Here is a 121,896-nt window from a genome sequence, read left to right as displayed (position 1 = left end):
TCCTAGAGATAGAACTGCCAAATTGGGAATTGGGATTTTAAATTTTCTATTGATACCAAGCAACAGTCCCTATTTCCCCCACACTCTTGCCAGGATTAAAACATACCTACATACACAAAACAAAAAAGGGGCTTACTTTAACTAATTTGAAGGAGAGAAAAATTTATAAACATTAGTATAAGTGACGCATAATTATGCATCTTTTCACATATTTTTCCTTTCCTGGGAACTATGTTTCTTGAGAACATTTCTAATTTTCCTTTTGAATTATTAGTCATTTTCATAATGTATCAGCAGATACTTTAAAGGAAACAAGCTCTTTGTGATTAATTGCATCTACATCTCCACGCCCCACTCTTCATTTGCTATGTGCCATGTCTCCCAATTTTCCATTATGGTAGTAGTTCTTGTTATACAGAACTTTTTATTTTCATGTAGTTAATTTTTATTTTTTAATTGTGGTAAAATACATGTAGTAGGCCATTTTAATTTTTATTATTTTAATTTTCAGATTCTCAACCTCTGCTCAGTTCCAGTGCTCCCTGAGAAGTTAAACATTCTCATCTCCCTCCACAAAAATGAGAGGAAAAAGTAGCAATACACTAACGATTGACACAAAGCATTTATTAGTTTCTAACAATAAGGCATATAAGCTAAGACTATCAGAAAAACTAATAGGGAAATCTTGAGGTCAGGAAAATTTCTTCACAGACAAGTTAAGTGGTTAAATGTGTAAATTCTATACGTCACACCATTTTTTTCCTCCTTTTTGGTCAAGGACTATTCCAGGAAATTTTAATTATACAACTGTTGAGGAGTTCCAACAGCGTCTACTCTAAAATGTAAAGTGAAATTGCTCTGAGAATAATACTGGTTTGATGAGAAGACAGATTTTATTGTATTTTGGACAAATTTGGTTAGTTTCTGACTAGATTTCAATCATTATTCAAAGGGCAATCACCTTTTTTTTGAGAAAGGGCAAATTAAACTTTAAATTAGCATCAGAATTCTACCCATAATTACCAAATCAATATTGAAATAGATGCCATTAAGTATGCAAACACTAACAGAATTTCAGTTACAAAATTTGGAGGGAAAAAAATCTTAATATGTACAGAAATATTGACAAATTTAAGCTAGAATTAGCTCTAGGACATTTTATTTTTATCTTAAAAGGATGGATAACTAGAGATCAGCAGAAATGCTGTTAAAACCGCTATTTGCCTAAAGTTGTTCATATTAATGAAAAACAGATTAATAGTCTCTAAGTTACATTTCACTAAATGAAATCACTGCCTTCTGATTTAACTTTCAGGGGTAAGACGGCAAAACCCAAGCATCAGACTTTGTTTTTCTGTACATAAACACGTATAAAAGTATCTATACAAATGATAATATAAGGAAATAAACACATGGTTATATTTCAGGTCCTACAACAAAAGATATATTTAACTCTCCTATAGTAAAGTCCCATTTTTTTTTCCTGGAATAGCAGATTAACAGAAATGTCAAATCCCCAAATTTCATGCAATTTAGCAATTGATTTTGATTTTGACACCAGTTACTATGGTGTGAAAAGCTATAAAACCCAAACGTTTTCCATGTCATTTAGCAAAGAAAGAAGAATGGAGAACCCTCTACCAAACTTTACCTGCTCCCCTGTCCTGGACCCAGTTTCTTATCATGCAGTCAGTTCCAATGCTTCCAAATCGTCAATTTGGTGCACCTCAACTCCTAACTCCTTTCGCATGAAGAGCCTAGTTTCCTGTCAACTAATACCTAATTTTCCAGGAAACTCTGATTTTTTCTGATTTCACACTGATCATAAACCATTTTATATAAAAGAAAATGCTATAACAGCTATAATAATTAAAGTGGAGATGAAAACTAGATTTTAGTGTCATGCAGGATGCATTTCAAGAGCTCTGCAAATATATGAGAAAGTAGCAAGAAAAATTACCCTGCCTGGATTCTTAACTACTCGTTACACTATGATCTTGCTTTGATTACTAGTTAGGACAAAAGGGAAGCAAAGGTCATAAAACATGCATTTTTAGGAAACAGAATGGCACTTGAAGATTTCTTGGGAGTTCACCAAGGCATTTTTATATCCATAAGGATTGTCAAACTTAGTACATCACAGTTATTAAAAAAGGAAAGGATTGGGACTCCTGCTTACTACTGAGTTTGGCAGAAATATATTTATATTCCTCCCTTGTAATCACACAGTCCTTTATAGACGATGAGTTTAACAATTATAAAGACTATGATAAAGAAGAGAGCTTCATAATCCAGCTTTACTAGATTATAAAATACTCCCTCTTCCCCATGAATTACTTTGTATACCTCTGGAACATCTGAAAAATACTTTTCTGTGACTTACTAGGCTGTAGGGAATGAGCACTTTTAGATACATTACAATTATCTCTAGAAGAATTTGGCATCTTTCTTCCATTAACTGAATGTTTCAACTGGATCTTGAAAGATGCCTGCCAATTTTCATTTTTGGAGCCTCTCCGAGATTTTGAATGCTCTAGATCAGTCTGTCTTTTGAAGTTCCTAGTTTTGGAATTCTTCCTCTGTCCATTTAGCAATTTGTCTGGAGGTGAAGATGTAGGACGTAACTGATACTCATCTGGGGATCCTTTTTGCCGGTTTGGCTTCATTTGTTCTTTATCTACTTCTTTCTGAAGCTGTAACGCTAATAACCTGTCCTGTTCTTCTTGTTTGTGTCTCTCAAAAAGTAAGCGTTCCAAATCTATCAGTTTTTGGGTAAAGTTGATTTCTGTTTCCTCTTGGTCTGAGGAAGCTTTGGGGAACTTTTTTCTTCTTTTGGCAGAAACGCATGGATCCCTGGATGCTTCAGATAAAGATTCCTGTTTTTTTCTTTTGGAAATATCTTTACTGATCGGTAGGCAAGACTCTTCATTTTCTGTCTCAACTGTATTACTTCCAATTATTTGTGTCATACCTGATATAGTGCACCCACTCTCTGTTTTGCCATAAGGCTTAACTGCAGCTTCTTCAGAGCAAGGAACTCTGGCTTCAGGTCCCTCATGATTTAGGACATGTAACTCTTTATCATGATTGGTTGTACTCATTTGGACTTTTCCTTCAAGGCACCATTCTCTACCATTGGCACGTAACTGAGGCATAGGTGACTCTAAAGACTTTTCACCCTGTTCTTGCATTTCAATGCGTATTTGTGGAGAAAGTGTTGGCATATCTTCCTCAATTTCTGTATCTTGCTGTGTAGGGCTCTTTACAACACTACTATCAGTTTCCTATAGAAAACAGAAAGAAACTGCATGAACCACGGGAAAAACAGCAAGTCATAATACAGAAGTCAAATTACAGTGATACTCTAGCTGACTTTTCACTATAGTCAGCATCACTACTAATAACTAATATTAATTTTTAATAGTATTTTTATTCTGTGTGCCAACTTAGATTAAGGAATTCCCTCCTTTTTACTCCCACGGAAACCTATAGGTTAAAGCCCACAAACTGGATTCTATGTATGGCAATGAAGCTGGCACCAGGACCTGACCTCTCTTTCACCTTATAAACTTCCCCTAGCCCAGAGTTTCTTTTTTTTTTTTTTAAAGATTTTATTACACACACACACACACAGAGAGAGAGAGAGAGAGAAGAGAGAGAGAGAGAGAGGCAGAGACACAGGCAGAGGGAGAAGCAGGCTCCACGCAGGGAGCCCCATGTGGGACTCGATCCCATGACACGGGGATCACACCCTGGGCTGAAGGCAGGCACTAAATCTCTGAGCCACCCAGGGATTTCCCAGCCGAGAGGTTTTTAAACCCCTTTTTGTGCCATGGACTCTCCACTTTTCACCATTTTGGTGAAACTTACAGACCTCTTCTGAATATTTTAAGATATAAAAATAAATATGTAGGATTACAAAGGGAATAATTTTTTATTTTTTTAAAAGATTTTATTCATAAGAGACAGATACACACACACACACACACACACACACACACACACACACACACACACACAGAAGCAGGCTCCACGCAGGGAGCCTGATGTGGGATTCCATCCTGGGACTCCAGGTCATGCCCTGGCCCTGAAAGCAGGTACTAAACCACTGAGCCACTCAGGGATCCCCGGGAATAATTTATTAATATATTATTTCTGGGGATGCCTGGGTGGCTCAGTGGTTTAGCACCTGCCTTCGGCCCAGGGAGGCAGCGGTCCACTCTGCGTGGAGCCTGCTTCTCCCTCTACCTGAGTCTCTCATGAATAAATAAATAAATAAAATCTTTAAAAAATAAAATGTTATTTATGTTGTAATATGCATCTATTAATACATTGAATAATAAGATATAGTGAGAGAAGTCTAATAACTTGTAATACTGAAGTAGAGATGAGTACCAATGATATTTGAAGAGACCTGCCACAAACTAATGTGATAAAAATCTGTGATTCCCAATGCCTGGGTGGCTCGGCGGTTGAGTGTCTGCCTTTGGCTCAGGTTGTGATCCCGGAGTCCTAGGATCAAGTCCTGTATCAGGCTTCCCACAGGGAGTCTGCTTCTCCCTCTCCCTGTGTCTCGGCCTCTCTCTGTGTGTCTCTCATTAATAAATAAAAATCTTTAAAAACAAAACAAAACAAAACAAAAAAACTGCTTTCCACTGATGATCAAAGGCACAGCTTTTGTTAACAGTATTATGATTTGATACCTACATTCGTGCTTGCTTTGGCAGCACATATACTAAAATTAGAGTGATACAGAGAAGATTAGCATGGCCCCTGTGCAAGAATGATACATACATTCATAATTAAAGGAGAGGTTAGGTGAAAGTAAAAATAAATCTCTTCCTCCATTTAAGTTCATATGTACTCTCTGGATTCTAACCACAGATCTAGACCTTAGGTTAAGAATCCTTGCTTTAAAAAAATTAAAAAAAAATAAAAAAGAACCTTGGCTCTGGCCTGTGTATTTTTCTTTTCACTTAATAGGTCTTAGGTTAAGTAAAGACCTACTATTAGTCTTCATCCTAGAAAAGCCTTAAGAAAGGCTTTGGTGAAAATTTGCCTCAGAACAAAAATTACTCCTTGCTGTTAGAGATCTTAAATATGTTTTTTTACCTATTTCCTTGCATTTCTCATTCCTCAAAGCATTTCTTTCTTTTTTTTTTTTTTTCCTTATAGCATTTCTTGTGAGTCAGTCCAGTTTGGACTGGATATATTCCATTTGCCCACCTAGCTTTGCTGTGAATATGAACACCACAGTAGGACAAATACCCCACTCCTCAGTTCTAATATGAGCCAGACCATCTGGATTTGAATCTTCCCTCTATCATCTCTTTTTAAGGTACTATGTGCAAGTCTCTTATCTGCATGTGCCTTAGTTAATTCTTAACTGTAAAATGGGCACAAGAATGAATACCTACCTTATAGAATTGGTGCTTGTGAGATTGAATGAAATAATACATACATTATCTGGCATATGGTAAATGTCAATTAAATGATAGGTTTTAAACTACCTAGCAGAGTTTTTAAAAATCTAGGAACCTCTTAGTAAAGGGTTAATAAAACTTCTCTGTAAGAAATCAACCTTGGTGTCAGCTCGCATTTCCTAGTTCTATTTTCCTGGAAACTTGATAAAGATGAAATGTCACCTGTGTTACGAGGCCACATAGCTTATGGTAAAAATGACCTTATTGGTGAATTACATCTATACTAGCAGAACCATGAATGAGTGATCTATAAGCACCCAATGAGAAACCAAATCTAGGGACTTCTGTGACTTATAACTCTTTTGACTTGATGTGTTCCTTACCAGGACCCCTGGAAGGTACACCCATGGCTTGTTACAATAACTCTTATGCGGCATAGGGCCTCTAAGCCAGGATGGTTACCACACTCCACATTGTTTCATTTCCAGGCGGTGACTCAGGAGCTCTACTGTGAAGACTCTTGCTGCACTGATATGCCTGATGCTACCCTACTAGCATGCTTTGTTTCTCATCCTGTAATTTTCACCTAAAGTGAAGCCGGTACCAGGGGTAGCCTATTTGATTTTGCGAGTTTGAACGCCTAGGGCAGGGATCCACAAAACCATGACCCATGAACCAAATTCAGCCTGCTTCCTTTCATAGTTTTACTTGATCAAAGAGAAGCCCATTTGTCTACGAATCCTTTCACAGGAAAACAGCATAACGGTTGTGACAGAGACCATATGGCCACAAAGAGAAGAGATTTGTTGACTCCTAGTCTAGGTGAGCCGAATATGACTAAGAAAGAGTATTCCATATATTACAACAAAACAAAACAAAACAAACCCCCAAAAGTTAGGAAATGACAAGTATTCAATCTCCAGCATTAGTAAATCTAGTAAAAATTAGTAAAAACTAAGAACATATTTAGCACCCACATACCTTAGACACAGAGTTTTCCCTGCTTTCTTGTACAACTTCAGACTGTGATGCTGACCCAAACTGAGGTTTAGGTGACAAATACCTTACAAAAAAAAAAAAAAAAAAGGCTTACCAAAGTTTAAATGCTTTGACAGACAAGTAGCATGTAACCAATATATTAAACCAGATTAGCTATTTACATGAAGGTTGCTTGGTCTGCTGCTTGGATGATTGATCAGAAAGAGTGTATTTCATCTCTCGGTCTCAGGAATTTTGGCCTAATTCCAGAGCAAAACTTAAAAGGTTGAATTTTGAAATTTTATGGAAAACAAAAGAAAAGGAAAAGTCAAATCTAAACATTTCTTAATTCTAAAAAAAAAAAAAAAATTTCAAAAGGTAGATAAGCATCAAAACAAGATTAAATATAAAGTCTTTCCAAAAGTCATGGAAATGACATTTTAAATCAAGAGAAGATATTAAGTTTCTTTTTAATTTTTTTTTGTTGTTGTTGTTAGTTTCTTTTTAATGTCAGATCTGGCTGTTTACTATATTTTTAATATCTACCATTGGGAAAGAGTTCACGATTAGATTCTCTACCACTATGGTATAGAGATTTTGTTAGATACACATTTTGTACCAACTGTCTGCCTGGAGAAAGAGAGATATATCAAGACATCAGCATAAGAGCCTATCTCTAAACTTCTAAGCACCATTAATAGGCTGTATGCCACTGAAAACACGAAACTTGTAATATGGTGAACAATACTATAAGAAAATGGGAGGGATGCCTGGGTAGCTCAGTAGTTGAGCAGCTGCTTTAGGCTCAGGTCGTGACCCCGGGGTCCTGGGATCGAGTCCCACATCAGGCTCCCTGTGGAGAGCCTGCTTCCCCCTCTGCCTGTGTGTCTCTGCTTCTGTGTGTCATAAATAAAAAAAATAATAAAATAAAATAAAATAAAATAAAATAAAATAAAATAAAATAAAATAAAATAAAATAAAATAAAATAAAATGAATAAAAGGACTGGTAATGAGAGAATATATTTAACAAACTGTAAAAAATCCAAATACACATAAAGAGAGAGAACACATGCACACATCCGTGCAGGTGATAAGGGCAGAGGGAGAGACAGAACGCGCAAGCAAGTTCCATGCCCAGCACAGAGCCCAAAGTGTAGGACATGTGGCTCGATCCCACAACCCTGAGATCATGACCTGAGTCAAATTAAGACTTGGATGCTCAAGGATGCCTGGGTGGCTCAGCGGCTGGGCACCTGCCTTCAGCCCAGGGCGTGATCCTGGAGACCTAGGATCGAGTCCCACATCGGGCTCCCTGCATGGAGCCTGCTTCTCCCTCTGCCTCTCTCTCTGTGTCTCTCAAGTAAAAATAAAAAAATCTTTAAAAATATAAAAATAAAAAACAACCACCCACGTATACTTACCACCTGGTTTAAAGGTGGGGGAAGGATCATTGATTTTCAAATCCCTTATGGGGCCTCCTCTTTGTCACCCAGCTCAGACAATCACTATCCTGAGTTTTCTATTTCTTACTTTTAAAAACAGTTTTACCATACATTTGTATACCTAAACATGTGTTGCTTCAACTGCATGATTTTGACTTTTACATATACAGAATCATACTACATGTATTCTACAACACTTTTTCTTCACCCATTTTCATGATTCATGCATGCTGTCCTCAGCTAGATTCATTTGGACAGCTGGGATAGATAGTATTTAGTTCTGCTTTTGGACAGCTGGTCGCTTCCACTCTTTACTATTATGAATAGCACTGTTGGGAACATGCCTGTACAGATCTTCTGGGGTTTCTCTGCCATCTACAGCTAAAGTAGGTGTAGAGTCCTAGAATATCAACCTTTTACATTCCCTCCGAACACGTAAATGCTCCTTATCATCTACAACATTGAATACTTCTAGATAGCTTAACTTTTCCAATAGGATGAGTATGAAAGGCTACCTCACTGTGATTTGGTGTTTCCTTAACCACTAATAAGGTTCAATATCCTTTCAAAAATATATTAACTTTCAGGTTTCATTTTATATAGAGTCAAAATTTTTTTTACCTATTTTTCTACTAGTCATTTTCTTACTCAGCAGTGGGTATTTCTTTAATAGTACATTACCTTTTTTCAGTTAAACAAATTATACTATCTTCTTCTTTTTTTAAGTAGGGTCCACACCCAGCATAGAACCCAACTCGGGCCTGAACTCAGTCATGAGATCAAAACCTGAGCTGAGGTGAGGGGCAGCAGGGGTGGCTCAGTGGTTTAATGCTGCTGTCAGCCCAGGGCCTGATCCTGGAGACCTGGGATCAAGTCCCGCATCGGGCTCCCTGCATGGAGCCTGTTTCTCCCTCTGCCTGTGTCTCTGCCTTTCTCTCTATGTCTATCATGAATGAATAATAAGTAAAATCTTAAAAAAAAAATTTTTTTTAAAGTTAATAGGTTTAACATCAAATCATCTTCTAATAGTAAGCTAGCAATCTATTCCTGGAATTGTCATTTTAAATAATATTCTTAGAGCACCTACGTGGCTCAATCGGTTAAATGCCAGACTCTTGCTTTTGGCTCAAGTCATGATCTCAGTGCCCTGAGATAGGGCCAGGCATGGGGCTTTGTGCTGAGTGAGGAATCTGCTTGGGATTCTTTACTGTCCCTCTCCCTCTCCCTAAAATAAATAATAAAACCTTTTTAAAAAAGACATGTAAACCATTAATTAATTCATTAATTTTCAGACTTTCTCCCTTTTTTTTTTTTAATTTTTTTTTTATTTATTTATGATAGTCACAGAGAGAGAGAGAGAGGCAGAGACACAGGCAGATGGAGAAGCAGGCTCCACACACCGGGAGCCCGACATGGGACTCGATCCGAGGTCTCCAGGATCGCACCCTGGGCCAAAGGCAGGCGCCAAACCGCTGCGCCACCCAGGGATCCCCCTCTCCCTTTTTTCATAAATAAAAAAATCACTATCATAAATAAAAAAAAAATTAAAAAAAAATAAAAAAATAAAAAAAAAGTTTTTCTTAAAAAAAAAAAAGAGTTTTTCTTAATTTTCAAGCACTTGAGTAGTCTTTTTGTTAATCATTTTAAGTTTGAGATGAAAACCATATAACATAAAATTAACCATTCTAATTTTTTTTTTTTTATGATAGGCACACACACAGAGAGAGAGGCAGAGACACAGGCAGAGGGAGAAGCAGGCTCCATGCACCGGGAGCCCGATGTGGGACTCGATCCCGGGTCTCCAGGATCGCGCCCTGGGCCAAAGGCAGGCGCTAAACCGCTGCGCCACCCAGGGATCCCAAATTAACCATTCTAAAATGGACAATTCAGTGGCACTTTAGTATGTTCTTAAAGTTGTACAATCATCACCTCTATTTAGTTCCAAAACATTTTCATCATCCCTGAAGGAAACCAGGCATATGTTAAGGAGTAACTCCCCCATTCCCACCTTTCCCCAGCCAGGAGCAACTACTAATCTGCTTCCTGTCTTTATAGATTTAAACTACTTTAGCTATTTCATAATAAATTTAATTCACAAATAAATCGTATACTTGACAACTCTTTTTGCCTGGCTTCTTTCAGTTGGCATGTTTCTGAGGTTCATTTACGTTACAGCATATATCAGTATGTCACTCCTTTTTAGGGCTAATATTCTGTTGTATGGATCATACCACATTTTGTTTATCCATTCATCCTTCAACGAACATTTGTGCTTATCCATCTTTGGCTGTCTGAAGTGCTGACACAAACATCTGTGTACAAGTATTTGTTTGAATTCCTGTTTTCAAATTTTCTGAGGAGATGGGTAGGAGTGGAATTGCTGGGTCATATGGAATTCTGTTTAACATTCTGAGGAACTACCAAATTGCACTATTTTATATTCCCACTAGCAATCAATGCAAGATTCCAATTTCTCCAATATTTGCCAACACTTGTTATTTTCCTTTTTTTGGATTAAGGACATCCTAGATGTAAAATGGTATCTCATTGTGGTTTTGATTTGCATTTCCTTAATGACTAATGAAATTGGGCATCTTTTCATATGTACATCAGTGGAGAAATGTCTGTTCATGTCCTTTGCTCATTTTGAAATTGGATTGTTCACCTTATAAGTTATATAAGAATTCTTCATATATTCCAGAGATTAGATGTTAACTGTTTTTAACTTTGCTTTCACTTTAATCTACTAGTTTCTCAATTTCTATTTTTAAATTCATCTGTCCATTTTTATATATTTTTTTAATTTTTATTTATTTATGATAGTCACACAGAGAGAAAGAGAGAGAGAGGCAGAGACACAGGCAGAGGGAGAAGCAGGCTCCATGCCCTGGGAGCCCGACGTGGGATTCGATCCCGGGTCTCCAGGATCGCACCCTGGGCCAAAGGCAGGCGCCAAACTGCTGTGCCACCCAGGGATCCCCATTTTTATATTTCTAATTTTTATCTTCATACATTTCAAAATATATATTTAGATACATGAAGATTCATGACAGTTATATCTTTTATGTGGAAGAGTAATAGATCAAAGTGAAATACCTCTGCTTGTCTTTTAATGGTTTGTCTCTTGATTTCTACTTGGCATAATATCAGCATTAACAATATTGATACTGAGCCATCTTTCTTTTAATAACAATCTCATGGGATCCCTGGGTGGCGCAGCAGTTTGGCGCCTGCCTTTGGCCCAGGGCGCGATCCTGGAGACCCGGGATCGAATCCCACGTCAGGCTCCCGGTGCATGGAGCCTGCTTCTCCCTCTGCCTGTGTCTTTGCCTCTCTCTGTCTGTTGACTATTGTAAATAAATAAAAAATAATAATAATAATAACAATCTCATTTAACTGCCCCCCAAATTTCCATCCCCCTGCCCCCAAACAAAAATTTCTATGAGTTTTGAAAGGTGGTAAATTACCTGCATGTATTTACTCAATTGAAACCAAAAGCCCTTATATATTTTCATTAATTTATTTTTGAAATAGGCTACATGCCCAACATGGGACTTGAACTCATGATCCTGAGATTAAGAGTTGCATGCTCTACCAACTAAGCCAGCCAGGTGCCCCTATTTTGAAACTCTAGGTGGTTCTTAAACTTTCCCAAATGTTAATGCTATGAGAAAGCTTATATCCTCATAAAATCATCAACTCTATCTGCTGTTGGAGGGACATTGCAAGGAGTCTAAATCACTCCACTACTGACTACCTGACATGTGCTTTTTGTATAGCAGAGAAGAAATATAAACTGAGAAAAAAAAAGGTGAGGGAATGACCTAGATGCCAAGTTATAAGCTCCTTTATAGGATGACGCAGAGAAGAAATATAAGCTGAGAAAAAAAAGGTGAGGGGATGACCCAGATGCCAAGTTATAAGCTCCTTTATAGAATGACTCTCAATGGGACTAGCTTTTCTCATTTGAATCTAAGCCAAGAAAAAAGGAATCCAACTGGCTAATTCTGAGAAAACGGGAACATGAAAATCCTGAGGCATCAAGATAAAAAGACTTCAGGGACACCTAGGTGACTCAATTGGTTAAGCATCTGACTCTTGATTTTGGCTTAGGTTACAATCTCAAGGTTATGAGATTGAGCCCTGTACCCTACTTAGCATAGGGCCTGCTTGGGATTCTCTTCTCCCCTCTTTCCCTCTGCCCACCCCTTCCCCACTTTCTCTCTCCATCTCTCTTAAAACTAAACAAGACTTTGTACCTCTCTTCATGATAACCAGACATCTAAGCCATGTGAGTACCATCCTTATTTTCACTTTACACCCAGCTCAGACCATCTCAGACCATCTGGAGACTTTTCATGCAAAGTCCTTGGACCAAATTTTGACAATCAGTGGACCATATGAGCAAAAACACCAGCATCCAGTAAGTAATCAATAAATAATTGATAGAGGCGCCTGGGTGGTTCAGTTGGTTAAGCATCTGACTCTTGATTTTGGATCAGGTCATGATCATCTCAGGTTTGTGAGACTGAGCCTTACATCAGGCTCTGTTCTGGGCATGGAGCCTGCTTAAGATTCTCTCTCTTTCTCTTCCTCTCTGGCCCTCCCCAAAGCCACCGCTATCCCAACCTGGTCTGTGCACACACATTGTGTCTCTTCCTCTCAATCAATCAATCAATCAATCAATCAACATGTCCACTTACTTATGAATATCTCCAGTGTTTGTTTGTTTGTTCTTACTTTTCTTTTGGGACTTGGTTGTGACTGTATCAGATTTTCTGGAATTCAAGGGAGAAGCCAAGACATTTCCATCACAGGAATTGTTCTTCAATAACAGAAAAAGCATAACAGACATTATTAAAAACAATTATAATAAAATAGGCTATTATTTTGACTAATTCAGAATCCACAACAGAATTTTTCAGGTCTTATACTCACATATAAATTCTATACATCCTTTGAATAATACTGACTCTGCAATAGTTATTATAAGTAGGATTAAGTCCATCCAAGTTGGTCTACATTAATGACATTTTTAGTCTATGTTATAAATCAAAGGGCACGATGATACTAACAATCATTTTGTTAATGAATGGCTTCATGTAATTTTAACTACCTTAATCTACAGGGAAAAATTCAAAAGAGTTGTGGATATATCTGGAATAAAAGGTAATTTTGGAAAAAAAAAAAGGTAATTTTGGGTAGAAATAATTTAACCTACGGATTAAAGAGAATACCTGTATCATAAATATTTACTTGCTGTACCAGTCTCATAAGTTTCTCACTATACTACCAGAAGAATTAATATACTTGGTGGTGGCAGACATTTGGCCTTGGACTGCCTAACTTTCTCAAGTAAACCAAGTATTCTAAAATATCAACAGATCTAGTCTTTTAATCCCTATTAAAAACAAGAAGGATTAGAACAAGACTCTTTACAGGTAGAGATGACCCCAGATTTTCCTCTCTGGTGTATTTTTTTACCTATGTCATTTGTTATTCTATTGATCAATGTCTTAAATTTCCTGATTGTGTACCTTTTCAAAACTATTCCACTAAAATTTTAAAAAGAAGAAATATATTAAAAAGGGCAGGGGTGGGGTACCTGGGTGGCTCAACTGGTTAAACATCTGCCCTCGGCTCAGGGGTCCTAGGATTGAGCCCCATGTTGGGCTCCCTGCTCAGAGGGGAGTCTGCTTCTCCTTCTGCCTCTCCCCCTGACTTGTGCTCTCTCAAATAAATAAACAAGAAAAATATTTTTTTAAAAAAAGGGCAGGAGTGCCTGGATGGCTCACTTGGTTAAGTTTCTGACTTTACTTCACAAAGGTCATGACCTCTGGGTTGTGTGCTGGGTGTGAAGCTTAAGATTCTCTCCCCCCCCCGACCCACTTTACCCTCTTGAAAAAAAAGGGGGGGGGGATATATAATCTAAAATTTGGGTACATTATGAATAGTAGGCCTCTCCAAAAAAAAAAAAATCCCAATTCTGGATATATTTTGTTTTGTTAAGTATATTTTAAGATATTTATTGTTTAAAAAAAAAGATATTTATTGTTTATAAACAGGAATTGTTTTTAGATGCTCTCAAACTTGAATGCACACCAGGCTTCCCTAGATGCCTCTAGGAAAGGTATTCCGAGAATCCCACCCCCGAGAATCTGATACAGTAGACTTAGAACAGGTATGGGGGGCACCTAGGTGATCAGGTGCTCAGGGTGTGACCCCGGGATCGAGTCCCACATCAGCTCCCTGCAGGGAGCCTGCTTCTCCCTCTGTCTCAGCCTCTGTCTGTCTCTCGGGATTACATAAATAAAATTAAATTTTAAAAAAATAGAAAAAAATATGGGAATTTGTATTTTAAAAGAAACTTTGGTGATTCTGTCAGGATCCCACTGTACCCTCAGGACTCAAAGTATGGTTTTATCATCCTTCTATTCATCTTTCCCAAGGCAGTAATTTAACCACACAGCAAAATAATAAAATCCAGGTCTAGCATATTACTTAAAAATTTAATGTGCTTTACTTCCATTTCTTTTTAAGATTTTATTTAATGTGTTTCACTTTCAAAAAGTGATTTGCATAGATATAATTTAATGTTTTTGCCACGCTTAAAAAGATTTAGATAAGACTGTGTAGCTACAGGAACAATCTCTAAGATATACCAAGTGAAAACAGGCAAGAAAAAAACGGAGTGTGACGGATACATTCTTTTTAGATGAATAAGAAAAATTAAGGAACTGTTTAGTGCTAAACTTTGGGGAGACTGAGGTAATGGAAAAGGAATCAGAATATGGAGGTGGGAGGGTACAGAGGAAGCTTTCACTGTGAATAACTTTCCTACAGACTCTGAATTTACTAAAATATTTAGAAGGATTTTTTTCACATGTACTTCAGAGCAAATACAAAACATGCAAAAAATGTAATAATACGCAAAAAATTTTGTTTTAATTAGAACATATATGTCAAAAATCGCTTCTAGTAGGGGATTCCTGGGTGGCTCAGTGGTTTGGCGCCTGCCTTTGGCCCAGGGCGCAATCCTGGGGTCCCAGGATCGAGTCCCATGTCGGGCTCCCGGCGTGGATCCTGCTTCTCCCTCCTCCTGTGTCTCTGCCTCTCTCTCTCTCTCTCTCTCTCTCTCTCTCTCTCTCTCTCTCTCTCTATCATAAATAAATAAATAAATAAATCTTTAAAAATCACTTCTACTCATGGTGAACTTCCTCAGATCTTTGAAACCCACGTAGTTTCACTGTTGTGTGATCGAGCCCCAGGTTGGGCTCCACCCTCAGTGTGGAGTCTGCTGGAGTCTCTCTCCCTCTGCCCCTCCTGCATGTGCTCTATCTAAAATAAATAAGTAAATCCTTAAAAAAAAAAGAAAGAAAAAAAGCCAAAAAACCATGTAGTCAAAGCAATAGGAACATCAATACTTCACGGTTCTCTCCTAAAACTTACGATATTAACGCTTAGCTTTCTTGCTAGTTCCTCATCACTTTTCAGTTGCTCTTCCATCTCTCTTCGCCTTTTTTCTGCCTGTCGTTTTTCCTCCTCTTCCTCCTCTGCTAATAATCTCTGTATGTATTCTTCACTGGCTTTGTTTTCTTCTTCTTCACTAGCTCGTCGCTCTGCCTCCACCTTAAAAATGATCAATAAAGAACAATTCTCTGAACTTTTAAATATTTAATATATTTAACTTTTTTTTTTTAAGTAGGCTCCACATCCAGTATGAAACCCAACACAGGGCTTGAACTCATGACCCTGAGATCAAGACCTGAGCAGAGATCAAGAGTCAGATGCTTAACCAAATAAGCCACTCGGGTGCTCCTATACTTGCAACATTTCTTGAGAAGAACAGCAAAAGTAATAAAAAAGGAAAAAATTGGCAGGAATTACAATGTTTCAAATGATGTACAAATATGAAAGCAAATTCCTACAAAACAGGAAGCCTTCCCCAGTCAGCCCAATGAAATCTTCATCAAACCCCCACTCCTCTTCACCTACCATACCTTCAACTACACTGTTATCCTGAAGTTAGGAGGAAGTCCCCAGGGACAGTGGGTGGGACTGGAGTGGTTGCTGAAGAAACAACCACAACGGTGATTATGTGATTTACAGATGAGCAGACAGAAAAGCAAGTAACTTTTTTTTTTTAAAGGTTCTTTTAAAAAAGATTTTTATTTATTCATGACAGACACAGAGAGAGGCAGAGACACAGGCAGAAGAAGCAGGCTCCATGGGGGGAGCCCAATGTGGGACTCGATCCCTGATCTCCAGGATTACACCCTGGGCTGAAGGCTAAACCACTGGGCCACCAGGGCTGACTGCAAATAACTTTCTGAGCTGATGGCAGAGTAGAGACTCCAGCTCAAATTCTAAGATTTGAGGCCATGTTTGTGGTAATTTAAACTGTACTTCCTGGGGCACCTGGGTGGCTCCATGGTTGAGCATCTGCCTTTGGCTCAGAGTGTTCAGGATGTGATCCCCGAGTCCTGGGATCGAGTCCTGCCTCCGGCTCCCTGCAGGGAGCCTGCTTCTCCCTCTGCCTGCGTCTCTGCCTCTGTTTCTCATGAATAACTAAAATCTTTTTTTAAAAAAAGAAGAAATATGAGGGAAATAATCTCTTCCTCTGCCATGTGAGGACACAAGGAATAGGCAGTTGTCAAGCCAGGACAGCAAGTCCTCATCCAACAGATCTGCCTGTGTCTCAGTCTTTTACTTCCCAGACCCAGAATTATGAGAAATAAATGCTTTTTGTTTACCCACCCAGTTTACAGTATTTTTGTTATGGCAGCCCCAATGGAAGAAGATACCCATAATCTACGACCCTTTGTCCATGCTTTTTTTTTTTTTTTTTTTAATTTATGATAGGCACACAGTGAGAGAGAGAGAGAGGCAGAGACACAGGCAGAGGGAGAAGCAGGCTCCATGCACCGGGAGCCCGATGTGGGATTAGATCCCGGGTCTCCAGGATCGCGCCCTGGGCCAAAGGCAAGCGCCAAACCGCTGCGCCACCCAGGGATCCCGTCCATGCTTTAAACTCAAAGCTTCAGGGAAATGAAAAAAGAAACCTTTCACAATAAAATGCTTAATAATTGCTATCACAAAAACTAATTCAACGAACAATTCACAAGCTCGCAAGATATAAAATTAATATGCAAAACTCAATTGCATCCATATACAGAAATAATAATCAGAAGTTTTAACAGATGAGAAGACAAAAATGATAGAAAAATTGGCAGAAGACACAGAAAGTTCATCACCCCCCAAATTATAAAAATGTCCCTTAGTTATATGAAATACAATCTTTCTCATAATAAGAAATACCAAGTAAAACTACACAGAGATAGGACTTCCAGCCACTAATAATGATAGAGTAAAACACTGGTGGAAGACATCTTCCAACAGAAAACAAGTTTAAAACCTGGACATTATACAATAAGCCACTCCCAAAGGAGTTAGAATGAACATAATCAGACCAACTGCTCCTCCTGGCTTTATGCCTGGAGCTAACATAACCTAACACCTGTGGAAGCTAACACACACTTCCGGTCCCTTGAAATTCTAAGGTTCACAGGCAGGGAAGCCTGGGTGGCTCAGCGGTTGATCCTCTGCCTTCAGCTCAGTAAGTGATCCTGGGGTCCTGGGATCCAGTACCACATCGGGCTCCCTGTGGAGAGCTTGAGTCTCCCTCTGCCTGTGTCTCTGCCTCTCTCTCTCTCTCTCTCTCTCTCATGAATAAATAAAATCATAAATAAATGAAAAATAAATAAATAAATAAATAAATAAATAAATAAATGTTTACAGACAATTTACTGGGGAAAAGGTGCTCATTACAATACATTGAGGATAAAATAAGGGAATATTTGTATGAAATTTAAAAAAAAAATCAACCTCAACCCCTACCTCATGTCATAGTCAAAAACTAACTGAATGGATTATCAATCTAAACATAACTAAAACAAATTCTAGAAGAAACTTTTTGTGACTTTTGGGTTAAGCAAAGTTATCAAAATTTATAGCTAAGATCAGTGAATTTTCCTATATTGAAACTTACCATAGAAAAATTCTACCTCAACAAAGCTTTCTCTTTCTCTTTTTTTAAAGAAAAACTATGCCAATACCATTTTTCAACCATCAGATTAGCAATAATGCAAAAGTCTGCGAGTACTCTGTTGGCAAGGGTGTTTTGAAATAGGCATTCTCAACAGAAATGCAAAATGGTATCCCTACGAAGGAGAATTTGGCAGTTCTAACAAATCTACAATATCATTTACGCTTCAACCTGGCAATATCATGTCTAGCAATTTACTCAGAAGGTATACTTCTAATAATATTAAAATATATATGCACAGTATTATTTGTAGTTAGAAAATACTGGAAACTATTTTTCTTTCTCTTGAGAGATATGGAGTGATTTCCAGGAAATACTACCAAGGAAAAAAAGGAAGGTTCAAAAGAGTAAATAATATGTAATATTTAAAAAAAATGTAATATTTAATTTACAAGAACAGTTATATATCTGTTTATCTTTACAAAAAACACAAAAGGAAGGATAAACTACACAGAGATAAAACTGGTTATCTACAATGTGGTGGGCACAGGGTAGATAAGATACCGGAGGGAGTATCCTCTCTGATAATAACTTTTTATGTAATTTTTACTTTTGGATGCATATTAAAATCCTACACATTCAAAAATATACAAAGAAATCCATAAAGATGGGATGGGAAAATGAAAAAAAATCACTATTACATAAGGGCACCAATTATATATAAATAAATTAAACCTAGTTTGTAACTATTGTGAACACATGTAAAAAATAGAGCCTTTGTAAAGTACATTTTTAATTTATATTTCAATATATATTATTTATACAAGCATATATATGGCATCTTGGTTGGCTCAGGCAGATAAACCTCCGACCTCTTAATTTTGGCTCAGATCCCACAACCCCTTAATTTTGGGGTTGTGGGATCAAGCCCCTCGTGAAGCACCATGCCGAGTGCTGAGTATGGAGCCTGCTTAAGAGTCTCTCTCCCTCTGCATCTCACCCCACCCCCCTGGCACATGCATACTATCTCTAAAAATAAGTATTTTTAAAAAACCCACAAAACTGTAAGTAAAATCTGAAATTGAAAACAGAAGAATGTTCCCAAAAAAGAGTAACTATTTAGTACCTACCTTGCTTATCTCCTCTTCATATTCTCTTCTCAATTCCCCAGGTTTACTTAATAAGCGAACTGGCTGATAGTCATCAACTGTTTCAGATCAAGAAAGAAAATATTATTACAGATAATACAGAATTTTATGGCTGGCTTTGGTCTTTCATTAAACCTATATTGGGGCAGCCCCAGTGGCGCAGCGGTTTAGTGCAGCCTGCAGCCCAGGACGTGATCCTGGAGACCCTGGATCAAGTCCCACGTCAGGCTCTCTGCATGGTGCCTGCTTCTCCCTCTGCCTGTGTCTTTGCCTCCCTCTCTCTGTGTCTCTATGAATAAATAAAGTCTTTTTAAAAAATAAGGTTTAGGGATCCCTGGGTGGCGCAGCGGTTTGGCGCCTGCCTTTGGCCCAGGGCGCGATTCTGGAGACCCCGGATCGAATTCCACGTCGGGCTCCCGGTGCATGGAGCCTGCTTCTCCCTCTGCCTATGTCTCTGCCTCTTTCTCTCTCTGTGTGTGACTATCATAAAATAAATAAAAATTTAAAAAAAATAAAAATAAGGTTTAAAAAAATAAATAAATAAACCTATATTGGCCTGATCCCAGATTGCCAGGATCGAGTCCCACATTGGGCTCCCTGCAGGGAGCCTGCTTCTCCCTCTGCCTATGTCTCTGCCTCTCTCTCTTTCTGCGTCTCTCATGAATAAATAAAATCTTAAAAAAAAAATTAATCTCTACATTCAACATAGGGCTTGAACTTTTAACCCAAAAATCAACAGTCACACGTTCTACTATGGCCAGCCATGCGCCTGCCTATGGAATTCCATTTTATTTTTTAAAGATTTATTTTTAACTTGAGAGAGAAAGAGAGCATGAGCAGGGGGAGGGGGAGGGGTAGAGGCAGTGGGAGAAGACTAGACTCCACTCAACTCAGGGCTCAATCCCAGAGCCCCAGGCCAAGATCATGACCTGAACCCAAGCAATGACTGAGCCACCCAGGTGCCCCTGGAATTCCATTCACTTATTTATTTAGATTTTATTTGAGAAAGAGAGAGAGAGAGCACAAACTAGGGGGAAAGGGAGAAGCAGGCCTCCCACTGAGCAGGGAGCCCAATGTGGGGCTTGATCCCAGGCCACGGATCATGACCTGAGCCAAAGGCAGCTGCTTAATCAAATGAGCCCCCAGGTATCCTGGAATTCCATTTTAAAAGAAAGTCCAGGGGTGCTTGCCTTGCTCAGTCAGTAAAGCATGTGACTCTTGGATGTTGGGGTCATGAGTTTGAGCCCCATGTTGGGTTAAGTTTAATAAAAAAACTTAAAAAAAGAATGAAAGAAAAATAGAAAGTCCAGAGGTTTTCTGGTTCAAAACGGCACATGAATACATATACTTAATTCATGTTCTACAATCTATTAAAATAACAGTAAAGGAAATGTTAAACAGTCATCTTACAACAGCAAAGAGATTAGGGGAAGGGTCAATCGGTAAACAAGAAACAAATTTGGGGACACCTGAGTGACTCAGCAGTTGAGTATCTGCCTTTGGCCCAGGGTGTGACCCTGGGGTCTTGGGATCGAGTCCCACATCAGGCTTCCTGCATGGAGCCTGCTTCTCCCTCTTCCTGTGTCTCTGCCTTTCTTTCTCTTTCTGTCTCTCATGATTAATAAATTTTTTTAAAAAAAATTATTGATGTATTTAGAGAAGGAGAGAGAGTACGTGTGCATACCATTGCGCACAGGAGCAGGAGCAGAGGGAGGGCAGACGCAGACTCCCCACTGAATGTGGAGCCAACCAGGGGCTCAATCTTAAAACCCTGAGATCATGACCTGAGTCAAAATCAGGAGTTGGACACCTGACCCACTAAGCCACCTAGGTGCCCCTCAAAAGTAATTTTTTAAAGAAACTGAATTGTCTGGACAGAGCCAGCACAGCTAATATGAGAGGTGATGGCCTGTAAGCCTCCTAAAATCTGGCACTTGGGGGATCCCTGGGTGGCGCAGCGGTTTAGCGCCTGCCTTTGGCCCAGGGTGCAATCCTGGAGACCCGGGATCGAATCCCACGTCGGGCTCCCAGTGCATGGAGCCTGCTTCTCCCTCTGCCTGTGTCTCTGCCTCTCTCTCTCTCTCTGTGACTATCATAAATAAATAAAAATAAAAAAACAAAAAAAAAAAAAACCCCAAAAGAACCCTATTACAAGAATCTTTACAGTAACTTTATTCCTAATAGCCCAAACCTGGAACAGCTGACACCATGAACTGGAGAACTGCCATCAAAATATAACATAGTCAAATAGTAAGATGATACATAAAAATAAAAAGAAACTACTAATATCCAAAACGTAAGTCTCCAACATTATACTAAGAATCTTATGCTAAAAGAATATACACTGCATGATTACTATTGTATTTTGAATTGTGACTCCCAAAACGGTATGTTGAAGTCCTAATACCTGTACTAAGAATGAGACCTTATTGGGAAATGACTGTTGTGGTCATGATTGAGTTCAAACTGGAGTAGGGTGGGCACTTAATGCAGTATCACTGCTGTCCTCATAAAACAGGAGACAGAGTGGATGGAAACAGTCATGTAAAGATAGACACAAAGGGAGAATGCCATGTGATTATGGAGGCAAACTAGAGCTATGTGGCTGCAAGTCAAGGAATACCATGGGGTATTAGCAACACCCAGAAGCTAAGAAAGGCACGAAAAAGGGAAGAAAAAAGAAAAAAGAAAAGAAAAGAAAAGAAAAAAGAAAAAGGAAAAGAAAGGCATGGAACAGATTCTCCTCTGGAACTTTTAAGAGAACACATCCCTGCTGACAGCATTATCTGGAGCTTCCAGCGTCCAGAATTGTGGGAAAATAAATTTCTGTTAAGCCACCTAGTTTGTGGTACTCTGTTATGTCAACCCTAGTAAACTTGTAGAATTTCATGTATATGGGACGCCTGGGTGGCTCAGTGGATAAGCATCTGCCTTAGGCTCAGGTCATGATCCCGGGGTCGAGAATCGAGTCCCACATCAGGCTCCTTTCAAGGAGCCTACTTCTCCTGCCTGTGTCTCTGCCTCTCCCTGTGTCGCTGGTGAATAAAGAAATAAAATCTTAAAAAAAAAAAAAAAAAGAATTTCATGTATATGAAGTTCTGGAAAAGGCAAAACTCATCTATGGTGGGAAAAAATAAAAACACTGGTTGACTCATGGAGGGTATGGGTAGAGATTAACTGGAAAGCAAGGGTGATGGTAATATTCTGTATCTTTATAAGGGTTCATGTTACAAAGGGCTGTATGTATGTGAACACTCAATGAAGATACAATTTAGATTTGTGCATTTCACTGTATGTAAATTTACATTAAAAGAACAGTTACAGGCTAACATTGATCCCTCGTAAATATGTGTACTTACATATTTAAGGGAAAGTGAAATAAAAAAATAAGACAGATGACTGATGGATAGATGAAAGATCTATGACACAGCAAGCATAAAATATGTTACATCTGATTATGGGTATATAAAAGTTCTCTATAAAGTTCTTTCAACTTTTCTCTATGTTTAAAATTCTTCATAAGACGCCTGGGTGGCTTAGTGGTTGAGCATCTGTCTTCAGCTCAGGTGGTGATCCTGGAGTCCTCGGATCAAGTCCTGCATCAGGCTCCCTGCATGGAGCCTGCTTCTCCCTCTGCCTATGTCTCTGCCTCTCTCTGTGTCTCTCATGAATAAATAAATAAAATCCTTAAAAAGAAATAAGTATACCAAAAATCCTTTAAAAAAAAAAAGGGCGGGGGGGGATCCCTGGGTGGCGCAGCGGTTTGGCGCCTGCCTTTGGCCCAGGGCGCGATCCTGGAGACCCCGGATCGAGTCCCACATCGGGCTCCCGGTGCATGGAGCCTGCTTCTCCCTCGGCCTGTGTCTCTGCCTCTCTCTCTCTCTCTCTGTGACTATCATAAATAAATAAATAAAAATTTAAAAAAAATAAAAATAAAAAATAAAAAGGAAAAAAACAAGTGTTGGCAAGAATGTGGTTCAACCTTTAAAAAAAGGGGGGGGGGATCCCTGGGTGGCGCAGCGGTTTAGAGCCTGCCTTTGGCCCAGGGTGTGATCCTGGAGACCCGGGATCAAATCCCACGTCAGGCTCCCGGTGCATGGAGCCTGCTTCTCCCTCTGCCTATGTCTCTGCCTCTCTTTCTCTCTCTGTGTGTGACTATCATAAATAAATAAAAATTAAAAAAAAAAAAAAAAAAGAATGTGGTTCAACCTACAACTCATGCTACTGGCATGAGTATAAATTGGTAAACCCACTTTGGAAAACTGGTAGTATCTCCTAAGCCCTACCCAACCTGTAACACCCACCATGGGGTGGTCTTAGGGTATACTGAATATTTAAACTCAGAAAATGACCACAGGACCACATTTGGCATCAATTTAACAGCATGAGAGCAAGGAAGCCAGATAATCCTTGCTCCACAGAAACCAACATTTCTTACATCAACAACACAGGCACAGCTTCCCACAAGGAATATGCTCAGTTACAATGGTCACTATGCTCAGAGGAGCAGAGAGCATAACATCCCAATCAGTATATATAATTCCTTCCAATAGAGAGGCAATTTGTCCAGTTGAGGATCACTTTTCCCATAAGCAATGTTGCCTTGTTACATCAACATTCTTACCCTCAGGTTTTGGGGGAAATAAAACTAGAGATTTTTTTTTAATTTTTATTTATTTATGATAGTCACACACAGAGAGAGAGAGAGAGAGGCAGAGACACAGGCAGAGGGAGAAGCAGGCTCCATGCACCGGGAGCCTGACGTGGGATTCGATCCCGGGTCTCCAGGATCGCGCCCTGGGCCAAAGGCAGGCACCAAACCGCTGTGCCACCCAGGGATCCCAAAACTAGAGATTTAATCAAATGATTAAATGATTCTCATCTAGCACAGGAAAGGATTTAACTTTTTGATCCACACTGTGACTCCCAAATTCCGCTCTTAGATATATGAATATATCCAACAGAAATGCAGATGTGTTTACCAAAATACAAGTATAAAAATATTACAGCACTATTTATAATAGCCCAAAATGCCCAATATCAATGGACATAAAATTTTTCATTGCTTTCACTATTTAATAGTCACATAATACAGTACTATACAGTAATGAAGATAAACTGCAATCACGCATATCACGGATCAATATCCCAATATAATGGTGAGCTAAAGAAGCCAGACACAAGATACAAGATTCCATTTAAAAGGGTCAGAACAGGGACACGAGGGTGGCTTAGCAGTTGAGAGCCTGCCTTCAGCCCAGGGCATGATCCTGGGGTCCCAAGATCGAGTCCCACATTGAGCTCCCTGCATGGAGCCTGCTTTTCCCTCTGCCTGTGTCTCTGCCTCTGTCTCTCATAAATAAATAAAATCTTAAAAATAATAAAAAAAAAAGGTTCAGAACAGGTAATAGCAATCTATGGTGTTACATGTCAGAACTGTAGTAACAGGGATGGCAAGTGACTACAGACTGGGCCACAAGAAATCAGAAGTTCTGGATCTTGACCTGAATCCTGGTTATACAGACATTTTCACTTCAAAAATTCACTGACCTGCAGATTTATGATTTGTACACTTTTTAAGCGCAAGCGAGTGCATGCATGAACACTTGGGCAGGAGAAGACGGGAGAGAGAAGAGGGAGAGAGAGAAACCACAGCAGGCTCTACAGCCCACGCTGCATCTCACGACCCTGAGGTTGTGCTGAGTCGAATGAAATCACAAGTCAGATGCTTAACTGACTGAGCCACCCAAGAGCCCCTGATTTGTACACTTTTGCATGTATGTTATACTTCAGTAGAATTTACATGGAAAACAAAGCAAGGTGAATCAACTTCCAGAACAGAAAGTGAGATCTGTAGACCAGTTCTTCAACAAAACCACCACAACTGAAGAAAGGTATAAATAACTGGTCATATAAAAATCCCTTGGGGAGCCCAGATGGCTCAGCGGTTTAGCGCCGCCTTTGGCCCAGGGCCTGATCCTAGAGACCTGGGATTGAGTCCCACGTCGTGCTCCCTGCATGGAGCTTGCTTCTCCCTCTGCCTGTGTCTCTGCCTCTCTCCCTCTCTGTGTCTCTCATGAATAAATAAATAAAATCTTTAAAAAATAAATAAATAAACAAATATCCATGTAAATTGTCCTAGGATCATACAGCAAATGAAGAAATATTTCCAAAAAAATTTACTAAATCTCAGTAAGAAAAATGATAATCTGTAGCACTTGAACCACAACATTCTCCTCCCCCTTCCCCAAGCTAAATAAGAAGTTAGTTCCATTTCAAGTGGGGTGGCCAACTAATGATGTTGGCTATGATAGTTTGTACTTGTTTTCTGATGTTTCTATGGAGGGTTGACAGCTTGGAGCTACCTGCCATTTTTCTGACAGCACTCTATCAGCCTTCTTTTAAGTACTTACCACTAAAATTAGCATTATTTTCAAGAATGCCCTTATGCTTGGACTTCTCTACAGTCTATTGTAAATAAAGCCATTTTCTTTGCAGGAGATCTTTGGAGCTCTCAGTTCTTATGGTCTGCCTCTTTCCCTGGGCAAAATCTAAGTTACTGCTCTAGAGCTGGAAGGCAAAGACTATGGCTTACTTCTTTCCTTATGAACAGGGCATTAGGCAGGCATAGTAGCCTCCACAGTCTTCTTGGCTTTCCTGCCCTAGAACCTTTGCCCTATGACTGAGCTGTGATGAAGGCAAGGGGACCCTAATATTCTCTACCTGCTTTGCCTGAGGTAACGAACGCTTCCTTTCTCTGAGTATGAAATAGATGGAGGAAGGGAGCCCATAGTCTCTCAGGTCCACTCATCTGGAATTCAGCCTCTGCAACAGTGAGCTGGCAGGGATAAGACATGCTGGCAGTTTGTTCTTCCCAGAGGGATGCTACAGTTCTTTACCAGGAGCTAGAGAGACAGGGAGTCCTGGCTTGGCCACCTCACTTGAAATGGAGGCTCCTTATTATTTAGCTGGGTAGAGGGATGTTAGAACTCTAGAAAATGATCAAAGGTTTACAACAACCAAGAAAATGGTGAATCAGGAAAAAAAGCAACTTAAAAATAGTAGGAAAGTTTTGTGGCACTTTTGCTTTTGCCTCACGTCCTCCTCAGTGTAGTGGTAGTCTTGGACAAGGATATCCACATTCTCAGAATGGGACACTGGTTCCTGGTTCTGGAGGGGGTGGAACATACCCAGGGCAGGACACATGCTCCAAAAACACACAACAAGACCCCAAACTTTCACTGATCCCTAGGCTCAGTGCAAGCCTGGCTAAGTGCTGAAGAACTGCCTCCACACTGAGCCAATGTTTCAAGACAAAAAGGTGCTTTCTTGTTTTGTTTCTTTAGCTCCTGACATTAAAGGACATCTGTCAAAACGCTAACTGAACACAAGCGAAGGCACAGAGACTCAGGTGACCACACACAACAAGGCATACAGTCTTTGCAAAAATAGTTTGGTAAAGTTAGTAAACAAACGGACTATTATTCAACAATCGAAGAAAATGGTAAACTCTGGGGAAAGGAAGAAATCTGATTTCCAGTGTCACCACACTGTAACATTCAAATGTCCAATTTTCCAAAAAAAAAAAAAAAAAAAAAAAGTCACAAGGCATACAAAGAGACAAGGAAGCAGCATGGACAATTCAAAGAAATAAAATAAATTAACGAACTATTTTTGAGAAGTCCAGACATCAGACTTACTACTAAAAACTTTAAAACAGCCATCTTATCATCAACAAAGGGCACTGACAAAACTGGATATTCACATGTAAAAAAAAAAAAAGAAAAAGAAAGAAATTGGACCCTCACCCCACACCATACTAAACAAATTAGGTCAAAATGGATGAAAGACTCAAGAATAAGATCTAAAACTATAGAATTCCTAGAAGAAAACAGGAAAAAGCTTCATGACATTGAAGTTTAGCAATAATTTCTTGGATATGACACCAAAACCACAAATACAAAAAGCAAAAATAGATAAAACAGGACTATATCAAACTTAATAACTTTTGTGCATCAAAGGGCATAATCAGTAGAATGAAATAGCAACCCATGGAATGGGAGAAAATATTTGCAAATCTTATCTGATAAGGAGTTAACATCTAGAATATATAAACACCAACAACTCAACAACAAAAAAATCTGATTTTAAAACGAGCAAAACACTTGAACAATTCTCCAAAGATATACAAACGTCCAAAAACAATACATGAAAAGATGTTCAAAATTATTAGTCATTAGGGAAATGCACAACAAAACCACAATGAGACAGCATCTCATACTCATTAAGATGGCTTTATTTATTTATTTTTAAATATTTATTCATGAGAAACAGAGAGAGCAGAGACACAGGCAGGGAGAGAAGCAGGCTCCATGCAGGGAGCCCGACATGGGACTCAATCCCAGGTCTCCAGCATCATGCCCTGGAATGAAGGCGGAGCTAAACCGCTGAGCCACCTGGACTGCCCAGGATGGCTTTATTAAAAAAACACCAATACCCCAAAGAAAGTAACAAGTGCTGACAACAATATGGAAAAATGGGAGTCCTTGCACATTGCTAGTTGAAATGTAAAAGAGTGCAACTGCTATGGAAGAGTATGGCAATCCCTCAAAAACAAAAAACCAAACCAAACCAACAAAAAACACCCACAGAATTAACATATGATCCAGCAATTTCTTTCTGGGTACATACTCAAAGGAGTTGAAAGCTGGAACTCAAAAACACATTTGCCTGCCACTGTTCATAGCAGCATTATAAAAGGCAGGCAGAAGTGACTCAAGTGTCCACTGACAAAATGTGGTAAATACCTCCAATGGAGTATTATTCAGCCATAGAAAGGAATAAAATTCTTTTTTTTTTCTTTAAGTAGGCTCCATGCTGGCCATGGAGCCCAGTGAGGGGCTTGAACTCCTGACCCTGAGATCAAGACCTGAGCTGAGATCGAGAGCCAAACATTTAACTCAGGAAAGGAATGAAATTCTAACATATGCTACAATACGGAAGATCCTTGAAGACACTAAGTGAATAAATAAGCCAGATACAAAAGGACAAATAGTTTGATTCTACTTATATAGATACTTAAAGTGGTCAAATTCATAGAAGCCCGAAGTAGCATGATGGTTAAAAAGGGCTGGAGGGAGAGGGAACTGGAGAGTTATTGTTTAATGGGTATCGCGTTTGTTTGGGAAGATGAAAGAGTTCAGGAGGATGGTGGTGATGGTTGCACACCAGTGTGACTATCCTTAAGGCCACCGAACTGTATAGTCAAAAATGGTGGAAATGATAAATTTTTATGCATGCTGGACCACAATTAAAAAGACACAGATACTAAGATACCACTTCACATTTACTAGGATGACTATTTAATATGCACACACACCGGGCAGCATGGGAAGCTAAGCGGTTGAGCGCCACCTTCAACCCAGGGTGTGATTCTGGGGTCCTGGGATCGACCTCAGAGCCTCCCATATCAGGCTCCCTGCATGGAGCCTGCTTCTCCCTCTGGCTCTCTGTGTCTCCCATGAATAAATAAATAAAATCTTAAAAAAAAAAAATGCACACACACCAAAAAAAACAGAAAATAACAAGTGTTGGTGAGGATGTGGAGAAACTGGAACCATTATACGTTGCAGGTGGGAACGCAGAATGGCAAAGCCCTGTGAAAAAATTTGGCAGTTCCTTAAAAAGCTAAACAGAGAACTACCGTATGATCCAGCACTTCCAATCCTAGGTACATATACAAAAGAACTGGAAACATTCTAATACTTATATATGAATATTCATATCAGCACTACTCAAATAGGCAAAAGATGGAAACAATTCAAATGTTTATCCATAAATGAAAGGATAAACAAAATATAATAATACAATCCATAAAATACTATTTAGTTCTACAAAGGAAGGAAGTACTGATACATAACTGTGTATAATCTTGAAACATAAGTGAAAACCAGACACAACAGATCACATATTGTAGGAATACACTTGTATAAAATACCTAGAACAAGCAAATACATAGAGACAAAGTAGACAGAAACATGGGGAGGACGCCTTCTGCTCAGGGTGTGATCCTGGGGTCCTGGGATGGAGTCCCACATTGGGCTCCCTGTGAGGAGCCTGCTTCTCTCTGCCTGCGTCTCTGCCTCTCGAATATATAAAAATCTTTAAAAAAAAAAAAAGAAAGAAAAGAAAGAAACATAGGAGGAAAGAGTGGGAAAACAGAAGAATGGAGAACCATTGCCTAATAGCTAAAGAATTTGGGGTGAGGAAAAAGTTTTGGAAACATAGTGCTGAAAGTTGTACACTGTGAATATAATTAATGCCATTAGGCAGCCCGGGTGGCTCAGTTTAGCACCTTCAGCCCAGGGTGTGATCCTTAAGACCATGTCCGGCTCCCGGCATGGAGCCTGCTTCTCTCTCTGCCTCTGCCTCTCTCTTTCTCATGAATAAATATTTTTTTAAAAAATGCCATGAATACGCTTTAACACACTTAAAATGGTTAAAATGGCAAATGTTATGCTTTATATATTTCACCACGATTTTGAAAAAAAAAAAAAAAAAAAAAAACTCATGATGTAAAATACCAAAGTCACTGAACTGTGAACTTCACATGTATCCATTCGTGGGACGCCTGGGTGGCTCAGTGGTTGAACAGCTGCCTTTGGCTCAGGGTCCTGGGATCCATCCGGTCCTGCACTGGGGTCCTCAGAGGGAGCCTTGCTTCTCCCTCTATCTCTCATGAATAAATAAATAAAATCTTTAAAAAAGAATGACTGAACTAGGGGCTCTTGGGTGGCTCAATGGTGGAGTGTCTGCGTTCAGTTCAGGATCTAGGGGTGCTGGGATTAGTCCAGCATCCGGCTCCCTGCATGGAGCCTGCTTCTCCCTCTGTGTTTCTCCACACACACACAAACACACACACCTCGGTGTCTCTAATGAATAACAAATAAAATCTGCAAAAAAAAAAAAAAAAATCACTGAACTAGATGGAACCAGTCATTGAAAGCTTTTTTTAGGTTCACTGCATGCTTAAGAATTAAATGAATGGGGACGCCTGGGTGGCTCAGTGCTTGAGCATCTGCCTTCAGCCCAGGGCTTAATCCTGGGGTTCCAGGATCAAGTCCCACATCAGGCTCCTTTCGGGGAGCCTGCTTCTCCCTCTGCTTATGTCTCTGCCTCTCTGTGTGTCTCTCATGAATAAATGAATAGAATCTTCTTTTAAAAAAAAAAAAAAGAATTAAATGAATGGAGATGTACAGCCAGGTAAGTTTCTGTATTTCCGGTGCTGCTGCTGCTCCGCGGACGGACTACTGCTCATCTGTGAATATTTATGTCACCTTCACACGACGGAAGGCTCTATGTGGGCCATTCTTGGGGCGTTGGTTCTTAACTTTTCATTTTTAACCCAACTGAACGTAGCCTGGGCATTATAACAACGGACAAAATCTTAACCGTCGACCTCGACATTTTGGGATCCATAAAACCCAAATCCTCGAGAAAAAAAAATCTAGACACGTATCAACCGGTTTCTAGTGTGTGGAACACAAATGGATTGGCAGTGGTTTACTTTGTTTTTGTTTTGAAGATTTTTGTAAGTTATTCATTCATGACAGAGAGAGAGAGAGAGGCAGAGACACAGGCAGAGGGGGAAGCAGGCTCCACGCAGGGAGCTCGACGCGGGACTGGATCCGGGGACCCCCGAGGTCACGCCCTGGGCCGCAGGCGGCGCTAACCGTTGCGCCACCCGGGGGGGGGGTCCCCAGGGATTCACTTTTTTTTTTTAATTTTTTTTAATTTTTTTATTTATTTATGATAGTCACTGAGAGAGGCAGAGACACAGGCAGAGGGAGAAGCAGGCTCCATGCACCGGGAGCCCGACGTGGGATTCGATCCCAGGTCTCCAGGATCACGCCCTGGGCCAAGGGCAGGCGCCAAACCGCTGCGCCACCCAGGGATCCCAGGGATTCACTTTTTAAAGGATTTTTATTTTTTTCTCTCTTCCCCGCAGACTCCACACACGCCGGGTGTGACTCACCGACGTCCTCCGCCTCCTGCCCCGAGGCTCTGCGCTTGCACTCCGTGGCGTAGTGTTTCTGGATGACCGCCCACAGCTCGGCGTTGACCAGGGAATTCCTTCGGGTGTGGTACCGGGTCCACGAAGAGACCCGGCGGCGGCAGAACGGGCAGCACAGACTCGCCTTCTCCACAGTCGCCTGAAAGCACGGACTGCACAGCGTGTGGCCGCACGGCAGCGTGACGGGCTCGACGAGGATGTCCACGCAGATGCGGCACTGGCACTCCGACAGGGAGGGGACGGCGCGTCGGGCGGCCTCCATTTCCGGAAGCTAGCCGGGCACCCCCGCCATCGACCCCTGCAAGACAAAGGCGCTCGAGGCGGGCCCCACCGCGGCGGACGCCGCCCTGCAGCCGTGCAGCGTCCCGCCCGGCAGCCGGCGCCGCGGGATTCACACCCACGCCTGAGGCCGACCGCGGGCGCGCAGCCGCACGGAGCCGCCGGAGGAGCCAGGCTGCGGGGTCACCACAGCCGCGGCGGCGAGGCGGGCGGGACGCGCCGAAGGCCCCGCCTCCCCCTCACCCGCCGTGCGCCCGGTTGGCTCGCGGCGGCCGCGCCCCAGGCCGCGCAGGCGGGAAGCGCGGCGGCAGCACTTCCGTCTTACCGTGGTCGCAGGCGCACCCCGCGAGCCCCCCGTTCGGGCTTCCGCGCGCCTCCAGCGGCTCCCGGCGCGCGGAGACCGCGCTCCCCTTGCTCTCGTCAGCCGCAAATGCTCGTCGGCGCGGTGCTGCCGCAGCGACGCGGCAGAGGCTGTGACGTCACAGCCGCAGGCCTGCCCCCGGGCGGCGCGGCGGCGGGGCGGGACTTCCGGGTCCTCGGGGCTTCCGGAGCCTCGCCCGCGGGGACTCCGTATTGCGGCGCCGCCGGTGTCGCTCGGCTGGGGCTGCGGCCGGCCTCCCCGCGTGGCTGCTGCTCGCGGGTCCTGCGGAAGCCCAGGAGGATCGCGAGCGTGGGCTGCGGCACAGAGAGGGAAACCTCGACACAAGTTAGAGACCCAACAGGGGGCAGCCCGGGTGACTCGGCTGTTTAGCGCCGCCTGCAGCCCAGGGCGTGACCCCGGGTCGCAGGATCCACTCCCACCTTGAGCTCCCTGCATGGAGCCTGCTTCTCCCTCTGCCCGTGTCTCTGCCTCTCTCTCTCTCTCTGTCTCTCATGAATAAATAAATAAAATCTTAAAAGAAAAAAAGAAAAGACTCAACGGTCATTTTAAAAATGCTTCCCGGGGCCCCTGGGTGGCTCAGCAGTTGAGCATCTAACTTGGCTCAGGTCGTGATCCCGGGTCCTGGGATCGAGTTCTGCATCCAACTTCCTGCGGGGGGGGGGGGGGGTCTTCATAGGGAATTACCGGATCAGGGCGGTTTCCCCGGGAATCCGGTGTGAGCTGCCCTGCAAGGCCCTGGGTCTCTAGCCTCCAGCCTCAGGACCAGCGCTGCCACCGGCCATCCAGGACATTTTTTTTTTTTTTTTTTTTTTGCATTCAAGTCTTGTTACTGAGTATCAACGTCCGTACCCAATTTTTGGAAAAGAGATTCTTGGAAAAAGGAAAGGGAGGGAGAGGCTTCAAGAATGAGGAAGAGAAAAATTTGTTCAGTTCAAGGTCAAGATTTGATGAACCATTACTGTCACCGTCTTCAGTTCCATCCATTTCTATGGCGGTTTCATAGGACTTGGGAAGACAAACTACAGGATTGCCTCGATTCTGGGGCTTAGCTGTCACATGCATCATTTGTAATGTACTCCTGTACTATTAAATTCCAATCTAGAGCAACCAAAACTACGAAAGAAGTAAAAAAATATTTTAGTATTTTGTGCACTCTGGAATGAGTTTTCCACTTTGATACTAAATTCTTGTGCTGACAACTGATCCTACTGTTTTGAATTCTATGAAAAAAGTAGGTTTTGGGGATGCCTGGCTGGCTCAGTTGGTAAAGCATGCAACTCTTAATCCCATTTGAGCTTGAGCCCCACATTGGATGTAGAAATTACTTAAAAATTTTTTTTTAGGGATCCCTGGGTGGCGCAGCGGTTTGGCGCCTGCCTTTGGCCCAGGGCTTGATCCTGGAGACCCGGGATTGAATCCCACATCGGGCTCCCGGTGCATGGAGCCTGCTTCTCCCTCTGCCTGTGTCTCTGCCTCTCTCTCTCTCTCTCTCACTGTGTGCCTATCATAAAAAAAAAAAAAATATATTTAAAAAAAAGTAGGTTTGGGCTAGAGAAAATACAGGGATTAAATAGACTCATCCCTAGCATTTATGAATAAAGCCCAGAGACAGAGTTACTGTTTAATGGTTACAGAGTTTATTTTCAGACTGACTGTAGTGATGGTTGCACAGTGTTATGAATGTATCTAATACGCTGAACTGTCCGCTTAAAATGATTAAGATGGTAAATTTTATGCATATTTTACCGCAATAAGAAAAATTTTTGAAAAACAACAAAAACTAAATAAAAGAAAAGTAATAAAAGTCAGGCTTGAGTTCTTGAGGAAATGTTGCATAGATGTGGAGGTAGAGAAAAATATCACTGTGCATGAATACAATCTTTGAGGTGTTTTGGGTTTGCTAAGCCATTCAGGTTGGCTGCATGGTTTCCAGAGGGAGCCAAAGCAAGGAGGCATGGGCCCGTGATAGAGAGCTTTGGGAACTTTTGTTTTGTTTTAATGTGAATTCAGAAATCTTTGGTTGTCATCCACTTGTCCATGATATCAACACCTCAGCCTAAAATTGCAGGCTCCTTAATATGGTACCAACCTGCTTTTCCCTGTGGAATCTCCCATTATCCTTTTTTTTTAAAGATTTATTGATGATTGATTGATTGATTGATTAGAGAGAGGCGGGAGAGAGAGAGGTTCATGCGCCTGTGTGCACGGTGGGGGAGGGGCACAGAGAGTGCGATAAACTCCAGCCAACTGTGCTCAGTGTGGAACCCGTTTCAAAGCTGGATCCCATGACCCTGAGATCATGACCTGAGCCAAAACCAAGAGATGACACCCAACCAACTGAGCCACCCAGGTGCCCCTCTCCCATTATTCTTTTAAAGATTGAACTATGATCTAGTTGCTGGCGTCCAAATCTTGTGCTTTCAGACCATTGTCTGAAATCTTTTTTTTTTTTTAAAGATTTTATTTATTTATTCATAGACACACAGAGAGAGGTAGAGACACAGGAAGAGGGAGAAGCAGGCTCCATACAGGGAGCCTGATGTGGGACTCGATTCAGGGTCTCCAGGATCACACCCCAGGCTGCAGGCGGCGCCAAACCACTGCGCCACCGGGGCTGCCCCCATTGTCTGAAATCTTAATTCATTTTAATGAATTACTTTGTTGCTTTGCCTACTTGAAGGATCAACTCAATGTACTTCCTCCAGGAAATATTTCTTAACCACACAGTGATAGCCCTCCTCTGAACTCACCCAATCGTATATTGCCTAGTGATACTGGTTTTTATTATAGTCTTATCTTCTAAGACTTGCATTTTGACTTCTGTGTTCAGGTATTTATGTGTATTTATGTCTGTGTAGTAGATCCATATTATATGTTTCCTCAGGTTTCCTTGGCATTGTTTACTTTCTGAACCCACAGTCCCTGTTCTGCCCGGGACTGACCTGTTGCATTTCTAGACTCTCTGGCTCTTCCTATCACTTCTGGACTCCAATGAAACACTGCGCTGAGCAATGCAGGCACTGGATTTCCACTGACTGGGAGGGCTTAGATGATGCATCTTGGAAGTATGGTGGGAGGGTCACTCCCCATAGAACAAACTTTGGCCCACTGGAAACCGTAGACGAAGCAAGCATGACAGAGAAATACCCTTTCCATCTACCTTCCAAGGCATGTTTTCTCTAAACAGTATGCCTGGAGAGGACAAGACAGTGAGTGCATTTTTTTTAAGATTTTATTTTATTTATTTATTTTTTTAAGATTTATTTATTTATTCATTCAGAGAGAGCGAAGAGAGGCAGAGACACAGGCAGAGGGAGAAGCAGGCTCCATGCAGGAAGCCCGATGTGGGACTCGATCCAGGGTCCCCAGGATCACACCCCGGGCTGCAGGCGGCGCTAAACCGCTGCGCCACCGGGGCTGCCCAAGATTTTATTTTTAAGTAATCTCTACACCCAACATGGGGGTCGAACCTACAACCTTGAGGTTAAGGGTCAAATACTCTACCAAGTGAGCCAGCCAGGAGCTCCAAGACTGGGTACACTTATCTGCCAAACAAGCTGCTGTGTCTCATGTTACCTCATTTTGGTTGATCTGAATTTGTACCTCCCAAATAAAACACGCACGCACTTAACCTTTACCTAGAAGACAGGGTCCACATTTTTAAATGTTTCTGTTATTCTCAGCACCTAGCACCTGGCATTGGTGTTCAATAAATATACCTTCTTAATTTTTTAAGATTTTATTTTTAAGTAATCTCTGTACCCAACATGGGGCTCAAACCTACAGCCCTGAGATCAAAAATCACATGCTCTATCAACTGAGCCAGCCAGGGGCCCCAATAAATATTTTCATATATAGTCAGTGTCTAAGAGTTCCCTTTCCAGTGTAAAATAACTGTGGTAGTGTACCAGAGTGAAAATGCACAACATACAGTATATATTAGGTGTCTTTATTGGGTTTTTTTTTTTTTGCCTTTTAATATATAGTACATTCACATGGTTCAAAATTCAAAATGTACAAAAGGGATTGAGAGTGAGAATTTCTCCTACCTTTGACCTCTAGCCTCTTCATTTTTCTCCCTGAGACAACCAATGTTCTTACTTTGTAACATATCTCTCCAGAAGCAGCTTATGAAATTTATGGATATATTAGCTGTGTGTGTGTGTGTGTGTGTATTTATTTTTGCCCTTTTTTTCCACTTAACAATATATCAGAAATATTTTAAAATAACGCATCTTGGTGATAGCTCCACATCATTCTCTTCATTCTCTTATATTGCTACACAGAAAGTATCCACTATATCAATTTATCATATTTTGTTTGGGCTCCCTCACTTTTGCTATAAAAATTAACCTGTAATACATTGTACATACATCGTCTTCCCCAGTTTACAAGATAAACTACTAGAAAAAGAATCTCTTGGTCATCAAAGTTAGTTTTTGACAGATGGTATCAACTCTTTCAGGGAGGACTTCGGCTCTTCGGGAGCACTCACTGCTTTCCCCTTCTCAACGACCTGAACAGCCCTCAGCAAAACGCCCTGCAGAGACTGGTTCTTTACCATGTTAGTGATCAGGACACTGACATCTCTGATATACATGTGCCTCACCTTAGCAACATAGTATTCCGTCTTGTTACCATGTGCAATAAAGAAGGTGCAAAGTGCCCTGATATCTCCTTCCTGCAGCCCGCACTCCTCCAGGACAGACTCCCACACAGCTCTAATGCGCCCGTTCTTGACTTTTCGTCTTAGGACAGAGGCCAAGGTGGGAAGACCTCTCACCAGGTCTGGCAGCTTCTCAACCACATGGGTGTGCAAGCAGACGAGTACATCAATAACGTAGCTGTGTAAAATATTCAGTTCCATTGAAGTGAATCTACAAAAAATGTGGAGAGCTGCTCATCAGTAGGACTCTTGATGTACAAACATACAGTGAATTCCATCAGGATACAAACCCACTACAAGAACCAGTTGTTGTATTTTAGAAAATACTTACTTTAGAAAGGGCCTACACTACGCTGGATAGCTTATTTCTCAGGCCACTCACACTACACATTTCTCAGTGGCAGAGGAGTTACGTCAACCATCTCTGTGTTAGTAAGCTATTGGCAAACAAGAGACACTGATGAAATGCATATGGCAGTGCTGGCGTAGCTACAGGTGCTCAAATTAATCTTTTTTGAATGGATTAACATAAGGAAATAGGATTTCTTCACAATCCATTGAAATCCAAGATTAGCATGATCACTGCAAGCTCTCATGAAGCCACAAAATTCCACTGATTTCTCATTGGATACTCACTTGGGTGCCAGAACTGCTGTCCACAGCTCATCTTGGGCTGCCTGGCTTGCCAAAGCCTTGCTATGATGTTCAAATTTCTGCGTCAAACTATCCTTGATGAAGTCCAGTTCTTTAAACTGTGCTTCTAAAGCTTGGAGTTTGTGGTCTACTCTATAGATAAAAGAATCAAGGGGTACTTTAGGACAAGGGACAAAGCTAAGGTTTTGCCTAAGATAAGACTCTAATACATTGTTTATAACCACTATTAATTTGGGTAGTGAGGGCCCCTGGGTGGCTCAGCAGTTGAGCGACTGCCTTGGGCTCAACTCGTGATCCCGGAGTCCGGGAATCGAGTCCCACGTCGGGCTCCCTGCATGGAGCCTGCTTCTCCCTCTGCCTGTGTCTCTGCCTCTCTCTCTGTGTCTCTCATGGATAAATAAAATCTTAAAAAAAAAATTGGGGTAGCTATTTAAATTTAAGATTATGAGCAGATGTTCCTATTTGCCATTCTCTCTAGCCATCATCCTAGTTCTTATATTCCTTATATTGCCAATTCCCTTATATTGAATTGTCTAATTACTTGAATTATCTGCCACGACTTGATTTTGTGTTGTACTTTATACTTTACATAGTATTTTAGGGGCACCTGGCTGGCTGAGTCAGTGGAACATGCAACTCTTAATCTCAGGGTCTTGAGTTCAAGCCCCACATAGGGCTTGGAGCCTACATTTAAAAAAAAAAAAAGTACTTAAATACAAGCATTACTTTGATTCTCACAACAACCAGAAAAAGTGAAGCAGTCATTTTTATCATGTTGCAGGTAAAGGAATTGAGGGGCACCTGGTTGGCTCAGTTGGAAGAGCATGGGATTTTTGATCTCGAGGTAATAGTTCAAGCCCTACATTGGGTGTAGAGATTTTTTTTTTAATTTTTTATTAAATTGATTTATTCATGAGAGACACAGAGAGGGGGGAGAGAGAGAGAGAGAGAGAGAGAGGCAGAGACACAGGCAGAGGGAGAAGCAGGCTCCATGCAGGGAGCCCGATGTGGGGCTCGATCCCGGGATTCAGGATCATGCCCTGCGCTGAAGACGGTGCTAAACCCCTGAGCCACCTGGGCTGCCCCCGAGATTATTTTTAAAAATAGACTTCATAGATAAAGAAATTGAGTCTCCAAAAGATTGAGACCTAATGTCATGCTAGCTAGGTGCTGGGACCAGTATTTAATAAGGTGCACTTCTCTGGTCTGACTTCTGGAATCCTCTCCCACCTTCAAGGATAAGCTCATTTTCCACTATTCTCTTGAATCTACTAGACTTTATGCCTGGAGATCACCCTGCCTACTTAAGTTTCAGAGGGACCTCCTCCACTACCTGTCACTCCCTACCTCCTGCTTTATTTTTATTTAATTATTTTAGAGATTTTATTTATTTGCTTGACAGAGAGAAAGCAAAAGCAGAGGGAGCAGCAAGCAATGGGGAGAGGGAGAAGCAGGCTTTCCTGCTGAGGAGAGAGCCCTACATGGAGCTCGATCCCAGGACCCTGGGATTATAACCTGAGCCAAAGGCAGATGCTTAACCAGTGAGCCACTCAGGCCCCCTCTGCTTTATTTTTAGGATTACCGTTTCATGAATGAATTGTGAGCTGTTGGGGGGAATCAGAGACTATTTCTTGGCCATCCTTATACCTGTCCCCCAATACCTAGCAAAGGTCTTAGACAGAAGTAATAAAATATGTCTCATATGATCAACATCTATGATGTGAATGAGATGCCAAGCTGTGTAACCCAACATGGGCATTTGGATAGCTCTGAACAGGCTTAATCATCAGACAGTGCTGTGACACCAGAATTATGTCAAACTGAATCACAAAGAACTGAAACAACACAACTCACTTGCCTGAATTGTTTTTCGTGAAAGTGGTATACAAATACACATACCACTTCCTTGAGCTTCTATATCCTCAGGGACCTGAATGCTGTTGTGGCTGCCCAGGTTCTGTCTTTGGCCATCTTCTCTTCTTGCTCCTCACTTTATCTCAAGGCTAATTTAGTTTCAGGTACCAGCTCTCTCCTAAGCACTAGACCTGTATCTTTATGTTTTGTGCATCTCCACCTGGATGGAGGTGTCAAACTCTCCTGTCTTAAACTGAACCTACTATCTCTCCCCCTCTCTCATCTTCAGAAATTACTATGGTGGTATTTACTCACTGTTTTGGGTATTTTGTTTACATATAGATAAGGCCCACTACGAAATGTGTGGTGTTTCATAGGAGTGTAAGTCTGCATGACCTAACATGCCAGCAATCTCTGTTTACATGTCAAAACAATGTCATCTGGCATACTGCTTGTGTTAACTTTGACATCTTTAAGACTATATTGAAAAAAAAAAAGACTATATTGCTTATAGGTCATCTCTAGCTTGAACTCTAGAGAGGAGCTCTAGTTTCTCAGTCAGTATAGGAGTTCACAATTGTTAACAGTTCTTTGGAAGGCTCTGACCAAAAGACATTCCCACACCATTCCAAATAAATCCTAAACAACATGTCTGCAAATCCAAGTCTGTTTTCTACTATAATTCCCCAGGTTTGTTAGTGGACATCACCATCAATTGCTTTAAACTAGAGATCTCAGAATAATTTTGACCTTTGTTTTCTTCCTCTCCATTAATGCTTCTAAACTATCCCTTCCTCTCCATCACCACTAAACCAGGTAATAACTATCTTTCATTTTGACCTAGGATTACAAATCCTTGCTTTCAATTTCTGCTACCTCTAATCCATCCTCTAGAAATATGCTTCTAAAACACAATTCTGGGACGCCTGGGTGGCTCAGCGGCTGAGCGTCTGCCTTCAGCTCAAGGCATGATCCCAGGATCCGGGATCGAGTCCCACATCAGGTTCCTTGCAGGGAGCCTGCTTCTCCCTCTGCCTGTGTCTCTGCCTCTCTCTCTGTGTCTCTCATGGATAAATAAAATCTTTTTATTTTTATTTTTTTAAATAAAATCTTTTTTAAAAATAAAATAAAACACAATTCTGATCATGTAACTCAACTGATTATCTATGTTATCCACTGATAGTTAGAGCCAAACTAGATATCCTCAGGAAGATAAACATAAAGCCCTTAGCCCTTTGCTCCCATCTTTTGCCACTCATCTCGTATCCTTTTTTAAAAATTTTATTTATTTATTCATGAAAGACAGAGAGAAGCTGAGACACAGGCAGAGGGAGAAGCAGGCTCCATGCAGGGAGCCCAATGTGGGTCTTGATCCTAGGACTCCAGGATCACGTCCTGGGCCAAAGGCAGACGCCAAACCACTGAGCCACCCAGGGATCCCTCATCTCGTATCTTTTTTTTTTTTTTTTCATCTCGTATCCTAATCATGAATCACGAGAGACATCTAGCAGTGCACTGAACACAGCATACGATTCCAGGCTTCTGTGGCTTCCATATAGTATGTACAGTTCCTCAGCCTAGAATTCCTTCCCATATTTCTCTTTCTCATAACCTGTTATTCACACTTTAAGATCCAGCTTAATTGTCTCTCTGGGAAGGGTTCCTTTTCCTAGTGTACAAGGCAAATTTAATTGATCCTCTCTTCATGTTCTCATGGCCCTTTAGGAATATCACCATCATGTCAATCACATTAAATTCTAACTATTTTTGAAGTTTTCTGTTATCCCTATAGGCTTTGAGCACCTTGAGGACAGAAACCATATTTTACTTATTTTGTATACCTAGAATATAGCACATGCATTAATTGAATGGAATTCACCTGGGAGTAATTTTTTTAGATTATTACTTTATATATATTTTTAACCTGGAAGACTTAAACCACTTTAAACAGAGACAGAATTCTGATCAGCAGGCCTGTAGTTCTTTGCCTAGTTTTATTCTTTATTTTTCTCTTACCCATCTTCCCAAAAAAGCAGACCTATGCTTGTTCCCGCCCTGTAGCCCTTAGGAACCTTTTCATTGCCTTCTTCAAGGATATCAGGGTTGTGGTTTCATTGTTCATCTTCTTAAAGCAAAATGAAAGAAAACAAAACAAGGAAAACAAAAACCTAAGGGAGGTTTGAATCCAGGGTTTTCTGCTGTCTTCCACTCAGCAACAGGCAGCAGTAGTATGAGTATTTGATCTAAATTCTGCCTGAAAGGTCACTCAGTGCAAGAAGCTTTTAATAGCTTGTACATCCAAATATAGTTTCAAAGAGCTGATCATGCGAACACAGGTGTCCTAGAACGCACTATAATATTTGCTTTTGTAAAGTGAACTGTAAGTACATCAACATAGCAAAACAATCAGATATAATCATGGCTCTATGTGTATTCTGATAAATGTATATATGGATATACAAATATATACATATACTAGGATTAAATTTGATGAAAAAATTACTCAACCTAGTCATCCTTAGAAACTAGTAAATATTTATTGAGAGCTTCTGCTATTAGATTAAGTATTGAAAGTAATAGACGGGGGGCACCTGGGTGGCTCAGGCTATTAGGTATCCTACTCTTGATTTTGGCTCAGGTCATGATCAGTTGTGAGATAGAGCCTAGAGCTGGGTGTGGGGCCTCCTTAAAATTCTGTCTCTCGGGATCCCTGGGTGGCGCAGCAGTTTGGCCCAGGGTGCGATCCTGGAGACCCGGGATTGAAACCCACGTCGAGGGATCCCTGGGTGGCGCAGCGGTTTGGCGCCTGCCTTTGGCCCAGGGCGCGATCTGGAGACTCCGGATCGAATCCCACGTCGGGCTCCCGGTGCATGGAGCCTGCTTCTCCCTCTGCCTATGTCTCTGCCTCTCTCTCTCTCTCTCTCCTCTGTGTGTGTGTGTGACTATCATAAAATAAATAAAAAAAAAAAATTTGAAACCCACGTCGGGCTCCCGGTGCATGGAGCCTGCTTCTCCCTCTGCCTATGTCTTTGCCTCAATCTCTCTCTCTCTCTCTGTGACTATCATAAATAAATAAAAATTAAAAAAAAAATTCTGTCTCTCTCTCTAAAAATAAATACATACATACATAAATAAATAAGAAAATAAAAACAGATATAAAACAAGTCTCCTGGGCCAGCCCGGGTGGCTCAGTGGTTTAGCACCGCCTTCAGCCCAGGGTGTGATCCTGGAGACCCTGGATCAAGTCCCGTATGGGGCTCCCTACAGGGAGCCTGCTTTTCCCTCTGCCTGTGTCTCTGTCTCTCTGTGTGTCTCTCATGAATAAATAAATAAAACCTTTAAAAACAAATAAAAATATGGGAAGAGGATGTGGAAGTGGTATCTGCACTCCTTACAGCATTACTCACCATAGGCAAGATATGGAAATGGCCTAACTGTCCAGAAAGAAGGAAATTCTGCTGTTGTATCAATATGGATGGACTTTGAGGGCATTATGCTAAATGAAATGAGCCCAACAGAGAAAAACAAATACTGCAGCGTATCACTTACTATATGTGGAATCTAAATAAAAAGTCAAACCCAGAAACAGAAAAGTAGAAAAGTGGTTGCCAAGGGTTGTGAGTGGGGGAAATAGGAGTCTGGCAAAAGCGTAAGGAAAAAAAAATTCAAAACAAAACAAAAACTTGTCACCAAAGTAACCTCCCCTACAATCATTCCATTGCTGGTGTACTTATTGTAAGGAGTAACTTTGCCTTATTGATTAAGCCTTTTGCAGTTGGGCTTCTTTTTTTTTTTTTTTTTTAAAGATTTTATTTATTTATTCATGACCGACACAGAGAGAGAGAGGCAGAGACACAGGCAGAGGGAGAAGCAGGCTCCACACAGGGAGCCTGACGCAGGACTCGATCCCAGGTCTCCAGGATCACACCTCGGGCCAAAGGCAGTGCTAAACTGCTGGGTCACCGGGGCTGCCCAAGTTGGGCTTCTCTTAGGGAGTTAACAGTTCAGTGAAGGATACGTTATATATCAGGTTCCTCGTTGCTGAGATTTCTCCTGAAACCCTTCATTAGTTTTTTTATGGGTAGATCAGTGGCCAGAACCTTGACAAGAAAATAAAACAGAGAAGGAAGGAGAGAATGCTGAACACTCATTTAACTTGGTATCTCAGAATAAGGCATTGGGGACCCCGCCCCCAGAAAAATGTTGCGAGCAGGGCAAAGCATAAAAAGTTCTGCTTGGGGTAAGAGCCTACCAACTCGGACCCCCGGGTGGCTCAGCGGTTGAACGTTCACCTTTGGCTCAGGGCGTGATCCCGGGTTCCCGGGTTCGAGTCCCACATGGGGCTCCTTGCATGGACAAGGAGCCCGCTTCTCCTTCTTCCTATGTCTCTGCCTCTCTGTGTGTGTGTGTCTCATGAATAAATAAATAAAAATAAAATCTTAAAAAAAAAAAAAAGAGCCTACCAATTCCACCCGCCAGTGTTGTTTCCTCTAGGTGCTGCCTGCCTATGGAGATCCAGTGTTTGTTCCCTTCTCCCAGCTTGCACTTGTCTATGCAGAGCTAAACAATACCTGCTGATCACTCCATCTTTGATTGCCTGATTTCCTTTTCTCTGTCCAAACTCGTAATTTCCTGATCTCATCTGCCAGGCTCATCTTTCAGGCCCTCCCCTGTCATACTGCCTTTCAAACTTTTTTTTTTTTAAATAGTGAACTTTATTTTTTAGAGCAGTTTTAGGTAAAAGTACAGAAGGTATATCCCTGCCCTCATAGAGGCCCCACCTCCCCAGCTACAGACATCCTGCACCACAGTGGTTACATTAGTTATTTCTGATAAACTACACTGTCTTGTCATTATCACCCAAAGTGCACAGTTTACGTTAGGGTTCACTCCTGACTTTGTCCATGCTACGGGCTTTGACAAATGTATAATAACGTGTATCCACCATTGTAGTATCACACAGAAGAGTTTCACTGTCTTAAAAATCCTCTATGCTCTGTGGATTCATCTCCCCTGTCATATAGCTGGAAACATACAGTATGTAGGTTTCTCCGATTGCCTTCTTTCACTCATACTATGCATTTCAGTTTCCTCCATGTCTTTTCACGGTTTGATAGCTCAGTTCTTTTTAAGGCTGAATAATATTTCATTGTTCAGATGTACCAGTTTCTTTACTCACTCACCTACTGAAGGAATCTTGAATATTTCCAAGTTTTGGCAGTTATTAATGAACCTGCTATAAACATTCGAGTGCACATTTTTGTGGGGGCATAAATTTTTGGTCTATTTGAGCAAATAACAAGAAGCATGATTGCTGGATTGCATGGTAAGAGTATGTTTGTAAGAAACTGTCCAACTGTCTTCCAAAGTGGCTGTACCACTTCGCATTTCCACCAGCAGGTAGTGATAGTTTTTGTTGCTCTGCATCCTTGCCAGCATATTGGTGTTGTCACTGTTTTGGATTTTGGCCATTCAAATAGGTGTATATTGTATCTTGTTGTTTTAGTTTTTAAAAAATATTTTATTTATTTATTCATGAGAGAGAGAGACGCAGAGACACAGGCAGAGGGAGAAGCAGGCTCCCTGCAGGGAGCCTGATGTGGGACTCGACCTGGACTGCAGGATCAGGCCCTGGGCTGAAGGCAGGCACTAAACCCCTGAGCCACCTGGGCTGCCCGCTTTTTCAGGTTTTTTTTTTTTTTAAACATTTTTTAAAAATTTGTATTTATTTATGATAGTCACACACACAGAGAGAGAGAGAGAGAGAGAGGCAGAGGGAGAAGCAGGCTCCATGCACCGGGAGCCAACGTGGGATTCCATCCCGGGTTCCCAGGATCGCGCCCTGGGCCAAAGGCAGGCGCCAAACCGCTGAGCCATCCAGGGATCCCTTTTTCAAGTTTTTAAAAAAGATTTTATTTATTTATTTGACAGAGAATAAGAGAGAGAGAGAGAACACAAGCAGGCCAAAGTGGCAGGCAGAGGGAGAAGATACAGACTCCCCGCTGAGCAGAAAGCCCAACATGGGGCTCTATTCCAAGACCCTGGGACCATGGCTTGAGGTGAAGGCAGACACTTAACTGACTGAGCCATCCAGGCACCCCTGTTACCGATTTTTCAAATATTTTCTCCCAAAAACCTTTTATAACAAAGCTGCATCCTGGATTCCTGCCTGCTTTCTGTTGCAGGGTATTGATCTTTAAAAGAATGCTGTGCTCAAAAGCGGAACAGCGGTGCCAAGAAATAGATGGTACTCTGCTCTGCTGGAACAAACATCTAAAGCAGCAGATATTTGCATTTATTACAGAGCTGAATCAAGTACTAACAATGGAATACTTTGAGCACCATACTTTGAGTGCTGAATTCAAAATACAGGTACTAATAGAGTCATATTATTTCCAGAGGCTTCTAACTCAGAGAAAAGATCCAGGAGTTTGTGCCAGAGATTACGTTATACACAGAGGGAACTTACTGCTTAACGGTACTCTGGCAGGTTCCTTCCTTTCTCTGTCTCATTTTTCTACTTCTGTACTATATGTACTTCCTGGAATGACTTCAATTCTCATTTGCACAATTTTGGAAATTTGTACAATTCTCATCTTAGGTCCTGCTCTAGGGTAAGCTAAATTAAGACTACACCCTTACTGTCTGTGTCACATTTCTTGTTCAAGTATTAATCTCAGAGAACTTTAGCAGACTCTACCGGATAGATCAGCTATTAATCCCAAAATTTGTGTTAGTTTCGATTTTATTTTACACATATAGGTATAGTCATAGGTAGTGGAGTTCTTATGGAAGCTTCCATTAAGGAAATGCTAAAAAAAAACAAAAACAAAAACAAAAACATACAAATGGCTTACCTACTTCAAATCCACTGAATTTTTAAAAATTAATAGGACATTTTGTTTTTATTTTTTAAAGATTTATTTATTTATTCTAGAAAGAGAGAAGGGAGGTGCAGAGAGAGAAAATCCTGAAGCTGACTCCCCACTTAGTGTGGAGTCTGTGGACTCTATACCATGACCCTGAGATCATGACCAGAGCTGAAATCAAGAGACGGTTGCTTAACCTACTGAGCCACCCAAGCACTCAATTAATAAGACACTTTAAAAATTGAAGTATAACATATACACAGAAAGCTGTATATCATAAGCTTAATGACTATGATGTGATATAATAAGAGATTTATATTTGATCTTTGTCCCAGTTCTGCACACAGAGCTAATAAAACTCATGTCACTTCCTAAGTGATAAGAACCATAAGAGCATCTATTACGATTTTATTTTTTGTCCCCAGCTCCTAAAACAGGCGAAAGAAGTAGATTTCATTAAAATATTTGGTTTTTATCTCTAGTTACTGAAATAGCTCCAGAGTGATAAAAATGAAAGGAGTGCCTTATTGATAACAAGCCCCTTTCAACCACGTCTGAGTTTAGTAATGAGGTAATTTTTAGAAAGCCTCTAAAGATAAGGGCTGGTTGCAAGGGGAACCACTACATGATTAAGAGAGTTGGAACCTTAACTCCTGGAGAGGGAAGAGGGCTGGAGTTTAAGTTAATCACTAATGGCCAACAATTTAATCAGTTAACCTACTATAATGAAACCTCCAAAGAAATCCTGACCAAAAGGATTTGGAGAACTTCTGGGTTGGTTAATAAGAAGACATTCATAAGTCAAGAAAGTGGTGTACCCCAAACTCCATAGGGACAGAAGCTCCTATGCTCAGGACCCTTCTGGACCTCACCTATGTATCTCTCATCTGGCTATTCATTTATATTCTTTAATATGTCTTTTGTAATAAATCAATGATAATAACTAAACTGTTTCTTGGGTTCTATGAACCATTCTAACAAATTATCAAGTTTGAGGAAGAGGTAATGGTAACCTCAGATTTATAGTCAGTCAGAAGTACATGTGACAACTTGGGAATTTTTATTGGTTTCTGAAATGGGGACAGTCTTGTGGGACTAAGTCCTTGGTTTGTAGGGTCTGTGCTAACTCTGGGGAATCAGTTTTAGAATTGTATTAAATTGTAGGACACTTAGCCAGAGTCTTCCAAGAATTGGTGAATTGCTTGGTGTGGAAAATCCCACACACAGTGTCACAAGTATTGAGTATAGAGAGGAAATGGTTTTTTTCCTTTCAATGATTTATCACCAAGTGAATACCCTCATGTAACTTTAACCTAAATCAAAGTCCCAGAACTGGCATGGACCTCATGGCCCTCCCAATAATTGCTTTCCCTCTCTTCCCAAAAGATAATTATTATGTCTCATTATATATTAGTTTTGTCTATCTTTGACCTTTTTATAAATGGAATCATCAGTGTGTTCTTAATAGCTTTATTGAGATATAATTCATATATCATACAATAGGCTCATTTTAAATGTACAATTCAAGAGTTTTAGCATACTCATGGAGTTGTGCAACCCTCATATAACTCATGTTGAACATTTACATCGCCACAAAAAGAAACCCTATACCCTTCAGTAGTCACTCTTAATTCCTTCCTAATCCCTCCACCCCCTGTGCCAATACTAGCAACCATTTATTTACTTTTTGTCGCTATAGATTTGCTTGTTCTGGACATTTCATATAAATGGAATCATACAACATATAGTTTTTTGTGACTACTTCTCTTACTTAGCATAACGTGTCCAAGATTCATCCATATTATAGCATGTACCTGTATTTCATTCCTTTTTATTGCTGAATAATATCCCATTATGTGATGCCATGGACTGAATTGTATCCCCCAAATCCATATGCTGAAACTTTCACCCCCAGTGTGACTGTACTTGGAAATAAGGTAATGAGGTAATTACGGTTATATGAGGTCATAGAGTGGGGACCTAGTCCAATATGACTAGTATCCTTATAAGAAAAGGAGGCACCAGAGATGTACATGCATAAGAGAAAAGGCCATATGAGGACACAATGAGAAGGCAGCCATTAGCAAGCCAAGGATTGAGATCTTGGGAGAAACCAAATCTACATAAACTTTGATATTGGACTTCCAGCCTCCAGAAACGTGACAAATGTATTTTTGGTTTTTAAGCCATCCACTCTCTGGTATTCTGTTATGGCAGGCCTAACAAACTAATAAGAACAAATGGAAATTCTAGAGCTGAAATTTAAGGAACATCTGAAATTAAAAATGCACTGGATAAATCAGGAGCTAGAGATGAAAAAATAATGAAGGATCTCTGGAAGAATGGCAGGCAGGGATAAGGAGCCCCCTGCCCTAAGAGGAAACCACCCTTAAAAGGATTTTATACTGCTCTGGAAGGAGCCCTCCACACTTTCCCATGTGATAAGTAGAGGAGAAAAACCTGATTGGATTGACAGGCTTATGGAGGGCTAAGCAGATTGAAAGAGCCTGCCAATGAGCCCATAAAAGCCCCTATACTTAGAAATGCTGATGGCAACCCTCTTGGGTCTCTTCCCTCTTCCAGATCTTTGTACTATCACTGAACCTTGCTTGGCTGCCCGCCACTCTATCTGGTCTATATCTTCATTCTTCAAAGCAGTGTGGTCAAGAACCAGATGACCACGACCTATAGGCACTAAAGGAAAAGAAATTCTATAACAAAAATATCAATGAAAAAAAAAATAAAAATAAAAATAAATCAATGAATCTGAACACAGGGCAACAAAAACTCTTTAAACTGAAGCACAGCGAAGTAAGGCTGAAAAATAATTAACAGAACCTCAGCAAACTGTGAGACAATATCAAGAGTTCTTACATACATACATATATATTAGAGTTCTAGAAAGAGAGAGAAGGAAGTAGAAAAAAATATTTGATGAAGAAATGTTTCCAAATTTGATGACACATATAATTCCAAGAAATTCAAAGAAGCCCAAGCAGCATACACCTAAGGAAAAGCAATGGCAAAGATGGCGGTAGTTGGTAACGCTGTATTGTGTAGTTGAAATTTGCTGAGAGTAGAAATTAAATTTTTTCACTGGAAAAAAAAAGGATAAATATGATAAATATGTAAAGTGATGGATGTGATAATTAACTTGATGGGTGGAATCCTTTTACAATGCATGTGTATATCAAATCATCACATTGTGCACTTTAAATATCTTATAATTTTATTTGTCAATAAAGCTAAATGAAAAAGAGAGAAGCATACCAAAACATGTTAAAATCAAATGGTTGAAAGATAATGATGAAGAGAACATCATAAAAGCATCAAAGGAAAAAAAGATGCATTAAATACTGGGAAACAAAAATAAACATTCTTTATCAGAAACAATACAAGCCAGAGGAAATTGTATTGTCATTTGAAAATAAGTAAACAAAACGAAAGCAAAAGGAAAAAATTACCAACCTGCAAATCTCTATTGAGCAAAAATATCCTTCAAAACTGAAGGTGAAATAAAAAGAGATTTGCAAATAAGAAAGATAAGATTGGAGTAGGGTGGATTCTTAATCCAATATGACTAGTATTATTTTAGTCCTTTGAGGCAGCTATAAAAAAAATACCACAGACCTGACAGCTTATAACCACAGGAATTTATTTCTCACAGTTTTTTTTTCTTTTTAAAGATTTTTATTTATTTATTCATGAAAGACACAGAGAGAAAGGCAGAGACACAGGCAGAGGGAGAAGCAGGCTCCATGCAGGGAGCCGGAGCCAGATGCAGGACGTGATCCCAGGGCCCCAGGATCACAACTTGAGCCAAAGGAAGGTGCTCAACCACTGAGCCACCCAGGTGTTCCTATCTCTTACAGTTCTAGAGGCTGGAGAGTCCAAAATCAAGTCACCAGCATGGTTCCCCTCTGGTGAGGGCCTTTTTTCTATTTCTTCCTTTTTTTTTTTTTTTAAGACTTTATTTATTCATGAGAGGCACACACAGAGAGAGAGAAAGAGAGAGAGAGAGAGGCAGAGACACAGGTGGAGGAAGAAGCAGGCTCCTGAGACTACAGAATCATGCCCTGGGCAGAAGGCAGACGCCCAACCACTGAGCCACCCAGGCATCCCCTCTTTTCCTATGTCATAGCTTGTAACTTCTAGTGTCTTCACAGGGTGGAAGAGGCTAGGGATCTCTCTGGAGTATCTTTAGTAAGGCACTAATCCCATTCACAAGGCCTCCACCCTCCTGACCTCAGCACTTTACAAAGGATCCACCTCTTAATACCTTTTTTTTTTTTTTTTGAAGATTTATTTATTTATTCATGAGAGACACACAGAGAGAGAGGCAGAGAAGAGGCAGAGGGAGAAGCAGGCTCCATGCAGGGAGCCTGATGCGGGTCTCCATCGGAATTGGGGATCATGCCCTGAGCCAAAGGCAGATGCTCAACCACTGAGCGACCCAGGCGTCCCCTTTGGGTTTATATTTCAGCATTTAAATTTAGGAGGATACATTCAGACTAAAAGTGTCTTTATGAGAAGAGATGAGATTCCGACACATACAAGGGCAGACTGTCATATGATGTCAAAGGCAAATTGTAATCCTAAAAACTGTAAACTATGGAATGCCAAGGATTGCAAACTAGGAAGATATAAGAAAGGATCTTCCCCTACAGGCTTCAGACCTTGATGATACCTTGTTTGCAGACTTCTAGTCTCCAGAAAATCCTTAAGACATATTCTTTTATGCCTTAAGCCACTCAGTTTATGAGACTTTGTTATGGCAGTCCTAAGAAAGTAATAGGCCATTGGTCCCTCGAGAAATGAAAATGTATATCCACAAGTATATTTGTATATGAATATTTGTAGCAGCTTTATAATCGCTTGATCTGGAAGCAAGCTAGGTTTTCATCAATAAGTGGATCGATTGACAAAATGTGGTATATTCATACAATAGAATATTACTTCAGCATTAAAATTGAATATACCATCGATAAATACAACAAAATTTACAAATTTCAAAAATACTTTGCTAGGGATTCTATTTTCTTGAAGCTTGAAAATAGGCTTAACTAATCTATCATGAGAGAATAGTTCTATGATAGTTACACAGGTAAATGGTTGCAAACATTTGTTAAACTCATTGAGCTATGTACTTAAATTTTTAATTATGTAAATTATACTCAAGATGGTTGATCAAAAATACATACTGTAAAAGTTTGTAATAAATGTTCATAGCATTATACATAATAACCAAAACGTGGAAACAACCCAAATGTTGCCAATCAATTGATGAATAGGTAAATAAAATGTGGTTTAGCCAGATATGTTCGTCTTCTGTGGCTACTGATGTGAATTTTTAGAGTAGTGTTGGGGTCTGGAGGCAAAGCCAAGAAATAATTATTGAGACATCTTGGGTGCAAAAAGGTGGTTTTATTAAATCATGGGGGCTGGACCTGTGGGCAGAAAGAGCTGCGGCCACCTCAGGGATTGTGAGGGGTAACTGAATTATATACTTTGGGGTTGGGAAAGCAAAGATAAGGAAGTTCCAAAAGGACTTTCATATGCTAACGAAGACTCCCAGGATCCTGGAGGCCTTGCTTTGTCAAGCTAAGGTTGTTTTTTCCCTACAGCAAAGAGGGAGTTTCCTGGAGGAATGTTGCACTTTGCCTATCTCAAGTATTTGTCAATAGGATGCAGATTATATGGACATTTAATTAAATCTACATTTCCTTCTGCCTTTGTTTCCCACATCAGCTACCTGGAGAAAATACACATAGGCTGAGTGGTATTTCATTTTCTCATAGTTTTGGTAGCTGGAAGGCCAAGATCAAGGTGTCCCAGATTTGATTTCTCCTGAAATCTTTCTCTCTATGGCTTGCAGATGTCTATCTGCCTTCTCACTCTGTCCTCCCATAGCTTTTTCTCTTGTATAGCACCTCCCTGGTGTCTCTTCTTATAGGAACAGAAGTCATGGGACACCTGGGTGGCAGTTGAGCATCTGCCTTCCGCCCAGGGCGTGATCCTGGAGTCCCAGGATTGAGTCCCACATTGGGCTCCTGCAGGGAGCCTGCTTCTCCCTTTGCCTGTGTCTCTGCCTCTCTCTCAGTGTCTCTCATGAATAAATTAATAAATCTTTAAAAAAAAAAAAGAACAGTAGTCCTATTGGATTAGGGCCCCGCCCTTATGATTTCACTCAACTTTTAGTACGTCTTTAAAGTCTCTACTTCCACATACAGACACACTGCAAGTTAAGGCTTCACCGTATGAATTTGTAAATGTTGGGGGAACAATTCAATTCATTACAAGTTTTTTTTTTAAATAGTTTTCATTTCTGTACTTATTTGTTCATGTTTTCCTTAAATCCTTGACAACATTTATTTCTATTTTTTAAAAAGATTTTATTTATTTATTTATTTATTTATTTATTTATTTATTTATTTATTTATTTATTTATGAGAGAGGCAGAGAGAAGCAGAGACATAGGCAGAGGGAGAAGCAGGCTCCCCACGGGGAGCTGGATGTGAGACTTGACCCAGGACCCCAGGATCATGACCTGAGCTAAAGGCAGAAGCTCAACCCCTGAGCCACCGAGGCACCCCCTTGACGACATTTATAACAGCTCTTTTAAAAACAGTAGGATAGCTGAGTGGTCTAAGGCGCTTGATTTGAAGAAACCTCCCCCCTTGTAAGTAGGGCCAGCCCTAATCCAGAGGCAGCCCATCCAGGCGCCTTCCTGAAATTTTAGCAACTAAAAGCATTCTGTTCACAATAAGAAAACCATTTCCCCCCACACCCTGATTGGAATGTCCCTGAATAGGTTCATGTTGACCCTCTGTGAAATCAACCTGGATGCTATGCGGAGTCCCGCGTTCTTTTGCCTTTAGGCGGTTTCTTTCCTTTTGCCTTTAAAAGATCCCTGTGATTGCTAATCGGGGCTCTTTTCCTCCTCGGAGGCGGAGAGCCCGTTTGCGCAAACGTTCAATAAACCCTCTTGCTAATTGCATCTGCCTGTCTGGGGTCTGAGTCTCTGGGGCGTCCACCGGGACACGCTGGCACCCGTGAGCCAGGGTCCAACATTTGGGGGCTCGTCCGGGATCTGAGACGCCCCAGACTCAATACTTTTTTTTTTTTTTTTTCAGACTCAATCCTAAGACCGGTAGGAGGTAAGACCGAGCTCGCTAAATGTCATATCTGTCTCGTCTGTTTGTCTGACTGGCCGGGTCTGTTTTGTGCCGGGTCTGTATTGTGCCTGCAGGACGCTGTACTCTGTATTTGGACCAGCGGGGGAGGCAGACGTGCCTGAGACCCCTGGTCCCCATCCGGAGTCGGACTCCGGAGTGGTCTGGAAGACACGGAGCCCCGGCACTCCCTCCTCTTCGGGGAAGGTCGTTGTTCGCGACCGCTCCCATCTGAATCTGCCGCGCCAGTCCTGTCGTTCGTGTGCGTCTGTTCGTTCCGTGTTTTCCTTCCTTTCCTGTCCTCTTCCTCACCGCTCACCCCTTCTCTACACCCCAGGCAGACTGTAACCACCTCTTTAAGCCTCACTCTAGATCACTGGGAAGAAGTCGCCGGCCGGGCACACAATCTTTTGGTCGAAGTCAGAAGACGAAGATGGGTCACCTTCTGCTCCTCAGAGTGGCCGGCTTTCAACGTCGGGTGGCCCAGGAACGGAACTTTTAATATTGATATTATCTTGTAGGTGAAGGCCCTGGTCTTCCAGCCAGGACCCAATGGGCACCTCGATCAGGTGCCGTACATCATAGTATGGGAGGATCTCGCTAAGAATCCACCCCCCTGGATAAAATGCTTTATCCCTTCTCAAGGGGGACCGGGCCCGAGACCCTCACTCCCTCCCTGCCCCACTCCCCCAATTCCCCATCCCTCCTCTCCCTCCACCCTTTGCCCCCTAAAATTTCCTGAATCAAAACCTAAGGAGCCGCCTGTGCTCCCAGGGGACCAGGACAGTCTCCTTCTCTTGGACTCCTCCCCTCCCCCTTATGCCCAACCCCCAACGCCCCGCTCGGAGGCCCCTACCTCTCCCTCCGCTCCCTCAGCTCCGTCCCCCGACTCTACGGGGGCAGAGGGGCAACCCCTCGCTTCACCCCCGCTCGCCAGTCGCCTCCGCTTTCGGCGAGAGCGCGGGGGAGAGTCGGAAGACGTCTGGACCTCCCAGGCATTTCCCCTCCGGTCAGTAGGCGGCCAGATGCAATATTGGCCGTTCTCTGCCTCTGACCTTTACAACTGGAAAACTCATAACCCCTCCTTCTCCCAAGACCCCCAGGCGCTAACCGGATTAATTGAGTCAATTCTGTTGACCCACCAGCCGACCTGGGATGACCGCCAGCAGCTCCTGCAGACTCTCCTCACCACGGAGGAGAGACAGCGCGTGTACCTCGAAGCTCGGAAAAACGTCCCGGGGGCGGACGGGAGGCCGACCCAGCTGCCTAATGAAATTGAGGATGTTTTCCCCTTGGTTCGCCCGACCTGGGACTACGACACTGTTGCTGGTAGGGAGCGGCTCCGTCTCTATCGCCAGGTACTCCTAGCGGGTCTCAAAGGGGCAGGGCGTCGCCCCACCAATTTGGCAAAGGTACGTGCTATAGTGCAGGGAAAAGAGGAGACGCCGGCAGGTTTTCTGGAGAGGTTAATAGAAGACTACCGCATGTATACTCCCTTTGACCCCTTGGCTGAAGACCGCCAACCAGATGTAATTATGTCCTTCATTGGACAGTCGGCCTCGGATATTGGTAAGAAGTTACAACGGTTGGAGGGACTTCAGGGGTACACCTTACAGGACTTAGTGAAAGAGGCAGAGAAGGTTTTTAACAAGCGAGAAACCCTAGAGGAAAGGGAGGAAAGGATCCGTAAAGAGCAAGAGGAACGGGAGGATAAGAGAGATAAAAGATGTAATAAAGAGCTGACTAGGATACTGGCCACCGTAGTACAGGGCTCAGGGCAGAGTAAGTCAGGACAGAGTAGGGACCTGGGAGACAAAAGAGGACCACGGGTTGAACGAGACCAGTGTGCCTACTGCAAGGAAAAAGGACATTGGGTTAAAGATTGCCCAAGGAAGGGCCAAACGCAGGGACCTAAAAAGAAGCCAATTCCTGTTTTGTCCCTAGAAGATGAAGATTAGGGGTGTCAGGGCCAGGAACCCCCCCCGAGCCTCGGATAACCCTTAAAGTGGGGGGACAGCCGGTGACCTTCCTGGTCGATACGGGAGCTCAACATTCAGTTTTAACTGAGGCAAAAGGACCCTTGAGCTCTAAAACATCTTGGGTTCAGGGGGCAACTGGAGGCAAGTTATATCGATGGACAACCGAACGGAAGGTCCACCTGAGCACTGGGCAAGTAACGCATTCCTTCTTACTGGTCCCAGACTGCCCTTACCCTCTCCTAGGCAGAGACCTTCTTTCAAAAGTAGGGGCCCAGATACATTTTCAGCAAAAAGGGGCCACTATTACTGGCGCAGAAGGGCAGCCCCTCCAGGTACTGACCTTGCGCCTAGAGGATGAACACCGGCTGCACGAGGACTCTCCACCGTCCGTGCAGCCCCTAGATTCTGAATGGCTCACTAACTACCCTCAGGCCTGGGTGGAAACGGCCAGAATGGGACTAGCTGTAAACCAGCCGCCCATAATTATAAACTTAAAACCCTCGGCCACCCCCATATCGATCCGGCAATATTCAATGAGCAAAGAGGCCAAAGAAGGCATTCGGCCACATATACAGAGACTATTACAATTGGGCATTTTAATACCTTGCCAGTCGCCCTGGAATACTCCTCTATTACCCGTAAAAAAACCCGGCACAGGAGATTACCGGCTGGTACAAGATTTACGAGAGGTTAACTGGAGGACAGAGGACATACATCCCATGGTGCCAAATCCTTACAACTTGCTCAGCACCTTACCCCCAAGCCATGTCTGGTATATGGTGTTAGATCTAAAAGATGCATTCTTTTGCCTAAGGTTAAGCTCTCAAAACCAGCCTATTTTTGCTTTTGAATGGAAAGATCCTGAGACGGGATTCTCAGGACAACTCACTTGGACAAGGCTGCCGCAGGGATTCAAAAACTCCCCCACTTTGTTCGATGAGGCCTTGAATCGGGATTTGGCAGATTTCCGAGTTGGCCATCTGGACCTCGTCCTTCTGCAGTACGTGGGTGATTTGCTCCTGGCGGCTAGGACAGAACAGGATTGTGTAAAAGGTACGGGGGCCCTGCTTGAGAGACTGGGAGAACTGGGGTATAGGGCCTCCGCCAAAAAGGCCCAAATAGGCCAGAGACAAGTGACCTATCTGGGATATCTCCTGGAAGGAGGCCAGAGGTGGCTGATGGAGAGCCGCAAAAAGGCTGTAGCCCTGATCCCAGCACCCACTAATGCCAAAGGACTACGAGAGTTCCTCGGCAGTGCTGGGTTCTGCCGCCTCTGGATACCCGGGTTTGCGGAGATGGCGGCTCCCCTATATCCTCTCACGAAATCCAACACCCCCTACCACTGGGGAAAGGAGCACCAACTGGCTTTTGACAAAATAAAAAGGGCCTTATTGACCGCCCCTGCCCTGAGCCTCCCAGATGTAACCAAGCCTTTTACGCTATATGTTGATGAACATAATGGAATAGCCAAAGGGGTCCTAACTCAAAAACTGGGACCCTGGAAAAGGCTCGTGGCATACTTTTCAAAAAAATTAGACAGTGTGGCTGCAGGATGGCCCCCATGTCTCCGAATAATAGCGGCTGTGGCAGTCCTGGTAAAAGACTCAGACAAGTTGACTTTTGGCCAGCCCCTCACTGTGGTGGTCCCCCATGCCGTAGAGACCGTCATCCGCCAGCCCCCTGATCGATGGCTCTCAAACGCCCGGGTCACCCATTATCAGGCCATGTTACTGAATTCTGAGCGGATACCGTTTGGAACGGCTACATCTCTAAACCCGGCCACCTTGCTTCCAGAAACCGAGTCCCCCTCCCTAGTAATGCATGATTGCCACCAGATCCTAGCTGAAGTCCATGGCACCAGAGGGGACTTGACGGACCAGCCTTTGCCAGATGCTGAAGCAACCTGGTACACCGATGGGAGTAGCTTTCTACGAAATGGTGAGCGTAAAGCCGGGGCAGCCGTGGTAGATGGGAAAGCTGTCATTTGGGCCAGTGCCTTAGAGCCTGGGACTTCAGCTCAAAGGGCAGAGCTTATAGCCCTAACTCAGGCCCTAAGAAAGGCTAAGGACAAAAAGGTCAACATTTATACTGACAGCAGATATGCTTTTGCAACTGCCCATGTTCATGGAGAAATATACCGTAGAAGGGGTCTCCTAACCTCAGCAGGTAAAAACATCAAAAACAGAGAAGAAATACAAGATCTTCTCCATTCCCTCTTTCTGCCGAGAAAACTGAGTATAATTCACTGTCCTGGGCATCAGCGAGGCAATGACCCAGTAGCAGAGGGGAACAGGATGGCCGATGAAACAGCACGGGCCGCTGCACTAGGCCCACAGGCCCTCTCCCTACAAGTACCAGAGGCTGTCCGGACACCGGGGCAACTCTCTCTCAAGTACTCAGACAGCGACCTAGATATCGTCCAGCAAATAGGGGCAAAATATGACGAGCAAATGAAGGTCTGGAAACACCAAGGGAAGTCGGTCCTGCCCCAGAAAAGGGCCAAAGAACTGGTGACTCACCTCCACCGATGGACTCACCTCGGACACAAAAAAAATTAAAAGCACTCCTGGAGAGAAGGTCAGACCTATTACATTCCCAAACTCCCCTCCCTGATCCAACAGTTAACCGAAGCTTGTGTACCTTGTGCTAAGGTAAATACCAAACACCTCAAGATGCCTGAGGGAACCAGGATGAGGGGAGAAAGACCCGGAACTAATTGGGAAGTAGAATTCACCGAAATCAAGCCAGGTAAATATGGTAACAAGTACCTCCTAGTGTTTATAGATACCTTTTCAGGCTGGACAGAAGCATTCCCCACCAAGCGAGAAACCGCCCAGTTGGTTGTCAAGAAAATCCTGGAAGAAATTTTCCCCCGGTTTGGACTGCCCAAGGTAATAGGGTCGGACAACGGCCCGCCTTCGTCTCCCAGGTAAGTCAGTTGGTGGCCAGATTACTGGGGATAAATTGGAAATTACATTGTGCATACAGACCCCAGAGCTCAGGTCAGGTAGAAAGAATGAATAGAACAATTAAAGAGACCCTAACTAAATTGACATTGGAGACTGGCACTAGAGACTGGGTCCAACTCCTCCCTATGGTTCTGTTCCGAGTCCGGAACACTCCCGTGCACCATGGGCTAACTCCTTACGAGATTCTCTATGGAGGTCCCCCACCAGTAACGGACTTACTAGATTCTGCTATTGACCCTCTTGCTAACACTCCCGGTTTACAGGACAGGCTAAAGGCGCTCCAGATTATCCAGCACCAGATCTGGAAACCCCTTGCGGCTGTCTACCGCCCCGGAGACACAACCGGCCCACACCCATTCCAGATCGGTGACTCCGTCTACGTCAGGAGACATGAGTCCAGGACGCTTGAGCCCCGCTGGAAGGGCCCATATACTGTACTATTGACCTAAAGGTAGACAGCATTGCTGCTTGGGTCCACGCCTCACACGTCCAGCGCGCCCCATCAACGAGCACCGCTGACGCCAGCCAGGACGGACCGGACGAGCCACTCCAATGGAAGCTCCACCGCACCCAAAACCCGCTCAAGATAAGACTTTCAAAAATTGTTCAATGACAGTTGTTATATTCCTACCTCTCCTAGCGCTCTTCACCTCCACCAAAGGTGACCCTCATGCCCTCAAAAGGTTAACCTGGCAGGTACTAACGTCTGGGGGTGACGAGGTCTGGTCTATAACTAAGACCGCCCCGGTGGGAACCTGGTGGCCTAACCTATATCCTGACCTATGCAAGCTAACCATAGGGGCCCCTAGCCCATGGGACCTAGAGGGATACTTCGACATCTCTAGAGCCCCTAACCAAGAAAGCCCTCCAGGGCGACTGGGATTAGACCCATGGGGAGGATGTGGCACGCCTGATAGAAGGGTCATGCCAAGCACTCTTCCCTTTTATGTCTGCCCCGGGCACCACAGAGATCGCAGGCTAAATCCTACCTGTGGAGGAGGGGAATACTTCTATTGTAAAAATTGGGGGTGCGGGGATCCCTGGGTGGCGCAGCGGTTTGGCGCTTGCCTTTGGCCCAGGGCGCGATCCTGGCGACCCGGGATCGAATCCCACATCGGGCTCCCGGTGCATGGAGCCTGCTTCTCCCTCTGCCTGTGTCTCTGCCTCTCTCTCTCTGTGTGTGTAACTATCATAAATAAATAAAAATTAAAAAAAAATAAAATAAAAGTTTAAAAAAAAAATTGGGGGTGCGAAACTACGGGGGATACAGAATGGAGGCCCTCCTCCTCCTGGGATTATATCACTGTCAAGGCTAACTATACTCACCCGACATTTAGCAAATGGAAAACCCTTAATTATGGGCCCTGCCAAGGGTGGTGTCCTCCCTACGGATATCCTTCACGGAGCCCGGAAAAAGGGCTACTTACTGGGCCAATGGATATACGTGGGGACTCAGGTTATACAAAGAAAGAACAGATGATGGTTTTATATTCAGAATTAAACTAAAAATAAAATCCCCAGACCCCGTGGCGATCGGGCCTAACGCGGTCCTCGGGGAACAAAGAGCTGCCCCGGCCCTAGCCGCAGGGAGTGCCGCACCCACTAACTTCGCGGTCATCCAACCCCTCGGTCGTCACCCGAGCCGTCGTCACCCGAGCCGGGACAACGACTGTTTAATCTTATCATAGGGGCATTCCTGGCCCTTAATCGAACCAGCCCCGATGTAACTAAATCTTGCTGGCTCTGCCTTGCATCCCCCCCCCTTATTATGAGGGAATTGCTACTTCAGGGACCTATAATAATATCACTAGCACTCAGGGATGCACACCCGACTCCCAACCACAACTCAGCCTTACAGAAGTTTCAGGACAGGGAACCTGCATAGGAACACCCCCCCGGGGCTACCAGAGACTCTGCAACACTACCACCCCGATTTTGGGGACTGATTCTTACCTGGAGCCCCAGCCGGGAACTTGGTGGGCATGCAACAAAGGCCTCACCCCCTGTGTGTCGGCTAAGGTTCTAAATAGCTCAAACGACTTCTGTGTCATGGTGCAGATCATACCCAGGGTGTTCTATCACCCTGCTGAAACTCTAGAAAATCAGTATGATAAACATCCCACCCGTTTTCGGCGCGAACTTGTTTCCCTAACCTTAGCCGTTATGTTGGGACTAGGGGTCACTGCTGGGGTGGGTACTGGCGCAGCTGCTCTGATCCAGGGCTCACGACGTTATATAGAACTCCAAACAGCTGTAGATGATGATCTACGGACACTAGAGCAGTCCGTTTCTAAGCTAGAACAGTCCCTCACCTCACTTTCAGAAGTAGTACTTCAAAACTGGAGAGGCTTGGATTGACTATTCCTGAAAGAGGGAGGACTGTGCGGCCCTGGGAGGGGAATGCTGTTTCTATGCAGACCATTCTGGAGTCATCAGAGACTCCATGGCCAAACTCAGGGAAAGGTTAAATAAAAGACAAAGGGACCGGGAGGCCCAGCAGGGCTGGTTTGAAAGCTGGTTTAATCAGTCTCCCTGGTTGACCACCCTAATCTCTACCATTATGGGCCCTCTAGTTATCCTGCTCCTGCTGCTAACTTTCGGCCCCTGCGTCCTCTACCGGCTGCTCCAGTTCATCCGAGAAAGATTGTCTATTACCCAAGCTCTGGTATTAACTCAGCAATGTCGGGCCCTCCAAACTGAAGAAATAAATGTTCCCTAAGATTTTAAGGTTAAAATCAGCCCAAACAAGAGGAGGGAATGAAGAAACCTCCCCCCTTTTAAGTAGGGCCAGCCCTAATCCAGAGGCAGCCCATCCAGGCGCCTTCCTGAAATTTTAGCAACTAAAAGCATTCTGTTCACAATAAGAAAACCATTTCCCCCCACACCCTGATTGGAATGTCCCTGAATAGGTTCATGTTGACCCTCTGTGAAATCAACCTGGATGCTATGCGACTCCCGGTTCTTTTGCCTTTAGGCGGTTTCTTTCCTTTTGCCTTTAAAAGATCCCTGTGATTGCTAATCGGGGCTCTTTTCCTCCTCGGAGGCGGAGAGCCCGTTTGCGCAAACGTTCAATAAACCCTCTTGCTAATTGCATCTGCCTGTCTGGGGTCTGAGTCTCTGGGGCGTCCACCGGGACACGTTGGCACCCGTGAGCCAGGGTCCAACAGATTCAGGGGGAAAAAATGTTGAGTTTTATTTTGGTAGGTTGTTAAGTCTGAATTAGAGTGGTCCTTTTCAGGCTCGTTAAGTTTTGTGATGATGGCCCTAGAGTACACTTTTTTTTTTCCTAGAGTACACTTTACAGCAGATCTAACTTAGTCTTACTGAATGAATCAGGTCAACAAAGTCTCTCAACATGTTTCCCCACAAGAACTCTTAACACCAAGGTTTCTCTGATGGTTATTCAGCTTACAGTTTTCCAGATTTTCTTTGCTTAGCCTCAGGGGTCTCATCCTGCATTCCCTGCTTTGTATTTGGCCAAAGACACAAGGAAATCCTATGCAGATTTCTGGATCCCATTCTCTGCATAGTTCCCATCTCTCTGGTGTTCTGCTCTATAACTTTTAGCTGCTTCAGTTTCTACAGGCTCTGACTTTTCTTTTTCCTCAGCTCTAGTCTGCTATGCCTTACTTGGGATCCTCTTTTTTTTTTTTTTTTTTTAAGATTTATCTATTGATTTGAGGGGGGAGTGCACACAAGCAAGGAAAGGGAGAGGCAGAGGGAAAGGGAGAGAATCTCAAGCAGCCTCCATGCTGAGTGTGGCATCAACCCTGATGCGAGGCTTCAGTCCAGTACCCTGAGATCAGGACTTGAGTGGAAACCAAGAGCCCAACACTTGACTGACTGAGCCACACAGATATCCTGGGATCCTCCTTCTTATGCTGATACTTGGTAAATGTTACCAGGAAGAACACTAGAGAAATTGTAGAGCTCACTATATTTTTCTTCCTTCTCTCATAATTACTGTCCTGTGCTGCCTGTGGTCCAACGACTGATTAACTATTCACATTTGTTGTACAGTTATCTAGTTGTGTATGACAGGAGGTTTAGTCTGATACCAGTTACTCTGTCATGGCTGGATGTATGTATGTATGTATTATTATTATTATTTTGGATGTATGTATTATTTTTTGACTGGTTCCTTTTTATCCCATATTATGTTTGTGAGATGCATGTTTTTTTATTTAAAAACATATTTTTAAAATTAATTTATTTTTAAGAATTCTCTACCCCCAACATGGTCTTGAACTCACAACCCCAAGACTAAGAATCACATGCTTTACTAAGCCAGCCAGGTACCCCTCATGCTTATTGAATGAAATATTTAGCTCACTTTTAATTTTTTTAAGTTTTTTATTTTTTTAAATTTTATTTATTAATGAGAGACACACACACACACAGAGGCAGAGACACAGGCAGAGGGAGAAGCAGACTCTATGCAGGGAGCCCGACCTGGGACTCGATCCCAGGTCTCCAGGATCACACCCTGGGTTGAAGGCAGGTGCTAAACTGCTGAGCCACCAGGGCTGCCCTCACTTTTTATTTCTGTATTGTATTCTATAACTGAATATATCACAATTTATTTATACAATCAATCTATTGTTGACATTTGAGTAGTTTCCATTTTAGAGGTATTATAAATAATACTGCTATAAACATTCTTGTACATGTCTTTTGGTATATGAATTCCTGTTGGGTATCTATCTAGAAATGGAACTGCTGGATAGGTTATGCAGATAGTCAGGTTTACACATACTGCCAATTAGTTTAGCAAAATAGTTATAGCAGTTTTCATGCAGTATGTGAGTCCCAGTGACTCCATGCTTCCTCAACAGTTGGTATTGCCAACTTTTATATGTTAGCCATTCTGGGGAGTGTGTTTTAGCTTGTACTTTCTGGTTTCTAATGAAGTTGACCACTTTTTCATATGCTTATTGCCCTTTTGTATGTCTATTGGCCTATTCATATTTTTGTCCATTTTTCTATTGCATTGTCTGACTTTTCCTTTTATTAATTGATCAGTTAATCAATTAAGTTATTTTTTCATTCTGGATTTCAGTCCTTTGTCAGTTATACATACTGCACCTATCTTATTCCACTCTGTGGCTTGCCTTTTTACCTTAACAGTGTGTTTTGATGAACAGAGGTTCTTAATTTTAATGTAGTCCAATTTATCAGTTTCATTTACATAGTTTCATTTCATTCATATAGTTTTTTTTTTTTAGTTTCATTTTTTTTAAGATTTTATTTATTCATGACAGACACAGAAAGAGAGAGGCAGAGACACAGGCAGAGGGAGAAACAGGCTCCATGCAGGGAGCCCGATGTGGGACTTGATCCAGGGTCTCCAGGATCACGCCCTGGGCTGAAGGTGGCGCTAAACCGCTGAGCCACCGGGGCTGCCCTATAATTTCATTTTGATGTCTATTTGAAATCTTTCCTACCTCAAGGTTATGAAATATTCTTTTTAAAAACTTATTTAGAAGGTTTATTACTTTATACATCACATATAGATCCAAAGCACACCTAGAAATAATTTTTGGATTAGTGTAAAGAATCAATACTCATTTCTTTTCCATATGGATATATAACTGACCAAATCCCATTTATTGCAAAGACAGTCCTTTTCTTTTTCTTTTTTTTTTTTTAAAGACTTTATTTATTCATGAGAGACACAGAGAGAGAGGCAGAAACATAGGCAGAGGGAGAAGCAGGCTCCATGCATGGGGCCCCATGCGGGACTTGATCCCGGGACTCCAGGATCACGTCCTGGGCCAAAGGCAGATGCTCAACCGCTCAGCCACCCAGGTGTCCCAGTTATTGTAGCTTTATAATAACTCTATTATACAGTATGAGTCCTCCACTTCTGCTCTTCAAGTTTATCTGAGATATTATAGACCATTTACATTTCCTTTTTTGTTTTAATATCCATTTATTTATTTGAGAGAGAGAGAGCAGTAGGAGGGGCAGAGAGAGGGAGAGAGAGAACCCTCAAGCAGGCTTCCTTGGGAGATGTCAGCAGGGAGCTTGTTAGAGGACTTGATCCCAGGACCTTGAGATCATGACCTGAATAAAGAGCTGGCCGCTAGACCTGAACCACCAAGGCATCCCTAGACCATTTGTATTTTCTTATAAAATTTATAATAAGCTGCCTTATTTTTTTACTTAAAAAAAAAAAGCCAAAAAACCCCTCCTGACAAGACTAAAGTTCTTTTTTTTTAAATTTTTATTTATTTATGATAGTCACAGAGAGAGAGAGAGAGAGGCAGAGACATAGGCAGAGGGAGAAGCAGGCTCCATGCACTGGGAGCCTGATGTGGGATTTGATCCCAGGTCTCCAGGATCGCGCCCTGGGCCAAAGGCAGGCGCCAAACCACTGAGCCACCCAGGGATCCCTCCTGACAAGACTAATAAAAGAGAGTATTATAAAAAAACTCGGGCAGCCCCAGTGGCTCAGCAGTTTAGCGCTGCCTTCAGCCCAGGGCCTGATCCTGAAGACTAGGGCTCAAGTCCCACGTTCGGGTCCCTGCATGGAGCCTGCTTCTCTCTCTGCCTCTCTCTCTCTCTCTCTGTGTGTGTGTGTCTCTCTCATGCATAAATAAATAAAATTAAAAAAAAAAAACTCATGACAATAATTTGAAGATGTAGTTTGCTGTCTGTGTATCAATAGCTTGTTCCTTTTTATTCTGAGTGGTATTCCACAGTATGGATATGTCACAGATTGTTTAGCCATTCACCTCTTTAAGGAAACTGAGCTAGTTCCAGTTTGGGGCCATCCATGAATAAAGTTGCTATAAACATTCATGTGCAAGTTTTTATGTGAACATATGTTTATTTTTTTAAATAAGTTCCTTTTTTAAAAAAGATTTTATTTATTCATTCATGAGAGACACAGAGAGAGAGGCAGAGACACAAAGAGAGGGAGAAGGAGGCTCCACACAGGGAGTCCAATGTGGGACTCGATCCTGGGTCTCCAGGATCACATCCTGGGCTAAAGGCAGCGCTAAACCACTGAGCCACCCGGGCAGCCCACGAACATGTTTAAATGCCCAGGAGAGCAATTGCTAGGTCATATTGTTCTGGCATATTTTTTGGTAGGAAAATGCCAAACCGTTTTCTACAAAAGCTATACCATTTTACATTCCCACCAGTAACAGATGAGAGATGTAGTTTCTTCCACATTCTTTACCAGCATTTGTTGTCACTATTTTTTATTTTCGCTATTGTGATAGGTGTGCAAATCAATTTAAAAATATTTCATATTATTTAGTATTTAAATTTTTTTAAGATTTTATTTATTTATTCATAGAGACACAGAGAGAGAGGGGCAGAGGCACAGGCAGAGGGAGAAGCAGGCTCCCTGCAGGGAGCCCGACGTGGGACTTGATCCAGGGTCCCCAGGATCAAACCCGGGGCTGCAGGCGGCGCTAAACCACTACGCCACCAGGGCTGCGCTAAAATTTTTTTTTTTAAGATTTTTATTTATTTGAGAGAGAAAAACTTGAGCAGGGGTGAGGGGATGGGAGAGAAGGAGGTTTCCTGCTGAGCAGAGGCTCCATCCCAGGACCCCGGGATCAGAACCTGAGCTAAAGGCAAATACTTAACTGAGCTACTCAGGCGCCCTGATTTAGTATTTTTAAATGATTTTAAGTAATCTCTACACCTGATGTGGGGCTTGAATTCACAACCCTGAGATCAAGAGTCACATGTTCCACTGACTGAAGGAGCCAACCAGGCAACCCTACATTATTTAGTATTTTTGAAGGGTTAAGTTGATCTGCAACATATTGAACTTCTAATCGGTACTGAGTTAGGTTTTTGAGGGATAGGACTCAGGCATCTAGATATTTTTAAAATCTTCATTGGTGAATCTGATTTGGAGCTATGATTATGGAGACATCTTGGTCTCATAGAAAACAACTTTGAAGGAAAAGTCATCCTTTGAAGAAACAGCCATGTGAAATAATGGGAATGTCACAGACAGTGAAAATATGTGATAGGATAGTAGAGCTGAATGACATTTCAGAAATACAAAGATTCTGTAACCCTGGAAAATAATATTTTGTGCGAATAATTTTTTAAACTTTTGGGATCCCTGGGTGGCTCAGCGGTTTGGCGCCTGCCTTTGGCCCAAGGTGTGATCCTGCAGTCACGGGATTGAGTCCCGCGTCAGGCTCCCAACATGGAGCCTGCCTCTCTCTCTCTCTCTCTCTCTCTCTCTCTCTCTATGTCTATCATAAATAAATAAATCTTAAAAAAAAAAACTTTTGAAAACTTAAAAGATTAATTTTATTTATTTTAATTTCTCTCCATCTCCAAAATGGATTAAAGAGGTCTACTTAGCCCAAAAAAATTTTTTTAAATATTGGAATCTAAATAATAGTTACTTAGAGCCACGAAGAATTCCTTAATAATAAAGAAAAAAAGAAAATTAGTTGATAAGATGTATAAGTGTCCAACTCACTTAGAAAAGAAAAAAAATAGAAAAAAATTTCAGGTAGGGACTAATCGTTATTTGACTAATTTGAGGCCATCAAAATCTGCGAAAGCGATGCCTGGGTGGCTGAGTGGTTGAGTATCTGCCTTGGGCCCAGGGCGTGATCCTGGAGCCCCAGGATCGAGTCCCACGTCGGGCTCCCTGCATGGAGCCCGCTTCTCCCTCTGCCTCTCTGTGTGTCTCAAGGGAAAAAAAAAAAAAAAAAAAATCTGTGAAAACCAGGAAAGTTGTGAATTATGTCTCTAGGGGGCGCTGAATCTCTACAGAGCAATGCAGGAAAACACTGAAAATTCTAAGAACAAAAAAAAGTAATGCCTCATGAATAGCATCAGTTAGCAAATTAGAGTATATTATTAAGAAAGGAGGGATCCCTGGGTGGCGCAGCGGTTTGGCGCCTGCCTTTGGCCCAGGGCGCGATCCTGTCGACCCGGGATCGAATCCCACATCGGGCTCCCGGTGCATGGAGCCTGCTTCTCCCTCTGCCTGTGTCTCTGCCTCTCTCTCTCTCTCTCTGTGACTATCATAAATAAATAAATAAATAAATAAATAAATAAATAAATAAATAAATAAATAAATAAATAAAATTAAAAAAAAAAAAAAAAAGAAAGGAGCAAGTCTAAGAGTAAGACGTTTAAGGGAAATAAAGAGAAAGAGAAATGACTGCCTCGTCCCCAGTCTGGCTTAGTCCAGTAAGACTCCCAAATCTCCCTTGCCTCTCCGGTGCAGCCAGACTCCTGACAGCTCTGTCCCATTTGGAGAGCTGATGGTAATGACACCAGAACGGTGAGGACCAGTCAGGGCACATACGGTAGGTCTAAGTAGTCAAACCTGTCTGGCCTCTTATGCTTCCTGTCTGGATTTATGGCCCTAGGATCCACCCCATCACTTGAAACCAAAAACTTGGGCTTCATTTTTTTTTAATTTTATTTATTTATTTATTCGAGAGAGGGAGGGCGGGCAGAGACACAGAGAGGAGAAACAGGCTCCATGCAGGGACTCCAGGATTATGCCCTGAGCCAAAGGCAGGTGCCAAACTGCTGAGCCACCCAGGGATCCCCGGGGCTTCATTCTTGACTCTAATAAATGTGATAAATGTGACTGATAAATTTCCCAGGAGCATCACTTTGTCCTAGTCTCACAGGGAGATGCTAATAATAAAATATTTAATAAATAAATAAACCGGACATGTGTTCAACAGAAACATTTTGATTCGCTATTGAGAAACCAGAGCCAATAGCGTCACTATATAAGTGTCAATAAACCTCTTCTCCAATGTTGCATTATCAGCTCTCCACTAACAGCAGTAGCAGAAGTTAACAGGAAGGATTTATCATGTCATAGAGAATCTTTGGCTTGAAAAACTAATAAAATGTAAAAATGTTTTAGGGGTACCTGGCTGGCTCAGTCAGAAGAGCATGCAACTCTTGACCTTAGGGTTGTGAGTTCGAGCCCCATGTGGGGTATAGAGATTGCTTTTATATATATATATATATATATATATATATATATATATATATATATATATGAGATTGCTTATAAATAAACAAAATGTTTTTAATTAAAAGCTGGTATCAATGTTTAAGTTTTTTGGTTTTTTTTTTTTACAAAATTCTCTAAATCTAAAATTTATAAAGAGAATGCATGAACCAAGTGGTGCAAGTAATTCAATTAGAGAAATGTCCTTTTTTTTAAGATTTTATTTATTTATTCATGAGAGACACACAGAGAGAGAGAGGCAGAGACACGGGCAGAGGGAGAAGCAGGCTTCCTGCAGGGAGCCCGACGTGGGACTCGATCACGGGTCTCCAGGATCAGACCCTGGGCCAAACTTGGTGCTAAACCACCAAGCCACCCAGGCTGCCCGAGAAATGTCTTATAATTGAGTCATTGTTCTGCCCAAGGTAGTATCAACTTGCCAAATGCTAAAGAACCTCCACTAAAGCAGTTAGTGCCAAATTCATGTGAGCGGTAATTTAGTTTCAGCAAAACAGCATCAACCATCATAACAAATTAGGTTGACAATCTAATTTTATTAATTGTAATTTTTTTATTAATTGTAATTTTTAAAAGATGTTATTTATTTATTCATGAGAGACAGAGAGAGAAAGAGAGACACAGGCAGAAGGAGAAGCAGGCTCCATGCTCCCTACGTGGGATTTGATTCTGGGACTCCAGGATCACACCCTGGGCAGAAGGCAGGTGCTAAACCACTGAGCCACCCAGGAATTTCCACACATGCCCAGTTTAAACTCTTGTTTGTATTAATTTCTAACATCATAACTTTCAATTAGAAAAACGATGGAAAAAACATTAAGTTGTAAAATCTAAGGAAAAAATTCTAATTTTTTAAATTCTAATTTTAAGTGAAAAATTAGAGGTGATAAAGCAAGAAACACATTAACGGTGTGAGAGCTCTAAACTTTCTATATACAAGGGCATTGGGTGGTAATAGATTTGGAAAGAGCCCTAGACACTTGTCTTGTAAATGCACTTTTATAACATGTAGCCTTTTTAAAAAAAAACATCCATTTTGAGATTTGATTTACATACAATAAAATTCAGTAATTATAGAAGTATAGCTTGTTGAGTTTTCACAAATATATAGCCATGTGACCACCCCACAATCATGATAAAGATCTCAGAACATCACCCCTATCACTGCCAAAAGTTCTCTTTTTTGGAATCAATCCTATACCTACCTCTGACCTCTGGGTAACCTCTGATCTTTCTCCTTTGCCTTTTCTATAATATCTCATAAATAGTAGCATACAATATTTTATGTCCAGCTTCCCTCATGTATCATGTTTTTGAAATTCATCTATGTTGTTGTATATATCAGTTTGTTCCTCTTACTGCTCTGTAGTATTCTATTGTATGCATATACCACAATGTGTTCAGAGTCACCAGTTGATGGATATTTGTCTTCAACTTGCTATTTGTAGCTATAAACCTCTGAGTAAAGATCTTTGTGTGGACATAAGTTTTTGTTTCTTTTGGGTAAATATCCAGGAGTGGAATTGCTGGGTCATAGAGTAAGTATATGTTTGACTTTGTAAAAACTGTCAAACTTTTTTCCTAAATGGCTGTTCCATTTTTCACTCTTAACAATATACGAGAGTTCCAATTGCTCTGCATCTTCACCAACATTGTCAGTCTTTTAAATTTTTGCCATTCTAATAGATGTGTCTAGATATAACATTGTGATATATTTTTTAAAGATTTTATTTATTTGAGAGTGAGAGCATGAACAGGGAGGGAGGGCAAGAAGGAGAGGGAGAAGTAGTCTTCCTGCTGAGCAGGGAGTCTGATGCAGGGCTGGATCCCAGGACCTGAAGATCATGACCCAAGCCAAAGGCAGATACTTAACTGACTGAGCCACCCAGGTAGCCCTCTTTCTTTCTTTTAAAGAACAGAACTTTACCACTTTGATGAGATCCAACTTGTCAATGTTTTCCTTTTATGATTCATGCTTTTTATGCCTTTTTTTTTTTTTTTTTTTTTTGCTTTTTATGTCCTAAGCAATCTTTGTCACTCAAGGTCACAAAGATTTTTTTCTATGTTTCCTACATTTTATATTACTTTTTATTTTTAGTCCTATGATGTTATTTATGGTGTGAGATAAATGTTGAGGTTCATTTTTTGGCATATGATAGTACAATTGTTCCTGCAACATTTGTTGGAAAAGCCATAATTTCTCCCTTTGAATTACCTTGGCACTTTTGCTGAAAATTTGCCATAAATGTTCAAGCCAATAAGCACACGAAAGGATGCTCAAGATCATTAGTCATTAGGGAAATGCAAATCAAAATTATAATGAGATACTCTACACCCACTCAGATGGCTAGAATAAAAAGGAAAGAAAATAATAAATGTTGGTGAGAATATGGAAAAATAGTCATCCTCATATTTTGCTGCTGGGAATATAAAACGGTGTAGTCACTCTGAAAAACAAACTAGAAGTTCCTCAAAATATTAAATACATATAGTTACCATGTGACCCAGCAATTCCACTCCTAGGTATACACTTGTTCATAGCAGTATTATACATAATAGTTCCAAAATGTAAACTGCCTAAACATCCACTAGCTGATAAGTAAACAAAAGGTGATTTATATGTACAATGGAGTATTAAAGGAATATGCCATGAAAGTAATGAAGTACTTATACATAGTATAACATGGATAAATCTTTTTTAAAAACATTTATTTATTTATTTTTCTGAGAGAGAGCACAAACATGGTGGGGGTAGGGGCAGAGGGAGAAGCAGACCCCCTGCTAGGCAGGGAACCTGATGCAGAGCTTGATCCTACAATCCTAGGATCATGACCTCAGCCAATGGCAGATGCTCAACCAACTGACCTACCCAGGCATCCCTAACATGGTTAAATCTTGAAAACATGGGATCCCTGGGTGGCGCAGCGGTTTGGTGCCTGCCTTTGCGCGATCCTGGAGACCCGGGATCAAATCCCACGTCGGGATCCCAGTGCATGGAGCCTGCTTCTCCCTCTGCCTGTGTCTCTGCCTCTCTCTCTCTCTGTGTGACTATCATAAATAAATAAAAAAATTAAAAAAAATTTAAATCTTGAAAACATGCTAAGTGAAAGAAGCCAGTCACAAAGACCACTTATTATGTGATTCCATTTAAATATAATGTTCAGAATTGGCAAATCTACAGAGCTGCAAAGCAGATTAAGGGTTGCCTAAAATGGGTGAGGTGTGGTGGTATAAAGGGAATGTGGAGTAACTGCCAATGGGTATGGGGTTTCCTTTTGTGGGGAGAGAAATTCTCTAAAATTAGGTTGTGGTGATGGTGATACAACACTGTCAATTTCTTAAAACCATTATATACTTTAAGTGAGTGAATTGTATGATACATGAATTATACTTTAATAAAGTTTTTTTAAAAATCTAAAAAAAAGGTAATTATTGATTTAACATTTTTTCCCTAAAGCTATACTTTTGTTTCTACCAGCACAATAAAACAACTGTTATTTCCAGTTTAAAACACCAGCTCTCTCTTCTCTGACATTATCAAAATAAAACCTTTTCTAAAGCCACAAAACACACACAAACACACAAAGATTTTTAAAAAGTTTAGTAAAGCTTTTTTTTTTGTTTGGTTTGTTTAGTACATTTCACTGATACTTCAACTGCATAAGAAATAGTAAGCTAAAGTAAAAAAGTATAATGAAGAATTTGCAGACTTACCAGTGAGAATGTGGAGGACTGCTGTTTTGCAAAATCCTTCATAAGAACTTCAATTGCATGACTTTCCAAATTTTTCTTGCATATCACTCGGTATTTTTGTATTAGAAATAAAATTTTTTTCCGGGGAACCTGGGTGGCTCAGTTAAGTTAAGCGTCTGCCTCCTGCTCAAGTCATGATCTCTGGGGTCCTGGGATCAAGCCCTGCTTTGGGCTTCCTGCTCAGCGGGAAGTCTGCTTCTCTCTCTCTGCCCACTGCTTGTTCTTTCTCTCAAATAAATGAGTAAAATCTTAAAAAAATAAAATTTTTCCATAGGTTTAATTCCTTCTTCCAAATAGGAGCTATATAAAAGAATAAAGATATAATCAAGAATGGAGGAAATTGCCATCTGTGCTTGGGCTGATAAAGGATTATGAGCTAAAAAGATCCTGGGCTGTGGGGGTGCACCTATTACTTTGTTTTCAGATGGAGAGACAGAAGTGCAGAGGCCCCACAAAATGGCAAAATGAAGGTCCTAGGATCTTGTGCAATGGCTCTGCTTACATACTACTTCAAATATTATCTCAGTTCAAATATCCACTTATTCAACTTTGCTTCCTTCATGAATACACACTAACCAACAGAAAAATGCTCTACTCATCAGTCCACAGTTATATAAGCCCCTGTGTCTGGCATAATATATTCTACTACATCTTAATTTTTTAATTGAAATATATTTGATATACAACACTGTATAAGTTTAAGGTATATAAAATATGGATACACTTATATGGCAATGATTGCCATTGCAGCATTAGTGAACATTTCTATCATATCACATAATTACCATTTCTTCTAGTGCTGGGAACAGTTAAGATCCAGTCTCTCAACAACTTTGTTTATAATACAGTTTTGTGGTATATAATCACTGTACTGTGTATTAGGTCTCCAGGTCTTATCTACTCATTGCAGGTATGTACCCTTAAACAACATCTGTACCATTCCCCTACTCAACCAACCCCTCATAAACATTTCACTTTCTAAAAAAAATTTTTTTTAGATTCTACATAGAAGAGATAGCACACAGTATTTTGTCTTCCTCTGACCAATCTCATCTACTGTGTTTTCAAGGTTCACCCATGTTAGTACAAATGTCAGAATTTCTTTCCTCATGGCTGAATAGTATTCCATCATTCATTTACATATATATATAAATTCATATATATGTCACATCTCCTTTACCCATTCATTCTTTGACAGACACCTAGGTTATTTCCACACCTGGACTATTGTGAATAGTGCTGCAATAAACATAGGAGTACACATGACTCTTCAATAACATATTTTCATTTCCCTTAGATATATACCCAGAAGTGAGATAACAAGATTGTATGGTAGTTCTACTTTTATTATTTTTTAAGAATTTATTTATCCACAAGAGACAGCGAGAGAGAGAGGGAGAGAGGCAGAGACACAGGCAGAGGGAGAAGCAGGCTTCACGCAGAGAGCCCGATGTGGGACTTGATCCTGAAACCCTGGGATTATGCCTTGAGCTGAAGGTAGACGTTAAACCGCTGAGCCACCCAGGCGCCCAGGTAGTTCTACTTTTAATTTGGGAGGACTCTCCATGCTGTTCTTCATAGTGGCTGAACCAGTTTATGTATTATAATATCCTAAAAAATTTTTTAAAAAATTTATTCATGAAAGACACACACACAGAGAGGCAGAGACACAGGCAGAGGGAGAAGTAGGCTCCATGCAGAGAGCCCGACGTGGGACTCGATTCCGGGTCCCCAGGATCACGCCTTGGACTGAAGGCGGTGCTAAACCACTGAGCTACTGGGGCTGCCCATATCCTAAAAATTTTTAACAAAAGTATTAACATTTGCAGTTATCTGGCTGCACCTTGGCTTATAACACAATTAACAATGTTGTTCATCCCAAACACTTAATAAATCTAATAACTGACAGTACAACATACATTTATGAGTAAGTTCAGGTTTCAGAAGTAGATGTAGATTTTGTTAGTCTATGAACTCAGAAGGCATACAATCTAACAAACTCACTGTATTTTAAAAATGAATCACATATTTGGTGGGGTATTTGTAGAGATTCTAAGCTTAAACAAATCAGCTAAATAAATTTTCAAAGATGCACTAATTTTCAGGTGCACCTATGACCTACTGCGGCAACATTTATAAGTCATTAAGACTTGTTTTCACTTGACCACTCCACACTCTGGATGCTTCTTCATTCATTGCCTAGGATTACAGAAAAATCATGCCCAAGATGGGGGTGGTCACTCCCCCAAATGTATTTTATGGCCATAGAGGAAAACCTGACAGGGGCTCTATTAAACATCAGCCCAGCCCTTTCCCCCACTGAGAGTACCAGGGTATGACAGGGGCTCTCCTGGGTGTAGGTTAAATCCTGCTCCTCTGGCTGGAGTATGGTCCAAATGATGGAGGTCATAGCACTTTGTTCACCCTAAGACTCCTATCCTCACTCTCTCAGTGTCCCTCTGGCCTGATAGCTTAGTCTCTAAACTTTAGCCCAGTGGAAGGGGCAATCTTCCTCACTGGGGACACATCACAGGAAGAGGGTAGTGTACAAAGGAGACCCACTTCTGCTCAGACCCCAGACTGTACTACAAGGCCCCTCTTGTTCTCAGCCTTTCACCTCTGTAAGTATTACCCAGGGATGAGGGGCCCATCTTCTGCAGCCCTGCCTGCCACCACCAGACTTTAGTGCAGTAAGGATGGTATGAGTCACAACTGACTAGCCAAGAGCAAGAATGTAATTATTGCTAAATTTCCTAGATGTGATATTAGGATTATGGTTCTTTTGGAAAGTGTCTTTTCTAGGAAATGAGTGCTGCTGTATTTTTAGATGAAGCGTTGTGGTATCTCACTTTCAAATAGTTGGGAAAACCAAATGCATACACACACAGCACACGTACAGTGTATTACTCTGTCTTCCACTAATTTTCTAGTTGTAAAACAGAAAAACTGGGGCCCAGGGGGATTTGTTCACAGGTTAAGGCACCGGGATTATATGTAACTCTACCAGAGGGTAACTGATTCATCCTAAAGGTATTTTTTTTTTTTTCTAAAGGTATTTTTGCTCTTGGCAAGGAGAAGCAATGGCACGCCACTGCATCAGCCTCTGCATTGTCCATCCTGGACCACAAACTGATTATAATATGGAGAGGGAACATCAAATATGAAATGAGCATGTCTGGGTGTCTGTAAATAGGGCACTGATTAGAGAGCTATGTGTAGCCCTGATACTGGTCATAAAAAATAACCAGGGGAGCCTGGGTGGCTCAGTTGGTTGGGCATCCAACTCTTGACTTCAACTCAGGTCATGATCTTGGGGTCATAGGATCAAGCCCTGTGTTTTGCTTACTGGCTCTGCACCCAGTAAGGAGTCTACTTGAGATTCTCTCTTCCTCTGCCCCTCCCCCGACTCGCAGGTGCTTTCTTTCTCCCTAAAATAAATTTTAAAAATATTTTTATGCCCCTTTGGGGCTGCGTGAAAAAAAAATAATAAAAAGTAAGTTTAAAAAGTCTTTTTAAAAAAATTATAACCTGACACACAAAAAAGTTTCAGTCTGGTTACCAGGGAACCCCACCACACACAGCTCCCTTCAGGTTGATCTTTATCTATCTACATCTTTTAATAGTTCTACCCCCTTTGATTCATTTAATATTTAATGAGTACTATTTGTATGAGTTGGGGGGATCCAGGATAGACTAGACCATAAAGCTCTGAAATTAAAAAGTCAGAATCCTTGCCCTCAAACATCTTACCCTCTAATAGAAAAGCAGCTACACAATTACCATGACTGTTTAACCTAATCCTTTACTACCTGCAACATAATTACATCTGCAAAGATCCTTTTACCAAGGTAACATTTACAGGTTCCAGGGATTAGAACCTGATATCTTTGGGGGACATTTTCAGTCTACTACAGATGAGGGACTTCAGAAAGCCCACTTTTATGGGGTGATCACCAAAGTTATTTGCTGTCTAAGCAGCTGGCTGGCTCCTAGAGCTAAGCTATATTCAGAATGGTATGATTCTCTGTAAGCCATGGTGAGGTGCCTTCTTTTGCTTATTTTACCATTATGTTTCCTCAAACTCTCATTAACTAGAGTAACCTGGGAATGTCTCCGTTGCTTGCCAATTGAAAGGGTCAAACTGTAACACAATAGCTGACCTAAGAAGAGTTCATTTTACCCAAATATCAGTAGTTGTAGATCTTTTGGGATCATGGGTGTAGGCCCTTTTTGAAATGTTGATAGTAAATGACAATAGCCTCCTAAACCAGAGATGACTGGATCAAAGATAGGCACTATCTATCTATCTAAGTTGGACCACTCATATTCTCTTCAGAGGCTTGGGACACTGGTCACTTGGTTTCTGGAGTTGAAATCGGTTACTGATATAGCCCGAAAAGCCCGTCTTTTGCCGAGTAAAAGCCATGATGTAGAGGGAAGCTGAGACAAAGTGACCACAGGAACTCAAGAGACAGAAAGTGCAGCTGCCTTAATTTTTTAAAAAGATTTTATTTATTTGAGAGAGAAAGAGCCAGCATGTACTAGCGCAAGCAAGGAGAGGGGTAGGAGGGGGAGAAGCAGATTCCCCACTGAGCAGGGAGTCCAACAAACCATGGTGGGATCATGACCTGAGCCAACGGCAGATGCTTACCCAACTGAGCCACCCAGTTATCCCAGCTGCCTCGACTCTTTTTTTTTTTCTTTTTTAAGATTTTATTTAGTTATTCATGAGTCACACAGAGAGAGGCAGAGACAGGGGCAGAGGGAGAAGCAGGCTCCCCACGGGGAGCCTGATGTGGGACTTGATCCTGGGACTTCAGGATCACACCCTGAGCCAAAGGCAGACACTCAACCGCTGAGCCACCCAGGAGTCCCTACCTCGATTCTTAATGACTTCCCTCATTAGAAACTCAAGTGAAGCCAAGTTACATTTCTGCTCTAGTAATCTAGAGAATTCTGCTTCCCATGCCCTGAGAGTACATTTCCTTTTTGCTTAGCCAGTCTGAGTGGGTTCATCAGCCACAAAAGCAGCTTAGGACTGATGTTTTAACCCTGGTTTAAGTAGTTCTTACCTTATTTCCATAAATTTATTCAGGCTCAATAGTTAAAATGATGCTGTATCTGGTTAATTTTTCAAAAGAGCCCTCTGAAACCTACTGAGACTAGCCATGAGCATTAGTCCTTCCTGACATTTTAATATTAGAATCATTGGATAAGAATAATTTTATGATGATGGCATTTTCATTTCATTAAGCAATGGCAGGGCAGGAATTTTCAAGGAAACTAAAGCCCAAATTGGACAAGAGCCTTGCCCAGTGGTGGAATTAGAACCTTGTTTCTGTCAATACTCAAGCCAAGGCTCTTTGTCAGTGAATTTTTTTTTTAAGTAATCGCTATGCTCATCATGGGGATCAAACTTATGACCCCGAGATCAAGAGCTGCATGCTCCATGGATTGAGCCAGCTATGTGCCTCTGCCAATGAATTTTTTAGGGCCAAGACGGTAATTTCCTTTCCTTAAATTTCAAGTGAGATCATTCAACAATAACTATTGACTGCCCATCAGGTCATTACTCTTAGTTGCAAATTAAAAAAGATAATAAAAGGCTCTAGGAATATATTTGTTTCAGGTATGGTTGTTTCCAGGCTCAAAATCACTGAGTATTCTTTCTCTATCCCTAGGAAAGACTTTCCACAAGGGGGGCACCTGTAGACTCACATCCTATCTGCTAAGCTACCTCAGCAGTACATTTTGGATTATCCTTGGACTTTCGTTATGTGAACCAAAAAATTCTCCTTTCTATTCCCTTAAGCCAATTTGAATGTAGTTTCTTCATTTGCAACAAGTGTTTGGACTAAAATTGTACTTATCAAATGATTCTCCACAAACAAGGATAATGGTAACAATTAGAGTCTCTTCAAAACTTGGAATTTAAGAGCAGTTAGTATAGGGGCACCTGGGTGGCTCAGTTGGCTAAGTGTCTGACTCTTGATTTCAGCTCAGATCATGATCTCAGGGTTGTGAGAATTGAGTGTCCCTGATGAAAAGGAACTTACTCTTGATATATATATGCTATGTTGGTTTCTATTATCTACTTTTTTTTAGATTTTATTTATTTGAGGGATGCCCAGGTGGCTCAGTGGTTGAGCATCTACCTTCAGCTCAGGTCGTGATCCCAACGGTCCTAGGGTCGAGTCCTGCATCAGGCTCACTGCAGGAAGCCTGCTTCTCCCTCTGCCTACATTTCTGCACCTCTCTCTGTGATTCTTATGAATAAATAAAATCTTAAAAAAAAAAAAAAAGATTTGAGAGAAAGGGAGAAAGATCGCACACAAGCAGGGGGAAGGACAGAGGGAGAGGGAGAACCTCCCAAGCAGAGTGCACTAAGCCCAGAGCCCAACACCATGCTTAATCCCATAACCTAAGCCAACACCAAAAATCAGATGCTCAACTCACTGAGTCACCTGAGTGCCCCGTATTTTTTACCCCTTCTCTTTTCTACTTCATACTTCTTAGTCAGAATTTCTTATTTGTAACCTCAAACTTATTCTAGGTTCTATTAGCACCACAAATTGGATTACCCTAAATTGATTTGACCCTGAAGCCCTTTTCTTAGAAACAACAAAAAATAATTACTTCTGGGTTTTACACAGAAAATCTTCTGGGTTTTACACAGAACAAGCAAGAACAGGTTTCCTCTTTCAACTTGGAAAGGCTCCTTATGACATCCCAGGATCTGAAATAACTAGTTATAACTAACGTGACTACATTTGGACTAGATCACACGTGGGCTTCCCTGAGGCAGGAGGCTTGACAAGATAACCAAGATCCTTTCCAGGTTAAGTAATCATGCCTGCAATTTTCCTGGTTCCTTGTTACTTAATTGCTTGGAGTTTCAATTACTGTCGCAATAAAATGAAGGAAATTATCGTATAATGGATTTGGAAGAAATGAAACATGTAAAATGGCTGGCATATGGTCATTACTCAGTGAATCTTAGTAACAAATTTTAAGAAGTCATTTACTATATAAAGTATTACCCAATTATCTTTCACTCAAATGCCTTATGATTTATACAGTGGAACAGTACTGTTCTATATATGACAAACATTAAGAATGACAAAAATGAAGAAGAAGGATTTTTTTTCAACCTAAAAAAGTTGCTGCAGTTTCAAATGTTTTTATTGGATTTAAAATTCTTTTAAGGGATACACAGATATACAACTAGTTTGATCAGCTACTAATATATTTTGGTAACCCTTTATTTTTGTACTCAAGAGCCAGTTCACCTTTTCTCCATGTTCAATACTTAGCTTTGGTATAATCTTGCCATGTTCTTCTTCACCTGCTACTGGAACATGAGTGTTTCCACTCTGCTTGGTATAAGCTGCTCTTTTAGTTTTCTTCCTGTGGGTAGGTTTTGTAGGACTCTTCTGTTTTTTTTCAACTTCACTGCTTACATCCCATAACATTATCTTCCCATCATTCCCTCCAGTAAGCAGCAAATAGGATTCTGGCAGAAAGCAGACTTGGGATACTCCCAAAGTGTGGCCCTTAAACCCCAGTTCTTGTTCACACTTAACTCCCATTACCCTAAATATTCGAACCTTACCGTCTTCTGCACCACAGCTAAAAATATTGCCACATGATGCCACAGACACGGAGTGGGCTAAAGCAGGGTTTAAAAGCTGACCAGGTGATTGAGGGCTTTCCATTTCCTCTGCTTCATCTTCCTGCAAATTTGTAATCCAGACTGGCCGTGCTTTCTGAAGGTTCCACAGCATCACCTTTAAATAAGAGTGAGTTACGTAGTCAAAAAGAGGTCTAGCTATTTTGCTCAACTATTATGGTTATTCCACGTCTAACACAGTCATCAAAGTAGTCTGACAGGGTATGACAGGGGCACCTGGGTGGCTCAGCACTTGAGAGTCTGCCTTCAGCTCAGCTGTGATCCCAGGGTCCAGGATCAAGTCCTGCATCAGGCTCCCCCTGCAGGGTGCCTGCTTCTCCCTCTGCCTGTGTCTCTGCCTCTCTTTCTGTATGTCTCATGAGTAAACAAATAAAATACTTAAACAAAAACAAAGTAATCTGACAATAATTAGTACACCAGTCCCAGAAATATTAAATTTTTAAAAAAGATTTTATTTATTTACTCATGATAGAGAGAGAGAGAGGCAGAGACACAGGCAGAGGGAGAAGCAGGCTGCATGCAGGGAGCCCAATATGGGACTCGATCCCAGGAATCCGGGATCACACCCCGGGCCAAAGGCAGGCGCTGAACTGCTGAGCCACCCAGGGATCCCCCAGAAATATTAAATTTTTAAAAATTCAGATGGCACCACAGAACTCCAATGGAATGCTACCCTGGTGCCAAAACTAGGATGGCAATGGGCAGTAAGGTAGAATTTAGAAAACAAGATCCTGAATAACTTGAGATTAACAAACCCATTAAAGTGTAACCAAGGATCCCTGGGTGGCTCAGCGGTTTGGTGCCTGCCTTTGGCCCGGGGCGTGATCCTGGAGTCCCGGGATCAAGTCCCACATCGGGCTCCCCGCATAGAGCCTGCTTCTCCCTCTGCCTGTGTCTCTGCCTCTCTCTCTGTCTCTGTGTGTCTCTCATGAATAAATAAATAAAATCTTAAAAAAAATAATAAAGTGTAACCAATATTCTTAAGCAGTTGCCAGTTTCTTTAAGTCATTGTACACTCATCTCTGCAAGTAAAATAGATTATGAAATTTATTAATTTTAGTCTATGCTGGTTACAAGTCAAAAAGCCTATCAATTAAAGAAATGAAATCTAGATTATTACTGAAATAATTTGTATCTAGAATGCTTTCTCTTTCGTTTCACACTACCTGTATTACCCATTTTAGGGGCTTACCTCAAGTTCCTATCCCTCTAGGAAGGCTTTCCTAACTATTCTAGCCCACTTCTCCCTTTCCCATATTTAATTTCTATGCTATTAATTAACATATACTACTAGCTTGTCATTTTCTTGAGATTTAACTTTTTTTTAAAAAAAGATTTTATTTATTCATGAGATAGAGAGAGAGAGGCAGAGACACAGGCAGAGGGAGAAGCAGGCTCCATGCAGGGAGCCTGACGTGGGACTCGATCCCAGGTCCTCAGGATCAGGCCCTGGGCTGAAGGCGGCGCTAAACCGCTGAGCCAGCCAGGCTGCCCTAACTCTTCTTTTTTGAAAATTTTAAGGATACTCCATGCCCAATGTGGGCTCACGACCCCAAGATCAAGAGTAGTGTGCTCCACTGGCTAAGTCAGCCAGGTGCCCCGATATTTAGTTTATCTTTGCTAATTCCTAGAAAAGATAAAAAATTCCATACCTATCTGTTGGTTGATTCGACATCCTGGTATATGTAGTTTTTTATTGTTCCATACCACGATTTTGGACCTACTAAGTTAATTTAAATGAAATGCTAGGAGCTCCTATACGGCTCAGTTGGTTAAGCCTTTGCCTTCAGCTCAGGTCATGATCTCTGGGGCCTGGGATGGAGCCCTGCATCAGGCTTCCTGCTCAGCAGGGAGTCTGCTTCTCTCTCTCTCTCTCTCTCCACCTTTGCCCCTTCCCACTGCTCATTCTCTCTCTCTCTCAAGTAAATAAAATCTTTTAAAAGATGAAATAAATGAAATGCTAATTAAAACCTGTTTAAAACAAAACAAAAAGTTTTGTGAATTTACTCTATTAATCTAGTATTTCATTTTCTTCCCACAGCAACTAATCTGAAAAGGAAAATATTCTTCATACTTAAGAGAATAAACAGCTTTATTTTACCATCTAGGATTTTTAAAAAAGATTTTATTTATTTATTTGAGAAAGTACACACACAAGCGGGGGGAATGGCAAAGAGAGAAGGAGAGAATCTCAAGCAGACTCTGTATGGAGTCTAGAGCCCAATGTAGGGCTCCATTCCATAACCCTGAGATCATGACCTGAGTGGAAACCAACAGTCAGATGCTTAACTGACTGAGCCACCCAGGTACTCCATATTTTACTATCTAGTATTAGCCCTTAATTATGACTCACAATTTAAAATGGACACTAAGATAAGCATGACTGTGTTCAGTCAAAAGCATAGATCTGAACTGACAAGATTACTACTGCTGATGACATTAAGGATCTGGTTTTTAATTGAAGGTAACTTCCTTCAACTAAGGCTTCCAAAAGAAGTGACATCTAATAACACTTATATTCTATTTCTATCAAGGAAAGCACTGAAACCCCTTTTGGATTAGATTTATTAATACTATACTAAGTGGCCAGCAGTAGCTATTTGGCTAAAGACAAAATAGTATCAAAGACAAAGGAAGGACAAAAAAAAAAAATCAATGTGTATGCCACAGAAATATATGATGGTCTTAAAATTCCAAAGGTCTTTACATGAGAAAACTGTATTTGAGTGGTGGTTATCCATGTATTTATTTAATGTTATACTTTACACATATATTTAGTAGCTACTTAACAAAAATTAAGCAGTCCCAAATGTCTTAATAACACACCACTTTAGGGATGCCTGGGTGGCTCAGTGGTTGAGCATCTACCTTTGGCTTGGCATGACCCTTGGGTCCTGGGATTGAGTTCTGCATCAGGCTCTTCCATGGAGCCTGCTTCTCCTTCTGCCTCTGTGTACTTCATGAATAAATAAATAAAATCTTTTAAAATAAATAAATAAATCACTTTAAGGTCCCTGCTCCACTAAGTGTGCTTTGTCTAATTATTAAACCTATCTAGGTATTGTAATTTTAATAATGACAAAGGTAGGTACACTGAACATATTTATTGTGTATGGCAATAATTCAATTCCTGCCTTGATAAAATATTTGTTCAGAGAGAAAGTGCTCTCCAAATTAACCTTATAAGAATTCCCTTTCATAATTATGCCTACGTTCTTAGACTCCTCCATAGACTGGCTATTCTTAAAGTTTAGAAAAATACTGGGTAACCAGGTTTTAAGAAGCAAACTGTGGAAGATATTACTTTCAACCTCAATTAAGGAAAGTAATTTCTTTCTTTCTTTTTTTAGGATTTTATTTATTCATTCATGAGAGACACACAGAGAGGCAGAGACATTGGCAGAGACATTGGCAGAGACATAAGCAGGCTCCATGCAGGAGCCCGATGTGGGACTTGATCCCAGAACTCCAGGATCACGTCCTGAGCCGAAGGTAGACGCTCAACTGCTGAGCCACCCAAGTGTCCCAAAGAAAATAATTTTCTAAAAGCAAAGTTGTACTCTCTTATCGCTGTTGTCATAGCACAACCCAATGTAGAAATTAATCTACGGTGAATTTTTAGCACGTCTAATCAAACAAGCAATTACCTAAACCTCCCTCTCACAAAATATTTATATCCTTTTTTTAAAAAAAATATTTATATCCTATACTATTCTCTAGCAGTTGCCTGCCACTGTGACTTCTCTCCTAGAACTGGAGGCAAAAATGATAAATTCTGGATGCCCACTTCTTAGCTAATCTGAAAAGTATATAGGTCTTTTTTTTGCATCTAATTGCTTACTGCCATGCCTAGTAAATTAATGAACCAGTGATTGACAACTGGTATAGCTTAAGGAGGAAAGAATGAAGAGTCAAAGAGATACTGTACAATCTATCTACTTAAAATATTGAGCCACCTGGAGGTGTAGGTCTTTCTGCACAAGCCAGCAGGCAGATTATCACCCATGAGGGTAGAAAATGCAGGTTTGTAAGGCCTTAGTCAAGACATAGGGAGTGGAAAAGGAGTTTATAAGTCGTAGGGTCACCGTGCACCTCCAGTGTAGAATGATTCTCAATAGAGGGACTACAGACATTTTTGGTTAGATAATTCTCTACTGTTTAGGGACTGTCCCAGCACTGTAAGACATCCCCTGATTCTGCCTACTAAATACCAGTAGCTTGGGGGAGGGTAATGGCAGTCATTATGAAAACAACAACCAGCCATGTTTATTTCTAACTTATGAGGGGGTGCAGAGGGTAGAGAACGGAGTGGTAAAGACTCCTGGCCAAAAAGGTAGCAAGACAAAATCTTTGATGCTATTAATGGAATCAGAGTCTTGAAAGATACTGTACATGGTTAAGAATGTAAATTAAATGCCTAGAACAGTACAGGGCACATAAGTCATTAATAAACAATGGCTCTTTTTCTAGAAGTCGCCTGTTCCCAGACCAAGAACCTTTTCTACCATATTACTATTGATATATACTGCTCAATATCTCTGGTGTCACAGAAAAAATAGGCTTTGGAACCAGAGACTGAAGTTTGGAATCTTAATTCAGACAGCTATGTGGACGCTTAATTTAAACCTCAGTTTCATTTCTAAAAAGAAAATAGTAACTATTGGGTGTGATTAGAGTGGAAACTACTATATAGTGAAGCACTGGCAAGTACTAAGTGCTCACCAAAGAGAAGCCATGATCAGTCTCACTCTAGTGATACAAGATTTACTTTTAAGAAGTACATCTGCTATGGGAAAGTTCAAGCTATCTGAAAGCTTGCTTTCTATTAAACCAAAATCTGCTTCCCTAGGACTTCTATTTAGACTAGCACATTTCACTTTTTCCTCTTACAGAATCCAAGAATTAAACACTTTCATTTTCCCCCAAAAATGGAGTTTCTAGGTATATCTACTCTCCTGATGGTTTTCCTCTGAATTTGGCCTAATTTGTGATGTTACTTTCAAAATTCATTAATGTAATGCTCTGATCTTGGTCACCAATACACAATACTTCAATTAATTTAACAGAATTTTAAAGCAAAAACAACAAATTCAGTCCCCCCCCCCAAAAAAAAAATTCAGTCCCTCTTTTTAAAACAACAAAACACAATACACAGTTTGTAGAGCGCAGGTGATAAAGTCTGCCTTCAGCATGCTCCTTTGTGTAAAAAGATGTTTCTTTTATTTTTTAAAGATTTTACTTATTCATGAGAGACAGAGAGAGGCAGAGACACAGGCAGAGGAAGCAGCAGGCTTCCTGGGGAGATCCTGATGTGGGACTTGATCCCAGGACCCTGGAATAATGACCTAAGCCAAAGGCAGACAGTTAACCAATGAGCCACCCAGACACCCCTAAAAAGATGTTTAGAATCAAATATTTGAATTCCCAGATTTTATGACTTTTAAGCATAAAGAAAGGAGAGCTAATGGAGAAATGGTCACTTTGTGAATGAAACCTACCAGGCTTCGTCAAGTTAGCATTAAACATGCAGAAGTAAGGTTTATGAAGCAAACGTAGAAAAGACATGTTAGTAGGGAACAGAAATTACCCAAGTACTTTCTGCAAAGCATTACCTGCATATCCAGTCCACATGATACCAGGCTCTGAGGCCTTTGAGGCCGAAAAGCTACAGAGGAACAGATATTGGAATGTCTCTTCAGTGATCTGCTAACTTTCTTATTTTCCAAGTCTAGGATTTTGATTGCCCCAGAGTCATCAGCAGAAGCCAATAGGTTTTCAGTTTCATTCAATGAAAGACAATTGATTTCTTCTTCATTCACATGAAAATGGTCCAAGGAACCTTTGAGGGACCTGACATCCAGTAAGCTAATGGTTTCTCCATGTGAGGCATAGAGCTTGGTGGGACAGGAGGGAGAGAATAAGATACTGGTAACATCATCAGCCCCTTGGAAGCGTGTATGTCCTAAAGGAGTCCCATCTTCACCCCAAGCCATGAGATCACCACCCTCTGCTCCAGAAGCCACTAGCCCTTCTTGACTTGCATTCAGGCAGAGAATAGGAGAAGAATGTCCACCAGTCCACTTGACTGCCATTATGGCCCAGGAGACTCTGTGAAGAGGGGGAAAAAACTATCATCTCTTATTTAAGAACTAGATGGTAGCAAACAAGTGCAATATGCAGTATTTCACTTAAATATTTTTAAAAGATATCTAAAAAAAAGACATGTGAAAATCAAGTCTGCAAAAGCCTAATTGGACACAGGATTGTGGGGCACCTGGCTGGCATATGTATAAATAGGCTTTCTTTATAATCAGAGCCCCAGGCAAACCTGGTCTACCAGCATTTGATGTGAGACCCACATAAGAATAAACATTATTGGGGCACCTGAGTGGCTCAGTTGGTTAAGTGTCTGCCTTTGGCTCAGGTCATGATCCTGGGGTACTGGGACTGAGCCCCATGTTTGGCTCTCTGCTCAGTGGGGAGCCTGCTTTTTTCCCTCTCCTTCTTCCCCTCTCTACCTCCCTTGCTCATTCTCTACCCCCGAAATAAATAAATAAATACATAAATAAATACATAAATAAATAAAATCTTAAAAAAATCATCAGGCTATATCTCTTATTTGAATAATGTTTTAGAAAATGAGCTCTGGAGTTAGATTCTCTGGGTCTGAATAACTCTACTACCTGTTATTAGCTGGGTGACTTGTATAAAATGAGGGTGGTAATAATAGTACCATTTTATAGGATAGAAAATTAAATAATATATGTAAAGCACATATAATTGTGCCTGGTACATAATGAGTGCTCAGCAAATATTACCAGTGTAACTTTTCCTATTATTTTAAAAGATTTTATTTTTAAATAATCTCTACATCCAACATGGGGCTCAAACCCACAACCCTGAGATAAAGAGTTGCATGTTCCACCAATTGAGCCAGTCAGGGGCCCCTCACTTTTCCTATTTTTATTAGGCTGGTCAAAGTGGCATCACAGATCTACACCAATGGTGGTACTCAAAGTATGGCTTTCAGACCAGCAGCACCACCTAGGAACTAATAAGAACTATAAATTGTCTAATACCCTCTTAGACCAACTGAATCAGAAATGCTGGGGTTGGGGCCCAGCCACATGTTTTAACAAGCCTTCCAGGTGATGCTGATGTATGCTAAAATGTGAGAATGCTTTACCAATAATCATCCAGGGAAATGGTTAAAAATGTAGACCTTTGGTTTACCCTCCAGAGACTAATTCAGTACATTATTTTATTCTCAAGACAACCATTCTGTTTAGTATTATTCCATTTTAAAGATAATAAAACTTGAGTTTCATCGATGTTAAATAATTTGACCAAAGTTATCTGGCCTTTGTACATGGGATCCAATATAAAGGGATCCCAAACTTTTAAATAATAAAGACTGTTTTCTAACAATTCCACTTAACAATACTTTCTAACTAGTTAGTATTCCCTGAAAGTCCAGAAAAAAAAAAACCAAAACCATGAATAATTCATTATTGCTTTTAAATGTACTCACGTATTTTTATTATTATTATTTTTAAAATAAATTTTATTTATTTATGAGAGACACAGAGAGAGAGAGGCAGAGACACAGGCAGAGGGAGAAACAGGCTCCATGTGGGGAGCCTGACATGGGACTCCATCCCAGGTCTCCAGGATCATGCCCTGGGCTGAAGGTGGCGCTAAACCGCTGAGCCACTGGGGCTGCCCTATTATTATTATTTTTTTATAGTTTATTTATCTCTACACCCAACATGGGGCTCGAACTCACAACCCTGAGATCGAGAGTATACTCTAATGACTAAACTAGCCAGGGACTCCATACTCACATCTTTCTAATTACCTTATCACCAATTAACACTTAACAGTAGTACTTAGGTGCACAATTTTGATTCCTGATACACTAGGCATCCCAGATTTATACAATGAAATTGCCACCTAATACTACCCTGCCTCAACCGCCTGTTGGGTAAAGCATGAAAAAGGAAATAAGGGCAATTTACATAACTCCAAATGTTCAGACAAAAGGAAGCAAACAAATCCATATCTGAATAAACATAATGTTTCATTTCATAAGCCAGGGGAGAATTTCCCTAGTGAGAAACTGCCATAGTTGCCTTTATAGTTTCAGATATGATACCTGTATTTAGTCCAATATTCCCTAATACTGTTCTGAAAGATAATTTAAAATACTGGCAATCTGCCTAAGGTTTCTATTCCCAACACAAATGCTTATTTCCTCCCATTTTTAGGCATTCACACATATACAAAATCACTAAGTAGACTGCTAAAAAACCTGTAATCTTTCAGTAATTAAAATAACAGAAGGGTTGAGGGAGGAGGGGAGTAACAGAAACATGGTCACAAAATCATATATAGCAATCTTCAGAAAGATGACAAAATGAGAAAGACAAAAGATACTTTATTTCAGTAGAAGCACTGAATTAGTTTATAGAGGAAACTAATTAGAGACCAAAGCAAGTAAGTTTTAAAAGGAGAGGTTTGGAGAGGAAATGACTCAGAGAGAGGTAAATACAGGGAACTCTGGTGGTTTGATTTTTGCTGACAAGTAATGAAATAGTAGTTAAATAATTTTCTACCACAAAAGACTTTTGCCAAATGTTCAAAATAAGCCATGAAAAAAGGACAGCACAATTTAAAATGAAAAGTATTAACAATATTTTGGCTTAGAGACTTCCACCTGTGGCGACTACCGACGTCACATAATATAGATAATACACTACTTTAAAATAAGAAGTTTGTAGTAACCATTCAAAGGCCACTTAAGTTACAAATAATTTTAACTCTTTTGAGATTGATCACTTTTTTCCTACATTAGTTTTAGTTTTTCTACAGTGAATCAACTTTAAAGTCCAGAAGTCTGCCCTCTATAGCTTTAGGATTTTGTGTGCAGAGAGGTTTTGGATCCCTACTGGGATTTTAGGTTTTATCTGGGACAAGAATGAGACAGAGTTTCTAGTACTTCCATTTCTCCATCACATATCAACCCACAGGGGACCTACGTAAATGCTGACTGGCAGACCAAGTTTTAGCAGGTTTTCTTCCTAATGTAGTATTTTTTAACGGGAAAGATGAACTCAACTTTAAAGACACATTTGGTTAAGCTTACCCCAAAGTGCGATAAATTAGGCAATAAATGGATCTTGGGATCCCTGGGTGGCACAGCGATTTGGCACCTGCCTTTGGCCCAGGGCGTGATCCTGGAGACCCGGGATCAAATCCCACATCGGGCTCCCGGTGCATGGAGCCTGCTTCTCCCTCTGCCTATGTCTCTGCCTCTCTCTCTTTCTATCATAAATAAATAAAAATTAAAAAAAAAGTAAATGGATCTTGTACTTAAAAGGAACTATTATAGGCAAAAGCACTGTTCCTATAAATTTTTCCATAATGGAACCAGTAGTATCTATTAATATCACAAGGCCAAGGTCAGCTCTACCTTAACCTCTATGGACCAGTGTAAAATATAAATTAAACTTCTAATCTCTACATCACATGAATAATATTTACTGATCACCAACCTAGTCAGAAAAATAAAGAGATCTATAATCTTATCATGTAGACTACTGATCACCAAGCAACCAGAGCCCCTCAAATCACTTGTTTACTTAGTCTACAAAATTATTTATTATTTAAAACATACCCAAAAACCATCATCAAAACATATTAAAAGACTACTGTAGTAGAAGACAGTGGGGAAAAAAATGTAGTTAAATCTGGGTTAAATCAAAACAATCTTTCAGAAATGAATTGTCCAGCCACTATTTCTTGTTTTTCTCTTACGGGGAGTGGAAAGCCAGAAAATACGTATAAGTGACATTATCTCCATATTCAGGTATCAGGTCAACAAGCTTCTCATAGGTAATGTCTAAAAGGTCAAGCAGAGCAATTAATCATATCCTATTGTGAATTACTCTAATTAGATAATAGATTCCTTCAACACCTAGTGAGATCATGGAGTGGGCAGGGAAAGGTGGGGTATCTTGAGAGCATTTTTAGAAAGGGTGGAGAGAAACATGGAAACTCTGGTCAGAGGGCAAGAGGGTATTAAATATGGGGGAAGGGCAAGATCAGGAGGGTGATTTGTAGAAACAAAAGGATCCAGTCATAAAGAAAATCTTTTCCAGGGATTTAGGTGGCTCAGTCAGTGAAGCATCTGACTCTTGATCTCAGGTCAGGAGTTTGAGTCCCGAGTTGGGCTCCACCCTGGGCATGGATCCTACTTAAAAAAAAAAATCTTTTCCTATTTTGAAATTTTGCCTGGGCCACTTGAGGGGGGGGGGTACTTTGCCACAGAGGCACCTCAATGACTGGACTAGATTAGTATCTCATCAGATCCTTTCAAGGCTCTACCTCACCTATACCGTGACTGGCAGGATAAATGCCAAAGTTGTTAATAACTGATGATCTCCAAATACTGCTTTAGTTATACTTCCATGTGCCCACATGTCCTTTTCAAGTGTTATACCTCTAAGTCTGTTGATTTTGCCTGGTTCTTTGTCCCCTTCGCAGATGGACCAATTCTACTTATCCTTTTAGATTTTATTTTTTTATTTTTTAAGATTTTATTTATTTATTCATGAGAGACACACACACACACAGAGAGGCAGAGACACAGGCAGAGGGACAAGCAGGCTCCATGGGGGGAGCCCGATGTGGGACTCCATCCCAGGACCCCAGGATCTTGCCCTGAACTAAAGGCAGGCGCTAAACTGCTGAGCCACTGCGGGATCCCCTTCTTCTAGATTTTAAAGAGGGGCACCTGGGTGGCTCAGTTAAGTAAGACTCTTGATCTCAGCTCAGGTTTTCATCTCAAGATCATCAGTTTGAGTCTTGCACTCAGTGTGGAGCCTACTTAAAAAAAAAAAAAAAAAGACAAAAAAATTTAAGTGCCTTCCCAGACAAAATTAGAACATCCTCCTTTGGATGTCCTATAGTTAAAAGTTGAAAAATAAATAAAGAGGGGCGCCTGGGTGGCTTAGTTGGTTAATAAGCAGCTGCCTTCAGCTGGGGTCATGATCTCAGGGTCCCAGGACGGAGGCCCCACCTTGCGCTCCATGCTCAGAGCGTAGTGTGCTTCTCCCTCTTCCCTTCTGCTCATGCATGCTCATTGTCTCTCAAATAGCTAAAAATCTTAAAACAACAACAACAACAAAGAGAAAATAATGAATAAAACTCCCAAACCTGAGATTATACTAACATTCAAATAATATAAGATAGTTACTATCACTATAGCAAGTCTAAGTCAACTTTTCTCCACATGGTTGGATTTTCCAAAGTTGGTTCAGATGTGGAAAAGCTGGATAGCAACCAAAACTATTGAAGGGGGGTCAGCCCAGGTGGCTCAGGGGTTGAGCATCTGCCTTAGGCCCAGGGCGTGATCCTGGAGACCTGGAATCGAGTCCCACATCGGGCTCCCTGCATGGAGCCTGCTTCTCCCTCTGCCTGTGTCTCTGTCTCTCATGAATAAAAAAATAAAATCTAAAAAAAAAAGAATAAAATCTTAAAAAGAAAAGATTGAAGGGCTGTGGTATTAGCACTGGTTAAGTAAAGAATCTGGATTGCTAAGCTGGGAGAAAAAAAAAAACACCTGGGGGGGGGGAACATCTGGGAAGAAGGGACTGGCAAATAATCATCAAACACCATTTACCAGGGAGTAGAAAAGGTAGTAGCTGTTCTTTTAAGCGAAGGACTATAAATGTATTATACACGGCTGGGGAACTATTGGAAATATTTCTTACTACATACAGGCAATGCAGTGGAGTTCACTACCAAGGGAGTCTGTGGACCCGAGACTCATCACTGCATAGTTGTCTGAGAATTATACAGAAGGGCAGCCCCGGGGGCTCAGCGGTTTAGCACCAGCCTTAGCCCAGAGCGTGACCCCGGGGTCGCGGGATCGAGTCCCACGTCGGGCTCCCTGCGTGGAGCCTGCTTCTCCCTCTGCCTGTGTCTCTCATGAATAAAGAAATAAAATCTTAAAAAAACATCATATATAAAACCCAGGTGAAGGAGCCTAACGCAGTGCCCGTCCACAGGATGCTCACTGTTTCCCTAAGCATCCCTTACAGGGCGTCAGACAGCTCTCGGCCGCCGGGGAGAACGCAGTGCAACCAAATGATGCTTCAACTCCCCCGCTTCCAGGAGCCATCTAGCATCACAGCCCCCACACCACCCTCCCTCTCGGGATGTCTCATTATATCAAAACACGCTTCCTTCATCGGCCCACGAATCGGGTTAGCAGGGGAGGCCGGGGAAGGCCACACTTCGTGCAAAAGAATGAAGCACCCGCGGGCTCGCGAGCACTCGGGGCGGGGGCGGGGGGGGGGAAGCAGGGCTCCTAACGACCACCCGACTTGCCGAACACGCGCTGGGACACGTGTCCTGAGAAGTACCGGTGCGAGCCGAGCGCGAAGGGCCGGACCAGGAGGCGGCTTCAGCGGCTGCGGGTCACGGAGGCGCTCGGACTGCGGCCGACGGCGGCGGGGCCGGGGCCGGGGGCCGGAGGGCGAGGAGAGGGCAGTTGCGCGCAGGAGGGTGGATCTGAGGCAGCGGCCCTCACGGGGACACCACCTCACGGGGAAAGGGGCCCAGCAAGGCGACTCTAGACCAAAGCGGAGGACAGTCCCGCAGCCACAGCGCAAGCCTCCTACCTGCGCCTCCCGCCTCCGTCCTCGGCGCCCGGAGATGACCTCACTCGCCGGCGCGACAGCCACATCCGGGGCCGACAGGCGCCGCGGGAGAGCTGCGCATGCGCGCTCGCTGCGTGCCCTCAACCAGTATGGCGGAGCCCCGGGCGCGCCGCGGGCAGGCCGTGCGAGTCGGGCGGTGGCGCCGCCCGCGCTGAGCCGGGGAGGAGGGGCGGGGGACGCCGGTGCGGCCGGTGCGTCCGCCCTCAGGGAGGCGGGGCGCGCGGCGGACGCCCCCGGGCAGGGGCGGGAGCGGCGGAGGGCCGGCGGCCGGCTGAGAAAGGGGCGGCGAGCGAGGCGCGGCGTCCGCAGCCGCGACGACGGGGGGGAGCGGCGGCGGCGGCGGCGGCCCCCGGGCCGGCTGGTGAGGCGATGGCGGCGCCGGCCCCGGGCCCTGGGGCAGCCTCCGGCGGCGCGGTGGGCGGCGCGGGCGCGGGCGCGGGCGCGGGCGGCGGGGGCCCGGGGGGCCGGCTGCCCAGCCGGGTGCTGGAGCTGGTGTTCTCCTACCTGGAGCTGTCGGAGCTGCGGAGCTGCGCGCTGGTGTGCAAGCACTGGTACCGCTGCCTGCACGGCGACGAGAACAGCGAGGTGTGGCGGAGCCTCTGCGCGCGCAGCCTGGCCGAGGAGGCTCTGCGCACGGACATCCTCTGCAACCTGCCCAGCTACAAGGCCAAGGTGAGGGCCCGGCCGCCGGCTGCCCGGGGCGGCGCCTCTCCCGCGAGCACGGAATCGCTGCGCTCCCCGTCCGCAGAGAGCCTCTTCCCTCCGAACTCGTGCTCCTTAACCCGCCCCACTTCCGCGCTGCACACTTTTTAAAGGGTCGGACAGTTGGCAGTCCCCGGTCCCCATCCATCACTGCTTGCAGCGTCCAGTCTTCTCCCGCGGAGACGGGCAGGCCCTCCCCGCCACCACCGTCCCCCTCAGTGCTCTTACCCCGTTTCTTGTTAGATCATCTCAGCTCCCTGGACACCGGCTTAGTTGCTCTGATCTTTGCTAACACCTCACCTTTTCCAGCCTCTGATTTGTGACTGTTTCCCCTCTCCTCCCTCCCTCCCTCCCTCCTGTTTTCGCCCAAGTTTTCTTTAATTTCCTCCATTACGTTTCAGGCTTATAGGTGAGTGTGGTCCTAGACATTCTGCTAACTTTGAAGATACAGGCTTTTTTTTTTTTTTTTAAGATTTTATTTAGTTATTCATGAGACGCAGAGGGAGAAGCAGGCCCCATGCGGGGAAGCCACGACGTGGGACTCGATCCGGGGACCCCGGGGTCACGCCCTGGGCTGAAGCGAAGGCGGCGCTACACCGCTGAGCCACCCAGGGATCCCAAGACACAGGCTTTATTTTTATTTTACTTTTAAAGTTTTTATTTATTTATTTATTCATGAGAGACACGGGGGGGAGGGGGCAGAGACACAGGCAGAGGGAGAAGCAGGCTCCACGCAGGGAGCCCGACGTGGGACTCTATCCCCGGACCCTGGGGTCAAGCCCTGGGCAGAAGGCGGCTCTAAACCGCTGAGCCACCCAGGGATCCCAAGACACAGGCTTTATTTTTATTTATTTTTTAAAAGATTTTATTTATTTATTAATGAGAGACACAGAGAGAGAGAGAGAGAGAGAGAGAGAGGCAGAGGGAGAAGCAGGCTCCATGCAGGGAGCGCTACGCGGGTCTCTATCCCGGGACCCCGGGGTCACGCCCAGGGGTGAAGGCGGCGCTAAACCGCTGAGCCACGGGGGCAGAGGGGGGGGCGGCTGCCCTGGGGGCGGGGGGGGGCTGCCCGACACAGGCCTTAATAAAACGTCCCCCACCGCCCCACGCGCACCACTGAACCGTCCGTCCTAATGCCGCCTTGTCCCCATGTTACTGGCTATTTCCCTGCCAACTTTCTCATAGTTTCACCTCTTGCTGCTGTGCCTCTTCTGTTCCATCTGTCTTCTAATGTGCTCATTCTGGTTTTGCTGCCTTTTTCCTCCTAGATTCTTGGGCATATTCCTGCCTCCTTCATATACAAATAAAAATCTCAAGTAACAGGTTATGATAGGGCTGAGAAGATTCTTCAGGCAATGTCCTATAAACAAAGGCCTTGAAGTTGAATTCAGTCGGATGGATAATAGCTCTTCAGTGTAGCAGTCACCCAGAGCATATAGGAGAGAGGATGAAGTCTGCCCTAGGATGTATAAACATAAGAAATAACATTAATAACTAAAAAAGGGTAGATACCCTTTTTGAAACTAGACTGCCAAGCAGGGGGGGAGTCCGTGTAAGAAGTAATTTTTTTTTCCATGTGAAATAGGTGTAAAATTTATTCTGTAATAAAGCAGGTTTATTTAATACAATAAGAAATGTTGCCATTATATATGTCAACTACCAAATTTTCTAGTAAATGAAATAATCTGTTAATTTCCTAGGACAATATTTGTACATGGTGGATGCTTAGTGGATACTAGTTTTATGTAGTAGGATTCAGAACATTGCAGTTTTGTCCTATTTTGTCTAAAAACAGGTAGGTTTCATATTTATTTATTTATTTATTTATTTATTTATTTATTTATTTATTTAAGATTTTATTTATTCATGAGAGACCAGAGAGATAGAGAGGCAGAGACACAGACCAAGGGAGAAGCAGGCTCCATGCAGGGAGCCCGATGCGGGACTCGATCCTGGGTCTCCAGGAGTACGCCCTGGGCGCTAAACCGCTCAGCCACCCGGGATGCCCCATTTTATTTAGTTTTTATTTTTTCATAAAGCTTACTGTTTTTACTTATTTTGAATTAAGACCTTTCTGTAATTGGTCTGTAATAGATATATTTACATGAGTCAAGATTCATTAAACAGTGTGTTAGGTAATGTGTTCATGTGAGTCAACAAGTAAAAGAAGCAAAATAATATCAGCAAAATGTCTTCCTTTTGCCCTTTCTGCCAGCTACCCAGTTTAGTTTCCTTTTTTGGAGGCAACCTGTGTTACCTGTTTCTTTTGTATCCTTCCAGAGAGATATTTTGAGTTTCTTAGGTTTTTAACACTGTATATGTCTCTCTACCACACCTGTGATATGTACTAATCATGTGTTCGTTCAGATGTTGGGGAACTTTTCTTGAATGTCTTGAGAATAAAAAGGTTAATTCAAAAGAAGTTAGATAGCCTATTAAGGAAGTCCTCAGTCAAGTAAAGAAGAAAAATGTATAGTAATAACTAACACATGATACAAATTGCTTCTGTTAGAGATGTATATAAATACAGTATCTACTAGAAGTATATATACACACACACTAGAATTTCAGTGAAAGGAGAGATGTACAAGTTGAATAAATCTTGGAGAAGGTTTGAGGTTAGGATTATATTTGAGCTGAATTTTAGGATAGGGAAGGTTTGAACATTTTACTAAGAACTACTACCCAGAACAAGAGCAAGACAAGAAGAAAGCAAAGGCTCTATACAGCATATGTTTTTATTTAAAAAAAAAAAATAGTGAGTCTGAGGCACTGTGCTCAGTTCTGCAGATACAATGGTGAATAAAAACAGACATAAAACTCATGGATGCCTTGTTTGTGGAGCTTATAGTTTAATGGAGGGAGAGTAGATAGATATTAATCAAATAATCAGTTATAAAATTGCATCTGTGACAGGTACTATGAAGGAGAGGTGCGCAATACTCTGAATGTTAGTAATGGAGGATTTGACCTAGGTATGCAGGCCAAGAAAGGCTTTCTCTGAGGAAATATGCATGATCAGAGACTTGAACAATAAGGCCAGGGGTGAGAAGAGAGCCTTCCAGAAGGGAGATTGATGAGAACGAGGGACAGAAAATACATCAGTGTGGCTAGATCATAGAGAGCCAAGGTGAGACAAGTTTGAGAGAAGATTGGAGAGGTGGACTGAGGCCAAACTATAGGGAAGCCATTTTAAATTGTAAGCAAGAGGGGGTTTGGTGATGTGATTTTTTTTTTTTTTTTGCATTTTTAAGAGGTTATTTCTGACTTCGATATAGAGAACAGATTGGAGGAGGACCTTAGAAATACAGGTAGATCATTTAGGAAGTGGGTAGTAGAGGAGATGGGGAGAAATGTAGGAAAGATTTAGGAAGTAAAATCTACAGGACTTGGCAATAGATTGGAAATAGGGGTGAGGGATGGGGAGGTGCTAAGAATGACTTCTAGATATCTAGATTATATAATTACGGGAATCACCTGGGCTAGATTTAGGAGGAATAGCAAAGAGTTCAATTTTGGTAGAGTAGAATTTAGTTTTTTTGAGACATCTGGGGGATTTCAGATAGGCAGCTGTTCGGTTTGGAGCTTAGAGGAAGGGCTAAAGATATAAAAGGGTCTAGTGAGATTGAATTGTAGAAGTGGGAAATATGATTATAAAGGTAAGTTGAAACTAGATATATCTTGGTTGTTCTTGGCATATAGCCTTCAGTGTATAGTTTGGGCTTTGTTCTGTTGTAAACCATAGAAGTTTGTTTTTGTTTTTTTAATTTTTATTTATTTATGATAGTCACAGAGAGAGAGAGAGGCAGAGACACAGGCAGAGGGAGAAGCAGGCTCCATGCACCGGGAGCCCGACGTGGGATTCGATCCGGGGTCTCCAGGATCGTGCGCTGGGCCAAAGGCAGGCGCCAAACCGCTGTGCCACCCAGGGATCCCAACCATAGAAGTTTGAACAGAGGAGTGATAAGAGCTGTGCTTTAGAAAAACTAGGCCATAAGATGAATTGGACAGAGCAGGGCTTAGTACCTATACCAGAGATACTTAAGACCTGAACAAGCATGTAGAGGAGAGAAAAGGATGGCTAGGAAAACTATCACAGAGAACAAATCTACATAGGTGGACAGCTGACTGGGGGTGAATGAGATGAGGAAGGAGGAAGAGTCAGATAGGATTTCCAGGGAGCTTATGTAACTAAGAGGAAGATGGAAACATGCGTGGGATAGCATAAAACTGGAAAGTATTTGGAGTTGCCAGTCTTGCTAGGATTCGTCTTCTTTTTAAAAGTTCATATTTTACATGTCACCAAGGAACATCAATTATTCCAGTCATATTTAGTATCTATAATATGGTCTCTAATTTTCAGACCTAGATTCTGAAGTAGGTCTTTTTTTTTTTTAAGATTTTGTTTATTTGTTTTTTTTTTAATTTTTATTTATTTATGATAGTCACAGAGAGAGAGAGAGAGAGAGGCAGAGACACAGGCAGAGGGAGAAGCAGGCTCCATGCACCGGGAACCCGATATGGGATTCGATCCCGGGTCTCCAGGATCGCGCCCTGAGCCAAAGGCAGGCGCCAAACCGCTGCGCCACCCAGGGATCCTGATTTTGTTTATTTGTTCGTGAGATACCCAAAGAGAGAGATAGAGAGGCAGAGACACAGGCAGAGGGAGAAGCAGGCTCTATGCAGGGAGCCCGATGTGGGACTTGATCCCAGGACTCTAGGATTACAACCTGGGCTGAAGGCAGGTGCTAAAATGCTGAGCCACCCAGGGATCCCCCTGAAGTAGGTCTTAAAGTTGTTTGTTATAAAGTTTAGGTTGTGTATGATACTATGAGACAGGAGCTATGGATTGTTTTTATTTGCTAATTTGTGTTTTATTTATTTTTCCATTTCATCTGAAATTTTCAGATGAATATCTGAAATATAAAGGATATAAGTAAAAAGAAAAATTATCAGAAAGTTAAGGACACTTAACATAATCACAATGTCAGTATCAATAAAATATAAAGAAATTAACAATTCCTTAATATAGACAATACAGTGTTCAAATTTCCAATTGTTTCATAAATGTCAAATGTTATATTTTTAATTTTCAGTTTATTTAACCAAGATGTGTATAAGGTTCTCATGGCAAGCAATTGATACATCTCTTAAGGCTATTTTAGCCAACAAATTCAGCCTCCATCTCCCCTAACTCCCATTCCTGCAACATCTCTCTTAAAGAAATCAGGTTGTTTACCCTCTAGAGTTTTCAAACTTTGTAGATTTTATTCCCATAGTGTTTCTTAACATGCCCTTCTGTCCTAGACTGAGAGAGGTTTGATCAGTTTAGGTAAGATTAGTGTTGGTGTTCTTGTTTTTCAGTATATTTTATACTAGAATCAAGTGGTAGGGTTAGATACAGACTTAAATGTTGTGTGGTGCCAACGATAGTGGATAAGAATTTAGGAGAGAGAAATTGTGGTTTAGGTGGTCCTGTTTAGAATACCTTCATAGAGTTGGCAAGACTAGATCTGGTCTTAGAGGATATAGGATATGTTAGAGGAGGAAAGCAGGTAAGAAGTTAGAAAGGGAAGTACAAGGAACAAGACTTGGAGGAGGGTTTGAAAGCCAGGAAGAATAATTTACAGTTGATATGGTAGTTGTTAGGGAACCATCAAAGGTTGTTGAACTGGGATGAAGTATTATAAAGGTGCTGTTTTAGAAAGATTGGTCTGGAAATAATTTAGGTAGAGAGTTAAGGACTGAGTTCTGGAGCGTTTCAGGGGCAGAAGTAGGATGGTCACCAAAAAAGAGGACAGTGAAGAAAGATGAGTCCAGAGTAACAGGAAGAAGTCCTAGCAGTTTGAAGAAGAGGCTGGCAACAGTGCCTTTGTGAGAAAGAGAAGAAGGATAGAGAAAAACAATGGGTAATTATAAGAATTGGGGACTAGGCATAGGTAAGTATTACTTAAATATTTTATAATGAGGATTTTATAAGGTATATTTTAGTTAAACCCTTGAGTTTTTTAATACTTAATATTTTGGGGACATTTTACTCTCCCATTTGATCTTATGTTCTGATTTGTATGTGCTTAAAAGTGAGTGATATAATTTCCTATCTGTTGAGATAGGAAAAAATGTAGAAAAACTTCAGTATTATAGTCTTTTAAATCAAGCATGGGTTTTGTGTGTTTTTTAATGTCTCTGCTGTGCAGGGCAACAGTGAAGCAGTGAGGTACTGGCTAGTAGTAACTGAACACTGATGAAGGAATACCTGACTTCTTGCTCTGACTAGCTGTTGACTTCTAGGTCTGTGTCCTCCTCCCTGTGTTGCACTGTTTCTTTGAGGCCCTTCCTAATGATGAAATTCTATGATTCTGACGTTGGTGGCTCAGGTTAACTAAAGCAGTAGGCCGCAGCCTTTGACTGCTTTGAGGTAGTTTGAATAAAGTAAATAAGAGATTTTCAGAAAACATACAAATCAAATTATTTCCCTCCCCCAAATAAAAAACTTTAAATTATTAAAGCATGAGAAGTGTTTAGTATTTGTACAGATAGAAATTTTTATACTGTATACTGTATTTTGGAAGCTTAAAAAACTGACTAGTGAAGGTCAACTAACCTGTCCTATCAATGGTGGCTATACTTAATGACTATCTCCTTATAAATTCTGGTATTTGAAACTACATGATATTTATGGGGTTATTTGATTTGGTGAAATGAGGGTGGTGCTGCAGCAACGTATGAGGAATAACTAGGAAGGAGGCTGAGGATCTAACATAGTTTGTGGTTATTAAAATTTTTCATAAACTTTAGAGTTGCTGTGACTAAGTTCTCCATTAAAGTATTTTTTTGATGACAGCATTGCCAACATAAATTGTACTTCCCTTAACTTTTTGATATAAAAATACTAAATATAAACAAAGCTAGAGAAAATAGTTTAATGAACCTCCCAAACTGTCACCAAGCTTTACCAGTGATTAAATTTCATGGACCGTGTAATTACATGTTTACCCCACCCACTTTCAAAGCAATTCTGAGATATTGTCATCCATAAACATTTCAGTATTATCTCTAAAACAAAAGGATTCTTGTGTATATCTTTTGATATTTTAAGAAGTTGATTTGCAGAAGTTGTACTATAGTTCAGAATTTTGATCAATAATGAAACAATGTAGGGCAGCCCAGGTGGCTCAGTGGTTTAGCACCGCCCTCAGCCCAGGGCCTGATCCTGGAGACCTGGGATCAAGTCCCACATGGGGCTTCCTGCATGGAGCCTGCTTCTCCCTCTGCCTGTGTCTCTACCTCTCTGTGTGTGTGTGTGTGTGACTATCATAAATAAATAAAAATTAAAAAAATAAAATTAAAAAAATGAAACAATGTAACTTAAAAAAATATATATCACTTTATTGTTCAAACACATGAAGCCTAAGGTCTGGGTACTTTTTTTGTTAAGAGAGAGAAAGAGCATGCATGAGTGGGAGTGGGGATGGGGAAGGAACAGAGAGGTGGGGAGAGAGAAAATCTTAAGCATGCTCTACCACCAACCCAGGGCTCCATCTCACAACCCTGAGATCATGACCTGAGCTGAAGTCAAGAGTTGGATGCTTAACTGATTGAGCCACTTGAGGTGCCCCTAAAGTTTGGGTGCTTTTTAACGTTTAAGAAAAATGAAATTTCTGTTTCTTTGGTGTGTTTTTCATCTTTTCAGGTACGTGCTTTCCAGCATGCCTTCAGCACTAATGACTGCTCCAGGAATGTCTACATTAAGAAAAATGGCTTTACTTTACATCGAAACCCCATTGCTCAAAGTACTGATGGTGCAAGGACCAAGATTGGTTTCAGTGAGGGCCGCCATGCATGGGAAGTGTGGTGGGAAGGCCCTCTGGGCACTGTGGCAGTGATTGGAATTGCCACAAAACGGGCCCCCATGCAGTGCCAAGGTTATGTGGCATTATTGGGCAGTGATGACCAGAGCTGGGGCTGGAATCTGGTGGACAATAATCTACTACATAATGGAGAAGTCAATGGCAGTTTTCCACAATGCAACAATGCACCAAAATATCAGGTGAGAAACTGGGTAGTTTCTCAGTTACGGGCCTTTGTCAAATCATACTTTGATTTGTTTTAAATTTACACAATTTTATATAGCAGCTTTGTATGTATTTCTGGTAATTTAAAAATAAATAGTGTAACTCGCCTTTCTTTTCTACTCTAATAATCTTTTGGTATTTCCCTGTTTCCCGATACATATTTGACCTTGAGCAATCTGTCTTTGCTCTAACTTGAGAGTTGGCAAACCTTTTTGTACAGGGCAGGTAGTAAACATTTCAGGCCTTGTGGTCACCACTATTCAAGTCTGTTGTTAATAGTACAAAAGCAGCCATAAATGATATGTAAATGAGTGAGCATAACTGTGTTATAGTAAAACCTTATTTATGGGCCACAGGCAAGACTTGGCTCAATGACCATAGTTTCCCATCTCATGCTCTAGATTGTCATCTTTTCTATATCGTGGCACATCCAAATCTACTTTCTCTAGACTTCTTACTCCCATAAATGCACCTATGCACATGCATACAAATACCCTCTGCTATTCATTAATCTGTTTATGGATTCAGGGCCTCAGGAGGTATCAGTGATTTCTATAAGACAGGCAAATTCATGCAAACCACTGCATTTTTTTATTCTTTTCATCTTAATGTTATATCATACTCATTTGATTCTTGGGTCAAAATTATAGTTCCTATTTGTAAAAGCCATATGATTACCATAGGGTCAACTGAGTTTAAAACACAGAAATCTGATAAGAAATTGAAATTTTTGGGATCCCTGAGTGGCGCAGCGGTTTGGCGCCTGCCTTTGGCCCAGGGCGTGATCCTGAAGACCCGGGATCGAATCCCACATCGGGCTCCCGGTGCATGGAGCCTGCTTCTCCCTCTGCCTATGTCTCTGCCTCTCTCTCTCTCTCTGTGACTATCATAAATAAATAAAAAAAAAATAAATAAAAATAAAAAATTTGAAAAAAAAAAAAGAAATTGAAATTTTTAAGGAATTATAGATTTAAAGGAGTCATTTCATAATGATAAGAGAATCCGATAGGGAGATATAACAACTGTAAATATATCTGCACCCAATAATAGAGCCCCAAAACACATGAAGCAAAAACTTACAGAACTGAAAGAAGGAATAGATAAATTACCAAGTATAGTTGGAAATTTCAGTACTCATTGTTTTTAAGTCTGTTTTGTCTGATGTTAATATAACTTCAGTTTTCTTAAGCTTACTATTGCAAGGTATCTCTTTTTCTCCATTCTTTTACTTTAATCTATCTTTGTCTTTAAAATGGGTCTCCTAGAGGGCATATAACTGGGTCTTCTCTAACCCAATCTTATTATCTCTGCCTATTGATTTGAGTGTTTAACCCATTTACATTCAATGTAGTTGTTGGACTGCTTGATGTGGTCTGTGTTTTTCTATCACTGAAGCTATGTTCTTGTTTAAGAAATATTTTTTCTCCTTGTTTTTTGGACCAGATTATTTCTCTTGCTCCATCTTCAAATTTATTGATTCTTCTTACCATTTCAGTTCTGCTGTTAAGCCAGGCTAGTGAATTTTGGTTATTGTACTCTTCAGCTCTAAAATTTTCATTTGGTTCTTTATTGTAGTTTTCATTTCTCTATTGAGAATCTGTATCTGTCCATCAATATTAGATTTTTCTTTAATTCTTTGCACATATTTATAATAAGTGCTTTGAAGTCTTTGCCAAATCCAATATGTAGGCCTACTTGGAGTCCGTTTCTGTTGATTCCTTTTTTCCCCCAGAGTATGAATTGCACTTTTCTGTTTCTTTTCATATCCAATCATTTTTAAATTGAAAATTGGAAATTCTAGATAATATGTATTAAATACTGGGATCTTTTATTTCTAGAAATCATTTTATTTTTCTGAAAATTAGATGTTCTAGTTAACTTCCTACTAGATTTGATTCTTCATCAAACTGTAAATCCTTGTCTGCCCCATGGTGTACAGCAGCTTATGTCTTTGTTCAGATTTTGGGGTTTTAGGGAAAGAGGGGTTGGCTTCTAGCTGCTGTTTTTCCAGCTTGATTCTGTGGAGATTTTCCCTGTGTCAGTGTAAGACTGTGATCACACAATGATTTGGGCAATTTATTCTCAGATTTTGGGGCTCATCCTCTTTGTGGCTCTGTTGCTTCTGGAGTTCTTCCTCTGTTTCCAGTTGCTCTGCCATCTCCCAGGTTTTGTCCTCTGACACCTAAAGCTAGTACAATTTCTGCTTTTGCTCTCTGTGGCATGTGCATGCTGTATGCTCAGTCAAAGGTGAAGCAAACTTGCAAATTTCACCAGGAGTGGTTCTGTCATTTTAGTTTCCATCTTCTGTTAAATAGGGATAAATCTTAGGATAGATGGGAGGATTAAATGAGATAATACACATAAACCGCAAAATGAATACCCAGCAAAATATTAACTTTTTGTTTCTATTTTTTGTTGTTTGTTTTGTTGGTGGCAATAGTGATGATGGTGACGAGGATGTTCTTAGGTCCATAAAATGGGGCGCAAATTAATAAATTAGGCAAAGGGAAGAAAGAAGCAGATGTTTGTAGTTGTCTGTAACAGAAAATACAGTGAAGGAGAGTAACAACAACAGCAGGAATTAACATAATTGGGAAGTACTAAATTTGATTTTTTTATTGCAAATGTTAGGACTTTCTCCTCCAAGTATATAGATGTACAGCCTTTTGTAGATTCAATTATAAAAATAAAACATCCTTATTTGTCTGCTTAGTTTTCCATGTGGGAAAATATTTGGATATATTGTGCTTCTGCTTTAGTTTAACAATCAGTGCTGCTGTTTTTATAACAAATGGGTGTTTTAAAGCAGTGGCCCATAAAATGACTAATACGCTTATTCTACATCTGTAGAATCTATAGTCAGGTTTGACTCTTCATGATTATGTAAGTTCCAAAGTGTATGTAGAACTGCTTTATAAACTTTGTGTTTTTATTATAGTAATTTTTTATTGTGATAAAATATATACGTTATTTATTGTTTTAACTGTAAGTATACGATGCAGTGACATTAGTATACTCACAATGTGTGTATCCATCACCACTATCTATACCTAAGACTTTTTCATCTTCCTCAACACAAACTCTGTGTCCTTTAAACAGTAACTTCCCATTTCTCTATTCTTAATGTTTTCAGCTTGTTGATTTGTATCTTATTTCTTCTAGCTATGCACTTGGTGAGTTTCCTTCTGACCTTTTGGTGTCTCTTTGCAGATAGGAGAAAGAATTCGAGTCATCTTGGACATGGAAGATAAGACTTTAGCTTTTGAACGTGGATATGAGTTCCTGGGGGTTGCCTTTAGAGGACTTCCAAAGGTCTGCTTATATCCAGCAGTTTCTGCTGTATATGGCAACACAGAAGTGACTTTGGTTTACCTTGGAAAACCTTTGGATGGATGACAGTGGCTTTTCTGGAATGAAAGACAGAATGGAAGAGATATCTGCTTATGGAAAGTAGAATCATGAAGTGACAGTGTCATACATGCATGCCCAAGAAACATCCTGAAAAACACATGAAATTGTTAACTGGAGAAGCAACTCTACAGCAGAGATTATCTTAGTGTATCCTCTTTCTACTGGGCCAGAAAAATCCTCAGGGTTGCAGTTGGTTGAGTGGGCAGTTGACATATGCATGTTGCAACAGATTTGGTCTCTAAGTTAGCAATGTGTTAATTTCCAACTTTTAAGGTGAGATTTTAGAGATGCTATAAAAGGGATAAGATAAGGAAATAGCAAGATTTTTAAGTAGTGTGTTTGTGAAGAAAGACTGATCCTGTTTTACAACTGCCTGTTTTTTCTCCAGACCCTTTTTCCCAGCCAGCTTGACTAATAGAAAAGTATGAAACTGGTTGGGTTTTATTTAATATTTTTAATATATTGAGAAGCATGGTCTGCCTGGACTGCACTTCTCTAACAGTGAGATGTAAAATTGTGCAGCTATTTTAAAAGTTGTATATATAATAAGTGTGTAAAAAAAAACTGTAAAAAAAATAGGACAAAGGGGTTGCTTTGTTCTAGTTCAATTTCTTAAAAACCACTACATGGTACAAAATTAGAATAACATTTAGGGAAAATTAGGTAACTACAAAGAAGAGGATTTTAAGAGGAGATGTGTTATATTGGCTCATTTTTAAATTAGTTTTGTTTACAGTTTCCATAGCTATTACAGTCTGGTTATTTTTCTTTTAATGATCAAAATTATTGTAAAGATCCCTCAGTCTCCTGGTTTAAGATTGAGGCAAGGCAAATCTATTTCTAATTATACATATGTCAGTAGTAGTAATGATAATGTACGTCCTCTAGTATCTGGTTTTATTTTTTGGCCTTTTGAGAAAGTGTCTCATAACAACACAGAACATTGCCATTTGCTCTTACAGGCCTCAAATATGAAAGCTGTTAGTCACAGACCTAAGGAAAAGGATTAATGGTTCTTTTATTTTGTAACTTTATAATGCTGTAGATATTATAATTTTTTTTTAATTTTATATTGTTTACATCATGGCAACAAAATCTAAGCCTCAAACTCTTCATTGGGGTTATCAAGAAAATGTTTACTCACCCACCTGAAACAGTGCCAGCCTGAACCCAGGTTAAGAATGTTCTTAATCTCATTATAGATAATTGCCCCCATGGGACTTGAAATAAAATACCTTGTGCTGTAAACTTCAGGTTGGCAATATTTTGAAGGTTTCCTTATAGAAGAACTTGACATTAATTCCTATTCTGAGTTTTTGACTAATAAATCTGATTTCACTAATACTCTTTAATTAATAACATATGAGCCGAGATTTTCTTTTATAAGAGAAACAACCATCATCTTTCTGTATGAAAGTATATAAATACATGGTTTCAGATACATCTTTGTGATAAGAATTGATTAAGGCAGGTGGAATCTTTGCCTTTGAGCTTATTGCTGTGTGTAATTTTGTTTTAAATCTTATCAAATTAGGGATAGCAAGCAGCTGGCTGGGGCTTTTGGGTTGCTACTTGAGAGTTAAGATTATCAATATTCTTATGAAGCAGGGAATTTCAGTCATGAACAAAGATCTATTTTTGCCACCTGACAGGTTTACAAATATTTATTGTGTATTTGGTATGTTGCTAAAAAGCAAAATCTGTTAAAGATCCTTTTTAATATCCATGTCAAAAAGAACCCTCCTGGAAACCATATTTAGTAGTACAGAGCGAAATTATATGTTAAATGTATTAGAGACTATAGCTGCTACAGAAATTGATTTTTCTTGGTGTAGAACAACTCAATTTGGCAAAGTTTAAAATTTGAAGAAAAGAACTGATTCAGGATGCAGATTGATAAATGATGAAACAATGAAGTCCCTTATGTGCTTTGTGTTTTTTCAGGGTGTGATATAGCCAATTCCAAGAGCTTTTGCTGAGTTTTGTTTATAACTTCTGTTTTGTCCTATTAGTATAACATTCATTTGTAACAAAGTTTGGAAGGTGCTGAATGGAAAACAGAAACACATGGTTATTGCACATTGAACCTAGAATCAAATAATTGCCTAAGTATTTAACAACAAGCCATTCTTATCTCAAAGACTTAAATTCTCTAATATGCTATTTGCAGATTTTATAAAATGGAGGTTCATATTTAGAATGAACATCAGGGGAATCTAGAGCCTTCATTTATAACCTGATAAATTATTTTATTACTGGAGACCAATAGTAGTTGTATAGAGAATATTAAACTGTTACAATATTTAAGGAAAAGGAATCTCTTGTTGATACTGAGAGAGCTTTCAAGTAGAATACAGTTGTACCTGAAGGTTAAGTATAAATCTTCTAAACCAGTGATTCTCACACTTAACTTTGGAGTCATGTGCATTTTGAAAAATATTGATGTATCCTAAAATTCTGATGTTAGTCTGGGGTATGATATGATCATAAGGATTTTTTTAAACTTCCTGGGTGATTTCAGTATGCTGCTAAGGTTGAGTTTTAAATTCACCTTAAGTTTTCTCATCTGCAAAATTAAAAAAAAAAAAAAAATCCTTGCTCCCTCCCTTTACTACCTCACAAGCATATTGAGGGCAAAGGAGAAAATAATGGGAAAAATACTTGTATGCTGGATAAAATGTGCTATTGAAAGGCAAAACAGTGTTAGTTGTATTTCAACTAAAACTATGATCAGGAAAGAAAAATGTGTAATTGAATTTACTTTGTTGACTTGGGAAATGGAGCATTCTCTTCGGTTCTTTAGCGAAGCATGCAGATGTGTAAACAGACTATTAATATTCATACTATGGTTTTCTGTTAAACTTGAGATAGGCTGTTTTAATTATTTGGTTCTACATAGGGAAGAAATATTGAGGCTTAAAGTCTGTAATGGCCAATGGCTCATAATTCATTAAAACTTTTCGTACAAGGAGTTCTGTGGTTAATATCATTTCATAGTTGCCATTATTTTTTTCATTATCTGACTTGAATTTTAAGCCATTTATTTCATCTTCATTCTTATGTAGGTTTAGGTATAGATTTTATAAAGCACCTAAAGCAAGTCGGTATTGCCTGGTTGAATACTTAAATTCACGGCTCAGTGGTTAGGCATCTTCTGTCTTTTAGATATGATTTGACCTGGGAAAGAGAGTTGAGAAAATAACAGCCCTAAATCAGATAAAAGGTATTACAATTACTTTTAATTTAAGTTCCCAAACTGCTGTTTATATAGACTATAATGCTAATATTTTTTGATCTTTTTAAAAAGATAAAAAGTTTTGAAGAACTAGAAATGTAAAGAGTTTTAAGAATTACTTTCTGGAAACCAAGACTGTCACCATCAGGACCACTCTGAAGCCCTCCTGGAAGGAACAGTCCATAACCAATCCAAATACTATCCTCATAAAGCATTCCTGATTTATCTAGCTGAATGTAATCTTTGCTTCCTTGAAATTTCCCTATTTTTATATTTAACTTAACTCATGCTATATTACTTTATACCTTGTATATATTTATTTATATTTATTATTTGTTGGTGTCTTATCTCCTCTCAACATCTTAGGACAGGATCTCTGATGGACTCATCTTTATGCCCATATCATCTAAGCCCAGTAGGCAGGTGCTCACAAAGATGCTGAAGGAAATTATGTAGGGAGACTAAAGCTGCTCTGAAATTACCATAACAAAAGATAGGTGGGAAAGAAATTCTGTATCGTGTTGAAATGAAGCACGAAGGAACGGAATAGAAATCTAAGGCTAATAAGGAAGAAATAATGACTGTGAATGCATTTTAGCCATTCCCCTTTATTCTTAAATATTGATATACTGATTTAGTTTTTGGTGTAGATTTCATATTTGTTTAGAATTAAAATTAGAATTCTGTATTTTAATTTTTTTGAAATTCTGTCATTTTGCTTTAGTTTCGTAATAAAAAGTTAAAACATAAACCACCTGTGATTGCTTACATTTAAAACAACTTTTACATGGATTGGTCAGAAAGGAAAACTGGGGTAGCTAAATGTGATGGAATTTACGTATAAATTGCATTTCTTTAATGGAATCCACATTTCCCATGTTTAGAATGGAAGGTGAACAAGGAATAGTAATTCACTGGGATCCTGTTCCCCTGCCACCTCCACCCCAAGTAGTTTGATAATCTTGTTTGCCAAGAGTTACTGGAGGCAGGCATGGCTGAACAAATTGCTCCCGTGATCCAAAAGCTTAAGAGAGAATTAGTTGATCATGTTGCTAAAAGTTGCTTAAATTATCAACCTTTTTTAATAGGTTCAAATTTTACAAAGGGTTTTAATTTCCTGAAAAAGAAAAGGAGGTGTAAAATTTCTCTTTTTGTTTAGGGAGAGTTTTACTAGTCTATTGTCCTCTTAATTTCCTTTTTGGATTCTCCCCCTGAATGATTTGCCTTAACAAAATTATATATATATATATATATATATATATATATATATATATATATATATATATATTTCATGAGAGAGAGAAGCAGAGACACAGGCAGAAGGAGAAGCAGGCTCCATGCAGAGAGCCCAATGCAGGACTGGATTCCCGGACCCAGGATCACGCCCTGAGCCAAAGGCAAACACTCAGACGCTTAGCCACCCAGGCATCCCAAAGATTTGCTTTTTATTTAATGTAGTTATTAAAATATTTTTGAGAGCATGTTCTATCCTCTTCAGGTTATGATTCGTTAAAAGAAATAGCTCATCAGAATTGAAGATCGTCATTAATTAGCTTGTGTATATAGGATTTCATGATGAGTGACTTAGGAAGTAAGACTCATTTAGGGAGTTCTTTTTAGGTTGCCCCGTTGACAGTCCTTTAATTTGTTTCTCTTTAGATGAGAAAACATACAAGAAAGTTTAGGGAAATCAAGTCTTGTCTGCTTTATGATATTTAGCAAATTGTATTGCATTTCTGTTGGCTTTTTTCCTCTATAAACAAATAAGGGGTAAAATTGAGTAATGGGGATGGGTTTTGAGGTCTCAAAGGAGATATCCCTTGATAAAGGCTCCTTGAAGTAATATATTAAAATACTAATATCCAAAGTCAGACTAATTAGAGGCATATTATAATGGAAACAGGCCAGAAATCTTTGTTTATTTTAGTGTAGCTAACCTGTTCACATTTTCCAAACAGTGTTTAAAAGGTCTTTCATCTGTGCCTCTTTGTCGGTCCCTTTTACCTTTGAGGGAAAGGCTGCTTTAAAAGTTGGAATGAGAGTGGTCAGTGATTTCTCTCCTCCCACAACAGGCCAGTGATACAGTTAATGACCAACCTGCCTGAGCAGTAAAGGGCGTGGACAGATGGCTGCTTGCTGAAAGTCATATTAGTAGCAGAGACTGATAACACGGATATTTGGGGAGCAGCCAGAGGCATCCACCCTTTTGATTTAAATCAAAAAATTGAAAAAAAAATTAAAAAATTGGGATACCTGGGTGGCTCAGTGGTTGAGTGTCTGCCTTCAACTCAGGGCATGATCCCAGAGTCCTGGGATCGAGTTCCACGTCGGGCTCCCCGCATGGAGCCTGCTTCTCCCTCTGCCTGTGTCTCTGTCTCTCTGTCTCTCATGAATAAATAAAATATTTTTAAAAAATCTAAAATAAAAGTTCACAATCTAGTGGGAAAGCGTGTAGAGATAGACTACCATGAAGGAGTGGAATAATTGTTTTCATGGAGTTAGTATGAGGACAGTGTGGCATGGGGGAGAGGGAATATTTGACTTAACCTGGTGTGATACTTAGACTGAGCCTTAGAAGACGAATGCAAGTTAGTGGGGCTAGATCCAGTGTTGCAGGCCTGTGGAATAGCATGTACATGATACAGAGGCGTCCGTGGATCCAGAAGGTATGAAAGTAGTGCATACTAGAGGAGTGGTGCGGGAGGATATGGAACGGGGCGCTTGGGGCCGGATCATAACTGCCATCCTAAGGAGCTTGGGTTTCATCCTGTTTATCATGGGGAAGCTGTTTAAAGGTTTTTAAGGGGGCGCACGGCATGACCTGTGTTCTTGGATGATTACTCCAGCCGCAAAAGGCAGTGATAGGAAAGTGGGAGATAAGTCAGGAGGCCTAGGCAGGAAATGAAGAGGACCTAAGACCAAAGATAAAGATATAAATAAAGGAAGGGTGTGTTTCAGAGACCTTCAGGAAGATAGACACCCGCTTGGCTGTAGAGGATGAGACTTTTTGGTGTGAATATTTGGGAGACTCGTGGTACTCTCCTAGGACATTGAAAAGGAGGAGTGGATTGGAGCAGGAGGTGATGAGTTCAGTTTTTTTTTTTAATTTTTATTTATTTATGATAGTCACACAGAGAGAGAGAGAGAGAGAGGCAGAGACACAGGCAGAGGGAGAAGCAGGCTCCATGCACCGGGAGCCCGACGTGGGATTCAATCCCGGGTCTCCAGGATCACGCCCTGGGCCAAAGGCAGGCGCCAAACCGCTGCGCCACCCAGGGATCCCTTTTTTTTTTTTAATTTTTATTTATATGAGTTCAGTTTTGAACACACTGATTCTGAGGTAGAAATACTCAGAAAGCTGTTGGAACTGCCAAGTCTGGACTTAAGGAAAGAGGCGGCCAACCAGCCACTGAATGGCCCGTGGGAGCTGCTAACACGTTGCTTTCCTTGCAGGTTCTACTGGCCCCTCAGGGCCCCGCCAGCCCGTGGGCAGAGCGAGGCGTGGGGCCCCCCGAGTACACGGAGAAGACGGCCGCTGCCCCTCTGGGTGGAGACTCTTACCAGGTAAAGGCTGTGGTGGGTTGAGCTCTGTGTGCCCTGCGCCTCCAGGAACAATCCTAGCACTTCAAATTCTTTAGTGCCTCATTTTAAATTTGTAAAATTCCTATCATTTTGGTTTTCAGGCAAGAACACTGGTGCAATAGACACCAGTGCAATGACATAGGTGCAATGACACCTATGACAGGAGTCCTAGGTTCTAAGTCCCGGCAGTGCTGCTCCCCACGACAGGAGGCCTAAGCAGATTTCTTCCACCTACAGCCATTTCTTTATCTGTTTAACTTAAGAGGTTGTCCCAGGTCAATGGTTTTCATTTTGAGATGCCCACTAGAATCACCTGGAAGGCTTTTAATTTTTTGCACAGCTTTATTGAAATATAATTGACATATAATAGGCTATACATATTAGAGTGTACAATCTTTTTTTTACGATCTTTTTTTAAAAAAATATTTATTTATTCATGAGAGACACAGAGAGAGGCAGAGACACAGGCAGAGGGAGAAGCAGGCTCCTCGCAGGGAACCCGATGTGGGACTCGATCCCGGGACTTGGGGATCACACTCTGAGCCAAAGTTAGATGCTCAACCACTGAGCCACCCCCCTAAAGCATACAATCTGATTAAGTTTTGACATCTCTATACATTCATCACAATCAAGAGACTGTATACCTGGGAAGTTTTTATTTTTATTTATTTGTAAAAATATTTGTTTATTTGATACAGAGAGAGCACCAGCAGGGGGAGCAGCAGGCAGAGGGAGGAGAAGCAGACCTCTGGCTGAGCATGGAGCCAGATATGAGGCTTGAACCCAGGACCCCAGGATCATAACCTGACCCAAAGCAGACGTTTAACCAACTGAGCCACCCAGATGCCCCCTGGGGAGCTTTTAAAAAGTAGGATACCCAGGCAAATGAAATTAGATGGCATGGGGGATGCACTTGGGCATCAGTATTCGTTTCATTTTAAGTTCCCAGGAAATCTTCCCTTGAACTAGGAGATCGCCATTCAGGACTGACTTTTGAGGAGCCTGAGAGTAGAGGCAAAATCTGTTTTATGACCAGGAAAATATGTACAGAAAAGCAAAAATAAAAACAAAAAAACAACTAACCATGTGCTGAGAGCAAGTCCCTGGCAGGGCCAGAGCTAGTACTGACGGCATCTAATCTCTTCTGTTGGTCCTTCTATGGCCCCTAATGAGCTACATTTATGAGTCATTTAAAAGAGGTCAGTGTCCTTGGGGTGCCTGGGTGGCACAGTCAGTTGGGCATCCAACTCTCGGTTTTGGCTTGGGTCATAGTCTTGGGGTCATGGGATCAAGCCTGGTGTTGGGCTCTGTGCTCTGTGTGGAATCTGCTTGAGAGTCTCTCTCTCTCTCCCTCTGCCCCTCTTGCTCATGCTTTCTCTCTGTCTCATAAATAAATAAATAGATAGATAGATAGATAGATAGATAGATAGATAGATAGATATTTGAACCTAGACGAATACATGGGGAGAGCACCATGTGGAGAGGAAGGCAGAGACTGGTGTGCTGCAGTAGGCGCCAAGGAATGCCAGAGATCGCCAGCCAGGCCCCAGCCGTTAGGAAAGAGGCACAGGACAGATTCCTCCCTCACGGCTCCCAGAAGGAACCATTCTCCCCACACCTGGGTTCAGACTTTTAGCCTCCAGAGAGTGAGCTGATATATTTGTGTTGTCACAGGCCCCTGGTGTGGGGCATTTTGCTCTAGCAGCCCGAGGATACTAATAATACACCTGCTGAGTTTTCCCTCTACCGATTCTGCTGTTTCTCTCTGGAGACAACTTGGATGCTGAGCTTGGTGGTTTGTTGTAACAACAGGCCGGGAGCCGTGGCAGGGGTGTGGCAAGGGCGTGGTGTAGTGAGTAGGGGCGTCCTGGATACCACTGCTTGGATGTACCGGGTTTCTCCTAAGGATCCAAGAACAAGGGAAGACGAAGGAGGCTGAAAGGCAGGGAGAGGGCCCGCTTCTTGCTGCCAGACTCCTCTGGGCCTGGACGGCGGGGCTGCATCTCAGCAGGAGCTGGTCTGCTGCGTCAAGGGCAAGAGCAAAAAGCTCAGGTCTTCTGGATCTTGAAAAAAAGACAGCGTGCCTCTTGCTGAAGCTTCTGTTCCCTTGAGAGAGACAGAGAGAGAGAGAGAGAGAGAGAAAAGGAGGATGAGTTGGAAATTCAGAGGAAAGGCAGTTCAGTGATTTGCTCTCTGAGTGGCCGATCTTGGTCATCCAACCCCTCACCAGCTGCTCATTAGGAGCATTAAAAACGAGGGTAATTGCATTGTTAATACGTTGCTCCCCCTCTGGTGGACATTATGCTTACATACTTCACTGGATTCCTTTCCGAAGACCCCATAGTTTAATTTTCACCCGTACTGCAGTGAATTGAAGGTCACAGTCTGGAGGGGAGTTTGGTGATGGGGTACACTGAGGAAAGATTTTAGGGAAAGGACAGCATCTTAGTCAGATGGGGCGATGATGACAAAATACCACAACAGGGCAATTTAGGAATGACAGTAATGTATTTCTCACAGTTCTGGAGGCTGGAAGTCTGAGATCAGGGCGCCAGCACAGCTGTTTTCTGGGGAGGCCCGTCTTTGGGTTGCAGATTTCGAACTTCCTGTTGTAGGGCAGCCAGGCCAGAGCAGAGAGAGGGAGCGAGCCCTCCCCTGACTCTGAAGGGCACCAATGCCATCCCCAGGGCCCCACCCTCGAGACTCCTCTAATCCTAATCACCTCCCAAAGGCCCCCACCTCCTGGTACCGACACTTGAGGAGGGGGTTAAGGTTACAAGACAGGAGTTTTGGTAGAACACATTCAGTCCTCCTCGTTGAGCATCTGCCTTCCACCCAGGGCGTTACTGCGGGGTCCTGGGATCGAGCCCCACATCAGTCTCCCCACATGGAGCCTGCTTCTCCCTGGGCCTGTGTCTATATGCCTGTCTGTGTCTCTCATGAATACATTTAAAAAATCTTTAAAAAAAAAAAAAAGAAAGAAAAGAAAGCATTCAGTCCATAACAGACAGCAAAGGAACCTCGTTGGGATCCTCTGCTGCTTCAACCAGACAGAAGCTCCTGCGGCTTCTCAGCTGGTGGGACCTAGAGCTGCAGGTGTTGAGGGAGGAAAGGAGCCATGGCAGGAGGAGCAGGAGGACGGAGGAGGAGGAGGAGGACAAGGAGGGCCGAGGGCCGGCAGCTGCCCCTGGGGGCTCAGGAGGACCTGCTGTGCTCTCAGGACCTCCTGCCCAGACCGACTGTGGGCCCTGGTTCCCACGACCTGGGTTGGCTGCTGTCCCTAGGGGCCGCAGGGTGATCCAGGCCCTTCCCAGGGCCCCGCCGGCGGCCAGGACATACCGGGCCCCTCCGTGCCTGGGCTGCACAGGCCCTGCCTCCCCCGCCCTTAGCAGCCGCCGCTGTGGACAGTGGCGCCTGGGCCACCGCAGCATCTTGTCCACTGGGTCATGACCCATAGTCGAGCCCGAGGGCCGGGCCTGCGCTGCGGTGCGCGGTCCTGGGCCCCCCACCCTGGTCTCGGTCCCTCCTCCAAGTCCGCGCCTCGGTCCCTGTGTCAGGCGCCCCGCTGGGGACAAAGGGCAGGGTTGGAAGGAGGCCGCGGGCTCAGGGCCTCGGGCATGTTGGGCCTCGGGCCTCTGGGCACCTGCCATGTGCTTTACCTACAAGATTTCTTGCCTTACGCGCTTTGATGCTCTTCATTTTACTTTTTTTAAGATTTCATTTATCCATTCATGAGACAGAGAGAGAGACCCAGGTCGAGAGAGACGCAGGTTCCACGCAGGGAGCCCTACGGGGATTTGATCCCGCAACCCCGGGGTCACGACCTGAGCCAAAGGCAGATAGATGCTCACCTACTGAGCCACCCAGGTGGCCCACTTTCCATTTTTTTTAATAGGAGACAAAAACCGATGTTTTCAGCACATAAGTGACCTGCTCAAGTCCCACAGCCTTATGTTTCAGGATCCAGATCGGAACCCAGATCTCTGTCTTGAAAGTCGGGTCACTGCCCATTCAAGGGGGACGCAGACGTGTCCCCAGAGGACCTGAAGGAGGCCCATGCGAGTTGGAGAGCCCGGAGCTCCCGCAGGTGTTTTATTCTCTGGGCTTGGGAGACGCGTGGGACACAGGACACACGGTCCTGTCCTAAGGGCACATTCCGGGTGACTAGCGGCTCCCTGGGGGCCGGCCTGCTCACCATCATCAGCGGTGACCACATGATCCCCGGCCTCCGCTGCCTTCCAACTGCCACCGGGTGCCCCGCGAGATTGGAATTTCAGATGCAGGAATATTCTTTTAGGTTAAGTCTGCCTCCCAAGGTCGCATGAGATACAAGGACACAAAAGGATTATTCGGTGCTTTTCTGAAATTCAAATCTCGCTGGGTGTCCTGTAGTTTGATTCCCTAAATCCCGTGACTCTGGGTGCCCTGCCTGCCTGCCCCTTGGCTGCAGCCGCTGGGCTCCGGGGCCCCACGCAGGCGCTCCTGCCCTGGCAGGTGGGGGCCCCGCTGTGACAGGGGAGGGACTCACAGGAGGCGGCCCAGGGGTACAGGTGTTGAGACAGCAGAGGCCAGGGCCTAAACCCGAGGCATGGCCTGTTACAAGCACCCCTCAGTTTGCGTCTGTACTTAATGACTCTTTCCTTGGGCAGAGCTCTCAGTCTCTGTCCAGGCAGTTTCTAGGGAGCTGCCCGGGCACTACATTCCCAGGCGGGCAGAGACCAGGGATCCCAGGGCCCTGCGAGGAAGCGACACCTGCCCGAACACCTGTAACAGGCAGTAGAAAATGCTACCGCGGGGAGTGTGGGGAGCAGGCTGTGGGACCTCAAAGGAGGAAGAGGGCTTCTTGGAGGGAAGGGAGGGGCTCAATCCCAGCTACCTCATGGAGGAGGTGTCATCTGAGCAAAGGAGAGTTATCAAAGGATAAATAGTGTTTAAATATCTTTCAATTTTTTTTAAAAGATTTTATTTACTTATTCATGAGAGAGAGAGAGAGAGAGAGAGAGAGAGAGAGAGAGAGAGAGAGGCAGGGACTCAGGCAGAGGGAGAAGCAGTCTCCATGCAGGGAGCCCGACTTGGGACTCGATCCTTGGTCTCCAGGATCACGCCCTGGGCTGAAGGTGGCGCTAAACCGCTGAGCCACCCGGGCTGCCCAAATGTCTTTCAATTTGTTAAAAATCAGATTGTTGAACACTAACTCATAAATAGCAGTTTAGCCATTCGTGAAATGATCAACTCACTAAAACCTTGTTTCTTTTAACTATTTGTAGAATCTATAACAATTTGGATTTTTTTCTTCACCAAAGCTTCCAAATAATGAGTTTCTTCTTCTTTCTTCCTTTTTGAAATCTCTGGTGATGGGCAGCCTGGGTGGCTCAGCGGTTTAGCGCTGCCTTCGGCCCAGGGCCTGATCCTGGAAACTCGGGATCGAGTCCCACGTTGGGCTCCCTGCATGGAGCCTGCTTCTCCCTCTGCTTGTGTCTCTGCCTCTCTCTCTCCCTCTGTCTTTCATGAATAAATAAGTACAATCTTAAAAAAAAAAAAAAAAGATAGCTTTGGGAAGAACTGTTATCTTTATAGTAAAGTGTATTCTTATCCATGATCATGGTACATCTCACCATCTTTTATATCTTTCAATATTATCTTTGAGGAAAAAAAAATATTATCTTTGAGGATACAATAATTGAATAGGGTTCCCTGCTTAGATTTGGAGCAAATTGAGGAAAAAAAAAAAAAGGAGTAGTACCTGGGAGGCCAGAATATTATCTTTACTGCCGATAGAGACCGGGTTGGAGGATATGGCTTTAGGTTATATAGTCAAGTGCTTGGTAGATCAAGCCAACAAATATTAGTAGGCATTCTAAAGATGTATGCAAACAGTCTAAATTGGGTTAACTATATATAGGGCAGTTTGCTCCCCAAGAAGAAGAAAAGCAGAACTGAACCTGACATGCCCAGATGATTCTTTCTAAATGTGTGTCACCCTGTCCTCCAAGGAGCAGAATGAGTAAAGGAACAGAGAGTGTCCCACCAGTAGAGTTCCTTTCAAATGGATGAAAATCTTACGAGTAGGAAAGAAGTGTTCTTTCTTGCAGGTTATCTAAAGGGTCTGCTTTCTTTAAATTAAGAATAGAATTCTTTTGCCATTACATTTTCTCATTGGTTATTAACAGTATATAGTAATTCTACTGGTTTATCTATGATGGCCTCATTTTCAGCAATGTTAGAACAATCTTATGGGCTATGTACTGTTATTATTTCTCTTCTAAATGGGGAAACTGAGGCAATGAAGAGTTTAAGTAGCTTGCTCAAGGTCACAAACCTAGAAAGTAGTAGAGATTTGCTCTGGTCCAGGCAGTGTGATTCCAGAGTCATCACACTAAATCCCCACACAAAGTTCTTTCACACTAATGCATGGTATCCATCGGATGGATGACCCATCACTTATTTACCCAGTTCCTATTGATGGGCATTTAGCTTATTCCTTGTCTTTCCTTATTATAGGTATGCTGTAATAAATAACCTTGTACATGTGTGGTTTTAAATACACATGGGATAAATTTTTGGCATAACAAGATGTCCTAGGTTCATCTTGCACATTTCCTGCCCCAAACTGGAGTTAATTGTTTTAACAAGGAGCCCTGCTTTATTTTAGTAGGGAATGGTATTTAGAAAACAAAATCTGGGGATGCCTGAGTGGCTCAATGGTTGAGCATCTACCTTTGGCTCAGGGTATGATCCCAAGGTCCTGGGATCCAGTCCCACATCAAGCTCCCAGGAGCCTGCTTCTCCCTCTGCCTGTGTCTCTGCCTCTCTCTGTGTCTCTCATGAATAAACAAATAAAATCTTTAAAATAAAACAAAATAAGGTAAATAAAATAAATCACTGTGTTTTATTTCCTACTCCTTGAAGTATTTTAAATGCCCCTAATGTGGAAAGGGGCCACCCTCCCAAGGCACCTCCCTTCCCCGAGTCCAGCAGGGTTCTCCCAGCAGGGGGCAGCAGTGGTACACTTCAGGTGCTCTGGGGAGGGTGAGGTGTTGTAAGGGGCCCTGTGGGGAGGAGCTTGTAGGAGGAAACCCATAGAGTGGAAAAAGTTAACTAGTTCCTCACTCCCACCTCAGAGCCAAACACACACCCTTGTGGTGGGTAAAGCCACAAACACCATGTTTTCTGTAAAGCTGACAGTTTCTTCTAGAGGGAGGAGGATGCTCAATAGTTGTGAAAACCTTTTTGTTCTTTGCTTTTCCCAATTATTTACCTTCTGCTTTTGCCCATGAAAGTTCTAGTTCCTCAAGCTTTCTTTCCCTGGTTCTTTCATTTCCCCTGCCATGATTATTAACCAAGCGACATAATCACCTTATTGACACCCAGTCCCTCGGGGAGTTGAGATGCAGTGAGAGGAAGGGCAAAGCTGGCTGTTTCTCTAGCTTTTCCCCTCCCCCCAGAAGTATCACATTTCTCTTCAAGATTTTAATCACCTCTAATCAAAGACCTTCGACAATCTCTTACACATCTTCACTCACTTGCTGGATCCTCTGCTGAAACAGGATGAGAATGTGGGTACCCGACTGTCCTTTGGCCTGTAGTTTGGTCTATTCCAATATCCCCAGGGATCCCGGGGAACCAAATGTGGATTTGGTGAGGGATAGTTTTGCAGAGATTCCAAAGGAATATGACCCTAGTGCCTTCTCACTGCTTTCCCCCCAAAGCACTGTTGTAATGCCCTTCTACAGTATCTTTACCCTGGCATATCACAGTAGAGGCCTGTGGGGGGAAAGCACATGGGAGTTTATCACCTCGGGCCTGGTGGGACTTGGCCACAAATCATATGTTGATTTTCCCACTGTGGTTTTGGGCAAATCACTTACCTTCGAACCTTGGTTTTCTCATCTGTACATGGCAGCTAATAATGCCCTCCGCAACTACCTCACAGAATTGAGATAGTGACATAAGATAATGATATGCTATGGTTTTATAAACAGTAGGAATCTTTCAAAACATCATTTATCATGACTCTTTCTCAAGAGTTCTTTGGCTCCTGTTTCACAGGCACAGAATTAGATATTGGGACAAATTGGATTCTTGAAGGTTCCAGGGCTATGGAGAGGCAAGGCGGGTCACAGAGCAGAGTGGGACTATTTCTACGGACTTGGTTTCCAGTCTTTTCTGAGAGGAGGGGTTTCTTTTTTTTGCTCCCTGTGGCCAAGAAAGGCTAATAGGGAGACCTACCTCTAGAATTCTGGTCTGGACAAGACCACCACAGAGTCATTAGTCTTAGGCCATTTCCCTGCTCCTTACCTTAGCCTGCACCTCAACTACCCAGATGGCTAAGAAAGAATATAGCAGATAGATAGTCGGTTTGTTAGGTGTTTCTGGGGAAATTCCGTATCCTCTCCTGGTAACTCAGAACTAAGTATGTTTTATAGTGAGTCTGTATATTTTATTTGCCCTTTGGCTGCAGTGGAAGGTTTTGAATGCTCTGAGGGAAGGAAAGCCTCTATTCATCTTCATATCCCATCTAAGCCCAGCACAAAATGGCCCTGGGGCCCAGTTTGTTGACCTGGTATGTATTGTTCTGTCCTCACCAGAGCTGGAAAATAAGCTGGTCCCTATTCTTCTTTCTTTTTTTACGATTTTATTTTATTTTACTTTTTAAAAGATTTATTTATTCATGAGAGACAGAGAGAGGCAAAGACAAGGCAGAAGGAGAAGCAGGCTCCCTGCAGGGAGCCCCATGCAGAACTCAATGCTGAACCCCAGGATCACGCCCTGAGCTGAAGGCAGACGCTCAACTGCTGAGCCACCCAGGTGTCCCTAAGATTTTGTCTTTTTAGAGAGAGAGCACATGCGTGAGACAGAGCATGCAGGTGCACACAGGTGGGGGAGGGTGCAGTGCAGAGAAAGAGGGAGAAGCAGCCTCCCTGCTGAGCAGGGAGCCCGAGGTGGGGCTCGGTCCCAAGGTCCTGGAGTCATGATCTGAGCGAAAGGCAGACACTTAACTGACCGAGCCACCCAAGTCCCATGCTGGTCCCCATTCTTGAAATACAGTTTTTGCAAAGCTCAAAGCAAACCTTGCAGTAATTTGGCTTGCAACTTCTCTCCTAACTCTCCCTCCTTTGGGGACCTAGTGGGATGGAAGTAGAAACTGGAAAGGCTGATCTTCCGTGTCTGCCAAAGGATAGCCCCCATGATGCCTTAGCGTGGACTCCCCTCCCTTTCCTTATCAAATGAAATCCGCTGCTGAAAGAAATTGGCCTCTTCAGATTGTGAGAGACAGGAAGCAGCTCTAGGAGAGGCAGGGTCCAGGAGGGAAACCAGAGAATGAGCTCGAGCCCCAGCTGGGCGGGCCTGGCCCTGCCACTCCTTCCCTATGGGCTCGGCCTTGTTCCCACCACCTCAGCCCTCACACCCCGTCCCTGGGCCCTGGCGAGGGACAGTAGAAGTCAAGGCCCACACTCTCAGGCCTTCCAGCCTGTGCTTGATACGTCCAGAGATGGGAGTTCTGCTGCTTCCCCAAAAACCCGCTTCATTTTGCCTTTTATCCAGCTGAAATCTGCTTCTTGCTCTCCTTCCTGCCCTCTCTCCATGGGACAGCCCTTGAGGATGCCTCAGTCTCCAGGCTCACCACCCCCAGCCCCGGGAAGATCCTTTTAAGAGCATGAGTTTCTCAGAAACTCGCACACCCAAAGGAGTCGGGACAGGAACCTAAATGGGAAGGAAATGCTGAGAACAATGCCCCTAGTGAGCTCTTTCCTTGCCAAGGAGATCTGGGGTTTACCCTGATGTTTGCTACGACCTTGACACGCTGCCTTTTCCTTCTCCTGTGTGCCCAGCACTTCTGGGAAGAATATTTTCCATATTCAGCTCACTTTATTCATTTTTTCTAACACTTAAAAATATATTTAAAGGCATCATGGCAGGCTCCCTGGGTGGCTCAGTGGTTTGGTGCCTGCCTTTGGCCTGGGGCGTGGTCCTGGAGTCCTGGGATCAAGTCCTATATCGGGCTCCCTGCATGGAGCCTGCTTCTCCCTCTGCCTGTGTTTCTGCCCACCCCCCTCTCTCTCTGTGTCTCTCATGAATAAATAAATAAAATCTTAAAAAAAATAAAAGCATCATGGCATTTTGCTCCTACATACTTCACTATATGCCTTTAAAACATAAGAATAGGATGCCCGGGTGGCTGAAGGGCAAAGTGTCTGCCTTAGGGTCAGGGCATGATCCCAAGGTCCTGGGATCCAGTCCTGCACGGGCTCCCTGCTCAGCAGGGAGTCTGCTTCTCCCTCTCCCTCACCCCCTCCCCATGTCTTTCATGAATAAATAAATAATATCCTCAAAGAATAAAACATAAGAATATTTTCTGGCAGAGCTGAAATCAAAATATAATACCTAGCAAAACTAATTCCAATGATCTAATACTTAATCTATACTTAAAATCAGACCAATGCTTGGGCCTCTTCATCTTTGCACTGTTCTTGGGAGGCTACACAGCCCTGAGCCAGGCTACTTGGCCAGTCATTGCTTCTTTCTTCATCATATTATCCCTTCAACCCCCAGACTGATGTCCCTGAGGCTTTGGGTCCCTCAGCTGGGTGCTCCCAGTCACTTGGCCCAGGGGCCAAAGCCTCTGCCAAGCCGAGAGTCATACCATATAGTGCTGGTTTCTTGCAAAGAGCACTGAGAAGAGCAGGGGGGTGAAGGCTAAAATCTACCCTCTGTTTTCCTGGGGAGGGGGCGCTGTGTTTGGCTGGAGGGGCATTCCTTCCAGCTCAGACAAAGACATTATTTAGCTGAAGCCCTG

At 42.0% G+C, this 121,896-nt stretch overlaps 4 protein-coding genes, 1 long non-coding RNA gene and 1 other non-coding gene across 13 annotated transcripts; 3 read left to right on the top strand and 3 right to left on the bottom strand.

Moving 5' to 3' along the window:
• Positions 1–603: 603 nt before the first annotated feature.
• RNF168 (ring finger protein 168) lies at positions 604–31,850 on the bottom strand. Of its 3 annotated transcripts, XM_055316498.1 has the most exons (7): positions 31,715–31,850; positions 31,072–31,408; positions 19,020–19,096; positions 15,294–15,473; positions 12,548–12,669; positions 6,405–6,486; positions 604–3,284 (listed from the first exon to the last, which is right to left on the bottom strand). In XM_055316498.1, exons 2-7 carry the CDS (start codon positions 31,370–31,372, stop codon positions 2,334–2,336), a joined length of 1,713 nt encoding a protein of 570 aa, XP_055172473.1. In that variant the 5' UTR covers positions 31,373–31,408; positions 31,715–31,850; the 3' UTR covers positions 604–2,333. The 3 variants fall into 3 exon arrangements, with proteins under 3 accessions (XP_055172473.1, XP_055172472.1, XP_055172474.1); XM_055316497.1 differs by lacking the exon at positions 31,715–31,850 and having other exon boundaries at positions 31,072–31,697; XM_055316499.1 differs by lacking the exons at positions 15,294–15,473; positions 31,715–31,850 and having other exon boundaries at positions 31,072–31,698.
• On the top strand, positions 4,712–4,818 carry LOC129504053 (U6 spliceosomal RNA). The gene has a single exon (XR_008663289.1). It is a non-coding gene; the product is annotated as a U6 spliceosomal RNA (small nuclear RNA).
• A 3,897-nt stretch (positions 31,851–35,747) lies between the features above and the next one.
• Positions 35,748–41,215, bottom strand: SMCO1 (single-pass membrane protein with coiled-coil domains 1). Its single transcript, XM_055316066.1, has 3 exons — positions 41,018–41,215; positions 37,074–37,223; positions 35,748–36,648 (listed from the first exon to the last, which is right to left on the bottom strand). The coding sequence occupies exons 1-3, from the start codon at positions 41,065–41,067 to the stop codon at positions 36,204–36,206; spliced, it is 645 nt and encodes a 214-aa protein (XP_055172041.1). The 5' UTR covers positions 41,068–41,215; the 3' UTR covers positions 35,748–36,203.
• Positions 41,216–58,412: 17,197 nt separating this feature from the next.
• LOC129503752 (uncharacterized) lies at positions 58,413–61,027 on the top strand. Its single transcript, XR_008663242.1, has 2 exons — positions 58,413–58,630; positions 60,508–61,027. It is a non-coding gene; the product is annotated as an uncharacterized LOC129503752 (long non-coding RNA).
• Positions 61,028–78,842: 17,815 nt separating this feature from the next.
• On the bottom strand, positions 78,843–92,657 carry WDR53 (WD repeat domain 53). 6 transcript variants are annotated; one of them, XM_055316060.1, is made up of 3 exons: positions 92,055–92,078; positions 84,981–85,476; positions 78,843–79,465 (listed from the first exon to the last, which is right to left on the bottom strand). In XM_055316060.1, the coding sequence occupies exons 2-3, from the start codon at positions 85,458–85,460 to the stop codon at positions 78,869–78,871; spliced, it is 1,077 nt and encodes a 358-aa protein (XP_055172035.1). In that variant the 5' UTR covers positions 85,461–85,476; positions 92,055–92,078; the 3' UTR covers positions 78,843–78,868. The 6 variants fall into 6 exon arrangements, with proteins under 6 accessions (XP_055172035.1, XP_055172036.1, XP_055172034.1 ...); XM_055316061.1 differs by lacking the exon at positions 92,055–92,078 and adding an exon at positions 91,762–92,045; XM_055316059.1 differs by lacking the exon at positions 92,055–92,078 and adding an exon at positions 91,797–92,045.
• On the top strand, positions 92,463–108,267 carry FBXO45 (F-box protein 45). The gene is made up of 3 exons (XM_055316065.1): positions 92,463–92,765; positions 100,489–100,845; positions 104,081–108,267. The coding sequence occupies exons 1-3, from the start codon at positions 92,463–92,465 to the stop codon at positions 104,264–104,266; spliced, it is 846 nt and encodes a 281-aa protein (XP_055172040.1). The 3' UTR covers positions 104,267–108,267.
• Positions 108,268–121,896: the final 13,629 nt, after the last annotated feature.

Source organism: Nyctereutes procyonoides, unplaced genomic scaffold, assembly GCF_905146905.1.
Source record: "Nyctereutes procyonoides isolate TBG_1078 unplaced genomic scaffold, NYPRO_anot_genome, whole genome shotgun sequence".
NCBI lineage: Eukaryota > Metazoa > Chordata > Mammalia > Carnivora > Canidae > Nyctereutes > Nyctereutes procyonoides.
Note: the sequence above shows the minus strand (reverse complement) of the source record. Positions and strands in the feature narration are given on the sequence as shown.

Coding starts and splice junctions, on each gene's coding strand:
- RNF168 (XM_055316498.1), bottom strand. CDS start 31,372: ATGGAGGCCGCCCGACGCGCCGTCCCCTCCCTGTCGGAGTGCCAGTGC. Junction 19,097..31,071: donor GCAGGAGGCGGAGGACGTCG/GTGAGTCACACC, acceptor GATCTGAAACAG/TTGATGACTATCAGCCAGTT. Junction 12,670..15,293: donor GAAAGCTAAGCGTTAATATC/GTAAGTTTTAGG, acceptor CTGTTATTGAAG/AACAATTCCTGTGATGGAAA.
- WDR53 (XM_055316060.1), bottom strand. CDS start 85,460: ATGGCAGTCAAGTGGACTGGTGGACATTCTTCTCCTATTCTCTGCCTG. Junction 79,466..84,980: donor CATGTGGACTGGATATGCAG/GTAATGCTTTGC, acceptor TCTTATTTAAAG/GTGATGCTGTGGAACCTTCA.
- FBXO45 (XM_055316065.1), top strand. CDS start 92,463: ATGGCGGCGCCGGCCCCGGGCCCTGGGGCAGCCTCCGGCGGCGCGGTG. Junction 92,766..100,488: donor TGCCCAGCTACAAGGCCAAG/GTGAGGGCCCGG, acceptor TCATCTTTTCAG/GTACGTGCTTTCCAGCATGC. Junction 100,846..104,080: donor ACAATGCACCAAAATATCAG/GTGAGAAACTGG, acceptor GTCTCTTTGCAG/ATAGGAGAAAGAATTCGAGT.
- SMCO1 (XM_055316066.1), bottom strand. CDS start 41,067: ATGAACAATGAAACCACAACCCTGATATCCTTGAAGAAGGCAATGAAA. Junction 37,224..41,017: donor TTGAAGAAGGCAATGAAAAG/GTTCCTAAGGGC, acceptor TTTTATCTATAG/AGTAGACCACAAACTCCAAG. Junction 36,649..37,073: donor ACAGCAGTTCTGGCACCCAA/GTGAGTATCCAA, acceptor CATTTTTTGTAG/ATTCACTTCAATGGAACTGA.